This window comes from Bufo gargarizans, chromosome 9 (genome assembly GCF_014858855.1).
Source record: "Bufo gargarizans isolate SCDJY-AF-19 chromosome 9, ASM1485885v1, whole genome shotgun sequence".
NCBI lineage: Eukaryota > Metazoa > Chordata > Amphibia > Anura > Bufonidae > Bufo > Bufo gargarizans.
In genome coordinates this window covers 17,771,292-17,889,668 of record NC_058088.1, presented here as the reverse complement: position 1 = coordinate 17,889,668, position 118,377 = coordinate 17,771,292, and the positions used below count along the sequence as shown (strand labels likewise).

The 118,377-nt window shown below is 44.4% G+C and overlaps 1 protein-coding gene across 1 annotated transcript; it reads left to right on the top strand.

Moving 5' to 3' along the window:
- Positions 1 to 12,261: 12,261 nt before the first annotated feature.
- LOC122946789 (complement factor B-like) lies at positions 12,262 to 99,216 on the top strand. Its single transcript, XM_044306599.1, has 19 exons — positions 12,262 to 12,335; positions 16,321 to 16,524; positions 18,560 to 18,745; positions 24,223 to 24,396; positions 25,767 to 25,862; positions 31,928 to 32,061; positions 35,142 to 35,280; positions 35,858 to 35,989; positions 36,916 to 37,011; positions 39,144 to 39,281; positions 40,379 to 40,479; positions 56,655 to 56,772; positions 56,922 to 57,066; positions 69,307 to 69,386; positions 69,812 to 69,915; positions 71,307 to 71,439; positions 71,740 to 71,789; positions 89,026 to 89,226; positions 99,159 to 99,216. Exons 1-18 carry the CDS (start codon positions 12,281 to 12,283, stop codon positions 89,179 to 89,181), a joined length of 2,241 nt encoding a protein of 746 aa, XP_044162534.1. The 5' UTR covers positions 12,262 to 12,280; the 3' UTR covers positions 89,182 to 89,226; positions 99,159 to 99,216.
- Positions 99,217 to 118,377: the final 19,161 nt, after the last annotated feature.

The window sequence follows — 118,377 nt, the reverse complement described above, 5'->3', positions numbered from 1 at the left end:
AGTTGTTTCTCCCACAATGCTGTGCGGTTTATAGCTTCAGTTGGACCTGTGGATAATTGGTGTTTGCATCTCGGCTGAGTTCCTGGTGCTGCCATAGCTTCTTGAAATTTAAGTGCTACCTTTCCCTTTGTATTTTGGCTTTTCTGTGTGTTGCATTTCTTAGTTGTTTTGTATTAGGCCTTAGGGAGACTCCCGTTTATCCTTCCTTTTGGAGGAACAGGATGTCTCATTCCTGTCATTAGTACCAGGGACCTTTAGGGTTAGATAGGACTTTAGGTATTCCTGAACTCACCAACTCTGGGGTCTGTTCATACTGGTAGTCAGTCAGGGCTTTGATTAGGGTTGTCATTGGGAGGTGTCCATCTTCCTTCGCTAGTTTTCAGGCCTTATTTCCTTTCCCCTTTCCCTCCTATGTTCGGTGTGGGGTTTCCCTCCCACACTAGAGCGTGACATTGATATAGACATTCTCTTTCCTCATCTCCTCCATTCGGACCAGACCACCATGGCAAATTTTTCCATCATCACACAGCTTAGATCCCTCTCTTTTTCCATCATCTTCCTACTCCTGATGCCACAACATTGTGATCCTGCTGCCACTCCCAATACTGTGCCCTCCAGTACCCCAAATACTATACTTATAAAATAACAGTGTCATACAAATAGTCCCCAGAGAGCTCCAAAAAGTCACACCAATAGTAATAATTCTCTTATGGGCACCTAACTACGGTGAAGAGTTCACAATGTTGGCATAACTACTATGAAGGGGGCACAATGTGGGCATTACTACTGTGATGGGGCACAATGTGGGCATAACTACTGTGAAAGGGGCACAATGTGGTCATATGTACTGTGAGGGGGCACAATATGGGTATAAATACACTGAGTGGCAACCAATGTGGGCATTACTACGGTGAATGGGAACAATGTGGGCATTGCTACAATGGTGGGGCACATGTGGGCATAACTACTGTGTGGGGGCACAAAGGAGGAATAATTACTATGTGGGGGCACTAAAGGGAGTAGGTGGGATTGGGTGTGTGTAGTTATGTATTGGGCAGCGTTAAAGGTGTGGCTTATTATACAGATATTTGCCACTCTGCTATTGTCCCTTATTGTGATTTTCAGAAGTTGGGCGGTATGGTCTTTTGCAGTCCATGCCTCAATCAGTCAGAGCTGTTTCGGTGGCACGAGTGGGACCTACGCAGGTTGTGTTAATAATGTATGGCTGTCCTATTCATAATAATGTTCTGATACTCCCCACCACCTGCAAATCTCAAAGATTTCCACAGTAAATTAGGATGAGTTTCCCCATTTTCTGGTGAACTGAGTGATTTGTCTGTCTCTCCTCTCTGCAAATACCTGTTGTGACATTAGCCCCAGCTATTCACTTGACCTTAGCCCCAGCTATACAAACAGTACTCATCAGTGGCAGGTAGGTGTATATATATATATATATATATATATATATATACACACACACATATATATACAGTATATATATATATATATATATATATATATATATGCCCCATTGTTGTGTGCAGGGGCGTACATAGAAATCATTGGGCCCCATAGCAAGAATTTAGATTGGGCCCCTATGCCCGTTCCTAGTCTCTAATTTGTATACAAGTTAGCAAGAACAATTTAGAGTCAGTTTGGGTTACCTTGCAGCTTGATAATCATAAGGTAACTCGTGTAGGTGTGATATATAGACCACCTAGCCAAGTCAAAGAATTAGATGATCTACTAGTTGAGGAAATAGCTAAAATGACATTGAAGGGGGAAGTTATCATTATGGGAGACTTCAATCTTCCAGATGTAAACTGGAAAACCAAAATAGCTAGTTCTGCCAGGAGTACAGATATTCTAAATTCCCTACTGGGATTATCTCTACAGCAAGTAGTGGAGGAGCCAACCCGGAAGGAGGCCATTTTAGATTTAGTATTCACAAATGGGAATTTGGTATCTGATATTACTGTAGGGGAAAGCTTGGGATCTAGTGATCACCAGTCAGTGTGGTTTACTATAAGTACAGTGACTGAGTCACACCACACAAAAACTAAAGTTTTAGATTTTAGAAAAACAGACTTTTCTAAAATTAGATTAGTCGTATACGAGTACCTATCAGACTGGAACAGTTTCATTGGAGTCCAGGAGAAATGGGACTACTTAAAAATGGCACTATTGAAGGCAACAGAAAATTGCATTAGGCTTGTCCAGTGGCGTAGCGTGGGTTGCCAGCACCCGGGGCGAGCCATGTATTGCGCCCCCCCCCCCCTCCCAACCTGTGGACACGCCCCTTTTACAGCTAATGTAGCAGTCCTATGTAACACCACAGATAACATGGTGACAACGCTCTAAGTACAGATGATGTAGTAGATGGGTATAAGGCCCCAGAATTCAGAACACGCACAGTGTGACCTGAAGTCTGGGGCCAGGATGCAGCAGGGATGCGCCAAATTCTCAATCCACCCCCCCCCCCAACCCTACCGTATAACAAATATGTGTTTGGACATTACATACATCACTACAAAATATACAGTATAATACAGCACCACATACCTCATCCATCCAGTGACGTCTCCTGTGATGTAGACTTTCCTCAGCATCTTCATTCAGAGATAAGACCGCCATGACACCTTCTTTCAGCCACGTCACATCTCTGCAGAGTTTTATTAATATTAGTTATTATTATTATATATAATGCCCCACTCTGTATAATGACCCCTCTGTAATATTAGGATATATAATGGGCCATTATATATCCTAATACAGAGGGGGCCATTATATATAATAATTATCCAGAGGGTCCATTATATATCCTAATATTACAGAGGGGTCATTATATATAATAATTATACAGAGGGGCATTATATATATATAATATTAATACAGAGGGGGCCATTATATATCCTAATATTACAGAGGGGTCACTATATATAATATACAGAGAGGCCATTATATATTATAGTTATACAGAAGGGGCCATAATAAATAATAATTATACAAAGGAGCCATTATATATTATACAGAGGGGCCATTATATATTATAATAATACAGAGGGGCCATTATATATTATAATAATACAGAGGGGCCATTATATATTATAGTTATACAGAAGGGGCCATAATAAATAATAATTATACAAAGGAGCCATTATATATTATACAGAGGGGCCATTATATATTATATTAATACAGAGGGGCCATTATATATCCTAATATTACAGAGGGGCCATTATATATTATAGTTATACAGAGAGGCTATTAATAATGGGCCCTCTGTATAATTATTATATATTATGGCCCCCTTGTATAATTCTAATATATAATGGCCCCTCTGTATTATTATAATATATAATGGCCCCTCTGTATTATTATAATGGCCCCTCTGTATAATATATAATGGCTCCTTTGTATAATTATTATTTATTATGGCCCCCTCTGTATAACTATAATATATAATGGCCTTCTGTATAATGTATCATGGCCCCTCTGTATAATATAAAACGGTACCCATTCTTTAAATATACTGGCCACCTCCATAGTGCCCCCAGTATGGCCCCCAGTACTTACATAAAAAAAAAAAAAAAGTACTCACCTCTCTTCATCACCTCTTGCAGTCTTTGCTTGGGCGTCCCGGCGCAGGCGGTCAGGAACACATCACCGTGGCCTCCTGCGCCGCGTCATCGCGTCATCTCGCGAGACCCGGCGCAGGCAGTCAGGAACACATCACCGTGGCCTCCTGCGCCGCGTCATCGCGTCATCTCGCGAGACCCGGCGCAGGCAGTCAGGAACACATCACCGTGGCCTCCTGCGCCGCGTCATCTCGCGAGACCCGGCGCAGGCAGTCAGGAACACATCACCGTGGCCTCCTGCGCCGCGTCATCGCGTCATCTCGCGAGACCCGGCGCAGGAGGTCACGGTCATATAATCACGATCTCCTGGACTCCTGCGCCGCTCTACTGCGTTTTAAAGCTTGAGGCCAGGCGGAACGGAGGGGATGGGAGCCATAGGCTTCCATCACCCTCATTTTACTGCCTTCTGCCTGGCGCCCCCTACAATTTGGCGCCCGGGGCAACGGCCCCCCTGGCCCCCCCCACGCTACGCCCCTGGGCTTGTCAGTAAAAGCAAAAAAAGGAAGAGACCACTGTGGTACTCAACAGAAGTGGCCAAAATCGTTAAAAACAAAAAGATAGCATTTAGGAATTATATTAAAAAAAAAACAAAACGAGGATGACAGACAAATTTATAAGATTAGGCAGAGAGAGGCCAAACAAGTTATAAGAGCTTCTAAAGCTCAGGCAGAAGAGAAATTAGCTCAGTCAGGGAAAAAATGCGATAAGGCATTCTTCAGATACATAAATGAAAAAAGGAAACTAAAACAAGGAATTACCAAATTAAAAACTAAAGAAGGAAGGTATATGGAAGAAGATGAAGAACTAGCTGACTGCCTCAATGAATACTTCTGCTCAGTTTTTACAAAGGAAAATGAAGGAGAAGGACCTCAGTTAGGAAAAAAGACGAATGAATCTTTTGATGCATGTGTCTTTACAGAGGAAGAGGTTCTAAGTCAACTGTCTAAAATTAATACAAATAAGTCACAGGGGCCTGATGGGATACACCCAAAGCTATTAAAAGAGCTCAGCGGTGAACTAGCAAAACCATTAACAGATTTATTTAACCAATCACTGGCAACAGGAGTCGTCCCAGAAGATTGAAATTCACAAGAAAGGTAGTAGGGAGGAATCGGGCAACTATAGGCCAGTAAGCCTGACATCAATAGTGGGGAAATTAATGGAAACCATACTTAAGGAGAGGATTGTGGACCATCTAAAATCCCATGGATTGAAAGATGAAAAACAGCATGGGTGTACTTCAGGGAGATCATGTCAAACTAATCTTATTCATTTTTTTTTAATGGGTGACTAAAATATTAGATGGAGGAGGTGCAGTAGACATCACTTATCTAGACTTTAGTAAGGCTTTTGATACTGTCCCACATAGAAGGCTTATCAATAAAGTGCAGTCATTGGGCTTGGACTCCCATATTGTTGAATGGATTAGGCAGTGGCTGAGGGACAGACACCAGAGGGTTGTAGTCAATGGAGTATATTCAGACCAAGGTCTTGTTACGAGTGGGGTACCTCAGGGATCTGTTCTGGGACCCATATTGTTTAATATCTTTATCAGCGAAATTGCAGAAGGCCTCGATGGTAAGGTGCGTCTTTTTGCTGATGACACAAAGATTTGTAACAGGGTTGATGTTCCTGGAGGGATACACCAAATGGAAAAGGACTTAGGAAAACTAGAGGAATGGTGAAAAATCTGGCAAATAAAATGTAATGTTGATAAGTGCAAGATAATGCACCTGGGGTGTAAAAACCCAAGAGCAAAATATACAATCAGTGATCCAGTCCTAACCTCTGTATCTGAGGAAAGGGATTTAGGGGTCATTATTTCAGAAGACTTAAAGGTAGGCAGACAATGTCATAGAGCAGCGGGAAATGCTAGAAGAATGCTTGGGTGTATAGGGAGAGGCATTACCAGTAGACAGAGGGAGGCGCTCAGGCCGCTCTACAGAGCACTAGTGAGACCTCATTTGGAGTATTGTGCTCAGTACTGGAGACCATATCTCCAGAAGGATATAGATACTTTGGAGAGAGTTCAGAGAAGAGCTACTAAACTGGTACATGGATTGCAGGATAAAACTTACCAGGAAAGATTAAAGGACCTTAACATGTATAGCTTGGAAGAAAGACGAGACAGAGGGGATATGATAGAAAATGCTAAATACATAAAGGGAATCAACAAGGTAAAAGAGGAGAGAATATTTAAAAGAAGAAAAACTGCTACAAGAGGACATAGTTTTAAATTAGAGGGGCAAAGGTTTAAAACTAATATCAGGAAGTATTACTTTACTGAGAGAGTAGTGGATGCATGGAATAGCCTTCCTGCAGAAGTGGTAGCTGCAAATACAGTGGAGGAGTTTAAGCATGCATGGGATAGGCATAAGGCCATCCTTCATATAAGATAGGGCCAGAGGCTATCCAAAGTATTCAGTATATTGGGCAGACTAGATGGGCCAAATGGTTCTTATCTGCCGACACTTTCTATGTTTCTCCCACTATACGCCCTGGTTCCTCTCACTACTCTCCCTAACTTCTCCCCTCCCCACCTCATGCAGCAGTACTTTCCTCTACAAATTGGCAGTACTCATGCCGGAACCCAACAGACCCATTATAGTGAATGGGATCTGGTAGGTCCTGGCGGTGTTCAGCATATTTTGACAAGAATCTGGGGCGTTACATCATGTAATACCACCCAACTTTCCTGCTGTCCAGCATGGCACATGCGCAGACATGAGAAAAGTGTGAGGAAGCGAGTGCCCCCCTCCCCCATCCTCTGTGTCATGCAGGACAGCTGGGAGACACTGACATTACTCGCTATCCTGCATGACACATGTGCAGAGACAGGAGTCTCTGGGAAAGCTGGGTGAACCCCTTCCCCTGCCTTTCCATGTTCTTATTATCTGCATTTAGGCCTTGCAGGATAGCAGGAAATCTGAGGGACATTACATGATGTAATAGCACCCAGCTTTTCTGCTGTCCTGCATGGCACATGTGGAGAGACATGAGAATAGTCTGAGAAAGCTGAATAACACAACTCCCACCTACCCCCATATCTTCTCATGCCTCTGCACTGGTGCCATGCAGGACATCAGGAAAGTGGAGTCACATTACAGCTTTCCTCCTGTTCTGAATGGCCTATGTGCAGAGGAATAGCCTGGGAAAGCTGAGTGACCCCCTTCCTCCACACACATACACCTCTGCACTGTCCTCACCTACAAGTCGTCACTTACTTCATTACTGGTGGGGTTGTGGAAGTCCAGAGGAATCAGACGTGGTGGAGCTAGCAGGCGGGAGGTGGAGCTAGGAGGTAAGAGGCGGGGCTAGTAGACGGGAAACTGTTCGGAAGATGGGCGGGGATTCTCCTCCACTGCAGGCCCCTCTTCCTCACAGGCCCCATAGCCGCTGCGTGGTCTGCCTATATAATAGGTACGCCACTGGTTGTGTGTGTATAGATATATATATATATATACAGGTCCTTCTAAAAAAATTAGCATATTGTGATAAAGTTCATTATTTTCTGTAATGTACTGATAAACATTAGACTTTCATATATTTTAGATTCATTACACACCAACTGAAGTAGTTCAAGCCTTTTATTGTTTTAATATTGATGATTTTGGCATACAGCTCATGAAAACCCAAAATTCCTATCTAAAAAAATTAGCATATTTCATCCGAACAATAAAAGAAAAGTGTTTTTAATACAAAAAAAGTCAACCTTCAAATAATTATGTTCAGTTATGCACTCAATACTTGGTCGGGAATCCTTTTGCAGAAATGACTGCTTCAATGCGGCGTAGCATGGAGGCAATCAGCCTGTGGCACTGCTGAGGTGTTATGGAGGCCCAGGATGCTTCGATAGCGGCCTTAAGCTCATCCAGAGTGTTGGGTCTTGCGTCTCTCAACTTTCTCTTCCCAATATCCCACAGATTCTCTATGGGGTTCAGGTCAGGAGAGTTGGCAGGCCAATTGACCACAGTAATACCATGGTCAGTAAACCATTTACCAGTGGTCTTGGCGCTGTGAGCAGGTGCCAGGTCGTGCTGAAAAATGAAATCTTCATCTCCATAAAGCTTTTCAGCAGATGGAAGCATGAAGTGCTCCAAAATCTCCTGATAGCTAGCTGCATTGACCCTGCCCTTGATAAAACACAGTGGACCAACACCAGCAGCTGACATGGCACCCCAGACCATCACTGACTGTGGGTACTTGACACTGGACTTCAGGCATTTTGGCATTTCCCTCTCCCCAATCTTCCTCCAGACTCTGGTACCTTGATTTCCGAATGACATGCAACAGTCCAGTGCTGCTTCTCTGTAGCCCAGGTCAGGCGCTTCTGCCGCTGTTTCTGGTTCAAAAGTGGCTTGACCTGGGGAATGCGGCACCTGTAGCCCATTTCCTGCACACGCCTGTACACGGTGGCTCTGGATTTTTCTACTCCAGACTCAGTCCACTGCTTCCGCAGGTCCATCAAGGTCTGGAATCGGTCCTTCTCCACAATCTTCCTCAGGGTCCGGTCACCTCTTCTCGTTGTGCAGCGTTTTCTGCCACACTTTTTCCTTCCCACAGACTTCCCACTGAGGTGCCTTGATACAGCACTCTGGGAACAGCCTATTCGTTCAGAAATTTCTTTCTGTGTCTTACCCTCTTGCTTGAGGGTGTCAATGATGGCCTTCTGGACCGCAGTCAGGTCGGCAGTCTTACCCATGATTGCGGTTTTGAGTAATGAACCAGGCTGGGAGTTTTTAAAAGCCTCAGGAATCTTTTGCAGGTGTTTAGAGTTAATTAGTTGATTCAGATGATTAGGTTAATAGCTCATTTAGAGAACCTTTTCATGATATGCTAATTTTGTGAGATAGGAATTTTGGGTTTTCATGAGCTGTATGCCAAAATCATCAATATTAAAACAATAAAAGGCTTGAACTACTTCAGTTGGTGTGTAATGAATCTAAAATATATGAAAGTCTAATGTTTATCAGTACATTACAGAAAATAATGAACTTTATCACAATATGCAAATTTTTTGAGAAGGACCTGTATATATATATATACCCTGAATGGCTAAGTGGGGATATAGTTTTACATTATGTATGTGTATGTATATAATATAATGTTAAGGGATAGATATTGCTTATTAATATCAATAGTTGTTATCAACAGCAATATCTGGGGTTACTGGTATGAAAAGGGCGGAATATTACCAATTAGCAGATGATATCAGATTGCGGTATACCACAGCTACAGTATGCAGGGCCGGACTGGGGATAAAAACCAGCCCAGGAAAAAGTTGCATACCAGCCCCACAGCATCGCGTCATTATTTACTTGTTTATAAAAGGGGAAAGCGTTCATTTTAAAACACGTGTAAACACGAATATGAACTTTGCCCCACGATAGCTCTTTTGTAGAACCCCCATTGTTCATATTATCACAGTGTTTTCCCAACCAGGATGCCTCCAACTGTTGCAAAACTACAACTCTCAGCATGCTCAGACAGTGTTTTACCACGCCCTTTGACCCGCCCCTTTTTTGTTGGCCACCAATTTGCCAGTAGCCCCCATATCATGTGCCAATAGCCCCCATATCATGTGCCAATAGCCCCCATATCATGTGCCAGTAGCCCCCATATCATGTGCCAATAGCCCCCATATCATGTGCCAGTAGCCCCCATATCATGTGCCAGTAGCCCCCATATCATGTGCCAATAGCCCCCATATCATGTGCCAATAGCCCCCATATCATGTGCCAATAGCCCCATATCATGTGCCAATAGCCCCCATATCATGTGCCAATAGCCCCCATATCATGTGCCAATAGCCCCCTTATGTGCCAGTAACCCCCCTTATGTGCCAGTAGCCGCCCCTTATCATGTGCCAGTAGCCCCCATATCATGTGCCAATAGCCCTCATATCATGTGCCAATAGCCCCCATATCATGTGCCAATAGCCCCCATATCATGTGCCAATAGCCCCCATATCATGTGCCAGTAGCCCCTTATCATGTGCCAATAGCTCCATTATCATGTGCCAATAGCCCCCATATCATGTGCCAATAGCCCCCATATCATGTGCCAATAGCCCCCATATCATGTGCCAATAGCCCCCATATCATGTGCCAATAGCTCCCATATCATGTGCCAATAGCTCCCATATCATGTGCCAGTAGCCCCATATCATGTGCCAGTAGCCCCCATATCATGTGCCAATAGCCCCCATATCATGTGCCAATAGCTCCCATATCATGTGCCAATAGCTCCCATATCATGTGCCAGTAGCCCCATATCATGTGCCAGTAGCCCCCATATCATGTGCCAGTAGCCCCCCTTATCATGTGCCAGTAGCCCCCATATCATGTGCCAATAGCTCCCATATCATGTGCCAGTAGCCCCATATCATGTGCCAGTAGCCCCCATATCATGTGCCAATAGCCCCCATATCATGTGCCAATAGCCCCCATATCATGTGCCAATAGCTCCCATATCATGTGCCAATAGCTCCCATATCATGTGCCAGTAGCCCCATATCATGTGCCAGTAGCCCCCATATCATGTGCCAATAGCCCCCTTATATGCCAGTAACCCCCCTTATGTGCCAGTAGCCCCCCCTTATCATGTGCCAGTAGCCCCCATATCATGCGCCAATAGCCCTCATATCATGTGCCAATAGCCCTCATATCATGTGCCAATAGCCCTCATATCATGTGCCAATAGCCCCCATATCATGTGCCAATAGCCCCCATATCATGTGCCAATAGCCCCCATATCATGTGCCAATAGCCCCCATATCATGTGCCAATAGCCCCCATATCATGTGCCAATAACCCCTATATCATGTGCCAATAGCCCCCATATCATGTGCCAGTAGCCCCCATATCATGTGCTAGTTGCCCCCATATCATGTGCCAGTAGCCCCCATATCATGTGCCATTTTGCCCCCATATCATGTGCCAGTAGCCCCCATATCATGTGCCAGTAGCCCCCATATCTTGTGCCTGTAGCCCCCATATATTGTGCCAGTAGCCCCCATATCATGTGCCAGTAGCCCCCATATCATGTGCCAGTAGCCCCCATATCATGTGCCACTAGCCCCCATATCATGTGCCAGTAGCCCCCATATCTTGTGCCAATAGCCCCCATATCATGTGCCAGTAGTCCCCATATCATGTGCCAGTAGCCCCCATATCATGTGCCAGTATCCCCCATATCATGTGCCAGTAGCCCCCTTATCATGTGCCATTAGCCCCCATATCATGTGCCAGTAGCCCCCATATCATGTGCCAGTAACCCCCCTTTATGTGCCAGTAGCCGCCCCTTATGTGCCAGTAACCCCCCTTATCATGTGCCAGTAGCCCCCATATCATGTGCCAATAGCTCCCATATCATGTGCCAGTAGCCCCCATATCATGTGCCAGTAGCCCCCATATCATGTGCCAGTAGCCCCCATATCATGTGCCAGTAGCCCCCCTTTATGTGCCAGTAGCCGCCCCTTATGCGCCAGTAACCCCCCTTATCATGTGCCAGTAGCCCCCATATCATGTGCCAGTAGCCGCCATATTATGTGCTAGTAGGCCCCCTTATCATGTGCCAGTAGCCGCCATATTATGTGCTAGTAGGCACCCCCTTATCATGTGCCATGTGACCGGATTTAAATAGTCCGGCAGTGGAGCGCTCATGAGTGGAGCCAAGCAGCCCCCCTGAGAAGCCAGAATCTACCCCAGGAGGACGAGCAAGCAAGCATTAACCCCTGGAAAATGAGCACACAAGCAAGGATCTTCCCCTAGGAACAAGCATTAACCCCGGGAGAATCCTTGGATGGGTGAGTAACTCTTTCCCTACCCCCCTAGACCAACGAGCATTATTATTAACCCTATCATTCCCTAAATCCCACTGCTACCAATATTATTAACCCTTTCCCTATATACCACTGCATTACCCTATATCACCAACACCATATCCTTTTAACCCCTGCATTACCCTATACCACCAACCCCATATCCTTTTAACCCCTGCATTTGCCCCAGATTGTATTTAACCCTTTCCACCCTGTAGGGACAGCGTGTAGTTAGGTTTGGGAGGGTGCTGCTACTACGTGTGAGTGTATATTTAGATTTTGGGGTGGAATTGTAGACTGTATTGTGTTAGTGTAGGTAGATATAGCATAGTGCTGTTAGTGTATTACTGTGTGCGTTTATATGTATATATATTTATATAACCTTTGATATAAATATATATAGACATAGCAGAAATAATTGACTGTAGACTTGTAATTGTTTAATGAATACTTTATTGTTCAAGCACAGTTTATAGTCTTTTGTCGCCGCCGTCATTCAGCGCACGCAGTTCAGGAAAAGGTAGAGCAACAGGGAGAATAAAGAATAAACAGGTGGAGTCAACAATAGCATGATTTTAATATAACTAATATTAACCCAAAATATTAATAATTCATATTTCCTTTTACAGGAGGAGTTTCCCCATTTTCTGGTGAACTGAGTGATTTGGCCGTCTCCTCTTCTCTGCAAATACCTGTTGTGACATTGAACTATTTCTACAGAAATTGACTTGACCTTAGCCCCAGCTATTTAAACAGTAGTCATCCCTCAGCGAGGCTCAGACACAGGAGGAGAGGCGAGCAGACAGACGACGGGGCGTGTATGGGAGACAACCGCTACAAGATGTCACCTCTGATTCTCCTCAGCCAAATAGCATGTAAGTAACAGGAGATGGATAGGGGTTAACAGGTGGAGATGGTTTTATGGCAGCAAGAAATACATTATAGCAAGGGCAGCTTCCATACAAGGATCTTCATTGAAGAGTTCCCCACTTTAGGTTATGCTCACATCTCCATTGTGAACTCCAGTAGCCAGAGTTCACCATCAGCCAACCTAAATTTTTTATTTTTTCTGGACAAATGATCCAAAAATCATGGACAGCCAACAAATTGGAACATTATAATAAACTATAAAGATTATAGGTAAAACATCTCTGTAGGTCAGAGACGAATACTGAACACCTTACCAGCATTTACTGTGAGCTCAAAAGTCCTGAGAATTACAGTCAAAGTGAGCTGCTCAAGTACCACAAGCAACATCAAATTTTTTCATGGAGATTGGAAAAAAGTCCCCCATTTTTACGGACTGTCCAGGAATTTCTGGACGGTTGGCAACCCTGACCACGAGTTGTGTGTCGCCGGATCCCCAGTGACTATAATGGCATCCACCGGGGATCCAGCTATGGTTCCAGACCTTCTCCCTGATGAGCCAGCTCAATAGAACCGGTGAAACAAATTGCACTGAGGGCATTAGCTTGTAGGGCAAGGTATACAGTACTGGGATAGGTTACGGCACCAGATCCAGGATCTTTGTCTGGAGGGATTAGCTTTATCTGCTTCCTTAGCCTGCACATAGGGTAAGATAGGAGCACTTTGCAGCCATATTATTTTGTGACCCCCAGGTCCGACACCAAAGACCTAATAAAAGGGCGCTTTTTGCGTTGACCCACTGGTTGCATGGAGTTATTTGGCTCTGATTGGTATCATCTATCCATCTGTTTTAAAGGGGTTGTCATACATCAAACATTGGTGTCATATCACTAGGATATGCCCCCAATGTCAGGTGCAGATCCCACCTTTGAGACCCGCACCTATCTCTAGAACGCTGTACAGCCTCTCTGGGGTGAATTTCTCCTGTAACTGGGGCTACTATGTCAGCCCCAGTTACAGGAGAAATCAAAAGTGAAAAAAAAAAAGTAAAGTTAATGTCCCCCAGAGGTCTTAAAAATTACTTAAAAACTAAGTGTTAAAACAAAAAGGTTTCACATGTAAAAAAAAAAATTCCCCATGTAAGGAATAAAAAAATTTTAGAAATAGAAAAAAATAAACTAAAATAGACATATTTGGTATTGCCGCGTCTGTGACGGTCGGTTCTATAAATATATCACATGATCGACCCAGTCCGATAAACACCATAAAAATAAATAAAAACTGTCAAAAAAAGCAATTTTTGTCACCTTACATCACAAAAAGTGCAACACCAAGTGATCAAAAAGGCGTATGTCCCACAAAATGGCACCAATAAAACAGTCAAAAAATGAGCCCCTACATAAGAAAATCTCTCAAAAAATAAAAATAAACTATAGCTCTCAGAACATGGAGACACCAAAACATAATTTTTTTTGGTTTCAAAAATGCTATTATTGTGTTAAAGTGAAATAAAAAAAAAAGTAAACATATTAGTTATCGCCACGTCCGTAACAACCAGCTCTATAAAAATATCACATGACCTAAACCCTCGGATGAACACCGAAAAAATAATTAAATAAAATAAATGTGTAAAAAAAAATGCCATTTTTGTCACCTTACATCACAAAAAGTGCAACATCAAGTGATCAAAAAGGCGTATGTCCCACAAAATGGTACCATTAAAACCGTCACCTCATTCCGCAAAAAATAAGCTCCTACATAAGAAAATCTCTCAAAAAATAAAAAAACTATAGCTCTCAGAACACGGACACATTAAAACATAGTTTTTTGTTTCAAAAATGCTATTATTGTGTAAAACTTAAATAAATAAGAAAAAGTATACATATTAGGTATCGCCACGTCTGTAACTATCTGCTCTATAAAAATATCACTTGACCGAACTCCTCAGGTGAACGCTGTATAAATAAATAAATAAAAACTGTGCTAAAACAACCAATTTTTTGGTCACCTTGCCCCATAAAGTGTTATAATAAATGATCAAAAAATCATATGTACCCAAAAATAGTACCAATAAAAATGGCACCTTATCTTCTAGTTTCCAAAATGAGGTCACTTCTTGGGAGTTTCTACTGTAAGAGTGCATCAGGGGGGTTTCAAATGGGACATGGCATCTAAAAATCATGTGGCGCTCCTTTTTTCTGCGCCCTGCCGTGTGCCCATACAGCAGTTTATGACCACATGTGGGGTGTTTCTGTAAACCGCAGAATCTGGGTAATAAGTATTAAGTTTTGTTTGGCTTTTAACCATCGATGTGTTAAAGAAAAAATTGGATTAAAATGGAAAATCTGCCAAAAAAGTGAAATTAACAAATTTGATCTCCATTTTCCTTTAATTCTTGTGGAACGCCTAAAGGGTTAAAAAAAGTTAGTAAAATCGGTTTTAAGTAACTTAAGGGGTGTAGTTTCTACAATGGGGTCATTTATGGGGGTATCCACTATGTAGGCTCCACAAAGTGACTTTAGACCTGAACTGGTCCCTAAAAAGTGGGTTTTGGCAATTTTCTTAAAAATTTCAACAATTGCTTCTTAACTTCTAAGCCTTCTAACGTCCTAAAAAATTAATTACATTTCCAAAATGATTCCAACATAAAGTAGACATTTGGGGAATGTTAGGTAATAAATATTTTATGAGGTATCACTTTCTGTTTTAAAAGCAGAGAAATAGAAATTTAGAAAATTGCGCATTTTTCAAAAGTTTTGGTAAATTTGGGATTTTTTTCTTAAATAAAGGTGAAATATATTGACAAAAATTTATGACTATCATGAAGTACAATGTGTCACGAGAAAACAATCTCTGAATGACTTGGAAAAGTAAAAGCGTTCCAAAGTTATTTACCACATAAAGTGAGATATGTCAGATTTGCAAAATTAGGCCTGGTCAGGAAGGGGGCAAATGGCCCAAATGGGAAGTGGTTAAAATTTATATAAAATTTTTTTATGACTTTGACATGCATTGTATTACCTTTCTTGAGTTACAGCCTCCACAGCTGCATTCACAATTCTGCTTGTGGCTAAAGGAATCCATCATTAAGTTTGTTTTCAGACACCACCTTAACGACTACGATGAAGTTAGAGTACTTTCACACTAGCGTTGATCGGATCAGGCAGGCAGTTCCGGCAACAGAACTGCCTGCTGGATCCGGCAAACCGTATGTAAATGGGAATCAGTTTTTTCCAGATCCGTTAGACTGATCTGGTGGTATACCGGATCCGTGTCATCTGGTATCATCCGGAATAACGGATCTGGCATAAATTTTTTTTCAAAGATCAAATGCAAAAATAGCTCCTCCTATATCCCGGCGCAGGCGCAGACCGGAAAACCTGATCCGGCAACCTGATCCGGCAACGCGGCAATTTCCAGAACACTTGGTACTGGATCCGGCATTAATACATCTCTATAGAAATTAATGCCGGGGGCGGCAAGTGCGGTAGTGTTCCGGGATTTTGTCCGGAAAAAATACTGCAGCATACTGCGGTGTTTTGTCCAGTCAAATACCGTACAAGGGACGGAACGGAGGACATCCTGATGCATACTGAACGGATTGCTTTCCATTCAGAATGCATAAGGAAAAAAATGATTTTTTTTTCCGGTATTGAGACCCTTTACCGGATTTCAATACCAGACAAGAATAATGCTAGTGTGAAAGTTCCCCTAATTTACTGCTGTGCATTGCCTGCTGTAAAGACAATGCAAGCACAATGAAGACAAGCTGTACACAGAAAATTAGCTAGGTGATTCCTGCTGCGAAGGGTGCAGAACTGTAAATGCAGCTCTGGATTATAAGACGGGGTGTAATTTAAGGTTGAGATGTGTTAGTGTGCATATTGAGCAAAGATGGCACCAATTCTACAAATCTCTGTCCATATGAACCAAGTTATTTTTCTGCTCTTGGAATGTGTTTTCTTCATCACCGCCATGTCTCTTTGTTTTTAGTGTCCATCGCCGCCCCCGCCAATCAGTGTGATCTTAGTAAAATAGCCATTGCTGGGGGTGCATATAATCTGACCGATGGTGCTAATGTTGGCAGTAAGGTGGTGTACACCTGCCCTGAAGGACAGTACCCGCACCCGTTTCCCTCACGAGAGTGCCTCTTGAACGGTGAATGGTCGAATGCGAAAGAGAAGTCCCAGTGTAGACGTAAGTGACCAAGCATCTGCTGACTGATGCCATTATCAGGGGCATTGCTATAGGGGGTGCACAGGTAGGAGTGGCACCTGGGCCCTGGTGCCTGAAGGCTCTTCTGCCACATCAGATGACAACAGTATTATTGGCACATCGTAGGCGGGATACACAAATTTCATATTTGGGCCTAGCCCAAGAGGTTTCTGGTATTAAAGATCATAATCTGACACCCTGTCCTCTGTCTGGTGCAGGGCTTGGATGGACACTGGGATGTCCTCATTTTCTGTGGCTCGACACTCAGACAGTGGCATTGCGCTGTCAGAGCATGCGCTGAAGGTGCAGCAAGCCCCTGTAGAGAATGGGAGTGGTAGTGGCCTTGATGTAGTGTAGCGTCAAAGTGTCTTTCCTGAGGCTGTCGCTCCCTGGGGTCCAATGTAGTGAAAGTAGTTTTTCTGAAGAATGAGGCTAGACTTGGGACGTAACAAAGTCCTCTTTACTAAGTGCATCTTGAACTTGAGAATACAAATGATATCAGCAGAGTCTTCGTACAATTCTCTTCTGGCCCCAGCGGAGAAGGTATGGCGGCAGGCTGACTTGTTGATGGTCCCACACTTCGATAATACCGACCTAGCAATCCCTTGAAGATTAGGGTGTCCTTTGCCCTTTTCCCCTCACTTTATATCTAGGTAGTGTGTGCTCTATGAGCTGCTTCCACACTCCACGCTCCAACACGCCCCCTCTCCACCTCACTCTCCTCTAGAATGACCTCGACTCTCTAGCTCAGCCCCACACTTGGCAGGAAGTCTAGCCCAATTTTACCAAAGGGGGTAGGAAATGAAATGGTAAGTTCCATTCCTGTTTCAGAACATTGCCAACCATACCGTCTCTGCTGGTGAACCAAGTGCATAACATGTCATTACTATTACATTGCATTAGAGATATGTAAAATAAAATAAACAAGTACAAAATAGTAATACCCCCAACTCTGGGCTATTAGACAGCTTCTCTCACACCCAGTCAGTCATCAGAGCCGGCAGACATCTCACTTTGTGACTGACTGAGGGTGAGAGAAGGCCTCCAGGTACCATGCAACTCAGCTTCAGGTCTTCCAGTCTTTTTTTTTCTTTTTCTTCTTTTTTTTTTTTCTTAAAGAGAGGGGCATGGGTTAGCAGATTTGCGGACATGGCTTAGCGGGATTGGGGTGTGACCTCTAATTTCCGGGCCACCTCTTTGGAGCTTAGAGTGGTCCTCACCCTGGTTCTAGAAAGCTCCATTTATAGTAGTTGTGAGAAGGGTGGAGGTAGGGGGCAGACATGATGTGCTCCTCTTCCTCAGAGTCCAGCTACAAGGCCTGGAGCTTTCTACGTCAACAAGAGCTCCAGGAAATGAAAGAGAGGAAGTTTTGAAAGAGGATCTGGAAGGCCACAGAGTTGGAGTGAGCAAGGTGACCCATCTTGATGCGGTCCAGACCGTATTGCTGCAAAGGGATACCATGTTTAGACACCCTTTGCACCCAGATTAATGGACACTACACCACAGTTTCCAGATAGTAATTGCTAACCGAGATCCCAGACACTTTGGCCACAGAAGAAGTAATTAGAGGTCTATTGCTTGGACATATGGGAGGATTTTGCACTGTGTACAGATAACTGGTGGATATTTTACAACTCCTATTGTGCACACACTAAAGAGAAATTTTTGTTTGGTCTATTCTGGTTAGTCTGGTTACTGACTCTCACCATCACCACACGCTGGCCATTGCACTTCCATTACGTGCCCTGCCTAGCACGCACATGAACATTAACATCAAGGGCACCCCCAAGCTACCATCAGGCATAGAGCTCATGGCTACAGGGAGTGTCAAGAGGGAACACAGGGTGTTTCTCCTTAACTGCACCGACCCCAGGGAGCGACAACCTGAGGGACTACACCATGAAAAATCTTCATTAGAACCACCACCACTCTCATCCTCTGCACCGGCTCCTCAGGGGCTCTCTGCATAGGCATGGCTTCCATATTGAGCATTTATTTGTATGTGTTCCCCCCACAGCCGTGCAGTGCCCCAGACCATTTGTGTTCGAAAATGGAGAGGTCTATCCCAGGAAAGCAAAATATTTGGTCGGGGACGTCCTGAACTTTGAGTGCTGGGAAGGATTTGAAATGTCTGGACCTGAAAAGCGCACTTGTCAGGCAAACGGAAAATGGAGTGAAATTGATGCGAAATGTGACGATAAAGGTACAAATAGGAAAAATGTCTAATAATGTAATATGTAAAATCAGGCTAAATACATAATAATATTATATAACATGTACAATGAATGCTGGACCTGTTTATACTACGAGCAATGCAGACTTTAAAGGGGGTTTAAAGGATAAAAAAAAAAAAAGGTGAATGGAGGGAGGTCTTGCTTGCATAATGTGGTCTCTTTCATTTCGGTGCCTAAGTTCTGGAGATAGGAGCAGAGGTGAGATCCACACTGATCTGACATTTGTGGCATATCCTAGCGATATGCCACAAATGCTGTGATGGGATAACCCCTTCAAATAGATATGGGTTGCAATACTGGACACAGTTGTGGGAAGAAAGTAGACATATTTTTCCATTCCTGTAATAACAGTATTTCTTTGTAGGGGTTTAAAGGCTATGTACACCTTTGGGGGGCAATTTTTTTCTTTATTATTGCATTCTACTTATCTTGAACTAAAAAAAAAAATTCTATTGGTCTTCATAAAAAATATGGAATCCTTTTGTTGTGTACATCGCTGAGATGATGTAGTAGCACCTGTGGATTTTTTCTCTTTTCCAGAACTGACGGGCTCCTTATCTCTACCCTCTGACATCATAAACACTCATTCTAGCTGAGTTCTTATGTTACTGATTAGAATGTGGTTTAAATAAGCGTTTATGACCTCTCAGTAATTAAGAGATAAGGTTTATTAGAGGATCGGCATAAAGTGAAAGTACTAGTCACACAGTTTGAAAAATCCTTTATTAAATATTTTTAATAAAGGCCAACTGAAAATATGATTTATAGCCAACAATGAGTAAAATGCAATCATAAACCGTGGGATAACTCTATGGGATTTTGGCTTCTGATTATAGCAAACAGGACAAATACAGAAACCAAAATATACCACTTAGGGCTCTTTCACACTTGCGTTCTTTTCTTCCGGCATAGAGTTCCGTCGTCGGGGCTCTATGCCGGAAGAATCCTGATCAGTTTTATCCTAATGCATTCTGAATGGAGAGAAATCCATTCAGGATGCATCAGGATGTCTTCAGTTCCAGAACGGAACGTTTTTTTGGCCGGAGAAAATACCGCAGCATGCTGCGCTTTTTGCTCCGGCCAAAAATCCTGAAGACTTGCCGCAAGGCCGGACCTGGAATTAATGCCCATTTAAAGGCATTGATCCGGATCCGGCCTTAAGCTAAACGTCGTTTTGGCGCATTGCCGGATCCGACGTTTAGCTTTTTCTGAATGGTTACCATGGCTGCCGGGGCGCTAAAGTCCTGGCAGCCATGGTAAAGTGTAGTGGGGAGCGGGGAAGCAGCATACTTACCATCCGTGCGGCTCCAGAGTGACGTCAGGGCGCCCCAAGCGCATGGATGACGTGATCGCATGGCACGTCATCCATGCGCATGGGGCACTCTGACATCATTCTGGAGCGCCCCGGGAGCCACACGGACTGTAAGTATACCGCTCCCCACCACTACTATGGCAACCAGGACTTTAACCACCTCCCGACCGCTGTACGCACGGATGCGTCCAGGAGGTGGTTGATCTATTCCTCCTGGACGCATATACGCGTCCTCCCACGATAGCCGAGATTTCCTGTGAACGCGCGCACACAGGCGCGCGCGCTCACAGGAACGGAAGGTAAGCGAGTGGATCTCCAGCCTGCCAGCGGCGATCGCTCGCTGGCAGGCTGGAGATGGGATTTTTTTAACCCCTAACAGGTATATTAGACGCTGTTTTGATAACAGCGTCTAATATACCTGCTACCTGGTCCTCTGGTGGTCCCTTTTGTTTGGATCGACCACCAGAGGACACAGGCAGCTCAGTAAAGTAGCACCAAACACCACTACACTACACTACACCCCCCCGTCACTTATTAACTCTTTATGAACCACTGATCACCCCATATAGACTCCCTGATCACCCCCCTGTCATTGATCACCCCCCTGTAAGGCTCCATTCAGACGTCCGTATGATTTTTACGGATCCACTGATACATGGATCGGATCCGCAAAACACATGCGGACGTCTGAATGGAGCCTTACAGGGGGGTGATCAATGACAAGGGGGTGATCACGCATATAGACTTCCTGATCACTTCCCTGTCATTGATCACCCCCCTGTCATTGATCACCCCCTGTAAGGCTCCATTCAGACGTCCGTATGATTTTTTACGGATCCACGGATACATGGATCGGATCCGCAAAACACATACGGACGTCTGAATGGAGCCTTACAGGGGGGTGATCAATGACAGGGGGGTGATCACCCCATATAGACTCCCTGATCACCCCCCTGTCATTGATCACCCCCTGTAAGGCTCCATTCAGACATTTTTTTGGGCCCAAGTTAGTGGAAATTTTTTGTTTGTTTTTGTTTTTGTTTTTTCTTACAAAGTCTCATATTCCACTAAATTGTGTCAAAAAATAAAATCTCACATGGACGCACCATACCCCTCACGGAATCCAAATGCGTAAACATTTTTAGACATTTATATTCCAGATAAATATTCTCACGCTTTAGGGCCCTAAAATGCCAGGGCAGTATAAATACCCCACATGTGACCCCATTTCGGAAAGAAGACACCCCAAGGTATTCCGTGAGGGGCATATTGAGTCCATGAAAGATTTAAATTTTTCTCCCAAGTTAGCGGAAAGGGAGACTTTGTGAGAAAATACAAAAAAAATCAATTTCCGCTAACTTGTGCCAAAAAAAAAAAAATTCTAGGAACTCGCCATGCCCCTCACGGAATACCTTGGGGTGTCTTCTTTCCAAAGTGGGGTCACATGTGGGGTATTTATACTGCCCTGGCTTTTTAGGGGCCCGAAAGCGTGAGAAGAAGTCTGGGATCCAAATGTCTAAAAATGCCCTCCTAAAAGGAATTTGTGCCCCTTTGCCCACCTAGGCTGCAAAAAAGTGTGACACATCTGGTATCGCCGTACTCAGGAGAAGTTGGGGAATGTGTTTTGGGGTGTCATTTTACATATAACCATGCTGGGTGAGAGAAATATCTTGGCAAAAGACAACTTTTCCAATTTTTTTATACAAAGTTGGCATTTGCCAAGATATGTATCTCACCCAGCATGGGTATATGTAAAATGACACCGCAAAACACATTCCCCAACTTCTCCTGAGTACGGCGATACCAGATGTGTGAAACTTTTTTGCAGCCTAGGTGGGCAAAGGGGCACACATTCCAAAGAGCACCTTTCGGATTTCACCGGTCATTTTTTACACATTTTGATTGTAAAGTACTTCTTACACATTTGGGCCCCTAAATTGCCAGGGCAGTATAACTACGCCACAAGTGACCCCATTTTGGAAAGAAGACACCCCAAGGTATTCCGTGAGGGGCATGGCGAGTTCCTAGAATTTTTTATTTTTTGTCGCAAGTTAGTGGAATATGAGACTTTGTAAGGAAAAAAAATATATAAAAAATCATCATTTTCCGCTAACTTGTGACAAAAAATAAAAAATTCTAGGAACTCGCCATGCCCCTCACGGAATACCTTGGGGTGTCTTCTTTCCAAAATGGGGTCACTTGTGGGGTAGTTATACTGCCCTGGCATTCTAGGGGCCTAGATGTGTGAGAAGTAGTTTGCAATCAAAATCTGTAAAAAATGGCCTGCGAAATCCGAAAGGTGCACTTTGGAATGTGTGCCCCTTTGCCCACCTAGGCTAAAAAAAAGTGTCACACATCTGGTATCGCCGTACTCAGGAGAAGTTGGGGAATGTGTTTTGGGGTGTCATTTTACATATACCCATGCTGGGTGAGATAAATATCTTGGTCAAATGCCAACTTTGTAGAAAAAAATTGGAAAAGTTGTCTTTTGCCAAGATATTTCTCTCACCCAGCATGGGTATATGTAAAATGACACCCCAAAACACATTCCCCAACTTCTCTTGAGTACGGCGATACCAGATGTGTCACACTTTTTTGCAGCCTAGGTGGGCAAAGGGGCCCACATTCCAAAGAGCACCTTTCGGATTTCGCAGGCCATTTTTTACACATTTTGATTGCAAAGTACTTCTCACACATATGGGCCCCTAAATTGCCAGGGCAGTATAACTACGCCACAAGTGACCCCATTTTGGAAAGAAGACACCACAAGGTATTCCGTGAGGGGCATGGCGAGTTCCTAGAATTTTTTATTTTTTGTCGCAAGTTAGTGGAATATGAGACATTGTAAGGAAAAAATTAAAAATAAAAAATCATAATTTTCCGCTAACTTGTGACAAAAAATAAAAAGTTCTATGAACTCACTATGCCCATCAGCGAATACCTTAGGGTGTCTACTTTCCGAAATGGGGTCATTTGTGGGGTTTTCTACTGTTTGGGCATTGTAGAACCTCAGGAAACATGACAGGTGCTCAGAAAGTCAGAGCTGCTTCAAAAAGCGGAAATTCACATTTTTGTACCATAGTTTGTAAACGCTATAACTTTTACCCAAACCATTTTTTTTCGCCCAAACATTTTTTTTTTTTTATCAAAGACATGTAGAACAATAAATTTACCGAAAAAATTTATATATGGATGTCGTTTTTTTTGCAAAATTGTACAGCTGAAAATGAAAAATGTCATTTTTTTGCAAAAAAAATCGTTAAATTTCGATTAATAACAAAAAAAGTAAAAATGTCAGCAGCAATGAAATACCACCAAATGAAAGCTCTATTAGTGAGAAGAAAAGGAGGTAAAATTCATTTGGGTGGTAAGTTGCATGACCGAGCAATAAACGGTGAAAGGAGTGTAGTGCAGAAGTGTAAAAAGTGGCCTGGTCATTAAGGGGGTTTCAGCTAGCGGGGTTGAAGTGGTTAATAGCGTCCTGGCTGCCATAGTAACACTGAACGCATTTTGAAGACGGATCCGTCTTCAAATGCTTTCAGTACACTTGCGTTTTTACGGATCCGGCGTGTAATTCCGGCAAGTGGAGTACACGCCGGATCCGAACAACGCAAGTGTGAAAGAGGCCTACAAAAATATGTACCCCAGAATAAATGCATACCTCAGATTACATACAAACAACTGCAAAGCTGATATAAATACAGACTCCCGACACTTGCACAGAACAGCTCACACTCTCCTCTTCTCTGGGGCTTTGCATCTCTACTCATTGACTTGAGGACCTGCACACATATGACCATAAGACTTGTGCAGGTCCTTCTAGAGTGGCAAAATCACCACACATTTGGGATCATTATACAGTGCAGCTTTATTGTGAAAGTACAATGCAGATGTCTACCCTCATTTATCCCTGATGCCAGCCCTGCCAAATGACAGCAGCAAAGGATAGGCTTGTCTGCAGCTTGGAAGAACAAAACGTGATCTATTGGGTGTATTATCTGTTGTGGTCATGCTCTGTATGATGGAAATGAATTCTAATCTTACACTCTTGTTCTCTCTTTTCTTCTGTATGGATCTCTCCTGACATTTCCACACCACATTAACATGTCCTTTGCTTTCCCTACCCCCACACAGAGGGTGACTGTCCAGACCCAGGGATTCCTCTTGGGGCCACAAAAGTAGGAACTTCCTACAATATTGGAATTAAAGTGACATACACATGTGAGAAGGGGCTGCAGATGTTCGGCTCGAAGGAGAGAGTATGTATGGAGAGCAAGCGCTGGTCCGGAGCTGAACCGTCCTGCAGATGTAAGATGCTTTACTGTATTCAGTATGTCCATGTATGGCACCATTGTGTAGCACACCTAAGCATACTTAAAGGGGTTCTCCAGGAATTAAGAAAATGAAAATGCTTAAATATTACTTTATTATAAATATATTGTCATCACTTGTAGTACAAGATACTGTGGTACCTAGGTTGTCTTCACAAAGGACAGGAGTAACATCAGGTACTTGAGGCTTCTCCTTTACTACATAATGGTGAGGGCACTGTTTGAAGTGGGATGCACTTCCATTTCCCAACACGTAAGGTTTGAAGGAGTGGATCTCAGATAGCGTACGCATCCTGGCCAAGCATACATCGCCCACTATTACCCAGCCTTTCATTAGTTATGATGGCTTGTTTTGTCTGGGGAGCAATCATTAGGAGAAGTAAATGGCCACTGTCCTATTAGTTCACACAAAACCTGTCCTAATCACACAGGAGGACAAGTTACTTCACAACACTGCCTCATCCTCCTCTCTGCTCTACTTGTTATGATCCTGAATACAGCTGATAGGCTCTTCAGCTGAATCTCTGTAGGAATGGAGTTCATGAGGAGACATGAAGTACAGAGAGGACGTACAGGACGGGCTGTGGTAATGTGGGGCTGTGGTAATGGACACTGCATACAAGTGCTGCTGCTCATTAGTCACATCCCAACCTCCTCTCTGTACTTCATGTCTCCTTATGAACTCCATTCCTACAGAGATTCAGCTGAAGATCTTATCATCATCCCTGACAAATAGGAGAGGAGGATGAGGCAGCTCTTTAGCTCAGTGTTGTGAAGTATCTTGTAATCCTCTGTGATTAGGACAGGTTTTGTGTGTACTAATAGGACTATGGCCATTTTATTTCTCCTGATTACTGTTCCCCCGACAAAACGGCGGCTGCAGGGTCAGGCGGGGGAACAGCCTGCTGGATGGATCCGTGCTAACGCTAGCGCACCATGCCCCATTAACTACAACATACATATACATACATACACTATAAAACTACAACACACTGCGGTTTTGTCTGGCCGCCTCTCGGCTTGTTTGCTGCGATGCGGCCGGACCCCCGCCCCGCCCCAATTATAGTAAATTGGGACGGAGCAGACTTTCGGCGGCACTGTGGGCTAGTGTTAGCTCGGATCCGGCAGGCTATTCCCCTGCTGGACCCTACTGCCGCTAGAGTAAAAGTAGCCTTACTTGGGTCAGACAATCAGCTAGCTGCAATACCAGACACAGCCAATAGATAACAGTGGCGCTCTTTATAGGGGGGGGACTAGTCTGACCCAATTTTCTAATATGATACAATCCAAAAGTGCGATATCGCTGGTGATTTTTGAAGGTGACTGATGTGTCTCTGTCTTTCATAGATTGGAATACGTTTGATACCCCAGAGGAAGTGGAGGAGAATTTTGCTCCCTCCCTTTATGAAGCAATTGAATCTTTGACCCTGAACAGACCAGACGGTAGGAGAGCTGGATATTTGGATATTATATGTACCTCTTTAAGAGGACCTTCAGAGAGCCCTGGAGGAGCTGATGCAGAGAATGGGAGTGGTAGTGGCCCTGATGAGATGTTGTGTCACGGTGTACTCCCTCAGGCCTTTGCTCCCTGGGGATCGGTGCAGTAGAAATGTAGTATTGAAGAAGGAGGTCAGAATTAAACGTATAACAGTCTCTTATACGAAGTGCAACGTAGACAAATATATTCACTGGCAGCAAATTTTAAGTGCAATCTTCTTGCACCAGTAAGGATGATGGAGGCAGGTTGGATGGCAGCAATTTAGTACCAGTATTGTCCCGGCCTAGTGGTATTTTGGGTGATGGGTGTCTTAGGCTACATGGCTGTGTGACGGTGGTTTAAATAACGGCCATCACACGGCCATTTTTAGAACCAAATAAAGTCTATGGGGCTATTCACATGACGTTTTTTTAACAAATCCTTCACAATCAGGAGAAGAGCAACTGCCTCTGCTCGTGCAAGTGGATGAGGTGAGTAATTTTTTACGTTTTTTTCTGCCAAGTCCCTTTGTCCCTCTTTTTGATCTGAAGTGTAGATTTGCCTTTTTACACTTACAATATTAATCCAGAAAATGCTTGTCTGGTTCCTCTCTGTATTTAAGAGCCGCTTTGTATATTATTTCATTTTTAGATGCAATTTAGATTTTTGGAAATTTCTATATTCTGCTAATTTTTGCGCTATTGTGTAAAAGAAAACTATTGAAGTGTATAGATATGAAGGGAAAATGGATCTTTCACATAGTAAACCAAAATTGTCCCTCTTTGACCTTCCAACAAGTTGGGAGATATGCTCCTGGGGGCTACCATGGAGGATATTATTAGTGATGGGGACCACTATGGTGAACATTATTACTGCTGGGGGCCACTATGGGGGAGTTTATTACTGCTGGGAGCCACTATTGGAGACATTACTACTGTGAGAGGACACGATGTGGGCATAACTACTATGAGGGGATACAATGTGGGTGGAGGCTGCTATTGTCCCTCTTTGTGATTTTCAAAAGTTGGGAGGTATTATTTTTGCTACACTCAAATATAGCAGATACCAAACTGCATTGTTAGAAATGAGAATAAGATAATTCTCAGATGGGTCACTGCAGGTATTTTAACAAGGACCTCCTCTTCACTTGTAATGATGCCTGCCCGCCAGGACATTTCCTTCTGGTCCAACTGCTCCAGACGCTGTGCCTTTAACTCTGTCACAGAGCTTGTTGGCCAAATTTTCCAACACCCAAGAACAAATTAGGCAGAAAGATAGACCCTTACATAAACTATTCCCCTCCAGTCCTCATGAGTCCTCCTCACACAGGTCACTGCTCTGACTCCATATATGGCTTAGGAATCCCTGCTCTGTGTCCATATATGGAGTCAATGTTTTGATGCTGAGGGGGTGTTTTTTATTCCAAGCATCTGGGGACACCCCTGTGTTTTTAAATTTCATTCAGTCAATGCAACCCACAACCTTTTGCATTAGACTCTAACTATTGAGCTATAGGGCTCAATATTAGCAAACGGTGTACCTACTGTGTAACTGCATCTTATATGTATGTTTGTTGTCATATATTTTGTTCATTTGCACTGTGTTTGCCTAGCACTGTTGAAAGGGGTAATAAATACTGAGAGACTTTTGGGACTTTCTAGCTAATAATGAGAAGCTGGTAATTCCACAGCTACCATAGGGTCTAAAGATGAGCATGTTTTGGAGGGAAAAAGCTAGACTTGTGTACCACCAAAACCAGACAGACTGACCTTTTGAATTCCTGGTGCCACCCGTACTACTGAGCACAGACCATGGGCCTCCAGCCTTTTGCCAGGGTACCAGCCATCTGAGAGAGAGAGGGGGATAGCTAGCTCAGGCCTTTCCTGAGCACAAAACCTTCTTCTGCCAGGGAGGAGACTGGAAAAGCCAGCCCTATGCCTCAACTGTATTGTTTTGCACCTGAATTCCTCCAGTAAAGAAGCACACTGGTTTACTGCAGACCCTGACTTTCTGGACTTATTTCCCATTGGGTTTCACCACGCCTTACCATTATTTCCGGAAAGCAACAACCCAGCATAGCGTTGGGGCTACCCCAAACCTGGCCAGACAACTGCATATACAGCCAGGTCCATAAATATTGGGACATCGACACAATTCTATAAATTTTGCCTCTATACACCACCACAATCAATTTGAAATGAAACAGACAGGATGTGCTTTAACTACAGACTGTCAGCTTTAATTTGAGGGTATTTACATCCAAATCAGGTGAACGGTGTAGGAATTACAACAGTTTGCATATCTGCCTCCCACTTGTTAAGGGACCAAAAGTAATGGGACAATTGGCTTCTCAGCTGTTCCATGGCCAGGTGTGTGTTATTCCCTCATTATCCCAATTACAATGAGCAGATAAAAGGTTCAGAGTTCTGTGCTATTTGCATTTGGAATCTGTTGCTGTCAACTCTCAAGATCAGATCCAAAGAGCTGTCACTATCAGTGAAGCAAGCCATCATTAGGCTGAAAAAACACAACAAACCCATCAGAGAGATAGCAAAAACATTAGGCCTGGCCAAAACAACTGTTTGGAACATTCTTAAAAAGAAGGAACGCACCGGTGAGCTCAGCAACACCAAAAGACCCGGAAGACCACGGAAAACAACTGTGGCGGATAACCGAAGAATTATTTCCCTGGTGAAGAAAACGCCCTTCACAACAGTTGGCCAGATCAAGAGCACGCTCCAGGAGGTAGGTGTATGTGTGTCAAAGTCAACAATCAAGAGAAGACTTCACCAGAGTGAATACAGAGGGTTCACCACAAGATGTAAACCATTGGTGAGCCTCAAAAACAGAAAGCCAGATTAGAGTTTACCAAACGACATCTAAAAAAGCCTTCACAGTTCTGGAACAACATCCTATGGACAGATGAGACCAAGATCAACTTGTACCAGAGTGATGGGAAGAGAAGAGTATGGAGAAGGAAAGGAACTGCTCATGATCCTAAGCATACCACCTCATCAGTGAAGCATGGTGGTGGTAGTGTCATGGCGTCGGCATGTATGGCTGCCAATGGAACTGCTTCTCTTGTATTTATTGATGATGTGACTGCTGACAAAAGCAGCAGGATGAATTCTGAAGTGTTTTGGGCAATATTATCTGCTCATATTCAGCCAAATGCTTCAGAACTCATTGGACGGCTCTTCACAGTGCAGATGGACAATGACCCAAAGCATACTGCAAAGCAACCAAAGAGTTTTTTAACAGAAAGAAGTGGAATGATCTGCAATGGCCAAGTCAATCACCTGACCTGAATCCGATTGAGCATGCATTTCACTTACTGAAGACAAAACTGAAGGGAAAATGCCCCAAGAACAAGCAGGAACTGAGGACAGTTGCAGTAGAGGCCTGGCAGAGCATCACCAGGGATGAAACCCAACGTCTGGTGATGTCTATGCGTTCCAGACTTCAGGCTGTAATTGACTGCAAAGGATTTGCAACCAAGTATTAAAAAGTGAAAGTTTGATTTATGATTATTATTCTGTCCTATTACTTTTGGTCCCTTAACAAGTGGGAGGCAGATATGCAAACTGTTGTAATTCCTGCACCGTTCACCTGATTCGGATGTAAATGCCCTCAAATTAAAGCTGACAGTCTGCAGGTAAAGCACATCTTGTTCTTTTCATTTCAAATCCATTGTGGTGGTGTATAGAGCCAAAAATGTTAGAATTGTGTCGATGTTCCAATATTTATAGACCTGAATGTATTGTCTCCAAAATTAGTTTTTTTTTTTTTATACAATACATCGTATATGTGAAAACATAATACATGGGAAAAATACTACAGAGGTTTTAGCCATAGAAAATCTTTTCCTTATTAGCATTGAGCTCTATATCTCAAGGGTTAGATTCTTTGACTTGAATGTAAAAGGATGTGAGTTTGATTCCAGGAACACAGCTCCTTTTTTGTGTAGACTTGTCCTGTATTTATTAAGGTAGCAACCCTACCAATACCAGAAAGCTGCTGTACATTTAAAATAAAATGCACCAACCATACCACCAAAACAAAATGAGATTTATCAAAACTGGTGCAAAGAAAACTAGCTTAGTTGCTGTAGCAAACAATCAGATACCAACTTTCATTTTTCAGGGTTCCTTTGGCAAATGAAAGGCTCGACATGGCCACCATGGGGCGGGCGAACCGCAATAGACATCAATAGGAAGGCGAATTTGAAAACCCACAGGGACTCTTTGTGGCCACAATAGTGATGGAAAAGTTGTTTCAAGGGGACTAACACCTGGACTGTGGCATGCCGGAGGGGGGTCCATGGCAAAACTCCCATGGAAAATTACGTCGTTGACGCAGAGTGTGGTAAGTTGAAATCGCAATGCGATTTATAGAACTTGAATTAATTGCATTACGATTACAACTTTCTCAAATCCGACAGTACATTCTAGCATGGAGTCGTTCCCATGGTGATGGGGACGCTCCATGAGCACGGAAGTCAGCAGAAGTTCTCCATGCTAGAATGTACTGTCGGATTTGAGAAAGTTGAAATCGCAATGCGATTAATTCAAGTTCTATAAATCGCATTGCGATTTCAACAGAACTTCTGCTGACTTCCGTGCTCATGGAGCGTCCCCATCACCATGGGAACGACTCCATGCTAGAATGTACTGTCGGATTTGAGAAAGTTGTAATCGCAATGCGATTAATGCAGGTTATATTAATCGCATTGCGAATTCAACTTAGAGCTGCTGGGTTCCTAATGGTTGTATTGCTAGAATATAGCGAAGATTGAGAATATAGTGCTATATTCGTTATATTCGGCAATTCTAGCAATACAACCATTAGGAACTTAGCTCGCAATGCGTTTAATATAACCTGCAAGTTGAATTCGCAATGCGATTAATATAACCTGCATTATTCGCATTGCGATTACAACTTAGATCTGAGTTCCTAATGGTTGTATTGCTAGAATTGACAACGGATATAGCGCTATATTCTCAGTCTTCGTTATATTCTAGCAATACAACCATTAGGAACCCGGCAGCTCTAAGTTGTAATCGCAATGCGAAAAATATAACCTGTATTAATCGCCTTGCGATTACAACTTTGTGACACTGCAGCTTCAGAATTAATCTAAGATGGATGCTGTCCTTGCTATTTGATAGGAGGTGGGAGGGTCTGGGTGGGAGGGTCTGCTGCTGATTGGCTGGAATGTGTCTGCTGACTGTGAGGTACAGGGTCAAAGTTTGCTCAATGATGATGTATAGGGGGCGGACCGAACATCGCATATGTTCGCCCGCCGCGGCGAACGCGAACATGAGATATTCGCCGGGAACTGTTCGCCGGCGAATAGTTCAGGACATCTCTATTACACAATGGCTAGGTGGCAGCGTAACCATATAAACTGGTCATGCTTTATAAAAAATGCAGTGCAAACACAAACACACAATAAAATCACAATAATTTTTTAACCAGGAGCCATCTCCCCACCTAGCATGACCACCAGCACTGGACTCATTAGGTGGACTTTCTGAGAGGGAATCAAGGATCGGAGGGGGCATGGTAACAGCAATAACCACAAACAGTAGCATTTTTTCTAGTGATTTGAAATTAGACCTTGTTCTATTTTGCCTGATCTAACATAACAATTATCGGTCGGACAACCTGTTCAATACAGCTCTGCAGTTTTTGGGGTTGCATTTTAACCTTAGCCTGTAGAACCTGTGGAAAAATTCATACTCGTCTGCTCCTCTCCACCCTGGAACTCCTCCTCAAAGGTTTGCATTAAAATAGTTATTTCTTTGGGGAAGCTCCTGGACACAATAGAAATAGCGCTCCCTACTGTCTGTGAGATGATCTGTCTGGAGCTACTTCTACTGATACCCATGAACTATATTTACTGGTTCTGATGGACACTGGGTCACTTATGTTCTGGTAAAGGATCAATAAATTATGAGTCTAGACATTGCAGGGGCCTCTACCACCTGTCACACTTTCCTTGGTAACTTTTCTTTTATTCTATGCACAGAGTGGAATCGCAGAATAATAGGAGTGACGACAGAAATTCTCATGAATATCTTCATTATTCTTGATGCCTCTGCAAATGTAGGAGAAGACAACTTCAACATCGCTAAGGAAGCAAGTAAATTGTTCATAGAAAAGGTATGGAGAACATATACAAAGTTATGGCATCTATCCTCTTAGACTACTCTTGCCACAACCCGCAGGGAAGGTATAGGGCCAGGAGGACGGGAGTGGTAGTGGCTCTGGTAGGGGTGGCAGTACTCACAGTTCACAGACTCCCCTAGTGATCCCTGGAGCCATGCAGTGAAGGCAGAGCTGATGTTAAGGGTCGGTGTATGTTTGGTGGAGTCAGTAACCAGGTTCGTTGGTTTGTATACATTTTCTCTTTTTACTAAAATGCTAAATGGGAGTAGTAGTAAATCAAAGAGAAACAAGACACAATCCCAAAGCATATATCACAGTGTGATCCTTTCCCAGTAGTAGCATATGGACAGCAACAATGATGGAGGTTGCAGTACTCTCTCCCTCTATCTCTCTCTAAAACCTCTCAGAACCACTGGCATGCAAAGGGTTTCCTCATAAAAGAAAATCTGTCAGCAGTTTTGTACCTATGACACTGGCTGACCTGTTACATGTGCGCTTGGCAGCTGAAGACATCTGTGTTGGTCCCATGGTCATATGTAAAAACACAAAATGCAATCGCACCCTGCAACCAGCACTCTGCCCTGCCTTTATGCTGGATGTTGAATAAGGCATTGGTGTACATTTTGGCCAAAGCGTAATAAGCCACTCACCACGTCAAGGTCGCCTCCATGTTCATATGTGCCCGTATTGCTGAGAAAGATGATGTTGCGATATATGCAAATGAGCCTCTAGGAGCCACGGGGGCGTTACCATTACACAGCCTTTATCTGCCCATTGCACATGCCTCAGGTCAGCCAGTGTCATAGGTACAAATCTGCTTACAGATGCCCTTTAAGTGCTTCTGCAATTCCCAAAATGCAGAACTAAGATAATCTGTCTCAAATGCTGGTAGGGTGCATTCAGGGCTGGCCTTAGGTGTTCAGGCGTCCTGTGCGAGGTGAACCCCCCCCCCGGTTCACCTAAACATACACAAAGAGGAAAACAATCTTTGTAACAAACCGTTTTTTTTTTATTACAGATAATTTAAGTTCAAGTGCAAACAAGTACAATCATACCCAGTGTCACCCATAGCCAGTCTCCTGCCACCCTTAATCATACCCTGTCACCTTTGCCCAGTCACCTGCCCCCCTTAATCATACAGTGTCATCCAGAGCCAGTCCCCTGCCCCCCTTAATCATACCCAGTGTCACCCAGAGCCAGTCCCCTGCCCCCTTAATCATACCCAGTGTCACCCTTACCCAGTCCCCTGCCCCCCTTAATCATACCCAGTGTCACCCAGAGCCAGTCCCCTGCCCCCTTAATCATACCCAGTGTCACCCTTACCCAGTCCCCTGCCCCCCTTAAATTAAGGGTGACAGACACTGGGTATGATTAAGGGGGCAGGGGACTGGATAAGGGTGACACTGGGTATGATTAAGGGGCAGGGGACTGGCTTTGGTTGACACTGAGTATGATTAAGGGGGGCAGGTGACTGGGCAAAGGTGACAGGGTATGATTAAGGGGGGCAGGAGACTGGCTATGGGTGACACTGGGTATGATTAAGGGCCTTATTCATACCCAGTGTCACCCATAGCCAGTCTCCTGCCCCCCTTAATCATACCCTGTCACCTTTACCCAGTCCCCTGCTGTCCCCCTTAATCATACCAAGTGTCAACCAAAGCCAGTCCCCTGCCCCTTAATCATACCCAGTGTCACCCTTATCCAGTCCCCTGCCCCCTTAATCATACCCAGTGTCTGTCACCCTTATCCAGTCCCCTGCCCCCCCTTAATTAGACCCTGCCCCCATTTAATGAAAGATATTTGGTAAAAACAAAAAAACAAAAACAACAATAAGAACAGGTACTCACTATTTGAAGTCTTCTGCTCCCTCCCTGTCTGCAGAGCACCGGCCGCCGCCCTCACACATTGAGCGGATCCTTCCGCGGCTCTCTGCAAAGGCGCAGCACTTGGACGCGGCGCCTGCGCCCCTAAGCTCCTCCTCCACGCTCTGAACCTGACCTGGCAGCTGCAGCGGCTGAGCTCGCCAGGCTCGCCTCACACAATCTCGGGCCAGCCTGCTGTAAGAGACCGACTGCGAGCTGTGTCGGCCGCCGGGCGCCCCTGTTGCCATGGCGCCCTGTGCGGCCGCACAGCTCGCACACCCCAAAGGCTGGCCCTGGGTGCATTTGCAGTATTCCCTATCAGAACAGTGAGGTCTTTCCTCCATAACCGTGCTAGTTGAATCTGATGCATGGCCTTGTGGGTTCTAGACCATCTGATTTCCTTCTCTCTGGAGAACTCTGGTGAGGTTGAGGCCTAGCTCAGAGGCATTGTCCTGTGTCCGTATGCAGATCTTTCTTAAAGTCCTCCAGAACATTGCACAAAGCAGTTCTGTTGTGTTTTTTTTCCCATGTTTCGTGTAAAATCACATCATGCATCAAGCCTTGGTGAATGAGACCATTGTACAAAGCAGTTTTGGTGTGTCTTTTGAGTCAATTCACAAGAAAAACTGGAATGAAAGCACAATTCCCAGGCTGTGAAGCCTCTGGAAGCCCTTGAACTAAGGTGGCCACCTAAACTGACCCTATTATGATCCATCGTTGGGTGCAGAAGTACAGAAATAAACATTGATCAAAGGGTCCTGCTTCTACGATGGCCCAGAGGCTACAAATGGGCTTCAGGAGAACTGGGGCACATCTTTATACATCATCCAAAAATTGCTATGCGGTGGAGTGTCTATACTATAACATACTGTATGCAGTCAGGAGGACACTGCTCTGAGGAGTCCTCCAAGATGAGTTCTTACTGTAGGTAACTTCCCACCTCCCCATTGGCCATTTAATTGAAGTAGACTCAGCCACATGAAAATGTGTTTTTTGCTCCATTACATACTATACTGATATATCTGGGGACACTTATTACACAATGGAGCTGTTTCCTACAGCAACCTGTCAGGCATTGGCTTCATGTTCCAACTTGCTTTTGATAATTGATGGCTGCAACTGGATGTTGTGGGACACATTATTGGTCTCATTTCCTTTTGCTTTATATGAGCTGGTATGATATATACAATATGCAGATTTTCATCTCCACAGATGAGCAGCTTTGATTTTACCCCTCGCTATTCTATCATCTCGTACGCCACAGAGGCAAAACCCATCATTGAGCTCTCTGACGATGACAGTACAGACGCTTACAAGGTCATTGAAAGGATAGATGCATTTCAATATTTAGGTAATGGATTTCATGTTGTTTTCCCAATAATTGTACAAAGGATTCAAGGTCACAAAGCCAATCACAAAACATCAACCAAGTACTAATATACTCTAAGTCCATGAAGTTAAAGGGGTTTTCCAGTTTAGAAAACCCATTTTATATACCCTACCCTGTTTAGGATCCTCATCTCTTGATTAGAGAGGAGAGCTTATACATAGAGGGTCTCTCGCTTTATAGGACCTAGCCTGTGTTAAATTATACTGACATCTCATACATTGTATGGACAGAGTGTAATGCTTATTTCCTCCAGTGGTGGCACTGTAGGAAAATCGAGCACTTACTGCCAGACTTCCACCACAGATTACATGCAGTCGCTGAAGGTTTTAGCAGGAGGACACTTTGTAATCTTATTTTAAATGGGCCCTTCTAAGTAGGGATTGTCTAAAGTAGAAAAACACTTTAATTGTCCATCTGGGCTTTTTGACAGCTGTTTCACTGCTGAATCCTTGAAATATTTAGATTTGCCCTAGCCTTATTATGAGGACACCTGAAGACCATCTGTATTACCTCTGCCTTTACATTTTTTTTCTTACAGAGCATAGAGATACACGGGGAACAAATACTCAGGCAGCTCTGACTAAAGTTTACGAAATGTTGTCTCTACAAAATGTTAGAGATCCTGACACTTTCCAGAAAACAAAAAATGTTATCATGCTGATCACACATGGTAAGTATTAGGTCATAGTTGCTCCTTCAGAATACTCTTTAAAATCATCTTTGTCCCCACAAATACCATCTCAACCTTGTTTCTTCCCTCTCCTCTTCAATTCATAGCCACTGCTTCAGATTCTCAGCCAGGTTCAGACCAGACCACTAAAAATACAATTGGATCTTCCAGTGGTCCAGGATTTGACAATATCATAGGTCCCAGATTTCTAGCAGAAAACAGTCCCACTTGGAGGTCACTTGTCACTAGGGTCTATTTATTTGGGATGATTCACAAATAACCTACTAGATGATGATGATTAACTTATTGATAATGTGTCGTGTGCATGTAATGTAATGAAATCATCTTCTCTGGGGTCTAAAGAGACCTCAGTCCAATACTTTTCTCATCCTCCTCCTTAAAGGGGTTGTTCATTTTCAGGGGGAACTTTCTGCCAGACACCCCTTCCCCCATGTGGCCAGACCTGAAAGGGGATGCTTGCCTATTTCTCCCCTACCTCTGGGTTCCAGATCGTCGCATGACTCTCACGGTCTTCCCATGTCAACATCCTGTTTGACTTGGTCATGACTGGTTGCAGTTATGACCTGTCCTCCATGTGTCATGTCACTGGGTCATGTGATGCATGGTGCCACCAGTCATTGGCTGCAGCTGCCATGTGACTTGCATCAAACAGGATGTTGACAGGAGGAGACTGGTGCGAAGCAGTGGCAGAGGGGAACCCAGTGGTGGAGAGCTGGTAAGCATGCTTCCTTCAACAGGTACAGCCATATGGGGTAGTCTGGCAGTAAGGCCCCTGAAAGATAAACAAACCCTAAAGTCTGCAGCCAGTACTTTATCCTTACTCGCACAGGCAGATCTACATGTCACTGCAAACACATTCTTTGTCATCATCTCCTCTTCACAACATTTATCTTTCATCCCCTTAGGAAAACATAATATGGGTGGAGACCCTACAGTGGAGGTGAAGAGGATCAGAGAAATTCTGAACATTAAGGAGGACAGTGAACGGGAAGATTATCTAGGTATGGAATATATATATATAGTATGTAATTATAATATTTCCTCATTTAAAGGTGTTATACCATGATTGACGTAATAAAATCTAAATCAGGCATCATGTCGTACATGGGAATATCTTTGTAACAAAACCAGAACCAGCCCTGTACCTTATGCGGCTCCGGAGATCTCGCCATTCATTGCTCCGATTGTTCTGCCAGATTATCTTCATCCTGGCAGGTAAAAGGGGGGTAGGGGGGTCCTTTCTGCTGCAGCTCTATCCCTGTAACTGCCACAGCTTCTAACAGAACATATGGCTGGTGACAGTTGAAGATTTAAAATGAGCACGTGCGACCACCTCAGTGAGACGGACAAAAATTTAAAGCAAAAGAACAAACAGCAGATGGCGCTCTACAGATACATTTTGTTGAATAGCTCACTTGTTATACTAAATGTTTTATTACACGCAATTATAAAATTATTCAGATCCAGGTGCTCATTTGAAAAGTGTAGAGTATACTTCTTGACACAACCTTGGTCTCACTTCCTCCACAGGAAAATGCTTATGAGGCCCTATTCATCCATACTACCTTGCAGTGAAACTGTCTCTGTTGCCCATATCAACCAGCTTTCATTTTACTACAGCAGTTTGATAAATGAGTGAGGCCCATGGTATCCTTCCCTGTCAGTTGAGCGGTTCCCTTTGGCAATGCCAGTAGTGTTGTGTTTGAGAGGGTCTTCAACTTGTCGTATTCCATTCCAACAAAGAATTGTGTCAGTGGAGACCGATGTCCGCACAGGCTCATTCACAGAGACACAGGATTGTTTTCTTGGTCAATTTCCGGACCTTCTCGTTCCAGCAAAAAGCAGTACATGTGGTTTGGTGCAGAAGTGGCGTAATGCAGGATCTATTGCTGAGCCTGATACCAAAAACAATAGACGGAGGGTTTTGAACGCCCGTCGTTGTGGCAGACATCCAGGAGAGGATTGTGAGAAACCAGAGGAAATTGCAGCAAGGATTATTCCCACAGACAAATTTCAGCGAAACAATATGTCAGCCTGTACTGGAATCGCTTCGCCTGAAGCCATCCCGAGTGTCGGTCGGGCAAGAGTTAGAGGAGGGGGATAAACAAAATCGTGCGGTGCATTGCCATCGGCTGATGGATATGATGGTAGATGGATAGTGGTGGGCGAATCGGTTTGCATTGCTACAGACGAACCTGATTCATTCATCACATTATCTTTACTGTGGCCGAGGAACTGTCTTTATAGCGCTGTTAAAATGTATTGTTTCCAATGGGCACCGGTCTTACGAGACCATCTTAATCTCCTGCATGCGACGTTACTGTGAGTAGTCGCGCATGCGCAAATATACTCAACCGCAACTTATTACAAATCCATCTTATTCTGGCCTAGCAGCACTATAAAGACAGCCCCTCGGTCACAGTAAAGATAGTTAGTTCGTAGTGGGACGAACCCGTGCGCTTATCATTATAGATAAACATTTGGACCCATTGCAATACATATCTGATGAAACGCGGTTCAATCTAACTAGATGCGGTCATTCACAGAACAATAGGTCACGCAGAAAATTCGCACCAACAGCCACCTCATGATCCAAAAATCTGCATTTGGTGCATAGCTGTGGGTCTGCGGATTGTGGGTCTCATATTCTTTGATGAATATGGGCCCATGGCTTTCTATGAGCAACTCTGTGCAATGTTATCCAATCTCAGCTATAATTTCCACAATGTCTTTAGTGGGATGTGATGCTCTTCTTACAGGCCGTTTTCAATATATGTTCAAGCACTGTAAGACTTAAATCTCCTGAACAAGTTTCCTGTAGACCCTTGAAAGTCCTTTCACACAGCTTATCTCCACAGAGCTTCTACTCGCACCTCTGTTGACACTGGTATGCCTTTTATTTCCCCAAATATCTTTTACTATTTTCCCTACAATTGAGTAGTATAAGTGCTTGTGGAGTTATTCTGTTCTCTTATGTCTTGTCAATAAATCAGTAACAAGTTTTTAACTATTCTGCTGGATTTTTCACTTATAACTGATTAGAACATTCATTACACGGCAATGTATGTTATCTTCACAAAATTTGTGTTCCTCAACATTTTACATGATTTAATCTTTTTTCCGCCTTATACAGATATCTATGTCTTTGGCCTCGGTCATGACATAAGCCATGATGAAATCAATGATATTGCATCCAAGAAAGATCTTGAGAAACATGTCTTTCATATGGAAACTGTATATTCTATGAAGAAAGCCTTTGAAAATATGCTAGGTAAACTTACATTTCTTTCTTCCCTGCTGTTCTGATGTGGTCTACACGGGAGGCATAGGGCAGAGAGGATGGGAGTGGTAGTATTGGTGAGGAAGGAGGTGGTAGTACTCATGGTGGTCAACTTTGTCTGGCACTCCCAAAGGCCACGCACAGTTGTGGGCAGGGACATGCCCTTTCGTTCCCTCATGGCACACTCTGGGTTTAGAGGCTCTCCTGCCTGGTGGCGTTTGGGCGTGCCCCTGGTGTTGATGAATTGTATGTTACAAGGCAGGAAACGTTAGCCAAGATGGCGATGACATGCTTCCAATGATGAGGGCATTTTTTTTTTTGTAACAAGTAAACAGTTCTTTACTGAGGATAGTGGCAAGTAGGCACAGTCCTTGTCAAAGAATGCAGTAACCAATTTATCCTGATGCTGCAAATACGGGGTGAACAGTGCAGTGGGATGTAGTCTGTCTCTAGGGTAGGCCTGGGCACCGAAAGCCTCTAGCCGAAATGCTGTGAAGCCAAAAAGCCTTAAACGTGCATTATCTTCCCAGTCTTGTATCCAGCAAACTCCCTTGAAAAGGCTGCTGCACTATTCAAAATACATACACTATTCTTCCTTAAAGGCTGGTGTTTGGCACTGTCCCCTCTGTCTTTTGAGCTGACTGCTCCTGATACTCAATGCTGCTGCTTCTCTCCCCAACTGACCAGCCCCAGCTAGCAAATGTCACTGTGGACTGTTTGTTGACGCCATATGCAGCTCTCAGGGTGGAAACCAACAAAAATCTCTGAATTTAACTGCACAATTTAACCCCGTTATCAGTAAACCACTGGTTCACTGCAGGTGCATTCTGCCTGCTTGTGTCAAGATGCATGAAGACCTTTGTTTTGGAATAGGTGTGTTGTCTGTACCTCTGTATGCTGATGTGGGAATGGCAACAGGTAAGTCGTGAGGGCTATCCAGAGGGTGCCCTGTCAATTTTTCAGTGGGATGCACAGCAACCTCTCCTATATATGCCTGTGGGTTTATATAGAAATTAGGTGGGGTCTGGGTCTCATGGGTAAAGATGGTGGCTGTTTTGTTATAAAGTATGTTTCTTCTTACATTTTAGATAGTGTAGAAATTCCTCATATGTGTGGATTGGCCAACAAACCATCTATTAATGAAAAAGCGGAAGTTCAGTTTCCCTGGATTGCTAAAATTACCATCACGGTAAGTGACCTCTGCTACCTCTTAAGAATTTGTAAGGGCACCATTTTGCACTTCATAACTTAACCACTTCAGCCCCGCTAGCTGAAACCCCCTTCATGACCAGAGCACTTTTTACACTTCTGCACTACACTACTTTCACCGTTTATCGCTCGGTCATGCAACTTACCACCCAAATGAATTTTGCCTCCTTTTCTTCTCACTAATAGAGCTTTCATTTGGTGGTATTTCATTGCTGCTGACATTTTTACTTTTTTTGTTATTAATCAAAATGTAACGATTTTTTTTGCAAAAAAATGACATTTTTCACTTTCAGCTGTAAAATTTTGCAAAAAAAACGACATCCATATATAAATTTTTCACCAAATTTATTGTTCTACATGTCTTTGATAAAAAAGAAATGTTTGGGCAAAAAAAAAAAATGGTTTGGGTAAAAGTTATAGCGTTTACACACTATGGTACAAAAATGTGAATTTCCGCTTTTTGAAACAGCTCTGACTTTCTGAGCACCTGTCATGTTTCCTGAGGTTCTACAATGCCCAGACAGTAGAAAAACCCCACAAATGACCCCATTTCGGAAAGTAGACACCCTAAGGTATTCGCTGATGGGCATAGTGAGTTCATAGAACTTTTTATTTTTTGTCACAAGTTAGCGGAAAATGATGATTTTATTTTATATTTTTTTTTTCTTACAAAGTCTCATATTCCACTAACTTGCGACAAAAAATAAAAAATTCTAGGAACTCGCCATGCCCCTCACGGAATACCTTGGGGTGTCTTCTTTCCAAAATGGGGTCACTTGTGGGGAAGTTATACTGCCCTGGCATTCTAGGGGCCCAAATGTGTGAGAAGAACTTTGCAATCAAAATGTGTAAAAAATGACCTGCGAAATCCAAAAGGTGCACTTTGGAATATGTGCCCCTTTGCCCACCTAGGCTGCAAAAAAGTGTCACACATCTGGTATCGCCGTACTCAGGAGAAGTTGGGGAATGTGTTTTGGGGTGTCATTTTACATATACCCATGCTGGGTGAGAGAAATATCTTGGCAAAAGACAACTTTTCCAATTTTTTTATACAAAGTTGGCATTTGCAAATATATATAATCAAGAGGACGCTTAAAATGGAGCAAAATAATAAATATTTATTGTGCTCATGTAGGAGGGGAGTGAAACCTATATAAATCAATTAGGACCAAAACCATCTATCCAAATATAACAAGCCTCATACAAGGAAGATATCACTACCCAATAGGAGGACTTGTTATAATAATCATGTGAGGGATAGACAGACTAATAATCTAAAATCCACCGCACTGGTGCCAGGATAGTGTTCCGGAAGGCAAAATGTAGCCTATTGAATTATAGTGCTGGCGGAGATAGATGCGGTGTGTATAAACCCTGTGAGAATTAACAATGTGTGGAGATCCCACATAAATCACAGGGATTAACACCCAACGCAAACACTGAACTGACCAATGACCTGCAAGTCACTGAGCAGTGGCGGTGAGTAATAGGAGCGGCCGTGCACTATGCCGACTCTTAAACTCTCACCACCAAAGGTGAGTGAACCACTTAGACACTTGCTGATGCTGGCAATAACACTCCAACAACCAGCTGGTCTGAGAGCTACGGCTCTACGCGTTTCTGTGCAGTTAATATATGCACGTCATCAGGAGCCAAGTAGCACCTACACCTAGACTGCCTAACACCGATGACACAGGTTTGAGATCGGCTGGCTACACAGTGTAATTAACAAGATGCACCGAGACCTAGTGTGAGAGACGGTGTACTGTTTGTTATAAACATAGTCTCGGCTCTGTAATGGCCGCGAGCGGCCAGGTAGACGCCGTGATTTAAAGAGACACACCACGCCCCCTAAGAAACACGCCTCCAGCTGGCAGCCAATCCACCAGATGATACAACCATACTGGGCTGGTCAGCTGACGGCTATGGAAGAACATGGATGTGTTCAGGGGGTCAGCGCAACGGCACTGAACAATAACAAAGTATCAGGGAAACATCAGCGGTATATTAAATGACAGGCAACAGTATTATAAGAGCAAAATCGGAAAACCCTGAAGGTAGGCAATTTTTATCCAACTAAGTTAGATGTATATAAACTAGTGACAGATAGAGTGAAGAGAGGGAGGTACTATGATACCATTAAATAAATGGAACATAGGAGATGGCATCATTAAGACCATTAGGCTTGATGGTACCTAGCCTAAAAGTCCATCGCGCCTCCTTTTGTAGGAGGATGCGATCCAAATCACCTCCACGTAATGTCCTCTTCACAACATCAATACCCTGAAATTTAATGACAGACGCATTACCACTGTGGCATTCAACCACATGACGGGCGATAGGTGTGTCCTGACATTTATTAATGTCAGATACATGTTCACCAATGCGTCGTCTTAGTTCGCGTATCGTTTTACCGACATATTTCAGGCTACATATACACGTCATTAGATAGACCACACCGGTGGTTTTGCAATTCACAAATGGTCTAATGAAGAACGTTCTGTCAGATGTATAGCCAGAGAATGTTTTGTTCTTATTGATGTAGCCACAGAACTTGCAAGAGCCACAGGGAAAGGTTCCCGAAACGGGATTATGTAACCAGGTGTGTTGTCTCGGACTCTGGTACATACTGTGGACCAAGATATCACGCAGGTTCTGGCTACGACGGAAGGTAATCGCTGGTTTGTCCGGGATAAGATGACCAATGTCCGAGTCAGATCTCAAAATGTCCCAGTGTTCTGACAACACATCACGTACTTAATTGTGAGCATTGTCAAAAGTACCAATGATTCTCATACTTTCCATCCCTTGGGGATTTAGTTTGGGAGAAAGTAGCGAATCCCTATTTCGACTCAAAGAATGTTGGTAAGCTTCCTTGAGTAACTGGGATGGATAACCTCGAGACAAAAATCTCCCTTGAAGATCCGCGGCAGCCCCTTCGGAATGCCTCGTTTAGAGCTTTGGGGTGTCCACTCTCCCATCTGAGTAGGCTATTCGTGGCCGTGGTTTTCCTATACATACTGGTAACAATATCACCAGATGTATTGAGCTTGATGGTCAAATCCAGAAACGAAATCTGGTTCTCATTTATTTCAGAAGTGAAAAATAAACCCAGCTCATTATTATTCAAAGCTGCCACAAACTCATGGAACAATGTGACGCTGCCCCCCCAGAGGATCAGCACATCATCTATGTATCTGACCCATAAGGGGACAGCGCCAACAAATTGTTCCATGGCATCAGAAAAAAACAGTTCCCTTTCCCACCAGCCCAGGAAGAGATTCGCAAATGTAGGGGCACAGGGACTGCCCATTGCGACTCCCCTGAGCTGGTGGAAAAATCTTACCGTCAAATAAGAACACATTATGCGTCAGTATGAACTCAAGAAGTTCCATAATAAAGGCATTATGACCTAACAGATGTTCCCCTCTCTGTTGAAGAAATGAGAGGACCGCTCTACAGCCCAAATGATGGGGAATAGAGCTGTAGAGGGCCTCCACATCTAAACTGGCCAATTTGGTACCCTTATCAACGTGGATACCATTGAGCCTTGCCAACACATCCATGGTATCTCTAACATGAGACGGCAAACTGGTGACAAAAGGCCTCAAAATGGTATCCACGTAAGTACTGATGTTTGCAGTAAGGCTACCTGTACCAGAAACAATCGGCCTGCCTTTCAAGGGATCAAGGCCTTTATGAACTTTAGGTAGGCTGTATAGGGTTGCAAGAACCGGGAAATCAGGAAGCAAGAAAGCAAATACCGCTTTATCAATCAATCTGTTTGCCAACGCCTTCATTAAAATGTCCCGCAATTCGAGTCTAAACCCTCCTGTAGGATCAGAAGGAAGCTTCCTGTATGTGGACTGGTCACTAAGAATGTTGAGACACATCTGTTGATATTTCTCATGTCCCATCACCACAATATTTCCACCTTTGTCAGATGGTTTTATGACCAATTCAGTGTCCAATTGCAGTTGTTTCAAAGCTTGCTTTTCGGGCCAACTCAAATTGTCAGCACTACCCTCCAATGTGTCCAATTGACGGAGCTTATTGGTCACCACAGACACAAATATGTCAATGGGTGTATTGTCATTCATAGCAAAAAAGTGTCACACATCTGGTATCGCCGTACTCAGGAGAAGTTGGGGAATGTGTTTTGGGGTGTCATTTTACATATACCCATGCTGGGTGAGAGAAATATCCTGGCAAAAGACAATTTTTCCAAATTTTTTTATACAAAGTTGGCATTTGACCAAGATATTTATCTCACCCAGCATGGGTATATGTAAAATGACACCCCAAAACACATTGCCCAACTTCTCCTGAGTACGGCGATACCAGATGTGTGACACTTTTTTGCAGCCTAGATGCGCAAAGGTGCCCAAATTCCTTTTAGGAGGGTGTTTTTAGACATTTGGATCCCAGACTTCTTCTCACGCTTTAGAGCCCCTAAAAAGCCAGGGCAGTATAAATACCCCACATGTGACCCCACTTTGGAAAGAAGACACCCCAAGGTATCCAATGAGGGGCCTGGCAAGTTCATAGAATTTTTTTTTTTTTAGCATAAGTTTGCGGAAATTGTTTTATTTTTTTGTCTTTTCTCACAAAGTCTCACTTTCTGCTAACTTGGGACAAAAAATTAAATCTTTCATGGACTCAATATGCCCCTCAGCGAATACCTTGGGGTGTCTTCTTTCCAAAATGGGGTCAGTTGTGGGGTGTTTGTACTGCCCTGGCATTTGAGGGTCTCCGCAATCATTACATGTATGGCCAGCATTAGGAGTTTCTGCTATTCTCCTTATATTGAGCATACAGGTAATTAGATTTTTTTTTCCGTTCAGCCTCTGGGCTGAAAGAAAAAAATGAACGGCACAGATTTCTTCATTCGCATCGATCAATGTGGATGAAGAAATCTCTGCCAAAAAAAAAAAAGAGGGGAAAGGCGTCTGCCAGGACATAGGAGCTCCGCCCAACATCCATACCCACTTAGCTCGTATGCCCTGGCAAACCAGATTTCTCCATTCACATCAATCGATGTGGATGAATAAATCATTGCCGGGATTTTTTTTTTATTTTTTTTTACATACAAAGTGTTTGCCAAAGCATAGGAACGCCGCCTCCTCCTCAGCTCGTATGCCTTGGCAAACGTATCTGTTACTGCAGAGTAGAAATCTCGTCTTGCAGCGCCGCATACACCGACTTACGTGTAATCTGACAGCAGCGCAATGCTTCTGTCAGAATGCACATCGGTGCTGCAGCTAGTCGATCGGTTGGTCCACCTGGAAGGTAAAAAAACAAAAAAAACAAAAAAAAAACCAGGCCGCAACGCAATAATTTTATTAACTTTGCAACAGAACATATAAACTTTAACTTTTTGAACTGAACATTAAGCTTTTTGCTTACTGGTGTTTTTTTTTTTTTTTTACCTTTATAGAACAAACCTCTCCTTCCCCATGGGTCAATGTGCAAAGCGCAAATCGCCCAAAGATGTGGCGAAGTGCGTTATGCACTTTGTCCCAGGTGAAAGGAGAGGTTTGCAGCAGCTGTGTGAGTGAATGGGCCCTAATAGCCCTGTGTGCCTGTCCTGGTGAGATGAACCCTATGCTAGGTGTACCTGTGTGTGGTACTTCCGGAAACACTCTCCAAAGCATAGGGCAGGGTGGTCAGGACAGTCAGGACAGAAATAGCGGGTGTCACGCCTTATTCCACTCCTGCTACAGACACAACATTTTTTTAGGGGTGGCGGTCGGTTTGAGGTACCAGGAACGACACTGGGGAAATGTCGCTCGTGTAGACAGCTAACTACATTGGTGGATGGGGCCACGGAACCTCCTGGGTACAGGAGGTTCTCGATGATCTCTTCCTGAAATTTGAGGAAGGATCCTGTTCTCCCAGCCTTACTGTAGAGAACAAAACTATTGTACAGAGCCAATTGAATTAAATATACAGACACCTTCTTATACCAGCGTCTGGTTCTGCGGGAAACTAAATACGGAGACAACATCTGGTCATTGAAGTCCACCCCTCCCATGAGCAAATTATAGTCGTGGACTGAGAGGGGCTTTTCAATGACACGGGTTGCTCGCTCAATTTGGATTGTCGTGTCTGCGTGAATGGAGGAGAGCATGTAAACGTCACGCTTGTCTCTCCATTTCACTGCGAGCAGTTCTTCGTTACACAGTGCGGCCCTCTGCCCCCTTGCAAGACGGGTGGTAACGAGCCGTTGGGGGAAGCCCGCGCGACTAGTTCGCGCGGTACCACAGGCGCCAATCCGTTCTAGAAACAAATGCCTAAAGAGGGCCACACTTGTGTAAAAATTGTCCACATAAAGATGGTACCCCTTGCCGAATAAGGGTGACACCAAGTCCCAAACTGTCTTCCCACTGCTCCCCAGGTAGTCAGGGCAACCGACCGGCTCCAGGGTCTGATCTTTTCCCTCATAGATCCGAAATTTGTGGGTATAGCCTGTGGCCCTTTCACAGAGCTTATACAATTTGACCCCATACCGGGCGCGCTTGCTTGGGATGTATTGTTTGAAGCCAAGGCGCCCGGTAAAATGTATCAGGGACTCGTCTACGCAGATGTTTTGCTCTGGGGTATACAAATCTGCAAATTTCAGGTTGAAATGGTCTATGAGGGGTCGAATTTTGTGGAGCCGGTCAAAAGCAGGGTGGCCTCTGGGACGGGAGGCGGTGTTGTCACTAAAGTGCAGGAAACGCAGGATGGTCTCAAATCGTGTCCTGGACATAGCAGCAGAGAACATGGGCATGTGATGAATTGGGTTCGTGGACCAATATGACCGCAATTCATGCTTTTTTGTCAGGCCCATGTTGAGGAGGAGGCCCAGAAAAGTTTTAAATTCGGAAACTTGGACTGGTTTCCACCGGAAAGACTGGGCATAAGAGCTTCCCGGGTTGGCGGATATAAATTGAGTGGCATACCGATTTGTTTCGGCCACGACTAAGTCCAAGAGCTCCGCAGTCAAGAACAGCTCAAAAAATCCCAGGGCCGAACCGATCTGAGCTGTCTCAACCCGAACTCCAGACTGGGCAGTGAAAGGGAAAACTACAGGTGCGGCTGAAGTTGGGGACTGCCAATCAGGGTTTGCCAGCACCTCTGGGATTCTAGGGGCTCTACGGGCACGTCTTTGCGGTGGCTGCGACGGGGTCACTACTGCTCGTGCCACCGTACCAGCTTCAACTGCCCTTCTGGTGCTCGCCACTTCACCAGGTTGTACGGCAGTGCTGGTACTAGGTCCAGGAAGGGCTGGGCTGCTGGTGTATGCCTCACCACGTAATCCGACAGCACCAGCCCCACTCTGCTGCTCTTAAAGCGGATCCTGCGCAACCTGCGGTCTAGCGACACGGGGCCGGGTACGCCTGGTGCTATCAGGGACCTCAGCCTCCTCGTCCGAACTTTGGGTCAGAGAGCCACTGCTTTCTACAGGTTCGTATTCTGACCCGCTGGATTCATCAGATGAGGGTTCCCACTCCTCATCCAACTGGGTCAGAAGCCTGTAGGCCTCTTCAGAGGAATACCCCCTGTTAGACATGTGGGCAACTAAATTTAGGGGTATTCCCTGAGACTACCCAAGAAAAAAAAGCAAGCCTGTCTTACAAAGGGGAGGCTAGCGAAGTACCTGAGGCCGCTGCGGTTGATAAAAAATATCAAAACTGATTTTTTTTATCGCCGCAGTGCGTGTAAAGTGAATGTGCAGTGACCACTGCGGTGGGGCGGGCGTGGGCGAACGCACGTGTGGGCGACCGATCAGGCCTGATCGGGCAAACACTGCGTTTTGGGTGGAGGGCGAACTAAAGTGACACTAATACTATTATAGATCTGACCGTGATCAGTTTTGATCACTTTCAGATACTATAAAAGTACAAATGCTGATTAGCGATACGCTAATCAGCGAATAACGGACTGCGGTGCGGTGGGCTTGGCGCTAACTGATTGCTAAACTACCTAACCAAGGGACCTAAACTATACCTAAAACCTAACGGTCAATACCAGTGAAAAAAAAAAGTGACAGTTTGCACTGATCACTTTTTTCCTTTTCACTAGTGATTGACAGGGGCAAGAAGGGGTGATCAAAGGGTTAAATTGGGTGCTGGGAGGTGATCTGGGGGCTAAGTGTGGTGTTGGTGGGTACTCACAGTGATGTGTGCTCCTCTGCTCCTCTGCTGGAACCAACCGACCAAAAGAAGGAGCAGAGGAGCACAGCAGCCATATAACCCCATCATATTTACTAATATGATGGATTATCTGGCTGCTGATTCGTTTTTTTGAAAATCATCAACCTGCCAGCCAATGATCGTGGCTGGCAGGTTGATGACGAACTTGTTCTTTAAATTTTGCCGGCCCATGATGCGCATGCGCGGGCCGGCTTACCCGGAAATCTCGCGTCTCGCGAGAGGACGCATCGGCGCGTCCACCCAGAAGAGCACGACCGCCGAGAAGACGCAATCCTGCGTACGGCGGTCGTGAGCAGGTTAAAGGATTTTTACCAGGAGCGTACATAGAAATCTAATTGGGGTAAAAAGAGGTCTATTTTTACAGTTATTTGGGTTTCCATAAGTTATTCTATTAAGCCTTGATTCTCTAATTGGGGTGAAAAAGCAGTCTAATACTACTGCTATTTTACAGTTACTGTATAGTATGTCCGACGGACAGGTGTCAGGGCCTTTCAAGGGAGCAGTCAGTGGGAAAAAAAATTCTGGTGCTGGCACAAGTAGCAGCAGTAGAGGGGGAGCAGGTGGTAGCAGCAGTCACAGCGACAAGCCAGAGCTGCCAATGTCATCCAGCGGTCATGTTTTGACCAGCAACCCAGCTGTCCTTGAATGGTTGACTCGGTCTTCAACATCATCATCAACTGACATCAGACATCCACACCCACATGGCCCAGTAAAAAGCTCTGTGCCCCCACCTGTCATCAATAGTTGTGTGGGAGCAGGTGTTGTGAGCGGTCAGGGACGTGACTATGAGATTGGTGAGGGTAACATCAGTGATATGCAGACAGTAGTGGATGATGATGTAGCCGATCACATGTGGGATCCGGGGGAAGAGAGGGCTTCGTCATCATCATTATCAGGGGGTGAGCGTGGCAGCTTGCCTATGAGACAGCGGGAGGGTCACCAGCATGCGGCCCAGCCAGCAGGGTGTAAGTGTGGCAGTAGGCTAGCAGGGTGAAAGCAGTGTGAGGTCTGGAGCCAAACGTGCCTGAGTTGACCTTCTGCTACTCAGGAGCCTACCCGTCCGGAAACAACTAGTGGGGCATGGCTTCATAAAGGCAGCATCAGGCAGTCAGCACGGAGTAGTGGAGGTAAAATTCCCTACTCGCTGGTGTTGAAATTTTTCATCAAGTCAATGTAACGGGTGCCTCCCCCTAGGTCCCTCTATATAACGCATCCCAGGTATAGGAAATGCTGAGTGGTGTAATGGTGAGGCCCAAATGTCTCTTTATGTGTGTCACAGTACTCCTACCTGGATACAGCTGGACCCCCAGGCTTTCGCTCCGATGCAATAAATAAAGGGAATAATTGAGGGATTAAGGAAGAACTTGAGTCCAGACCTTGAGATGAAGTTCAATGGCAGCTTTACTTCGCATAAACGTTCTCCAAAACGGTTTACAGGCTTTGTCTGGGTTCCAGCAGGCTTTAGCATGAAACTGGCAGGCAAGCTCCACTCTGCTATATCTGTTTCTCTCTGACTATGTGCAATAGGGCCAGATTGGGGGCTTGCACTCTGACGCCAATAATATGCAATGGCTGGGTCAGGTGTAAGTGATAGTCTATAGTTTTGTTCGTGACGCCAATTGCAGCGTGCACAGGGTACTGTTGCAGGGCCCTTTAAGGTGTTGTAACTCACGTACCAGGTTAGGAATGCCAGAGTGGTGTAATTGTCTGTGTGGTAATGACAATAGTGTCAACGGTGTCTCCTACCTTGGTACGGCTGGACTCCTGGATCCTGGCTCACTTGCAATAAAATGAGTGTGTTGCTAGTAGGAGTAATTGAGGGATTTGCAGCAATAATTGAGATCCAGACTTGGAATAAAGTTCAAACTTGTCTTTACTAGATGCAGCTTTAATCCAAGTGAGATACAGCATTAGTCTTTGGTCCCAGCAGGTATTGGCAATGTGTGGCAGGAATATACTGTATATTCTGCCCTATTATGTGCCTGGAGCTTTTGCAGGAAAGGGACATCTTCTTAGTAGCTCTGTAAAGTGGCAGGAATTTATCTTCTGCTCTATCTATCATCTGCTGTCTTGGGAACTGACTTGCTGAGGAGGAATTTGGCTTCTCCTGGGGTCTCTTGACGATACTCACAGTTATTGTCTCAGGGTATGCTTCTTCCTGGAATACTGGAGGTGGCTGCTTGCTTTCTTCCAGCTGAGGCTGCAAGGCTCAGGCTGGGGATGATGATCAATTGTCTCAGCCGAGACAAGATCCTGGCATTGGATCCCTATAGCTGGGAGCTCCTACACGCACAGCCTTCCCCAAGCCAGGGTGGCTGGCACACTAACCTAACTTCCTTCCACACCCATGAGGCGGGATCTGGGTCAGCCCACTTCTGCTCATAGAGGGGGAGCTGAACTGGAATGAACTATTCCAGTTCAGAAACACTAAACTGGCTTAAGTCCTTGCTGAACACATTGCTGCCACCTGCTGGTGAACATGAAAATTACAGCAATTTATACTTTACAAGGCTTACAATGCACATTTGTGAGGATGTGATATAAAATTACATTAGATGACAATATAAATACACTTAACAGGTTGTAGCGGAGTAAAAGTTTCGTAACACAATTCTGGGGTGTTACATATGCTGTACTGACAGGCTGGCTGTATAACTCAGCTTCTTCTGTATGCTGCACTTCACTTTCTAGTCTAGGATATGCCAGGGAACTTTCCTCCTGGCTCCTGAGGCTTTAAGCTTTGCCCTCCAAGGCCAGCAGAGACTATGGTGCTCTGGCTGGCGTGGGCATGTCCTGCAGAGACGTGCCCCTGCACACCCTTCTCCCTAGCTGGGGGTAAGCCAGACTGACTCTAACTGGTTCCCACCCTTCCTGCAGGAAGTAGGTCTGGCCCACTACCCTACAGAGGGGGGTTAGAATGGAATGGTAAGTTCCACTCTCTCTAACTGTAGCTCTGCCATATTTGCTGCCACTTGCTGGTGAACCAGGCACATTACATGAACAGTTACATAACATTAGAAATGCATAGTGTGGAGGACCTGGAATAAATGCATAAGATGACATGAGGTTAGACCAATAAAGACAGTAGCAAGGTGCAGAAGTGGTAACACCACTCTGGGGTGTTACATCAACAGAGAACATCAGCGTAGTCGTATGTAGAATCCGAGAGCAGAATGTGAAGAATGTCCAGGGCACCACGGCCACACGTCAACACATGGAGCATCACCAAAAAGCGACCTGGGAAAACCGTGGCACTAATATTGAGGTACAGCCTGAGGCATCCCCTAGTGGCTCAAACCCCATTTCCAGCAGTAAAGGTTCCACCACCTCAGCAGAAAGAAGCTGTATTTCCTTCCCATAGTCTACTGGTCCTGATGCTCCTGCTCCTCGCCCTCCTACTCCTCGTCATGCATTTCCCAGTAATCAATCAACTAGGTGATTGCAAAAAAACAACAGTATGCGTGCACTCATCCAATGGTGCAGAAGCTGAACGTGCTTCTGGCCAAGATGCTGGTACTGCAGTCCCTTCCTTTTTATGTGGTTAACTCTTCACCTTTCAGAGAACCGGTGGCTTGTGCTGAGCCGAGGTGGAGAGTCCTAAGCCATCTTCTCCAAAAAAGCTGTACCAGGCCTGCACATGTATGTTGAGTAGAAGGTGGGCCAGTCATTGAGTCTCATGGTGTCTGGTACAGTTCACGGCAGCGCTGACGTGTGGAGCTGTAACTATGGTCATGGACAATATAAGTCCTTTACGGCCCACTGGGTAAATGTGGTTCCTGGCCAGGCACACCAGCAACTTGGGCAAGTGACTTCCACGTTCTCAAGCTGTGAATCCTGCGCCAATGTTCTACTCTGCCTCCTCATCCTCAACCTTGTTCTCAGCCTCCACTGTAGCCACAATTCAGAGTGGTCCTCCAGTATACCACCTATGTAGAGCACGGAGGTGTCACACTGTTTTTGCACCTGGCCTACCTGGGGGAACAGAGTCACACTGGGGAGGAACTGCTCAGTGTCATTAACCAAGAAATTGAATCTTGGCTGTCTCATCACCAATTGAAGATCAGAACCATAGTCACCGATTATGGGAAGAACATTGTGCCGGTGCTGTGTCAAGGAGGGCTGACCCATGCGCCCTGCATGGCACATGTCTTTAATATGGTTGTAAATCGTTTCCTGAAGTCTTCTACCCACCTGCAAGATGTCTTGAAAATGCCCAGGAAACTGTGCATGCACTTCAGCCATTTTTAACCTGCAAAACATGCCCTCTTGAGCTGCAAAAGTACAATGGTGTTCCCCAACATTGCCTGATATGCAACGTTTCCACACATTGTAACTCCACCCTCCGCATGTTGGACTGACTATATGAGCAGAGGAAGGCTGTGAACGATTTCTTGATGATGCAGATGGACAGGAGTACTCCCCTGTGTAATTTCAACATTAGCCAGTGGCAGCTCATGGGTGATATCTGCCGTTTGCTTAGGCCCTTTGAGGAGGCCACTTTATTTGTCAGTTGCCAGGACTACGGGATGAATTATGTTATTCCACTCCTTCATGCGCTGGAACAGATGCTAATAAATCTGGCTGGCCAGGGGACAGGAGACATGGCTCCTACATCTCATGGTCACCTGAGCCCTGTAGAGTCTGAACTTGAGGAGGAGGAAGAGGAGGACATTCGCACAAGCAATGTATACAGAAATAGGTGGTTTATCAGCACAAGTAAAAGGAGAAGAGCGGGAGTGTGGCATCAGAGCAGGTGTTTAGTGTGGCGGGTGGCATAGTTATCCCAAAGAGAACTCGCCTTTCAACACAAAATGTTGAGAGACTAAACTTTGCAAAGATAAATCAGGCATGAATCCACACGCCAGTGGCTGATAAATCAGACTAGATAATTCTGGCAGCCACACCATAAACATTGAGAAAAATGGCCCATTACTCCTGGCCACGTGCTTCATTATTCTGATGCTGCCAGCCGCCTGATGCTACACACCTGTTGCCTCTGCTGCCATCTTCTCCTACTGCCGCCATCTTGTGCTGGTACTGCCACTGCTGTTGCCACCTCCCCACTCTGTTACTTGGCCACTATGATGACTCCTCATGCTGTTGCCACCCTTACCACTCTGTGAATGGGCCATTATGATGACTCCTCATGCTGTTGAACTTGCTATATCTTTTTGCGGAACGGACGGATCGCTGACCCATTCAAGTGAAAAGGTACGCGATCCGCATGCAGCTGGCCCACGGTCAGTGCCAGTGCATTGCAGACCGCGATTTGCGGTCCACAGCACGGGCACGGAGGGGCAATGGTCGTGTGAACGAGTGCTAAGTGAGAAGCCTCATGTGCATGCTTCTCAGATTACTAGGCCTCAGTCCTAGAGAATCACCAACTCTGAGAAAGCTACAGAGGAAAATCTCTTCTTCACAGTACTCCAGATAAAGGAAAGAGAGAGAACCAAGAAGGTCCAGAACCTGCATGGCCAGGCATTAGAGTAAAAGAAAGATAGAAGGGAAGGATACTACAGGTCCTTCTAAAAAAATTAGTTTATTGTGATAAAGTTCATTATTTTCTGTAATGTACTGATAAACATTAGACTTTCATATATTTTTGATTCATTACACACCAACTGAAGTAGTTCAAGCCTTTTATTGTTTTAATATTGATGATTTTGGCATACAGCTCATGAAAACCCAAAATTCCTATCTAAAAAAATGAGCATATCATGAAAAGGTTCTCTAAACGAGCTATTAACCTAATCATCTGAATCAACTAATTAACTCTAAACACCTGCACAAGATTCCTGTGGCTTTTAAAAACTCCCAGCCTGGTTCATTACTCAAAACCGCAATCATGGGTAAGACTGCCGACCTGACTGCTGTCCAGAAGGCCATCATTGACACCCTCAAGCAAGAGGGTAAGACACAGAAAGAAATTTCTGAACGAATAGGCTGTTCCCAGAGTGCTGTATCAAGGCACCTCAGTGGGAAGTCTGTGGGAAGGAAAAAGTGTGGCAGAAAACGCTGCACAACGAGAAGAGGTGACCGGACCCTGAGGAAGATTGTGGAGAAGGACCGATTCCAGACCTTGGGGGACCTGCGGAAGCAGTGGACTGAGTCTGGAGTAGAAACATCCAGAGCCACTGTGTACAGGCGTGTGCAGGAAATGGGCTACAGGTGCCGCATTCCCCAGAAACAGCGGCAGAAGCGCCTGACCTGGGCTACAGAGAAGCAGCACTGGACTGTTGCACAGTGGTCCAAAGTACTTTTTTCGGATGAAAGCAAATTTTGCATGTCATTCGGAAATCAAGGTGCCAGAGTCTGGAGGAAGACTGGGGAGAGGGAAATGCCAAAATGCCTGAAGTCCAATGTCAAGTACCCACAGTCAGTGATGGTCTAGGGTGCCATGTCAGCTGCTGGTGTTGGTCCACTGTGTTTTATCAAGGGCAGGGTCAATGCAGCTAGCTATCAGGAGATTTTGGAGCACTTCATGCTTCCATCTGCTGAAAAGCTTTATAGAGATGAAGATTTCATTTTTCAGCACGGCCTGGCACCTGCTCACAGTGCCAAAGCCACTGGTAAATGGTTTACTGACCATGGTATTACTGTGCTCAATTGGCCTGCCAACTCTCCTGACCTGAACCCCATAGAGAATCTGTGGGATATTGGGAAGAGAAAGTTGAGAGACGCAAGACCCAACACTCTGGATGAGCTTAAGGCCGCTATCGAAGCCTCCTGGGCCTCCATAACACCTCAGCAGTGCCACAGGCTGATTGCCTCCATGCCACGCCGCAGTGAAGCAGTGATTTCTGCAAAAGGATTCCTGACCAAGTATTGAGTGCAGAACTGAACATAATTATTTGAAGGTTGACTTTTTTGTATTAAAAACACTTTTCTTTTATTGGTCGGATGAAATATGCTAATTTTTTTAGATAGGAAATTTGGGTTTTCATGAGCTGTATGCCAAAATCATCAATATTAAAACAATAAAAGGCTTGAACTACTTCAGTTGTGTGTAATGAATCTAAAATATATGAAAGTCTAATGTTTATCAGTACATTACAGAAAATAATGAACTTTATCACAATATGCTAATTTTTTTAGAAGGACCTGTACATCCATACAACATTTCCAGCTATTGCACCTACATCTCCTGCCTTGCAACCACACTAAACCCACAACATCAATGATACCCTAGCCACCATCGTGCAGGAGTAGATTTTGTTCCCCTGTCCTACAGCCTGAAATTGCCGATAATAGGGCAGAGTAAAGTGGATTAAACTGTCCTACAGTCATCTTGTCCTCCACCTGACTTGGCTGATAACAGGGAACTATAGATTTTTATTCCTCTGTCCTCTTTGTACAATTAGCAATTTATGCGATAAGGAAATGCGAATTACAATATACTGTGCAAATATAACCTAGACCAGTGTTTCCCAACCAGTGTGCCTCCAGCTGCTGCAAAACTACAACTCCCAGCATGCCCATACAGCTTTTGGTTGTGCGGGCATGCTGGGAGTTGTAGTTTTGCAACAGCTGGAGGCACACTGGTTGGGAAACACTGACCTAGACAACGGTTTGTAGAGACAGTCAGTGAGAGAAAATGTAGTAATGTAGTTCATATTAAAGAGCTACCACTGTGAAGACCACCTCATCGCTTTGAAGATATTATCATCACTAACTGTCCCCAGTGGAGATCACAATCTAAGTTCCTTATCAGGATGTCTTTGGAGTGTGGGAGGAAACTGGAGAATCTGGAGGAAACCCATGCAAACACAAGGAGAACATACTAACTCCATGCATATGTTGTCCTTGGTCAGATTTGGACCTAGGACCCCAGCACTGCAAGGCACCACTGCTAACAACTGAGCCGATCCTGTCCCATTAATTATCATATATTCAGAAGAATTGTTATAAATCACCCTTTTTGATATTTTTTTCCTTTATTATTATTTTTTTATTATAGCGTCTTGGTTCTCAAGAAACATGTAAAGGCTCTATCATAGGCAGACATTTTATATTGACTGCGGCTCAATGCTTCCATTTAGATGAAGGACTCCATACTATCAGCGTTGAAGTAGGAGGTAAGTGCTCCCATCGATTAAGTTCCAGCTATTGTCCACCTACAACCTCCAATATGTTCTCTAGCAGGTAAGAAGATTGGGGGGAGATCCTATGATTTCGAGGCGCACAGGACTCCCTATGTTACCCTATTTTCTTCCATTTATTGTAGGTAGGGAATACAAAGCGAAGAACCTCCACCGTCATAATAAGTACAACCCAGCTGGCAAACAGGACAAGAAAGTGGAGAAATCCTTTGATTATGATTTGGCTCTCATTGAACTACAAACTAGGATAGAATTTTCCACAAAAATCAGGTAAAATAAGTGATTTCTTTTTGCACTTTATGTTCAATTGAACAATAACATTTCAAGCGATTTTGTCACAATCATCAAATTATTGGGCACCACAACTAGCAATAGGGCACAGGGACTGATGTTAATATGGAGGCATTGGGATTGGATCTGCTATGGAGAGTGGCACTGTTAGGGAAGCACTGTGGGTGGATGAGAAGGTGACCATGAGGCACTATGGCAAGCTTTGTCATGAATCGCTATAAATCAGGTATACCTGGGCCACTCAGGATACGGCCACACGAGTGGCTGCGGTCGGGTTGTAGCCATGCTGAAGAACCGCACAGCTAATAAACCCGCAGTTGCCTTTCATTTATTAATGAAGACTGCACTGTATAGTCGGTCTTTATTGTTAATGACCGTGCGGCGCCTTTAATGCAACTTTAAACAGGGGCTGTTGCTGGTATGGGGTTTGGCTGGTTAGGTGGGGGCAGAATATGATCCAGACATGTGTGTGTGTGTATATATATATATACAGTGCCTTGCAAAAGTATTCACCCCCATAGACTTTTTTTGTGTTTTGTTACATTACAGCCTTAAGTTCAATGTTTTGTTAATCAGAATTTTATGTGATGGATCAGAACACAATAGTCTCAGTTGGTGAAGTGAAATGAGAAAAATATATAAATAAAACTATTGTTTAGAAATAGAAAACCAAAAATTGGCATGTGCGTATGTATTCACCCCCTTTGTTAGGAAGCCCATAAAAAGCTCTGGTGCAACCAATTACCTTCAGAAGTCACATAATTAGTGAAATGATGTCCACCTTTGTTCAATCTAAGAGCAACATGATCTGTCATTACATATACACACCTTTTTTTAAAGGCCCCAGAGGCTGCAACACCTAAGCGAGAGGCATCACTAACCAAACACTGCCATGAAGAAAAAGGAACTCTCCAAACAAGTAAGGGACAATGTTGTTGATAAGTACAAGTCAGGGTTAGGTTATAAAAAAATATCCAAATCTTGGATTTGATGGGCTCCTGGGGATCATCAATCATAATCAAATGGAAAGAACATGGCACAACAGCAAACCTGCCAAGAGACGGCCGCCCACCAAAACTCACGGACTGGGCAACGAGGGCATTAATCAGAGAGGCAGCACAGAGACCTAAGGTAATCCTGGAGGAGCTGCAGAGTTCCACAGCAGAGACTGGAGTATCTGTACATAGGACGACAATAAGCCGTACGCTCCATAGAGTTGGGCTTTATGGCAGAATGGCCAGAAGAAAGCCATTACTTTCAGCTAAAAACAAAAAGGCACGTTGTGAGTTTGCTAAAAGGCGTGTGGGAGACTCCCAAAATGTATGGAGGAAGGTGCTTTGATCTGATGAGACTAAAATTTAACTTTTCGGCCATCAAAGAAAACGTTATGTCTGGCGCAAACCCAACACATCACATCACCCAAAGAACACCATCCCCACAGTGAAACATGGTGGTGGCAGCATCCTGCTGGGGGGATGGGACTGGGAAACTGGTCAGAGGGAAAGATGGATGTGCGCGATTTGAGGCTAGGGCAGAGGTTCACCTTCCAGCAGGACAATGACCTCAAACACACTGCTAAAGCAACACTTGAGTGGTTTAAGGTGAAACATGTAAATGTGTTGGAATGGCCTAGTCAAAGCCCAGATCTCAATCCAATAGAAAATCTGTGGTCAGACTTAAAGATTGCTGTTCACAAGCGCAAACCATCCAACTTGAAGGAGCAGTTTTGCAAGGAGGAATGGGCAAAATTCCCAGTGGTAAGATGTGGCAAGCTCATAGAGACTTATCCAAAGTGTTTTGGAGCTGTGATTGCCGCAAAAGGTTGCTCTACAAAGTATTGACTTTAGGGGGGTGAATAGTTATGCACATTGACTTTTTCTGTTATTTTGTCCTATTTGTTGTTTGCTTCGCAATAAAAAAAAAATATAAATCTTCAAAGTTGTGGGCATGTTCTGTAAATTAAATGATGCAATCCTCAAACAATCCATGTTAATTCCAGGTTGTAAGACACCAAAATACGGAAAAAGTCAAGGGGGTGAATACTTTTGCAAGGCACTGTATATATACAGTACAGACCAAAAGTTTGGACACACCTTCTCATTCAAAGAGTTTTCTTTATTTTCATGACTATGAAGGCATCAAAACTATGAATTATATACATAACAAACAAGTGTGAAACAACTGAAAATATGTCATATTTTAGGTTCTTCAAAGTAGCCACCTTTTGCTTTGATTACTGCTTTACACACTCTTGGCATTCTCTTGATGAGCTTCAAGAGGTAGTCACCTGAAATGGTCTTCCAACAGTCTTGAAGGAGTTCCCAGAGATGCTTAGCACTTGTTGGCCCTTTTGCCTTCACTCTGTGGTCCAGCTCACTCCAAACCATCTCAATTGGGTTCAGGTCCGGTGACTGTGGAGGCCAGGTCATCTGGCGCAGCACCCCATCACTCTCCTTCATGGTCAAATAGCCCTTACTTTAAAAAGTTTTCCCAATTTTTCGGCTGACTGACTGACCTTAATTTCTTAAAGTAATGATGGCCACTCGTTTTTCTTTACTTAGCTGCTTTTTTCTTGCCATAATACAAATTCTAACAGTCTATTCAGTAAGTAAGGGCTATTTGACCATGAAGGAGAGTGATGGGGTGCTGCGCCAGATGACCTGGCCTCCACAGTCACCAGACCTGAACCCAATCGAGATGGTTTAGGGTGAGCTGGACCGCAGAGTGAAGGCAAAAGGGCCAACAAGTGCTAAGCATCTCTGGGAACTCCTTCAAGACTGTTGGAAGACCATTTCAGGTGACTACCTCTTGAAGCTCATCAAGAGAAGGCCAAGAGTGTGCAAAGCAGTAATCAAAGCAAAAGGTGGCTACTTTGAAGAACCTAGAATATGACATATTTTCAGTTGTTTCACACTTGTTTGTTATGTATATAATTCCACATGTGTTAATTCATAGTTTTGATGCCTTCAGTGTGAATCTACAATTTTCATAGTCATGAAAATAAAGAAAACTCTTTGAATGAGAAGGTGTGTCCAAACTTTTGGTCTGTACTGTATATATATATATATATATATATATATATGTATGGGTCACCATAACACGTGCAACCATCATTTTAAGAAAACCTGATTTGTTACCACGAAGTGTAAGTAAATTCGGATTTGCTGCGAGTCATAGTTTTTGGACTGAATTCTGCTTCAAATGCTTTGCTTCAATAAACACTAATTGTGGCCATTAAAGATATTAAATATTAACGGTCTATCCTCAGGATAGGTCATCAATATGTGATTGGTAGGGGCCCAACTTCCAGCACCCCACCAATCAGCTGTTTGAAGAGGCCACAGGTCTTCCTAAAAGATGATTCAAAAGATGAAAAATGCCAAGGTCATTAGAGACAGCCACAGTCTGTGGGCTGCACCCTTAGTCATTGTCAAGAAAAAAGATGGTAACATCAGATTCTGTGTGGACTACAGAAAGATTAACAACATAACCCACAAGGATACCTATCCTCTGCCACCCATAGAAGTATCCTGGGCAGCACTGGGATCACCTGCCTCCTTCTGAACTCTGGGCTTAACAAGTGGGTACTCACGAGTACCTAGGGCCCCTGAAGGCTGAGAAAATACAGCATTTACCAACCCATGGGCCTATTTGAATTCAACTACATGCTCTTTGGACTTTGCAATGCGCAGGAACCTTCTACAGACTAATGGAACCTTTCTTGGACCACAAGAACTTGAAACTGTTCTTCTGTCCCTGAATGATGTCATTATATATTGTAAATCTTATGAAGACAATCTATAAAACCTGGTCAAAGTCTTTGAAGTTCTCATCAAGCATGGTCTCAAGGTCAAGCCTTCCAAGTGTCACCTGCTGAAACAAGAAGTCAAGTACCTGGGAAATGTAATCAGCTTTGAAGGTGGTAGACCTGATCCAGAGAAGATAGCTGCAGTCTAGAACTGGCCTACCCCTACCTTACTACAGTGAATGAGTTGCAAATTTTACAACACCAGTTGTATCCTACACCAACAACAATCCACTAGCACATCTGAGTACATCTCCCAGCTGAAAGCTCTAGTAAAAGAGATGGGTCTCATGTCTTGCAAACTATGACTTTGCGGTCAACTACAGAACAGGCTAGTCCAATGAGAACACATATGTTCTATCTCTTCTGCCCACTGAAGAAGATCCTACCTAAAATGATGACCTGTGGTAATAAGTAGATATGCTGGTCTTCTACAATTGATTAGTCCAGCAGAATTCTATCACAACCAAAGATAAAGACAAAGAAATCAGCTCTCAACAACAGAAACATCCAGAGCAACAATTAGAAAAAGAGAGGTGTCTCAAACTCCAAGCTAAAAGCCGAGTGTTAGGAGAATTACAAGACTTCTTTATCAGCAGAACAATGCCACAAAGAATCCATCAAAGAAATGCAGAACAAACCAAGTTGAGGTGACAGAGAAAACATCTCTTTATGCAACGAGGGTTGATGTTGGGAACGCTAGACCAGGGGCGGACACAGACAGCAGAGGGCCCCTGTGCAAAGAATGTGCCTGGGCCCCCTCCTCTCCAAGCCAAGTTCTCAACATAACCAATTCCGTCCTAACATTACTTATAGCAATACAAAACATACAGTGTCACCGTGATTTTGTAGTAAAAAGGTCACAGAGAGGCAAAGAGCATTATCAATCATGTAATGCTCCATGTCTCTGCTGTTCGGAACGGTGCTTGGCTCTCTTTCACGCAGCGGATTACCCGCACAGGATCCGCTCGTGTGAAAGAGCCCTAAGCCCAATGCATGGCTACACTCACCCTACCTCATCCAGGATGTCACTGGCGTCGGCGTGATGTCCGCTGGATCGAGAACAAGGTCCCTGTGGTGATAGAGAAAAAGAAAAATCACATAAGGAAGGGATGGTGACTGCCCCTGTGAAATCGCCAGCAGAGGGCACTGTGTTGGTCCTGTAAGACTGAGCCATGCCAAATTGCCAATGTATAGCAAGGTAATCTAGTGCTACCATACAGTACTAATGCCCACATTGTGGCCCCTCACAGTAATTAAGCCGTCAAAATAGTTATGTCCTCCTTGTGGCCCCTCACAGCAGTTATACCTACATATGTGCCCCCTCACAGTAGTTATGCCCAGATATGTGCCCCTCAGTCGTTATGCCAGATATGTGCCCCTCACAGTCATTATGCCAGATATGTGCCTCCCTCACAGTGGTTATAGCCAGATATGTGCCTCCTCAGTCGTTATGCCCAGATATGTGCCTCCTCAGTAGTTATGCCCAGATATGTGCACCCTCAGTCGTTATGGCCAGATATGTGCCTTCTTCACAGTCGTTATGCCCAGATATGTGCCTTCTTTCCAGTCGTTATGCCCAGATATGTGCCTCCCTCACAGTCGTTATGCCCAGATATGTGCCTCCCTCACAGTCGTTATGCCCAGATATGTGCCTCCCTCACAGTCGTTATGCCCAGATACAGACGTGGACAAAATTGTTGGTACCCTTTGGTCAATGAAAGAAAAAGTCACAATGGTCACAGAAATAACTTTAATCTGACAAAAGTAATAATAAATTAAAATTCTATAAATGTTAACCAATGAAAGTCAGACATTGTTTTTCAACCATGCTTCAACAGAATTATGTAAAAAAATAAACTCATGAAACAGGCATGGACAAAAATGATGGTACCCCTAACTTAATATTTTGTTGCGCAACCTTTTGAGGCAATCACTGCAATCAAACGCTTCCTGTAACTGTCAATGAGACATCTGCACCTCTCAGCAGGTATTTTGGCCCACTCCTCATGAGCAAACTGCTCCAGTTGTGTCCGGTTTGAAGGGTGCCTTTTCCAGACTGCATGTTTCAGCTCCTTCCAAAGATGCTCAATAGGATTGAGGTCAGGGCTCATAGAAGGCCACTTTAGAATAGTCCAATTTTTTCCTCTTAGCCATTCTTGGGTGTTTTTAGCGGTGTGTTTTGGGTCATTGTCCTGTTGCAAGACCCATGACCTGCGACTGAGACCAAGCTTTCTGACACTGGCTAGTACATTTCTCTCTAGAATTCCTTGATAGTCTTGAGATTTCATTGTACCCTGCACAGATTCAAGACACCCTGTGCCAGACGCAGCAAAGCAGCCCCAGAACATAACAGAGCCTCCTCCATGTTTCACAGTAGGGACAGTGTTCTTTTCTTGATATGCTTCATTTTTTCGTCTGTGAACATACAGCTGATGTGCCTTGGCAAAAACTTCGATTTTTGTCTCATCTGTCCACAGGACATTCTCCCAGAAGCTTTGTGGCTTGTCAACATGTAGTTTGGCATATTCCAGTCTTGCTTTTTTATGATTCGTTTTCAACAATGGTGTCCTCCTTGGTCGTCTCCCATGTAGTCCACTTTGGCTCAAACAACGACGGATGGTGCGATCTGACACTGATGTTCCTTGAGCATGAAGTTCACCTTGAATCTCTTTAGAAGTCTTTCTAGGCTCTTTTGTTACCATTCGGATTATCCGTCTCTTAGATTTGTCATCAATTTTCCTCCTGCGGCCACGTCCAGGGAGGTTGGCTACAGTCCCATGGATCTTAAACTTATGAATAATATGTGCAACTGTACTCACAGGAACATCTAGTTGCTTGGAGATGGTCTTATAGCCTTTACCTTTAACATGCTTGTCTATAATTTTCTTTCTGATCTCTTGAGACAGCTCTTTCCTTTGCTTCCTCTGGTCCATGTCGAGTGTGGTACACACCATATCACCAAACAACACAGTGATTACCTGGAGCCATATATATAGGCCCAATGGCTGATTACAAGGTTGTAGACACCTGTGATGCTAATTAGTGGACACACCTTGAATTAACATGTCCCTTTGGTCACATTATGTTCTGTGTTTTCTAGGGGTACCATCATTTTTGTCCATGCCTGTTTCATGAGTTTATTTTTTTACATAATTCTGTTGAAGCATGGTTGAAAAACAATGTCTGACTTTCATTGGTTAACATTTATAGAATTTTAATTTATTATTACTTTTGTCAGATTAAAGTTATTTCTGTGACCATTGTGACTTTTTCTTTCATTGACCAAAGGGTACCAACAATTTTGTCCACGTCTGTATGTGCCCCCTCACATTCGTTATGCCAGATATGTGCCCCTCACAGTCGTTATGCCCAGATATGTGCCTTCTTCACAGTCGTTATGCCCAGATATGTGCCTCCCTCACAGTCGTTATGCCCAGATATGTGCCTCCCTCACAGTCGTTATGCCCAGATATGTGCCTCCCTCACAGTCGTTATGCCCAGATATGGCCCCTCTCACAGTTGTTATGCCCAGATATGTGCCTCCCTTACAGTGGTTATGCTAGATATGTGCCTCTCTCACAGCAGTTATGCCAGATATGTGCCCCATCACAGTCATTATGCAAGATATGTGCCCCTCACAGTATTTATAGCCAGATATGTGCCTCCTCAGTAGTTATGCCCAGATATGTGCCTCCTCAGTAGTTATGCCCAGATATGTGCCCCCTCAGTCAATATGGCCAGATAAGTGCCTCCCTCACAGCAGTTATGCCAGATATGTGCCCCTAGTTATGCCAGATATGAGCCCCCTTACAGCAGTTATGCCAGATGTGCCCCTCACAGAGGTTATGCCAAATATGTGCCCAATGCCCATAGTTACGCCAGATATAAGCTGCCTTATAACAGTTTTGCCAAATATGTGCTCCTCACAGTAGTTATGCTAGATATGTGCCCAGTCCCCATAGTTATGCCAGATATGTGCCCCTCATAGTAGTTATGCCTATATATCTGTGCTCCCTCACAGTAGTTGTTTTACCCAGATATGTGCCCCTCACAGTGGCTCTTTTGTGCCCCCTCACTTTAGTGGTTGCCTCCTGTTTGCAGCTTTATGGGGGGAAAAAAAAAAAAATAATACTTATCTTCTTCCCTGATGACAGGCTCCCACACTCACATCGTGCTGCTGGCTGTGCTGGAGGCGGATTCCCGGGCCTTCAGCGCTCCGCCCACAGCCAGCAGTGCAATGTGCGGCCAGCAGGGGGAGAGCCTGAGCTCTGAATATCAGTGAAGCAGGGAGCAGAGAGGTCTCCCTGCTCCACTATAGAAACTAACAGCCTGACAGTGACGAGAACTGCCGGGCAGGGTGAGTGCTCCCCCTCCTCCTTGCCTCTGTGCCACCTGTTTGAAGAGCGCTCTGACTGGGCCCGGCATTCTCACTGTACTTCATGCTGGGCCCGGTCAGAGCGCTCCCATTACATGAGAGTGCAGCGGGCCCCCTCCCCCGCCAGGCCTGTACGCCCCTGCTTGGGCCCCCTAGGAACAACTGGGCCCGGGGCAGCTGCCTTTGCCCCACTTTAATGACGGCCCTGGGAGTTTCTTATCTCCCCCCTGCAGCCGGTAAGAAGGGGCCCCCTCCTGCTCTGGGCCCCTGTGCAACCGAACCGGCTGCACATGCGGTATGTCCGCCCCTGCGCTAGACCCTAATACCAGTTATTGGCTATATCAAATTATTGTACCACATTGAAAGGCCAGAGTAGTCCAAGAAATGTATCATGACAGATCAGGACACTTTGAGGTACAAAAGACTGAAGCTACCATACACCAAAGATTCTATTTGATTGGAATGAAAGGAGACATTAAAAACTGGTGTTCAAAATCCTCCACTTGTGCTCTTGGAAGAAATAAAAAGCATGATCTGACAGGTCCACTACAACCAATGCTCCTTTGGAGATAGTAGCCAATGACCATATCAATCTAGAATCAAGGTGGTCAGGATACACCTACGCCATGACCATAAGCTATTATTACACCAACTTTGTAGCTGCTGTACCTGTAAAAGACTTAAAAGGGGTTGTCCGGGATTGGGGACATGGGTGTACATGTACAATGGTCCCCTAAATATTACATTCATGCCTGTCCTTCCCTTACCAGACATTTCTGATGGCCCTTTTTCACTTCACAAATTTTCAGCCGGAAGTGCAGTTTCTATCACCATCAGTGACGTACCGGGTTCCTTTCTGCATAGCGAAGCCTCTTCTTCCACTTTGCAAGGAGCCCGGTGACGTCACAGTCAGCCTCTAATTATTCTAAGCGCATGGAGGGGCAGTAACTAGGCGGCAACAGACCCCGCTAAGCCACGTTCCTTTGGTCCGGTGACGTCACTGGGCAGGGCGCATTCTTAGCAAGGAAGGAGGCATTTAGGGGCGTGACTAAGGCGGAGGAATAGTTGCGGCAGGAGGCGGCATATGATTTAGGGGGGGTGGCTGCACGGAGGAGCAGGCACACACTCGAAACAACGCGATGCTGCGCTGCGCTGGGACCCAGAAAGCATCGAGGCAGTAAGTTACCGCACACAAACAGAGAGGTAACCAATCAGTGGGGGACTGTAGGAGCCCTGCTGAAGTGTAAAAATACCTAAAAACATCTGGGGGGACCTTCAAACCGCTATTAATAGTGATTTAACTGTTTTGGTTTTTTTTATCTTGATCCCGGACAACCCCTTCAACAGCCAAGACTACTGCATATGTATTCTGTAAGACCTTTATATTGCCATATAGATGCCATAATAAGATCCTTACAGACTAGGCTAAAAGATCTGCCTTTTAGTCTCAACTATTCCAATAATTATGTTCACTTCACAGCTGCCATAAACTCAAACAGCTTACCACACTCAAGGAAAAGGTCTTTGTTAAAAGATTAACCACACTCTCATTGAGATGCTGAGAGCTGTACCACCTGACATGATTAGCTGACCTTGCTAACTAAACGTGTGTACCTCTACAACAACACAATCCATTGTTCTACTGGTTACATATGATACTACCTCAAGTTTGGCCGCAAATGTAGACTACCAGCAGACCTCACTTTAAATGCATCAGGTCCTGATGCTATATATCCATTCCCCTGATGCCATAGATAAGTAAGTGAACATCAAAAACACCTATAAGACACTCATGAAACTGTTCAGATCTATATGGCGAATGCATGCCAAAAACAGCAAAGAGACTATGACTAAACTACCAAAGTTGGTGATCATGTATGGCTAAAGAATAATCAAAGTACCAGCAAATTGGACAGTAAATGGGAAAGATAGCCATACACTATAACAGCAATTCCACATCCTGGAATAGACATCTATGAAATCATTAAAGAACACCGCAAGTAGTATACCAGAAACAGTTAAAACTGTGCCTGAAAGAAAATGTTCCAGAACAACAACCTGAAAAAATAGAACCATCTACTCCTGTCCAATCACCAGTGCCACTTGAGAAACAACTATTTGATTCAGATAATCTACATTGGTTCCCAAAGCCTTTGATCATTTTCCTTCTTCCAGTTGGACAAGCACCAGCCCAACGTCAGCCTGAAGATACTCCTCAAAGAGAATCTCCCATTCTTCTAGAAGAACCAAGTTATCTTGGTTCTTCTAGAAGAATGTTATCTTGTGGCTGTATTTTTTATCTTTGAGGACTTTGTCCCAGTTAGTTAGGCCTATGGCCTCTCTTAGGCTACTTTCACACTAGTGTTCGTCGGTCCGCTCGTGAGCTCCGTTTGAAGGAGCTCACGAGCGGACCCGAACGCAGCCGTCCAGCCCTGATGCAGTCTGAATGGAGCGGATCCGCTCAGACTGCATCAGTCTGGCGGCGTTCAGCCTCCGCTCCGCTCGCCTCCGCACGGACAGGCGGACAGCTGAACGCTGCTTGCAGCGTTCGGGTGTCCGCCTGGCCATGCGGAGGCGTGCGGATCCGTGCGGATCCGCCCAGACTTACAATGTAAGTCAATGGGGACGGATCCGTTTGAAGATGCCACAATATGGCTCAATTTTCAGGCGGATCCGTCCCCCATTGACTTTACATTGAAAGTCTGGACGGATCCGTCCGAGGCTATTTTCACACTTAGCTGTTATATGCTAAAAATAATGCAGACGGATCCGTTCTGAACGGAGCCTCCGTCTGCATTATTATGATCGGATCCGTTCAGAACGGATCCGATCGAACGCTAGTGTGAAAGTAGCCTAAGTTGGCAAAATTTAGCTTTTTTGAAGTTTGGTATTTTTGTTCCTCCCTGAAGAAACACTCTATTTAATGACAATTGGAAGGTTATTACTTTATGGTCACTATTCCCAGGTGTCCCCCAACCTGGACATCTGTCAGGTCTATTGGTTAATACTAAGTCCAGTATGGCCGTCCCTTTAGTCGGGTCCTGAACCAGTTGGGAGAGGTAATTGCCTTTGGTTATTGCCAATAACCTGTTTCCTTTATGAGATATACAAGTTTCAGTTTCCCAGTCTATATCTGGGTAGTTCAAGTCCCCCATAATAACCACCTCATTATGATTTGCCGCCTCGTCTTTCTCGTTTAGTAGTAGATTTTCTGTGGACTCTGGTATATTAGGTGGTTTATAATAAACTCCTATTAGTATTTTATTATTGTTTTTAGGCACACTAACATATGGAGTACGTATTTAATGTCTAAAATCAAACAACAATTACACTTGTGAATGTATAAATTAGGGTAAAAGTGCAGGAATAAAAGCTAGCAGCATATATGAACCAAGGTTAGTATCCACTGAGGTAATAAAATGTCTATATGACAGTAATAGCAGGTCTTCCAGTTTCAAAAAAGATACACTTAATCACGTAATCTAAAGTCACACACTTAATACAAACACACACTGGAAATCAAACACGCGAACGCTCACAAACTCACGTTGTTTGTCTACTTGTATAAGTGCAGGTCTCAAACCAGACCGCTTTTTTTTTCCAAAAAAGCTGCTGTTGAACTTTATCTGAAGGTCTGGACTCAAGTTATTTCTTCAAATCCCTTAATTATTCCCCCTATTTATTGCTTCAGAGCCAAAGCCTGGAGCCAGCAGTATCCAGGTAGGAGCACCTTGACACACACAAAGAGACATTTTAGGTCGCACTATACCACTCAGCATTCCTACTAAACCTGGGTCACGATATAGAAGGCCCTGGGGGAAGGCTGCCCATTGCATAATTCCTAGAAAACCCAATTTCCAACAACATTTACATGGTTCCAGGAGAGATGGAAGCCCACTACTGGCATGCTGGAGAAAGTCTGTAGTGAACGGGCCTCAGACAGTGTCATATGTATAGATACTAGATAAATCTTATAGATTCAAACTTGAATATAATTATTAGAAAGCAAATGTAACTCTGCTTGCTTTTCCTGCAGACCCATATGCCTTCCATGTACATCGGGGACATCCTGGGCTTTAAGGAAAATAAAGAAATCTGTAACATGCAGTGATCACGGTGAGTGTCAGAAGGAAGAATTTAACAAGGTAGATTTGTGTGCTTCCAGCTATAGACATGACTTCACCTTCAGGTCTAATATTATGTTCTAATTCATTTTAAACTATATTTATAGGGATCGATGCTAATTTTCATGACACAAAGCCAAATTCTCTGCATTCTCTGCCCTGGTGTAAAATAATCCAGATCTGGCTATCTATAGCTTCCACTTGGAGAACCTAATTGAAGACAGATTTATCATTGAGTTCAATGGGAGTTGCATTGATCTGTTTTCTGTTAGCTCCCCCTAGTGGTGGGTGACAGCAGACAAAATCTCTAGGTCTACAGTCTAAAGTGCAATTGAGTAGAATGGAAGCGTAGTAATCTGAAATAAAAAATGGAAAAAAAACTAAGTCTTTGTACCCATAACATTTTATATTATCTAGAAAAGGAAATCCTCTCTTCAGAATTGGTGAAGGCCATGTTTTTTGCGGAGGAAAGTAGAAATACGTTGGAGAGGAAGGATGTGTTGATAAAGCGAGGGAATAAGGTAATGAGTATGTTTTGTGTTGAATACGGCCACAAATCCCATCCTATTGATTTCTATGCCGCTGATTTGAATTCCTGCATTGCAGAAGTGTTAGCTCTTGGCTCGCATTTTGGACGGATCAGTCAGTGCGTCAGAAACAGATCAAAATAAATATGAAAAATTGAAAATTAGGGTCCTATTTACAGATGAGCGAATCGACTTTGGATAAAACATCAGAAGTAGATTTGCATAAAACTTTGTTCTAATACTGTACGGAGCAGGAGCTCCGTACAGTATTAGAATGTATTGGCTCCAATGAGCCAAAGTTACTGCTTTGCGAAGTCTCGCAAGACTTCACGTAATAACTTCATGAATAAATTTGTACTGTAAAAAAACCATTTCCCGAACTTATTTTCGGTTCCAAGGTAGCACTTTTCGGTTCCAAGGTAGCAGTTTTTTTTACAGTACAAATTAATTTTTTAAGTTATTACCCAAAGTCTCGCGGGACTTTGCGAAGCAGTAACTTCGGCTCATCGGAGCCAATACATTCTAATACTGTACGGAGCTCCTGCTCCGTACAGTATTAGAACAAAGTTTTATGCGAACCGACTTTGGATGTTTCATCCAAAGTCTATTCGCTCATCCCTAGTCATATTTTTCAGCCTGTATATATTGTCTGTGAACATATCCTTCAGTAGATTCCTTAAGAGTATTAGGGCTCATTCACACAAACGTATGAATGAATCCGCATCCGTTCTGCAATTCAGCATTCAGAGGTGATGTGAAAGTGTTTCAGTAAAGCTGTACATGTGTGCTGAGGTCTTAAACCCAGAATTATGGCCATCCAAGAGTGGACTTAAAGGGATTATCCACCATTTTTTTTTTAAATATAATCAGTTCTAAATAAAAAAGGTTCTGTTTTTTTTTATATATCTTTACAGTGGACGAGTTTTGTTTTAGTGACGCAGAGCTTTTATTTCCGCTGGACAGGCGTAGATTGAAAGTATAGCATGCTGTCTGCCTGCAGCCACCACTAGAGGGAGCCAGAATGGGCTACACTGAACTCAATGACGCTTTATGCAGTCAGTTCTTAGACTCCCTCTAGTGGCAGCTGCTAGCACATTTTTGCTTAGTGTACCTAAATCTTGAAATAAACTTTTTAAAAACAATTGTTCTTGCAATATGAATAATTTTCTTATATAATTTTATTAGTATTTTTTACTTTTCTTTGAGAAATATATAGGGGGACATTTATTAAAACTGGTATTTTAGACGCCGATCTTAATAAGCCACTCCGCTGGCGGTTGATCCGCTAGGCCACCTAAAAATGAAATTATTATCAAATGTGGAGATTTTGCATTGTACAATCAAGAGTTTTCATTTGCAATGGCAACTTCTCTTCTCCTCCACAGAGACAAGCCTGTCTAGATGATACCCAAAAAATTGATAAATTCAAGGATATTCCAGACATTAGAGACGCTGTGACTGACAATTTCTTATGTACGGGGGGAATGGAACCTCAGATGGATCCACAAACCTGCAATGGTAAACATTCATATTCTTTTGTCTTAGAACTTCCTTTAGGTGTGTTCATGACCACAACCCACCAGTAACTTAGTATTATGGTTACCAACTGAATCCCCCATCACCTCCCTACGGCATTAAAGGGAAGGGGTGAGGAATACCAAGAGGGCAGCTTGAGGAAGAGGTAGACTCCCTAACTCCAGAGCTTCTGGATGTCAATTAAGAATTGAGAGATACTCGGTCATCGTTTTTTGAAGGGCCTAATGCAACCCAAAGACCAGCTGCTAAATACATCTGAGCCTCCTTTTCTTCTTGTTCCAGGTGATGGCGGAGGTCCTCTTATTGTGCAATATAAGCAACGCTACATTCAGGTAAGGCATTCCCTGCATGCATAGAGGCAGCCCCTACGGTCTATGGAGGGGAAGCCACCAGCACAGGTTGGATGTGTAGTACCCCAGACCTGAGGGTAGAGTAAATTGTTTTGTTATGTATGATGTATTTTATTGTTTTACTTCTGGCTGTAGCTACCAGCAAGAAATGGTTGGCAAAGGGTGACAAGGAATAGGGCTAACCACCCTGATCCTCTCATTTTGGTAGAGTGGGCATCAGGGGTCAAGTCCTGGGAAAAAAGTGTGGGAACTCTTCCAAGATCCACTGCCACCCCGAACCCCCCCCCCCCCCCTGACCCCCGCAAAAAAAAAATATGTATATATATTTCGCAGAAAATTCAGTGCAACATAAAACGTAAACAAAAACTGGAATTTGCGCTATATGTCTGTTCAGACATAATTCGTCTCTTTCATATTATAAGCTCCCCTTATATATAATTTACTTACAGTTCTGAAGACTCAGGGGTGCTGGCTTGGCCTCAGGGGTGCTGGCTTGGCCTCAGGGGTGCTGGCAGGCTTGGCCTCAGGGGTGCTGACAGGCTTGGCCTCAGGGGTGCTGACAGGCTTGGCCTCAGGGGTGCTGGCAGGCTTGGCCTCAGGGGTGCTGACAGGCTTGGCCTCAGGGGTGCTGACAGGCTTGGCCTCAGGGGTGCTGACAGGCTTGGCCTCAGGGGTGCTGACAGGCTTGGCCTCAGGGGTGCTGACAGGCTTGGCCTCAGGGGTGCTGGCTGGAGTTTGCTTGAGGCTCCGATGCCTATCACTGGTATATTCAAATACAGGCCTGCAGTTGGCAGCACTTCATTGGAATATACTAAATGCTGTATTCTGTAATGGATAAAAATACAAATGATTGCTTCTTATAGTCACTTACGGTGACTAAACCCTTAAGGACCCTCGCTGTACATGTACGGCGCTGGTGGACGTGACTTAAGGACCAGTGCCGTACATGTACGGAAGGCTGATCGGGCGGGTGCAGGAGCTGCGCCCACCCGATCAGCGGCACGGACCCGGCAGTCACTGACAGCCGGGCCCCTGCTGCATATGCCGGCATTGGTGAAAACACAGAAGCCTGAGAGATGCAGCGATTAGGCTGACAGCTATTGCAGGTTGTATTGCAATGCATTTCAGAGGGGATCAGACCCCAGAAGTTGAAGTCCCAGAATGGGGCAAAAATAAAAAGTTTAAAAAAAAGTTTAAAAAAGTGTTTTCCATAAAAAAAAGTTTCAAGTAAAAAAAAAAAATCCCCAAAATAAAACACAGAAAATTGAAAAAGAAAATTGAAAAAAAAGAAAACCAGACATATTGGGTATCACTGCGTCTTTAACGACCTGCTTTACACAAATATTACATGATCCACCCCCTCACCTGAACGCCGTAGAAAAAATAAAATAAAAACTGTGCTAAAACAATCATTTTTTTGTCACCCTACATCACAAAAAGTGCAACACCAAGCGATCAAAAAGGCATATGCCCCCCAAAATAGTACCAATCAGTCACCTCGTCCCACAAAAAAAGAGCCCCTACATAAAACAATCAGGCAAAAAACTATGGCTATCAGAATATGGAGACACTAAAGCATGATTTTTTTTTGTTTCAAAAATGCTTTTATTGTGTTAAAAGTGAAAAAAATAAAAAAGAAGACATATTAGGTATCGCCGTGTCCGTAACAACCAGGTCTATTAAAATATCACATGACCTAACCCCTCAGGTAAACACCTTAAAAAAAATTTAAAAAACGGTGTCAAAAAAGCCATTTTTTGTCACCTTACATCAAAAAAAGTGTAATAACAAGCGATCAAAAAGTCATACACACCTCAAAAACATACCAATCAAACCGTCATCTCATCCCGCTAAAAATTAGACCCTACCTAAGACAATCTCCCAAAATATAAAAAGAAACTATGGCTCTTAGAATATGGAGACACTAAAACATGTTTTTTGTGTAAAACTTAAATAAATAGAAAAAGTATACATATTAGGTACCGCTGTGTCCGTAAGAACCTGCTGTATAAAAATATCACATGAACTAACACTACAGGTGAACACCATAAAAAAAAAACTGTGTCAAAAAAGCTATTGTAATACCAAGCGATCAAAAAGTCATATGCACCCTGAAATAGTACCAGTCATCTCATACCACAAAAAATTTGACCCTACATAAGACAGTCACCCAAAAAATAAAAAATAAACTATGGCTTTCAGAATATGGAGACACTAAAAAATATATTTTTTTCCAAAAATGCTTTATTATGTATAACTGAAACAAACAACCAAAAAATATTTGGTATTGTCGCGTCCATAACAACCTGCTCTATAAAAATAGCTCCTGATCTAACCTGTCAGATGAACATTGTTAAAAAAAAAAAAACAGTGCCAAAACAGCTATTTTTTTGTTACCTTGCCTCACAAAAACTGTAATATAGAGCAACTAAAAATCATATGTACCCTAAAATAGTACCAATAACACTGTCACCTTATTCCGTAGTTTCCAAAATGGAGTCACTTTTTGGGAGTTTTTACTCTAGGGGTGCATCAGGGGGTCTTCAAATGTGACATGGCAACTTAAAATTATCCCAGTGAAATCTGCCCTTCAAAAACCATATGTCATTCCTTTCTTTCTGCGCCCTGCCGTGTGCCCATAAAGCTGTTTACGACCACATATGGGGTGTTTCTGTAAACTACAGAATCAAGGTAATAAATATTGAGTTTTGTTTGGCTGTTAACCATTGCTTTGTTAGCGGGGGAAAAATTGATTAAAATGGAAAATCTGCCAAAAAAGTGAGATTCTGAAATTTCATCTACATTTTCCTTTAATTCTTGTGGAACACCTAAAGGCATAACAAAGTTTGTAAAATCAGTTTTGAATACCTTGAGGGGTGTAGTTTCTAAAATGGGGCAATTTACGGGTGGTTTCTATTATGTAAGCCTCACAAAGTGACTTCAGACCTGAACTGGGTTTTGAAATTTTCAAAAAAAAATTAAGATTTGCTTCTAAACTTCTAAGCCTTCAAAAAAAGAACAATGTCATTCACAAAATGATCCAGTAGACATATGGGAAATGTAAAGTAATAACGATTTAAGGAGGTATTACTATCTGTTTTAGAAGCAGAGAAATAAACATTTTGAAAATTGCTAATTTTTTCAGATTTTTGGTAAATTTTTATTTTTTTATAAATAACAATGAAATTTTTTTACTCAAATTTACCTTTGTCATGAAGTACAATATGTGACGGAAACAATCTCAGAATGGCTTGGATAAGTAAAAGCATTTTAAAGTTATCACCACATAAAGTGACACATGTCAGATTTGAAAAAAATGGCCTGGTTCTTAAAGGGGTTCTCCGGGAATTAAGAAAATGAAAATACGTAAATATAACTTTATTATAAATATATTCCCAAACACCTTTCATTAGTTATAATGGTTTGTTTTGTCTGGAGAGCAATGATTAGGAGAAACAAAACGGCCACTGTCCTATCAGTACACACAAAACCTGTCACACAGGATGAAAAGTTACTTCACACTGAGCTAAAGAGCTGCCTCATCCTCCTCTCTGCTCTGCTTGTCAGGGATAATACAGTTTAATATGATATTTAGCTGAATCTTTGTGGGAATGGAGTTCATGAGGAGACATGAAGTACAGAGAGGACGGACAGGACAGACTGTGATAATATGGGGCTGTGGTAATGGAGACTGCATACAAGAGCTGCTGCTCATTAGCCTCATCTGCTCATGAACTCCATTCCTACAGAGATTAAGCTAAAGATCTTATCTGTATTCAGGATTATAATACCCGACAGGAAAAGCAGAGAGGAGGCAGCTCTTTACCTCAGTGTTGTGAAGTAAAAGTCCTCCTGTGTGAGTGGACAGGTTCTGTGTGTACCAATAGGACAGCGGCCATTTTGTTTCCCCTAATGATTGCTCCCCAGTCAAAACGAGCCATTATAACTAATGTAAGGTATTTGGGAATATATTTATAACAAAGTAATATTTAAGTATTTTCATTTTCTTTTATCCCGGAGAGCCCATTTAAGGTGAAAAATGGCAGGGTCCTGAAGGGGTTAAAAAAGTAGAAATAAAAAATAAATATATGTGTATCTATACAGTAGTGTTGAGCCAATCTTTTGTGCTGGATCTTCAATCAAGATAGTGCCATCTGGCTCTTAATGATCAAATGGATGAGGTACCGTAAGTATGATTTTTATTTTTTTTTTTATTATACACTTCAATATTAAACTCAGATGCAGCGATCCGTTTGGTTGCATGGGCTCAACTGAACCTGCGGAATGGGCAACACATGAAGCTACGGTGGGCCGATGGGGGTAGTAGTTCATTTACTCATGGTTAGCAGAGCCTCCCTGGGCCGGCGTGCAGTGATGGGGAAGACGGCACTAAATCCTCCGGAGCACTCACTATTGCAGGGAATACCAGCCAAATGAAAGTTGAGGTGCCCTTGATGGTATAGGGGTTTAAGGTGCTTTGGTGGCTGGGCCCCTGTGTCCTTGATGCCAGCACCGTATGGTGCAAATGTTGAGAGTAGTAGAAAGGATGAGGAGTCAGTTGTAGTAGAAACAGTTGAACATTTACTGAATCAATCATCTCAGGGCAGTTGGTACAGTTCAGCAATACAGCAAAACCAATAATCCAGATGTTGGTTTAACTAGGAATTTACTTATAATGGGTCTGTGTCACTACCAGAGCTTTGAGACGTTCTCACAGCTCTGTTTCTCCACCCCTGTGATGATGTCACTACTAGAGCTTGGAGGAGTTCCCTCTGCCCTGTTTCTCCGCCCCTGTGATGAGGTCTTTACTTTCTGTTTCCTTCCTCCCAGCTGTCCCTCCTGTGTTTGATTTCGCTGCTTTTAAATCACCCCTCCTCCTTTGTAGAGGTGCGGATTATACTTTTCATTTGAGCTGTATCTCTCGCTTGAGTATCTTCACCTGTGTGATATCTTTTCACTGGATCTGTGTTCTGCTGAAGCAAGTACTCCGGATATTGTCTGCTGACTTTGGATCTGTTTTCACTGCAGCTGCAGCTCCTTTAGTTAAGTGTTCAGACATTGTGTGTTTCTGTTTCTTTGCTGACTGGATCCGAGGCGACACTGGCTCCGTCCATATACTGAGCAGGGCACCGGTGGCCGTGCCCCTTCCACTATTGTAGGGGTTTCAGTGGTCATCAGCCTTAAGTACGCGGGCATGTCTCGATCCACCTTCTGGATCTGGACATGTGCTTAGCAGCTTAGGGAGAGCTTTTAGGGTCTGACAGGGGTCACCCTTTATCCTCCCTAGTTTGGGTCCGGTCAGTTGCTATTCACTGTGTAGGCTCTTGTTGCTCACTTACAGCCGTGACAGTCTGGCAATTGTCAGTGGAGGAGTTCTCTTAATGCTGTTACTTTACAGGCAAAGAATGAGTAAATTTGCACTAAGTCAACTTTCTAGCACTCAGGTACTGAAAATAATGGTTTACTTACTTTTATATTGAGCAACCCAATAAGGGTGTTCTCCCTCGTGGCAGGCAAACTCTCTGCTACATTATTTCATGCAGGATGCTCTCCTGAAATATTCAGGTCCACTATGTCCCAGAAGGCGTTTTAGTGGAAAAGTATAATTCTGCGCACTAATTATCCAGTTGTGTCCAGGTACCTTTAAGTTCCCCCCAGTCACTGGTGCTTGTGAAGTCCCTTGGCTAGACTCAGCTCTAATCTTCACTAGACTTGCTTTATATTCATACTTAGACTTATTGTCCTCTGCTGGGCTGCAGTAAACTCTTGGTTTAATGTCCAGCAGTATTGATCCCTTTAAAACGTAACTTTTACTCTACGAATTATAAAATAATACCACCGTAGTGGTTCACCAGTGAAAAAGTGATAAGACAAACAACAATAATCATAAATACAAAGATGTTCCTGGGAGCTAGTCATAAATACACTTATAGAGGGGTGAGTGAACACAAGGCAGCTGAGGGGAGCAGTGGGCAAAACTATACTCTCCCTATGCTCACCCTGGCTATAACCTCAGCCCAGGGACGTCCCCTGGTGGTGGAGACTCCCTGTCCTCGTTCCTGGGCTGACTGCCCTGCGTTTACCCTCCTCTCAAAAAATATCAAAATGTGCTCCCCAGGAAGCTGACGGGTGTATTAATGTGTCCCTGGTAATTAAATACTCGCAGGGCCACTATAGTGGATAAAGACCAATACAATAAACAGGTGAATTAGATACATGTCACCTTTAAGCATACGGGACAAAGCACTGGGGCATCAAACCGGTGCGTTCCCAGGCTGGTTCCACAAAAGCCCCTACGCGTTTCCCCTATTACTAGGTTCATCAGGGGGCATACATGGTCAGAGATACAACTATCAGAGTGATAAGTCAAAGATACTTAAGATATAGTTGAGGTAACAGGACCAGAGACGCAGATGATGTTAAGCATAGGACCAAGGGACCCGTTTGATATGTCCCACCTGTAAGAGATAAAACACATTCTCAGTTCAGGTGCTGGATATAATATATATATCCCCTGTATCTCCTTTAGACCAGCACTTACTTAATATCCTGTGCAACCAGGAGGCTAAAGGGCCCATATGATACGGGCCAATACTTCACCCAGGAAGCTGTGAGCAAAAGGTCAAATATAGTGTGAAACACGCTACATGCTGTGATGATATCAACTCTCAATAGATGGTCCAAACTTACATTTAAGCTGCGTCCTGGTAGCGTCCTGTTCCTCCTCTCATTCACATTCGCTCTCATTCCCCTAAATACCCACTTACCGGCTGTGCCGAGTTCGCGCTAATTAGCATGCAATCAGCCTATGCCAAAAGGTGAGGTGTCGCAGCCGGCGTCACTTCCGGTCTGTGAGCCATATGCACATGTAGAGATTCGTCCCTCCAATAGTTAGGGGCGTACCCCCCATCACTAGGAGCCGGCCGGGTCAGGTGGAGCGCAATCGGACACAGCATCCGGTTGCGTGGAACGCACAATCACGTCACTTCCGGTCCGTGCGGCGCCTCTCCCAGGTGGAACGCATAAGGCAGCCACATCCTGTTCTGTGGAACGCAAGGTCGCTCCACATCCGGTCCATAAGGCGAATCGCTTACAGTAAATAAGGATATTATATCAGCAAAGGCGGCCCAGCAGGCAGGGCGACGCTCAATACATATATTGATACGGCCAGCCTCATCTGGCATAGTAGTGTTTATTGTGGCATTCTAATAATAGGGGAAGAGGAGTGAGGTGTGAGAGATGTTAATAGTTCACTCTTATACTTTTCACTTTGGTGTATTCCTATGATAAAGGTAACACCTAAAACACATTGGATGACTAATGTGCAGTCTGGATACTTTTAAGTTGTATCCTAATTCTTTTATCTTGGCTATTAGTGAAGTTACCGAAGTGGCGTTATTTTTTAGACAGAGAGACAGCAGAGACGTACATCAAGATAAAGAGGCCCCCCCCCGGGGATGGATCACAGGAAACAAGAAAACGTAAGTCTCTCATTAATCCCTAGTGGTGCCTGGGATCTAAAGCGGTGAATCCATACGCACTCTTTTTTGAGGATTTTACGGTCCCAGTCTCCGCCCCTTGGTGATACTGGGATGGTTTCCAGGACCGAAAATCGCAGACATCTAGGATCGCCGCCATGCATATCAATTACATGTGACGCGACGGGTGTGATCTTTTTCTTCACCACGTCGTTCACATGCTCACAGATCCGACGCCTGACCTCTTGAATGGTTTTGCCTATATAATCCATAGGGCAAGGGCACTGGCATAAATATACCGCACCCTTGCTTCTACAGTTATAGAAATCTCTGATTTCATAGGCTTGACCAGTGACTGAGCAGATATTCGATTTTGAGGTGGAGATAAACGCACATGCTTTACAGGAGCCACATTTGAACATCCCGCAGGGTTTCCGGTCCAGCCAGGTACCAACTCCAGTTGGTGTGGTGTAATGGCTGTGGACTGGACGGTCTCTTATACTCCTCCCCCGCCTATAGGTGACACTCGGTTGCTTCGTCAGCACATCCTTCAGGTCAGGGTCCATGTGGAGAATTGGCCAGTACCTTTTCAGGACTGACATTACTTCCACGTTTGCGCAGTCAAATACAGATATCAGGCGTATGGGTTGTTGTCCACTCTGTACCTTTGGTTTGGGGACAAGGAGTTCGATACGTTCCCTACTTGCAGCGTTCCGGAACGCCCCTCCAAGGACCGTTTGGGGATAACCCCTCTCCCTGAATCTCATCTGTAACTTCTTGGCCTCAGTGTGGAAAGCCTTACCCTCAGAGCAGTTTCTCCGGGTCCTCAGATACTGGCCCCTTGGTATACCGCGTTTAAGCGGTGGTGGGTGATGGCTCTCCCAATGCAACAACGAGTTGGTCGCGGTGTCTTTCCTGAACATGTTGGCAGTGAGTTTTTCTCCCTCCCTGGTTATCCGTACATCAAGGAAAGAAATAGAGTGATGATCAAACTCGAAGGTGAACCGCAGCCCAACATCGTTGCAGTTAAGGGACCCCACAAACTCCTGGAGTTCCTCCGACCCACCCTTCCAAATCACGAAAATGTCGTCTATATATCGTGTCCAGAAGGTGATCTTCTCAGACCACCAAGTCACCGCATCTGGAAACACGCAAGTGTCCTCCCACCAGTCCAGGAAGAGATTGGCATATGTGGGGGCACAGGGGCTCCCCATTGCCGTCCCCCTGAGCTGGTGGTAGAACCGTGAGTTAAAGAGGAAGAAATTGTGGGTCAGAGTGAACTCCAGGAGTCTGAGAACAAAGATGTTGTGTGCTCTGCAGTGGATATCCCTCGTCTTCAGGTAATGATCTGTGGCAAAGATCCCTTTGGCGTGTGGGATTGAGCTATATAGGGACTCGACATCTATACTGGCCAGTATGCAGTCCTTGTCCACATTGATCGCGTCAATCTTGCTGAGGAAGTCCATCGTGTCCCTCGTATATGAGGGTAAAGACACGACGAACTCCCTCAGCACGCGATCGACGTAAATACCACAGTTCTGGGTCAGGGAGTTAACCCCAGAGACAATGGGGCGTCCCTTGAGGGGTGTAACCCCCTTATGGATTTTGGGTAATCCATAGAAGGTAGCGATGGTGGAGTGAGCCGGAAGGAGAAAGTCGTACTCAGCCGCCGAAATCAATCTGTCTGCTAGAGCGTCAGTCAAGATGGTCTTCAGGTCCTCATGAAAAGGGACCAGGGGGTTTGCATCTAACACCCTGTAACCTTCCCTGTCCTTCAAGAGGTCCAGACACATAGTCTGATAAGCTACATGGTCAAGGATGACCAGATTGCCACCCTTATCAGATGGCTTAATGATTATAGATTTATCTTTCTCCAGGGCAGTCAAAGCTGACATCTCCATTCGAGACAGATTGAAGTGGCGGGGAGACACTCCCTCTAACCTCTCCAGATCACTCGTCACCATCTGCATGAAGATGTCCACACACTCGTAGTTCATGGGTGGGGGCATCTTTCTACTTGTTAGTTTAAGATTGGTATATGGTCCCTGTCCTGGACACCGGCTACCTTCCTCTCCCAGTTCACAAAGAGCCTGCAGTAAGGTCAGATCACAATCACTCAAACCAAATCTGGCACACGTTTGTCTGTCATTATCCCTGAAGAATTTATGCCACTTGAGGCGTCTAGTAAACAGATTTAAGTCCTTGATCCACGTGAATAAACAAAAATTGGTGGTCGGAACAAAGGAGAGACCTTTGCTCAGTACCCCAAGTTCAAGTGCACTTAGGGTCCGTGATGTTAAGTTGATAACTTGTAGCCCACCCTTCAGGCTCTGTCGGTTTTGCTCCCCCCCCCGCAGATTGTAAGGGACCTGGCTTTTCTCTAAAAAAGACGCAGATGCGTGTACAGGGGGATGCAGCGACGGAAAGTTGTTGGATGAGGCAGCAGCTAGTTGAGATGATGAACCAGAGGGATAAGATACTGGCCCAGTGGAGTAATTTGCCCCTCCCGGACGACCCCTCCCGCCGGTACCTCCCTTCTGCCATCGTCGTCTACCCCTTCTTCCACTCTGTGTCGTGCCTCTACCCCTATAGTTCCCAACCGATAGTTCAGTGTCGGAGGAGTCCACCTCAGATGTGGACACCTCAGACACCAAAGGTGCGGAACTGGTGGGTTGTTTTAAATAGGCGCTATTCTCTCTAAATTCAGAGAGATCGCGCAAAAACGGACACTTGGAGGGAAGCTTCCCGTCTAGAAAAATCAGGATCGTCTTTATAGGTGAGGGCGATGTCAATTTGTTCCTGAAGGCTAGCAGATGTTTTATCAAACATTAATTTCTCCTCATCAAGGAGGATTTGCATAAGATTCAGTGAGCTACGCGTCAGTTGTTCCTCCCACCTGATTGTGAGGGATGATGACGCAATACGCTCTGCCGGTTTTACTTGGAGACGGAGTCCTTTAGGGACTATCTTATGTTCCAAGTAACTCTCGAGACAGCGTATCTCCCACCAAGATTTAATGTTGTCTTTGTACCTGTTATAAAGGTCCCAAAAGACCTGTTTACAGGAGGCTGATGTACTGAGTCCCGGAATCTCTCTGTCAGAGAAGATGTCCTGCGCTTCTTTCATTAAAGCATCGGTAAATAATGTGCCAGATAAAAAATTTGCCATAATGTATACAAATATAAATGTCCAGCTTAGTCAATGTAAATCAATAGAAAGGATCTGAAAGTCAAAGTATAATGTCCAGCAGTATTGATCCCTTTAAAACGTAACTTTTACTCTACGAATTATAAAATAATACCACCGTAGTGGTTCACCAGTGAAAAAGTGATAAGACAAACAACAATAATCATAAATACAAAGATGTTCCTGGGAGCTAGTCGTAAATACACTTATAGAGGGGTGAGTGAACACAAGGCAGCTGAGGGGAGCAGTGGGCAAAACTATACTCTCCCTATGCTCACCCTGGCTATAACCTCAGCCCAGGGACGTCCCCTGGTGGTGGAGACTCCCTGTCCTCGTTCCTGGGCTGACTGCCCTGCGTTTACCCTCCTCTCAAAAAATATCAAAATGTGCTCCCCAGGAAGCTGACGGGTGTATTAATGTGTCCCTGGTAATTAAATACTCGCAGGGCCACTATAGTGGATAAAGACCAATACAATAAACAGGTGAATTAGATACATGTCACCTTTAAGCATACGGGACAAAGCACTGGGGCATCAAACCGGTGCGTTCCCAGGCTGGTTCCACAAAAGCCCCTACGCGTTTCCCCTATTACTAGGTTCATCAGGGGGCATACATGGTCAGAGATACAACTATCAGAGTGATAAGTCAAAGATACTTAAGATATAGTTGAGGTAACAGGACCAGAGACGCAGATGATGTTAAGCATAGGACCAAGGGACCCGTTTGATATGTCCCACCTGTAAGAGATAAAACACATTCTCAGTTCAGGTGCTGGATATAATATATATATATCCCCTGTATCTCCTTTAGACCAGCACTTACTTAATATCCTGTGCAACCAGGAGGCTAAAGGGCCCATATGATACGGGCCAATACTTCACCCAGGAAGCTGTGAGCAAAAGGTCAAATATAGTGTGAAACACGCTACATGCTGTGATGATATCAACTCTCAATAGATGGTCCAAACTTACATTTAAGCTGCGTCCTGGTAGCGTCCTGTTCCTCCTCTCATTCACATTCGCTCTCATTCCCCTAAATACCCACTTACCGGCTGTGCCGAGTTCGCGCTAATTAGCATGCAATCAGCCTATGCCAAAAGGTGAGGTGTCGCAGCCGGCGTCACTTCCGGTCTGTGAGCCATATGCACATGTAGAGACTCCAATAGTTAGGGGCGTACCCCCCATCACTAGGAGCCGGCCGGGTCAGGTGGAGCGCAATCGGACACAGCATCCGGTTGCGTGGAACGCACAATCACGTCACTTCCGGTCCGTGCGGCGCCTCTCCCAGGTGGAACGCATAAGGCAGCCACATCCTGTTCTGTGGAACGCAAGGTCGCTCCACATCCGGTCCATAAGGCGAATCGCTTACAGTAAATAAGGATATTATATCAGCAAAGGCGGCCCAGCAGGCAGGGCGACGCTCAATACATATATAGATACGGCCAGCCTCATCTGGCATAGTAGTGTTTATTGTGGCATTCTAATAATAGGGGAAGAGGAGTGAGGTGTGAGAGATGTTAATAGTTCACTCTATGATTATTGTTGTTTGTCTTATCACTTTTTCACTGGTGAACCACTACGGTGGTATTATTTTATAATTCGTAGAGTAAAAGTTACGTTTTAAAGGGATCAATACTGCTGGACATTATACTTTGACTTTCAGATCCTTTCTATTGATTTACATTGACTAAGCTGGACATTTAAACTCTTGGTTTGTCTTCAGGCTTGATCAGGGCCCAGAAGAAAGAAAGGCAGCTACCTTGTGGAAGCTAGCACACCCCTGGTTATATATATATATTATGTGGCGCCAGCACCAAGTAGGGGTGAATACATTTAATGACAATGCCAGCCTGATATTAGGAAAATACAAGACATTAAATACATTAGGGTCCATTCACAAGTCCGTAATTTGGGTCCGCATTCGTTCCGCAATTTGCGGACCCATTCCCTTTCAATGGGGCTGGAACGGATGCGAATCCGCATTTTTGGGGATCCGCATTTTCGGGATCCACATCAGTTTTTTGGGATCCGTATTTTCGGGATCCGCAATTGCAGGACCAGAAAAGGCATTTTCTATTACAGTGTCTGTGATGTGCGGTCCGCAAATTGCGGATCGCACATTGCAGGTGTCCGTGTTTTGCGGACGTGTGAATGGACCCTAATTATGACAGTTAGCAGCAAAAGTTTAAAGTGCCCACATATAGCACATGTTCATCTTTCAAAAGAACTGTCCCAGAACTAGAGGTCCACTTTAGAAACAAGGAAAATAAAGGGGTTATCCTGTGGTTGATGTAAAAAATTAAATTCAGGCATCATATAGCAAAGGTACAACCAGCGCTGTACCTCACATGGGTCCAGAGTTCTCCCCTTTCATTGCTTCAGTTGCTCTGCTAGATTTGTTTCAGAATGGCAGCTTATGGAGCATGCACTTGCTCAGGTGGAGTGTCTTGTAACTCTCATAGCTTCTATGAAGATATGGCTGCTGAAAGTTGGAGCTGAGCATGTCTGTTCGCCTCAGTGAGGTGGAAAGAGAGATGGGAAAAATAACAACCGCAGGAGGAGCTATAAAGATACATTTTATTGCATAACTCATTTTCAATTGTATTCAATTATAAAATAGTCAGATTCAGGAGCTGTTTTAAAAAATGAAGAATATTTTTTGTGGGACAACCCTATTAAATCAGCAAGGATTGTGGGTAGATCTTGAGTAGAGATGAGTGAATTTTTGAAAAATTCGATTCGGACACTTCAATGAAGTTTGGCAAGAAATTTGATTCATTCCGAGTTGATTTGCCAGGAATCGCAATTTTGTATATCCAGCCCGCTGTGGCTAATCATACACATCCCACCTGGTGGCCCAATCTCAATGTAGAGGCTTGGAATTTAAACTGCAGTGACATTGCATGGAGACTGAAGGAAGAGTGTATCGCCATGTGCACAGGCTCGGACTGGCCCACAGGGGTACAGGGGAAACCCCCGGTGGGCCCCTGAGCAAGGTGGGCCCCTAGTCTCCCACCCCCTGGACAAGTGGCACATAATACAGTAGACGTACTGCACTACATACATATATTCAATGTACAGCACCTCAACCAGCCTATGCTCATATAAAAAACTTGTTAAATTATATTCGAATCTATCCATACGGTGGGCACCCAAAATAAATTTTACTGGTGGGCCCTAGGTACCCCAGTCCGACACTGCATGTGCATCACGTTTTAGTGCACCCACATTCGTAGTTAATCCATTCTGTAGGTACTGTGACATCAGTATTACAGGCAGGTGTAATTTATCCCCATCTACATCACTGTGCAGGGCACCAAGATTTATAGCTAATCCCTTCTGTTAGCTGTCAAATTACTGTGTGTCAGTATTATGACGTGTGACTGATTCATTACAGGTCATGGTTTATCACCATGGACTTAAAGGGGTTCTCCAGGCTTAACCTATTTTTGGCTATGAAAAGATAACCTGTGGAGGAAAGATTATTGCTCACATACATACTTTCCACAGTGCAGCCGTTCTTGAGATCTGCCTCCCGGTCACGTGGTCCCTCCAAATGACTTTTCTGTGCTTCCGAGCAAAGTCCGTCTCCTAGTCTTCCGCTCTTCTCTTCCTGCCTTGAGCAGGAGACGGATCGTCACTAATGACGTCACCGCCTCCTGCAAGTGGAAGTGCCGGCCTCCATCTTCCTCCCCAACGCAGGCGCAGTATGCACAATTACAGTGCACATGCGCCGGTAGCCTGGTATCCTTGCTCCGGCTCCATACACACATGCACTGCGCATACGCCGGTATCTCCTCCAGCTTGTACTTACAGGTTTACAGTGAGGGAAGTGTCAGAAACTGCTTCCTATTAGGATTGTCCTACACTACTCAAATTACTAATATAATTAGTAATTTGAGTAGTGTAGAAAATAAAGGACTAATAAACTTGGCCACATGAGGTATAGCAGGCGTGGTTATTGCAGACTAAAGAGTGTAATAGACTCATCTCTGTGCAGTGCAGCCAAGCTTGAGTATGAATAAAGTTAGAAAAGAACTAAACGGGAAACTGAAGAATGTAAACAGACTTCCTCAATGAAGTCAATACATTCTAGGCTTTAAATAGAGTCTGAAGCACAAACAGGTAAAGAAAAGCACAACAATTAAAAACAGGTATTGGGGGCATATGTATGCATGTAGAGGGGTGTTAGTGCGGTATGCCAGACCAAACAGGGGAAATTACGTGTGAGGTCACGGTGTGAGCAATAGATGGGCCGAGGTAAATACAGTTCTGGTTACACACGGTTATGTCATCCCTGGGCAGGCCTGCATAAGTGAAGAGGAGAACGGCACAAGGATTCTCTGGGGCACACTCTGGTGTAAGGGACACTGGCCATATGGTGGTTCGAGGTGCCCTTGATGGTGTGTATAAATGTGTCTATGGCAAGGTCCCTTGTAGTCGTGACGCCAGTACCTTTTGTGGTGGTACAACCATGTACTGTAGCATTAATTGAGGAACTGAAGACTTAGACAAGGATGGTGCAATCCAAATTATAACTTTTACTGAACGTTGCTCCTAGTAACAATTCCATCCAATTTATAAGACAGCCTTTTGTACATCCCAGTATAATGTACAGTCTCATGCATACAGGGGTAGGAAATGTAAGTCCTCTGAAGAAACAGGCTCTTAGTCCTAACTATGTATGCAAGAAAGCTACTGCTTCAGACTAGGCTCTTGAAGTATAAAAGTCTTAGGCTGGTGAAAACTCTCGCCTGATCCTAACCTGACTTGAAGGAAGTCCCTGAACCTCTATTTTCCAGTGTGGCCCATCTGTCCTCAGGGTTTAAACTGGAAGTGTGGATGCCGGAAGCTGAGTCCTACACCTGCTTGCAAAGTTGCCTGGGAAGCCTTTAAGTATGGCGTGTGCTATCCTTTGACTTTAAGCCAATATCAAAATCCCCTTGAATACTTGCTTTAGTAGATGGACACTGGTCACCCCGGAAGAGTGTGCTGTAGAAGTGCACTTCTCACCACTGGGTGGAATCTTGCGGCTTTTAACCCTGGGCTGTGGAGCTAACAGGGAGAGAGCAGAGAGGCAGGAGGCCTCCCTCCAGCAAGCAGCTACTTCATGGCTGCTCTCTGTCTAACCTTCACTCTACTCTGAACTGAACTAGACTGCCTAACTTGGGCCTGAGCTAAGCTATATATACACTGTGACACTGCCCCATCTAGTGGAGAGACTAGTGTAGTGCACCCTAACTAGGCCTGTGTAAAGGATCTTACATGAAGAATCACATTGTGACATGGGAGAATATGACATGAGATGAATTACAGCATACAGGCATAATATAAGACATTAAGACACAATAAAAACAAGTTTTTGGTGCCCACGGTCACGTAGTGGGACACTGCATTAGGAGCACAAAAGCAGAATTTTGATTTTGGGACCGGACACTGAGTGGTGATAGTCATGCAGCAGTAGTTACCCCATGACAGAGCGGTGATGGTGACGGCAGCAGTAGTAGTGGCCCCATGACAGAGTGGGGAGGGGGGCAGCAGCAGTGGCAGTAAGGCTGTGTTCAAATCACTGTTTTATGTTTCCTTTCTTCTGATCTCTGATCAGTCATTTTGAACATCCATCAGGCCTGTTTCAGCTGGTCAGTATTTCGTCAGTGTTTCGCATCAGTATTTGTAAGTCAAAAACAGGAATGGGTCCAAAACAGATATAAAATATAATGGAATTCTTTGCATCTCATTTGTGTTTTGGACCCACTCCTGCTTTTGGCTTACAAATTCTGATCAAATACTGATGGAAAACGCTGACCAAACACTGACTAAAAGAACGTATTAGCTACGATGAACTTGGGTCAAGTTGGATGAGCGATTTATGTGGTTCATTCCCATAACCAACGAGACTCCCAGGCGGTCAAATAACCAGCAGCATCCCCTGTTTTGTCACCCTTTTATATTGCAGCTACTTTTCAGGCTCCTGTCCCTTATGGCAATAATCCAGCTGCCATCTTTGAGCCATCCAGCAAGTTCAGCCCATCTGGTTTTAACCCAAATACGAGTAATTTGACCCCAGGCGGTCCGCGTCCAACCTCCAATGCTTGCTATTAGGTTGACAGAATGTGTAGAAAGATAAGTGCTGTAACATTAAATCACAACAATTAACTCAGTCACGTTAAGGGCTCATGCACACAAACACATTGTTTTCCATTTAGTTTTTTTGCAGGTCCGTATGCGGAACTATTCATTTCAATGGGTCCGCAAAAACCCTGAAATGACTCCGTGTGCCTTACTTTTCCGTATGTCCGCATGTCCGTTATGCTAAATAGTAGAACATGTCCTATTCTTGTCCATTTTGCAAAACATGGATGTCGCATGGATGTCGTCCATTTTTTTGCAGACCCGTGTTTTGCTGACCGCAAAATGCATACTGTTGTGTGCATGAGCCCTTAATGAAACCTTTTAGCTTTGGTTAACCCTTTGCAGTATTTGTACTTTTGTTAGTTTTTGTAAGGTTTAGGTGTTTTCTATTTGCACTGACTTCATTTCTTCTTCACCGTTTAGGTGGGTGTTATTAGCTGGAGGACGATCAACAGTTGTACGGGACCCAAAAGAAATAAAGGTCCGGTGCCGGCGCTGTCTCGGGACTTCCATACTGACCTGTTCCACATGATGGATTGGCTAAAGGAAAAGGTGGATGAGTTGGAATTCTTGGAATAAAGCTTCCAGGCGATGGCGCCGTGCTTCAGAGAGCTTTCGGAAATGTTACGAGTAGAGTTGAGCGAACACCTGGATGTTCGGGTTCGAGAAGTTCGGCCGAACATCCCGGAAATGTTCGGGTTCGGGATCCGAACCCGATCCGAACTTCGTCCCGAACCCGAACCCCATTGAAGTCAATGGGGACCCGAACTTTTCGGCACTAAAAAGGCTGTAAAACAGCCCAGGAAAGAGCTAGAGGGCTGCAAAAGGCAGCAACATGTAGGTAAATCCCCTGCAAACAAATGTGGATAGGGAAATGAATTAAAATAAAAATTAAATAAATAAAAATTAACCAAAATCAATTGGAGAGAGGTTCCATAGCAGAGAATCTGGCTTCCCGTCACCCACCACTGGAACAGTCCATTCTCAGATATTTAGGCCCCGGCACCCAGGCAGAGGAGAGAGGTCCCGTAACAGAGAATCTGTCTTCATGTCAGCAGAGAATTAGTCTGCATGTCATAGCAGAGAATGAGGCTTCACGTCAGCCACCACTGCAACAGTCCATTGGCATATATTTAGGCCCAGCACACACACAGGCAGAGGAGAGAGGTCCCGTAACAGAGAATCTGGCTTCATGTCAGCAGAGAATCAGTCTGCATGTCATAGCAGAGAATCAGGCTTCACGTCAGCCACCACTGCAACAGTCCATTGTCATAAATTTAGGCCCAGCACCCAGGCAGAGGAGAGAGGTCCCGTAACAGAGAATCTGGCTTCATGTCAGCAGAGAATCAGTCTTCATATCATAGCAGAGAATCAGGCTTCACGTCACCCACCACTGTAAGAGTCAATTTTCATAAATTTAGGCCCAGAACCCAGGCAGAGGAGAAAGGTCCCGTAACAGACAATCTGGCTTCATGTCAGCAGAGAATCAGTCTTCATATCATAGCAGAGAATCAGGCTTCACGTCACCCACCACTGTAAGAGTCAATTTTCATAAATTTAGGCCCAGAACCCAGGCAGAGGAGAAAGGTCCCGTAACAGACAATCTGGCTTCATGTCAGCAGAGAATCAGTCTTCATATCATAGCAGAGAATCAGGCTTCACGTCACCCACCACTGTAAGAGTCAATTTTCATAAATTTAGGCCCAGAACCCAGGCAGAGGAGAAAGGTCCCGTAACAGACAATCTGGCTTCATGTCAGCAGAGAATCAGTCTTCATATCATAGCAGAGAATCAGGCTTCACGTCACCCACCACTGTAAGAGTCAATTTTCATAAATTTAGGCCCAGAACCCAGGTAGAGGAGAAAGGTCCCGTAACAGACAATCTGGCTTCATGACAGCAGAGAATCAGTCTGCATGTCATAGCAGAGAATCAGGCTTCACGTCAGCCACCACTGCAACAGTCCATTGTCATAAATTTAGGCCCAGCACCCAGGCAGAGGAGAGAGGTCCCGTAACAGAGGATCTGGCTTCATGTCAGCAGAGAATCAGTCTGCATGTCATAGCAGAGAATGAGGCTTCACGTCAGCCACCACTGCAACAGTCCATTGGCATATATTTAGGCCCAGCACACACACAGGCAGAGGAGAGAGGTCCCGTAACAGACAATCTGGCTTCATGTCAGCAGAGAATTAGTCTGCATGTCATAGCAGAGAATGAGGCTTCACGTCACCCACCACTGCAACAGTCCATTGGCATATATTCAGGCCCAGCACCCAGGCAGATGAGAGAGGTCCCGTAACAGAGGATCTGGCTTCATGTCAGCAGAGAATCAGTCTGCATGTCATAGCAGAGAATCAGGCTTCACGTCAGCCACCACTGCAACAGTCCATTGTCATAAATTTAGGCCCAGCACCCAGGCAGAGGAGAGAGGTCCCGTAACAGAGGATCTGGCTTCATGTCAGCAGAGAATCAGTCTGCATGTCATAGCAGAGAATCAGGCTTCACGTCAGCCACCACTGCAACAGTCCATTGTCATAAATTTAGGCCCAGCACCCAGGCAGAGGAGAGAGGTCCCGTAACAGACAATCTGGCTTCATGTCAGCAGAGAATTAGTCTGCATGTCATAGCAGAGAATCAGGCTTCATGTCAGCCACCACTGCAACAGTCCATTGGCATATATTTAGGCCTAGCACACAGGCAGAGGAGAGGTTCATTCAACTTTGGGTAGCATCGCAATATAATGGTAAAATGAAAATAAAAATAGGATTGAATGAGGAAGTGCCCTGGAGTCCAATAATATATGGTTATGGGGAGGTAGTTAATGTCTAATCTGGACAAGGGACGGACAGGTCCTGTGGGATCCATGCCTGGTTCATTTTTATGAACGTCAGCTTGTCCACATTGGCTGTAGACAGGCGGCTGCGTTTGTCTGTAATGACGCCCCCTGCCGTGCTGAATACACGTTCAGACAAAACGCTGGCTGCCGGGCAGGCCAGCACCTCCAAGGCATAAAAGGCTAGCTCTGGCCACGTGGACAATTTAGAGACCCAGAAGTTGAATGGGGCCGAACCATCAGTCAGTACGTGGAGGGGTGTGCACACGTACTGTTCCACCATGTTAGTGAAATGTTGCCTCCTGCTAACACGTTGCGTATCAGGTGGTGGTGCAGTTAGCTGTGGCGTGTTGACAAAAGTTTTCCACATCTCTGCCATGCTAACCCTGCCCTCAGAGGAGCTGGCCGTGACACAGCTGCCTTGGCGACCTCTTGCTCCTCCTCTGCCTTGGCCTTGGGCTTCCACTTGTTCCCCTGTGACATTTGGGAATGCTCTCAGTAGCGCGTCTACCAACGTGCGCTTGTACTCGCGCATCTTCCTATCACGCTCCAGTGCAGGAAGTAAGGTGGGCACATTGTCTTTGTAGCGTGGATCCAGCAGGGTGGCAACCCAGTAGTCCGCACAGGTTAAAATGTGGGCAACTCTGCTGTCGTTGCGCAGGCACTGCAGCATGTAGTCGCTCATGTGTGCCAGGCTGCCCAGGGGTAAGGACAAGCTGTCCTCTGTGGGAGGCGTATCGTCATCGTCCTGCCTTTCCCCCCAGCCACGCACCAGTGATGGACCCGAGCTGCGTTGGGTGCCACCCCGCTGTGACCATGCTTCATCCTCATCCTCCTCCACCTCCTCCTCATCCTCGTCCTCCTCGTCCTCCAGTAGTGGGCCCTGGCTGGCCACATTTGTACCTGGCCTCTGCTGTTGCAAAAAACCTCCCTCTGAGTCACTTCGAAGAGACTGGCCTGAAAGTGCTAAAAATGACCCCTCTTCCTCATCCTCCTCCTCCTCCTCCTGGGCCACCTCCTGTTCCATCATCGCCCTAAGTGTTTTCTCAAGGAGACATAGAAGTGGTATTGTAACGCTGATAACGGTGTCATCGCCACTGGCCATGTTGGTGGAGTACTCGAAACAGCGCAACAGGGCACACAGGTCTCGCATGGAGGCCCAGTCATTGGTGGTGAAGTGGTGCTGTTCTGTAGTGCGACTGACCCGTGCGTGCTGCAGCTGAAACTCCACTATGGCCTGCTGCTGCTCGCACAGTCTGTCCAGCATGTGCAAGGTGGAGTTCCACCTGGTGGGCACGTCGCATATGAGGCGGTGAGCGGGAAGGCCGAAGTTACGCTGTAGCGCAGACAGGCGAGCAGCGGCAGGATGTGAACGCCGGAAGCGCGAACAGACGGCCCGCACTTTATGCAGCAGCTCTGACATGTCAGGGTAGTTGTGAATGAACTTCTGCACCACCAAATTCAGCACATGCGCCAAGCAAGGGATGTGCGTCAAATTGGCTAGTCCCAGAGCTGCAACGAGATTTCGCCCATTATCACACACCACCAGGCCGGGCTTGAGGCTCACCGGCAGCAACCACTCGTCGGTCTGTTGTTCAATACCCCGCCACAACTCCTGTGCGGTGTGGGGCCTGTCCCCCAAACATATGAGTTTCAGAATGGCCTGCTGACGTTTACCCCGGGCTGTGCTGAAGTTGGTGGTGAAGGTGTGTGGCTGACTGGATGAGCAGGTGGAAGAAGAGGAGGAGGAAGCCGAGAAGGAGGAGGTGGCAACAGGAGGCAAAGAATGTTGCCCTGCGATCCTTGGCGGCGGCAGGACGTGCGCCAAACAGCTCTCCGCCTGGGGCCCAGCTGCCACTACATTTACCCAGTGTGCAGTTAGGGAGATATAGCGTCCCTGGCCGTGCTTACTGGTCCACGTATCTGTGGTTAGGTGGACCTTGCTACAGATGGCGTTGCGCAGTGCACACTTGATTTTATCGGATACTTGGTTGTGCAGGGAAGGCACGGCTCTCTTGGAGAAGTAGTGCCGGCTGGGAACAACATACTGTGGGACAGCAAGCGACATGAGCTGTTTGAAGCTGTCTGTGTCCACCAGCCTAAATGACAGCATTTCATAGGCCAGTAGTTTAGAAATGCTGGCATTCAGGGCCAGGGATCGAGGGTGGCTAGGTGGGAATTTACGCTTTCTATCAAATGTTTGTGAGATGGAGAGCTGAACGCTGGCGTGTGACATGGTTGAGACGCTTGGTGACGGAGGTGGTGGTGGTGGTGTTGGTGGTACATCCCCTGTTTGCTGGGCGGCAGGTGCCAACGTTCCTCCAGAGGCGGAGGAAGAGGCCGAGGCGGCAGCAGCAGAATAGGCCGAGGCGGCAGCAGCAGAAGAGGTAGCAGGGGGAGCCTGAGTGACTTCCTTGGTTTTAAGGTGTTTACTCCACTGCAGTTCATGCTTTGCATGCAGGTGCCTGGTCATGCAGGTTGTGCTCAGGTTCAGAACGTTAATGCCTCGCTTCAGGCTCTGATGGCACAGCGTGCAAACCACTCGGGTCTTGTCGTCAGCACATTGTTTGAAGAAGTGCCATGCCAGGGAACTCCTTGAAGCTGCCTTTGGGGTGCTCGGTCCCAGATGGCGGCGGTCAGTAGCAGGCGGAGTCTCTTGGCGGCGGGTGTTCTGCTTTTGCCCACTGCTCCCTCTTTTGCTACGCTGTTGGCTCGGTCTCACCACTGCCTCTTCCTCCGAACTGTGAAAGTCAGTGGCACGACCTTCATTCCATGTGGGGTCTAGGACCTCATCGTCCCCTGCATCGTCTTCCACCCAGTCTTGATCCCTGACCTCCTGTTCAGTCTGCACACTGCAGAAAGACGCAGCAGTTGGCACCTGTGTTTCGTCATCATCAGAGACATGCTGAGGTGGTATTCCCATGTCCTCATCATCAGGAAACATAAGTGGTTGTGCGTCAGTGCATTCTATGTCTTTCACCGCTGGGGAAGGGCTAGGTGGATGCCCTTGGGAAACCCTGCCAGCGGAGTCTTCAAACAGCATAAGAGACTGCTGCATAACTTGAGGCTGAGACAGTTTCCCTGGTATGCATGGGGGTGATGTGACAGACTGATGGGGTTGGTTTTCAGGCGCCATCTGTGCGCTTTCTGCAGAAGACTGGGTGGGAGATAATGTGAACGTGCTGGATCCACTGTCGGCCACCCAATTGACTAATGCCTGTACCTGCTCAGGCCTTACCATCCTTAGAACGGCATTGGGCCCCACCATATATCGCTGTAAATTCTGGCGGCTACTGGGACCTGAGGTAGTTGGTACACTAGGACGTGTGGATGTGGCAGAACGGCCACGTCCTCTCCCAGCACCAGAGGGTCCACTAACACCACCACGACCATGTCCACGTCCGCGTCCCTTACTAGATGTTTTTCTCATTGTTATGGTTCACCACAACAACAAATATATTATTTGGCCCAATGTATTGTATTCAAATTCAGCGGGATATAAATTTGAGGCCTAGTATTTAGGCGCTGGGTGACCGGTATGGATTTAGTGACAGAATTAGACTTGGAAATGCACAGAAGCGTGTGTGTGAAGTTATTCTGAATGACCCAATGTGCACCTTGAATATTATATACCCTTTTTGGGATAGATTTCAAATAGCTCTGATATAGCAGGAACCACTAAATTATGAAATTGCTAAATTGGGAATTGTACTTCAACCCAGAACAAAAAATGTGCTTTGACGGGCACTAAATAACTTTCCCAGCTACAACAGGACAGCGGTAACGAGAGATTTAGAGGGATTTAAATTTGAGGCCTAGTATTTAGGCGCTGGGTGACAGGTATGGGTTTAGTGACAGAATTAGACTTGGAAATACACAGTAGCGGGTGTGTGTGAAGTTATTCTGAATGACCCTATGTGCACCTTCAATATTATATACCCTTTTTGGGATAGATTTCAAATAGCTCTGATATAGCAGGAACCACTAAATTATGAAATTGCTAAATTGGGAATTGTACTTCAACCCAGAACAAAAAATGTGCTTTGACGGGCACTAAATAACTTTCCCAGCTACAACAGGACAGCGGTAACGAGAGATTTAGAGGGATTTAAATTTGAGGCCTAGTATTTAGGCGCTGGGTGACAGGTATGGGTTTAGTGACAGAATTAGACTTGGAAATACACAGTAGCGGGTGTGTGTGAAGTTATTCTGAATGACCCAATGTGCACCTTCAATATTATATACCCTTTTTGGGATAGATTTCAAATAGCTCTGATATAGCAGGAACCACTAAATTATGAAATTGCTAAATTGGGAATTGTACTTCAACCCAGAACAAAAAATGTGCTTTGACGGACACTAAATAACTTTCCCAGCTACAACAGGACAGCGGTAACGAGAGATTTAGAGGGATTTAAATTTGAGGCCTAGTATTTAGGCGCTGGGTGACAGGTATGGGTTTAGTGACAGAATTAGACTTGGAAATGCACAGAAGCGTGTGTGTGAAGTTATTCTGAATGACCCTATGTGCACCTTCAATATTATATACCCTTTTAGGGATAGATTTCAAATAGCTCTGATATAGCAGAAACCACTAAATTATGAAATTGCTAAATTGGGAATTGTACTTCAACCCAGAACAAAAAATGTGCTTTGACGGACACTAAATATCTTGCCCAGCAACAACAGTACAGCGGTGGGTAACGAGAGATTTAGAGGGATTTAAATTTGAGGCCTAGTATTTAGGCGCTGGGTCACCGGTATGGATTTAGTGACAGAATTAGACTTGGAAATGCACAGAAGCGTGTGTGTGAAGTTATTCTGAATGACCCTATGTGCACCTTCAATATTATATACCCTTTTAGGGATAGATTTCAAATAGCTCTGATATAGCAGAAACCACTAAATTATGAAATTGCTAAATTGGGAATTGTACTTCAACCCAGAACAAAAAATGTGCTTTGACGGACACTAAATATCTTGCCCAGCAACAACAGTACAGCGGTGGGTAACGAGAGATTTAGAGGGATTTAAATTTGAGGCCTAGTATTTAGGCGCTGGGTCACCGGTATGGATTTAGTGACAGAATTAGACTTGGAAATGCACAGAAGCGTGTGTGTGAAGTTATTCTGAATGACCCTATGTGCACCTTCAATATTATATACCCTTTTAGGGATAGATTTCAAATAGCTCTGATATAGCAGAAACCACTAAATTATGAAATTGCTAAATTGGGAATTGTACTTCAACCCAGAACAAAAAATGTGCTTTGACGGACACTAAATATCTTGCCCAGCAACAACAGTACAGCGGTGGGTAACGAGAGATTTAGAGGGATTTAAATTTGAGGCCTAGTATTTAGGCGCTGGGTCACCGGTATGGATTTAGTGACAGAATTAGACTTGGAAATGCACAGAAGCGTGTGTGTGAAGTTATTCTGAATGACCCTATGTGCACCTTCAATATTATATACCCTTTTAGGGATAGATTTCAAATAGCTCTGATATAGCAGAAACCACTAAATTATGAAATTGCTAAATTGGGAATTGTACTTCAACCCAGAACAAAAAATGTGCTTTGACGGACACTAAATATCTTGCCCAGCAACAACAGTACAGCGGTGGGTAACGAGAGATTTAGAGGGATTTAAATTTGAGGCCTAGTATTTAGGCGCTGGGTCACCGGTATGGATTTAGTGACAGAATTAGACTTGGAAATGCACAGAAGCGTGTGTGTGAAGTTATTCTGAATGACCCTATGTGCACCTTCAATATTATATACCCTTTTAGGGATAGATTTCAAATAGCTCTGATATAGCAGAAACCACTAAATTATGAAATTGCTAAATTGGGAATTGTACTTCAACCCAGAACAAAAAATGTGCTTTGACGGACACTAAATATCTTGCCCAGCAACAACAGTACAGCGGTAACGAGAGATTTAGAGGGATTTAAATTTGAGGCCTAGTATTTAGGCGCTGGGTGACAGGTATGGGTTTAGTGACAGAATTAGACTTGGAAATACACAGTAGCGGGTGTGTGTGAAGTTATTCTGAATGACCCAATGTGCACCTTCAATATTATATACCCTTTTAGGGATAGATTCCAAATAGCTCTGATATAGCAGGAACCACTAAATTATGAAATTGCTAAATTGGGAATTGTACTTCAACCCAGAACAAAAAATGTGCTTTGACGGACACTAAATATCTTGCCCAGCAACAACAGTACAGCGGTAACGAGAGATTTAGAGGGATTTAAATTTGAGGCCTAGTATTTAGGCGCTGGGTGACAGGTATGGGTTTAGTGACAGAATTAGACTTGGAAATACACAGTAGCGGGTGTGTGTGAAGTTATTCTGAATGACCCAATGTGCACCTTCATTATTATATACCCTTTTTGGGATAGATTTCAAATAGCTCTGATATAGCAGGAACCACTAAATTATGAAATTGCTAAATTGGGAATTGTATTTCAACCCAGAACAAGAAATGTGCTTGAACGGACACTAAATAACTCGCCCAGCTACAGCACTAGGGACAGATTTAGCTGGATATAAATTTGAGGCCTAGTATTTAGGCGCTGGGTGACCGGTATGGATTTAGTGACAGAATTAGACTGGGATATGGCCAAAAAATAAACAGACTATTGCTGGTTAAATGCACTTGGTGTGACAGCTTCACCCTGATGTAGGCTTTAGCCAAAAAACAACCACACCATTGAGGGTTAAATGCACTTGGTGACAGGCGCAGCTTGCCCCTGATTTTGTATATGGCCAAAAAATGAACAGACTATTGCTGGTTAAATGCACTTGGTGTGACAGCTTCACCCTGATGTAGGCTTTAGCCAAAAAACAACCACACCATTGAGGGTTAAATGCACTTGGTGACAGGCGCAGCTTGCCCCTGATTTTGTATATGGCCAAAAAATGAACAGACTATTGCTGGTTAAATGCACTTGGTGTGACAGCTTCACCCTGATGTAGGCTTTAGCCAAAAAACAACCACACCATTGAGGGTTAAATGCACTTGGTGACAGGCGCAGCTTGCCCCTGATTTTGTATATGGCCAAAAAATGAACAGACTATTGCTGGTTAAATGCACTTGGTGTGACAGCTTCACCCTGATGTAGGCTTTAGCCAAAAAACAACCACACCATTGAGGGTTAAATGCACTTGGTCGCAGCTTGTGCTGGCGCACCACAAGACACAAAATGGCCGCCGATCACCCCAGAAAAATGAGACTGACAAACGGTCTGTGCAGCCTAAAAACAGTGAGCAATTGAGGATCAGCAGCTCAATGATCCACAGCTGCAGATCGATCAGTTAATCAAGTCCTTTGGAGGAGTTAATCTGCCTAATCTCGCCCTACTGTCGCAGCCGCAACCTCTCCCTACGCTAATCAGAGCAGAGTGACGGGCGGCGCTATGTGACTCCAGCTTAAATAGAGGCTGGGTCACATGGTGCTCTGGCCAATCACAGCCATGCCAATAGTAGGCATGGCTGTGATGGCCTCTTGGGGCAAGTAGTATGACGCTTGTTGATTGGCTGCTTTGCAGCCTTTCAAAAAGCGCCAAGAAAGCGTCACAAAAGCGCCAAGAAAGCGACGAACACCGAACCCGAACCCGGACTTTTACGAAAATGTCCGGGTTCGGGTCCGTGTCACGGACACCCCAAAATTCGGTACGAACCCGAACTATACAGTTCGAGTTCGCTCATCCCTAGTTACGAGCAATCATCTGCACAAATACAATAAATGTACTACTGAAATTATATGAAATTACCTCTGACCCTATTGACCCTCTGACTTCCTAATGATATGTAAGATTTATGGCTCCTGTATAATAAGTAGTGCAGTCAGTAGGTGGCGATGTTGCTCCCTTCTGATATCATATAAGAGCTGTAATCTGATTGGCTCCTGATGGTAATGCAATGTGCGCCTCCCCCCAGGGCCCTCTATATCGCGTCCCAGGTTTAGTAAGGAATGCTGAGTGGTGTAGTGCGGCCTAAATGTCTCTGGGTGTCACGGTGCTCCTACCTGGATAGCGCTGGACTGCAGGCTTTGGCTCCTAAGCAATAAAAGGGGGGAATAATTGAGGGATTTGAAATAATACCTTGAGTCCAGACCTTGAGGTGAAGTTCAATGGCAGCTTTACTTGAATAAACGTTTCTCCAAACAGTTTTAGGCTTTATTTATGAAGGATAAAACAGGCATCCCGCCATCTGTATCATAAGCTCAAAAATGAAAATACATTTATTTAAAACATAAATAACTATTAAAATGCATACATTCAGACCAGATTTAGCCCAATAAAAACTCCCTGGGGGGGGGGGGGGGGGCCTGGCCGGGAGAGCCGATGGTGCAGGACGGCTGAAAGCTGAGCTCTGTGTCGACAAGCTCCATAAAGCCTGGAATTCACATCCCCCTCACTGCCATGGGGAAGAAGAGAACAGGGAAGCTGCCCAACCAGCACACAGACGCCCTAGAACTTCCAGCGTCCCTGACTATGGACGCGTTTGTGTGCAGGGACAGAGAGGACCTAGGAACCAAGATGGCGCCTTCCCGCCATGCCGCACAGCTCGGGAGCGGGACTGCCTTCACCTCCCAGCCGGCGTCCCTCGCATCGCCCATTTTGCTCCCCGTGTGCAGTGGAGCACGGAATACACCTCAGCTGGGGCCTCCTTCAATGGAGAACGGAGTTCCTTCATCAAACATAGATGTGGGACAGCAGTCAGAGCTCGTGGAGCCAGGGATTGTGGGGGAGGGGCATGAATCTCACACAGCAGCGCTGCAGTCTCCTTCAGCCTCTGCTAGGAGTACTCTCCAGGGCCAACTTCTAAACCCCCACGTGCTTACTCAGCCGGCAGCTGCATTTTTATTGCTACAAGTGAGGTCTTTAAGCCCTCCTGTGCCGAACATGTCAGTGGACACTAATATTGTACGGGGACACATGTCCTCTCAAGGAGAGAAGCCGTGAAAAGCTCCCCCTTTAGGGGCTCTATCACCCCATATAACTTCTGGCTTTGAGACATCCCAGCAGGAGTCAGCTCCACTGCCGCGGCAAGCTCCCAAGGCCACGAGGCCGACAGACCCTGTACCTGTGCAGATGCCCCTACTTCAACCGGCAGACTGTATAGATATTCCGCAGATCTTATGGTCTCGGCCTCCTTCTAGACGCCGGTCGTCCTCAACCTCCAGTTCTGCAGCCCCAGACCCCCTCCGGATTGGTGGTCCCACCTGCAACAGCTCCCAACAAAACAGGACTTTAAAGCCCTTTTATCAGAAGTTAAGGAGGCACTTAAAGCTGAGGTATCAGACATAATGTCCAAAGTATAGGACTTTGCCTCAACCAGCTGGAAGAAGACTACAATGCGGCTAGATCAGAGATACGCCATGTCCAAGACCGCGCTACCAAACATACCATTCTTCTGCGAGACCTGCAAAGACATGTCGAAGATCTAGATAATAGAGGTAGATGTCATAATATTAGGGTGAGGGGGGTCCCTGAAGCCCAAGAGAATGAAGATGTTCCTGCAATACTACATCACCTTTTTAACACTATTCTTGAACGCCCAATCTCCCACCCCATCACGATGGATCGGGCCCACAGGGCTCTTCGCCCTAAATCTATGGGTGGACCTCCACGGGACATAATATGCTACGTCAAAGACTTTCTATTGAAGGAGGATATAATGTCTAAAGCCCGATCCTTGCGCAGCCTAGATTTCAAAGGCTCACAAGTTTCCATATTTCAAGACTTATCTTGGATAACTCTCCAGAAACACAAAGCATTGAAACCACTACTTGACGTGCTTCACCAGAACACTATTCCATTTTGGTGGGGGTTACCCTTCAACCTCTCAGCTAGGAAGAATGGCTCTACAGTGGTTTTGCGCTAACCTGAGGACCTATGGGACTTCTGCATGCATCTGGGCATCTAATCTCCATCTTTGCCTATGCACAAATAAATTGATTCAAAAATCAAAAGAAAAAAGTCTCAAACCACAATCTTGTTTGGAGTGCAGCAGGTCTATGGTGAGGTAGGGTCACATTCACACTTAGTCCTGAATTTCATAGAAGAGACCGCACAGCTCCTAAACATCCATTGGAAAGATGGTGATGAAAAAGGTACGCAGAGAAAGTTCCTTCAATATGGTCAATCACTGGATCCAAGGTACGGGCTTTTCCCACAGTCAAGGATTCTCTTTTTTCCTAGATGTTATTCAAGAAAACTTGACATAGCGGAGCACCACCAGACTGGTATAATTCACTCTTGTTTTAATATACTTACAAAATAGAAATCACAAATCGCGTATAAAATCACATAAGTTCACTGGTTGTATCACCTGCCTGACCCGGGTTTCGCTTTCGCTTGCTTCGTCAGGGGCAACTCTATGCTAAATTCACAACCTGCCCTTAAGTAATCAAATGGGCGTAACCTAAAAATGTTCTTAACCTATCTAGCTTAAAACTAATCTTTATCATAAATATACTAAAAGGATGACCCCTAAAACCATTTAAAACAAATAAAATATGTAAAACATTAGATAAACTTTTAACCAACCAATATCACATATTAATTCTGCCTGTCTGTCTAAACAGACCTTTATGCCTGAGAAGAACCTCCCTCCTGCTGCTACACGCACACTTCCTTCTCTTGGGCGGTGTTCACACTGGCAGAGCAAATAGTCATATCAAACTCCAACAAAGATGTTTTCGAAAAAAGCGCTACTTATTAGGTTTCATATAGTAATTTGTTTTAACCCTTTAGACAAGTCTTGATGTCAAATTCTACATTAAACCCCTCAGGCTGTAAAGTCCCCATACAGTAAATCCATTCCACCTCTTTTTTGTTTATCTGCATAATTGGATCTTCCCCTCTCCATTTTTTTCTCACTTTCTCCAAACCGACAAATTTCAGACCCAGTGGATTTTTATTACGTGTCTTCTTGAAGTGTGCTGAGCAGCCTGGAGATGGACCTGTTGGGACCCAAAATGTGAGGTGGACATCACATACCCCTCCTTCATTTGCAGTTCAGGTCATGTGTATTTCAGCATGGTGAGGTTTTTGTCTCTGAATGTTAAGGTGCTGAACTCACCCTCCAAATGGAGACTCGCTTTTCAAGAAATACGTAGGTCTGGGGCTGAGATAGTTTTTCTCCAAGAGACGCACTTATCAGGAACGGGGTCGCTGGTGTTTGCTAAACACTGGTTCCCCATATCCTACATGGCGAATGCCCCGACTAAAACAGTCGGAGTCGTCATATTAGTAGCTAGGATGTGCCCTCTTCATATTAAGAATACGGAGGTTGGTGCACAGGGCCGTTACCTTATCCTTTATGGCACCTTGTATGGCATAAAGGTAACTTTATGTAATGTATATTCACCTAACTCAGGTCAGATCTCTTTTCTTTCCTCTGTCTTCTCAGTCTTGGAGAAGTATCATAATTCTGCCTTAATACTAGGGGGTGACTTCAATGTCCACCAGACAGGGCTGTCCCTTGTGCCCGCTTCTTTATATACTAAGTATTGAGCCCCTGGCTTCTCAGATCCGGACAAACCCAGACTTCACAGGCATTAAATTACAGGACAGGTCCTTCACCATTTCCCTATTTGCAGACAATGTCCTTTTAACGTTAACAAACCCAATTATCTCGCTCCCGAACTTACCCGCTACTATCGCTACATATAGTAGGCTATCGGGTTATAAAATAAATAATACAAAGACGGAAGCTTTACCCTTAAATATTCCCCCACAAACTCTGTCAGCCCTTCAGCACTCGTTTAAATACGCCTGGCAAAACCGCTCTATAAAATACTTGGGAGTTCATATTACCCCTACCTACCCTGCCTTATATTGAGCTAACTTCCCTCCGGTCATAGCTAACATTAATAAGCTCCTCAATAAGTGCATATATCCTTACTGGGTCATATAGCACCAATCAAGATGTCGGTCTTACCCAAATTTCTATACTTGTTTGAAACGCTCCCAGTTAGAGAACCGGCGGGAACTTTGCGCCAAATTCAATCTGACTTCCTAACTTTTCTGTGGCACAACAAACGACACCGTATTGCTAAATCGGTCCTGACCTCAAAGAAGTCTCAGGGCAGCTATTCCCTACCAGATATAGCCTTATACTACCAGGCCACACATCTCAGACACTTAGCCTCCTGGACTACATTAAATTCCTTTAATAAGTGGGCAGAGATAGAGAGGCTCTGGTTAGCCCCGATACATATGGGAGCTATGATATGGGGCCATCCAGCGGAGATAACTCCTCACAGACTGCAAGGCCCCATTACATTTACCAAAAACCTATGGTTGACCTGCAAGATTAAATTTGTCCGAGGCCCATCAGTCAGAGGTCTCATTTCAGATATATATGATCTGCTTATCACCCAGACTTGCTTACTAGGGGGAAAACACTTGTATATCCTGAAATGGGAAAAATGGCTAGATAAGGAAGTCCCGTTAAACCTTTGGAAGGTGGTGTGGTCCAGGGCTTTTACTAGTTCATCCTGCATAACTTATAAGGAAACTCAACAGAATTAACTGATGCACTACTGCCATACCCCAGAGGTGCTACTGTCGGGTGATAATAATTCAATTAAGAATTATTAATTATGGTCATAAAATTATTAACCATAAAAAAATAAAATTTATAAAATTTGTCATAAATTCTTAAAATCATGACCTGGTGACTTGTAGACAACCTAATCGATACAATTTACATCTGAGTCTGACTATTTCCTCAGATAAATAAGTTATTTTGACGTGAGATGACGTTAATGATAAAATGTAGTCCTACATTATACAATAATACACAGGTATTATTAAAATATGCAAATTTATTGGTTATAAGGTTATAAACCTATATAAGTAAATAAACACAATGATACATGCAAATTAACATATATAGCATTGATATAAAGCATTACAAGCTTAACAATACATGTGAGTGGAAATAACTTGTCACATTATAACCAAGCTATTATTAGGTTAGGATATCAAATAGGAACATCAGTTATATACATTAAAACTGTTCAGAGAAAACCTCATGCTATCAAGATGGGCATGTCTAATCCTAGACATCAATATGGAATGCTAAATACATTCCGCCTCCTTCTAACCAACTACACATCACATGACTTGTAGAATGGGCAAATCCATTCAAGGATATAACTTAGAAGAGATAACTGTATCCTTCCGCCCCATCCTGGACTATTTTCACATAGTTGACTTTGGTAAGAATATTAAGACAAATACCAGGGATCTAGGATCTTTGCTAGACCATATCTTAAATGAGAAGGACTTGAAATAAGTCTTTCCTGTGGGAACCCATCATTTAGCTTGGCAAATAATATTTTTATTATCAATATATATATATCTATATAAGCAATCATTTAATGCTTTGCTTGATTATGAGTCTTGATTCTTCTGCAGGTAGAATGAAGTCTCACAATATCCTAAGACTACATCTCAATATGGAGATGATCAATTAATTTATTTATTTATTTATTTGCCAATCTAGATGGTATAATTTCACCCACACTATCCAATTAGTCTTAATAAAATGAAATATAATTTTCTGTGTCTCTTACCAAGTCCTAGTAGGAATAGACCCCTCTAGAGAGCTTTCACTTCTCCTTCCCTTTTCTCTCTCTCTCTCTGTGTGGTTTATGATCCCAAACCTATCAGTTAGACACACCTTCCTAGTTTGGAACTTTCCAATCATTGTCGGATGGGTGTGACTATTGATAAGAAATATGACATCATAATCTTACCCTGTTGTAATGTCACCTACTCATACCTAGGTGGCACTGCTGTTTAAGCTATTTGCATCATAGTATAAAGAGTTACTGTAACTTATGTAAGTCTGAATAAAACATATTTTATACATTTGACCTTAGAAGCTTTAATTCAAAGCTATAGGGATTCATTCTAACACTTGTAGCAATTAGAAACAGACCTCTAGGCGTCTCTTTGAATGTTTCTCACACTGTTGATTTTATGGACCGTAATGATATGAATGGCCTTGTTTTCTTACAGAGATATCCTTACCTCCTGTCATACCAAAGATGTGATTCATTGTTACAAAACACACATCTTTACAGACACTCTTTTAGAGACGAATATTCTTCTAATGAGAAATATATATAATATACTGGGTACATGTTGTCTTCATAACATATAACAATATAATATAAAGTTTTATATATATATATATATATATATATATGTGTGTGTGTGTGTGTGTGTCCTACTGATTGTCTTATGCTAAGGACTAACTAAGGCTCATTAAATTAATACATGAATATTATATATTTTGCTTCATTAATAAATACCTAATTGTATAGGTAATTATCACCAGCTGCATAGAGCTTATCTTTATCTCCAGTCATAAATTTATAAGTAGACAAGGAGGCCTCTTCTCAGACCGGTACATTAATGAGAAGAATAACACTGAAGAGTAGAAAGCTTTTTACACAGAAACCTTTGTGCGACCTTACTTTGGCCTACTCAAGACATACAAAATTGTAAATATAGTCGAGCATGGCTCTTAAAGGCAATGAACATCCATCTTGACTAGAATAATTGGATATCAATGCATTCACCTATGATAAGGCACAACACTACACACCTTAAACAGGAGTATCCCTAATGTCTGTTGGAGATGCTCAGCCAATGGTGCTTCCATATACCATATATTCTGGATGTGCCCTTCTGGAGGATGGTAGCTTCTGTGCTGCAGGACGTTCTGGGCCGTTTGGTGAGGTTGGACCTCCTTACATACCTATTTAATATCCTACCTAGGTCACATCTCCAGGCTGCTCTTGCATCTTCTCACTGCGGCGAAAGGTTTGATTGCCCTCTTTTGGAAAAGAACCACTCCTTCATCTAAGGCGGATTATTATGCCCGCATCCAAGAGATTCATTCATTAGAATATTATACAGCCGTATCACAGGGGACTGTAGACAAATTTCTGCAGATCTGGTCCTGCTGGGATACCCACCATGATGTGCTGCACTTGTAATGAAGGAGAGATCTCTGGGCTAACTACTTTCCTTTCCCTCCCCCCTTACCCTTCTTTTTTTTTCCCCCTTTTTACTTTTCTTTTTTTCTTCTTTCTCTAAATGGAATATGGATCGGTTTTGTCTATTTTATATGGCTGCTGATATTCTGTTATTCTGTATTATAGATGTAATACCAAAGACATGATGTCTGTAAAAGTTTTTCTTTTCTCTTTTGTTGCATATGTTGATATATGGAAAGTAAAAAATGTTTAATATACATAAAGTTGGAAAGAAAAAAAAAACTCCCTAGGAAAACATCCCTAGAAAAATATATACATAAATCTATTTAGTACTATACTTCTTTTTTATTTTTATTTTTTGCTATTCTTTATTTAAATATATATGAATGACAAAAAGTGCATCAGAAAAGTAGACAAAATACATTGCATACTTCAAAAACATTGCACTACAATGAGAGGTCATCATAATAATGTATAATAGTAACTGCAGTGTGGGGTGAGGTACCCTTCAAAATCGCATCTGATTTGTCTAAGCAGGTACCCTGCAGAAAGACACTGATGATGGACAATGATCACAAGAGGGAGGGGGGAAGCACGGAAGAATAAAAAGATTGAAACGCCCAGCTTCTCACTACAAAAGGGTCCGAAATTCCTGGGATTCCTGGAAGATAAACCACTGGGCCAAAGCATCAAGGAAAGGTTTATGTTTAGCTCGTAACTGCAAAGTAAGTTCCTCCATTCTCCTGATCTCCTCCACCTTTTGGATCCAGCAGCCAATTGTCGGAGGTAAAGAGAGATACCCCCTCGCAGGAATGCACAACCTAGCCGCTATCACTAGGGAGCACAGACAAGACTCACCAAGCACTCTCATTGGCAGATCCGATAAGAATAATAAGAAAAAGAACAGGAGTATTTGGTAGCGTAAACTGAAAAATTGAGGACAGCACTTTATGGATCGACTGCCAAAAGGGGCTGAACAGATCTGGCAATTAGTATGCCTACTGCTCTCGACCCTGATCCCAGAAGGCAGCTATGATAGGTATCCGGATGCCTAGGGGATTTAAGCGATGGCATAGCATCCCTACGGAAGTGGGTCTCTTAAATAAAAGGCAGAAGATGTAGGGACCGGGACATCTCACCAGTTCGGTAGTGATACAGTAGGTACATCCAAAAAGCGGGACAAGTCCTCTGCCTGGTCCGGTGAGAGAAGAGCAAATGTAGTTCCATTCCTGCGAACAATCAAGTGGAAGGAATGTCCCCATCGATACGTGGCCCCAGCATCAATAATAACTTGGAGGATCGGCTTCAGAGTACGCTCATCATCAAGGTTCTCCTAGACACATCCGGTAAAATGCTGGAACAGGAGCGGCTGTACAGGTGGGAGGCCCCCGATGTCAGCCTGTATACAAAATAGTCTCCTGTGAGTAGAGACTTATAAGCTAAGTAACTAATAGACTCACCCTAACGATTAACCATACGGCTCACTAAACAGAAAACCGCACTATATTTCTTTGGAATTTGTTTTATCAAAACTTTTTATCACTAATCACAAAGTTTTTATTTTGTCAGATCGTTCACTTCAATCTGACAAATTATAAGAGGACATTGTTCTTTTGTCAAAGCCACTTTTGAATATCTCTATGTACTCAGCCTTTATGTATTCAGCCAATATAAAGTTATATTTGCTTACTTCAGTCTGACAAAATCTAAGAAGCCATTTCGTCACAGCCACCTCTGAATATTCAATATCACCTATTGAGGGTTTTTTCAGGATTTTAACTTTTTCTTTTGTGTCACTATCGCGTATTCTTATTTTAATATAAAGGTTATATTGGTCCGTTATTCACTGTTTATTGAATGTAAAGCGCTAATTTTCAACATTAGTGCCTAACAACTGATCTTTTTGGGGGTGAACCAACAGATATATTAACTTGCGGTTTAGGGTGGGTTCACACTAGCATTATGGAGTCCGTCATGGCTTTCCGTTATAACAGGGTTATAAAGGAATCCATAGGATGGAATGCAAAACGGAAACCTTTAAGAGGCATTCCGTTTTGCTCCGTCCTAATAGAAGTCTATGGGAAAACATGACGGATCCGTCTGGGTCCCGTTATGCAAGACGGAAAACAAAGTCCTGTCGACAGGACTTTGTTTTCCGTCTTGCATAACGGGAACCAGACTGATCCGTTTTGATTCCCATAGACTTCTATTAGGACGGAGAGCAAATGGAATGCCTTTTAAAGCAAGTCTATGGGCAGCAAAACGGATCCGTCCTTCCGTCTTATGGATTCCGTTATGTTCCGTTATAACGGAAAGCCATAACGGACTCCATACTGCTAGTGTGAACCCACCCTTAGAGGTATAGTACTAAATAGATTTAAATATATATCTTTTTTTTAGGGATGTTTTCCTAGGGAGTATTTATTTGGCTAAATCTGGTCTGAATGTATGCATTTTAATGGATATTTATGTTTTAAATAAATGTATTTTAATTTTTGAGCTTATGATACAGATGGTGGGTGCCTGTTTTTTCCTTTATAAATATTTATATTGAATGTTTTGTGATGGGGTGAGTCACTAAAAAGCAGAGCACCTATATCATAGTTTTAAAGAGGGGGTGAGCCACTATACACATTTTTTGTATCTATAGTTTCAGGCTTTGTCTTGGTTCCAGCAGGCTTTGGCAATAATCTGGCAGGCAAACTCAACTCTGCTTTCTCTCTTTCTCTCTGCTGTACTGACCAGCCTGCTTCGTAACTTTGATTTCCTTCTTTATGCTGCACTCCACTCTTTAGTCTTAGTTTCCTTAGTTTCAGCCAAGGAATAGGTTAGTGTCCCGTCAGCTCCAACATGGAGTCTAAACTGGAATAAACTAGAACTGCCACCCCTCCTTCTGGTAGCAAGCAGGATGGGCCCACTTTTGCCCAAAGGGGGGAGGATGGAATGGTGAGTTCCATTCTAAGATAGCTTTGCCAGAAATGCTGCCACCTGCTGGTGAACCAGTCATATTACATGTATGACAGTTGCATAACTATATTATAGATGCACATTGTGGTGAACCTGGAACAGAGTACCTCACTCTGAGGTTTTACAGTAACACCCCCGCTTATTGCCTGAACTAATATTTATACATGAGGCCCTTATTTTACCTATATTTCTTAATATAATAAGTTTTCATCTACTTGTTTAACTTGTGAGAGGATAATTTCTAACAAAAAATAAAAGTTCAGTTTTTCCTGGAACTTGAAGGGTTTGTATTTTAATCACCAATTCCCCAGTCAGAGCCGCCATCAGGAATCAGGGCCTTGTACAGCCAAAGAGTCTCCCCCCTCGTCCGCTACCATACCATTACAACTTACCAACACTGAAGATGATAAATTCTGGCCCCCAGGAACGCATTCAAAACCAGATGGGACCTCCCATTCATGGGCACGGCTTACATAAGCCCCACCCATTTTCAGATCGGGACAGACAGAATTTGTAGGGACTGTCTCAAAAATGATGGAGTCCCTACAAATTTGGGATTGTTGGGAACTATGCAATTAAAAAATGGAAGGGTTCTGAGGGCAGAGGATGGGTGGGGGGAAGCGCAAATCGGCAATTGACGGAACAGGGAGGACACAAACTGTAAGGGGCTTCCTGGATGGTAAGAGATGTTAACTGGGCAGTGGCTTTGCATGAAGGGGGACAGGTGACAGCAGATGACATTAGCTCCCTGACCTCCCTGCAGGGTTGCCAAACAGAATTTTTCTTTTTTTTGGACAACTTATCTCAAAATCACTGACAGCCAACATTTATTACGGACAGTTTGGAAAACCATAACTAATGATAAAGATTATACGTAATACATGTCCATAGCTCAATATACTGATAAGAACTCATTACCAGCGTTTACTATGGACTGTAAAATGATGATAATTACCACCAAAATAATCTAGTCAGGTACCACCAGCCTAAAAAAAAATCATGAACACATCTATTTTTTTCACAAAAAGTCACCTTTGTACGGACTATCCAGAAATTTCGGGACAGTTGGCAACCCTGTTTGCAGATAGTGGGCTCACAAAATTCCTACCATGATGATCCATGTGAGGGGATCCTCTGTAATCTTGGCCTCCAGGAATGCACTCAATCCTACATGGGAGCACCCATTTATGGGCATGGCTTACATAGGCCCCATCGGTTTTCAGATCAGAACAGCCAGAATTTGAAGGGACAGTGTCTGAAATTTACTGTAATAGTCAATATGAATTAAGTTTAAAGGGAATCTGTCACCTATTTCGAGCCTATAATACTGTTTGTGGCGAAACCAACCTCGCCACTGGGTTTTGGAGAGGGCTGTTTAAAAGCCTCTTGCCTCAGGATTATGGCCCATAGTAACTAAAGAAGAAGACAGACCGGCCGCACAGCATAAATCTGTCTGTGGAATTGTATTTTATGTTATTATGCGTTCGGTTAAATTGTATGTTATGTGAGGGTACCCAGATAGCTAATATTATTGTATTCGTGTATTCTGAGTGCCATTCACCTAATGATATGCACTCAGACTTGAGCTATCTGGGGATATGTTAAATGTCTGTGTTTGCTGTGAGGGTGTGACATTGTGTGTTTGGGTGGTGATGTCTGTCCTGTTGTCTCCACATGTGTATTGGCGATCTCCCTTTGTCCTGAGAGATAATTGGATTGCCTTTGGTTGTCTCCGGGACAGAGAGGAGGAAACCATGATGCATTGTGGGGATATGTTATATCTGTCCTGTGTCGCAGTCTCCCTTCTGGTCCGCTGGGGGCGTGAACGATTGGTTGCTGTATTTACATTGTATGTGTTGTAAATTGCTGATTGGTTGTATTTCAAAACCCTGTGGGCGGACCTGTATTTGCAACAACTGTAATAAAAACCAGGCTGGGTGTGCCAGCACGTCAGACCACTGCTTGACCCTGAACACAGAGCCTTGTCTTGTCATTGGGGGGATTCCCTGTATGCTGTTGGAGACTGATTGCCAGGAGTGTAAGCTGACTGTACGCTTTTCCTGTTCGTCTGCTGGCAGCTATTCGCAAGGTTCCAGTTTGGAGTGCTATTTTGTATCCAGTTCGGGAGTTTGGTGTTCTGCAGTAGCTGTGCCTGTCTCTCAGAAAGGGGCATATCGCCTAAACGGATTTTAACCCCTTGTCTGCTGAATTGGTCCGTTACACTGTTAACATAGCAATGTGCAATAAAGTGCCTTCATTCCTGCATGTGTCCTCTTTCTTTTATTCAACTTTTCATTCAGATGAAAAAGCGATTTTTATGATATGCTAATTAAGTCTCAAGGTGCCCAGAGGGACGTTATTACTCTGCTCTAGTGCCCAGTAACACCCCCCTGCAGTGCCCAGCCCGCCTTTCTTTCAAGCCCAGCACGCCTCCTAAGAAATAAATGTACTCCCACATCCTTACCGAACGGCGCCACCCCCTCCACTACGTCATTTAATTTATTCACTGCACCATCCTTGCTTCCTCCTCTCTTGGCCTCCGAAATCCCGCGCAGGCGCACTATCGCTGAGTGCCTGCGCCTGTACGATACTCCTGCTCTCAGAGGCAACAGCACTCTGATTACGTCACTGGGCTCGGCGCATGCCCAGTGACACTATTGAGGCTGTTGCCCTCTGGAGCAGGAGTATCGTACAGGCGCAGGAACTAAGCGATACTGCATCTGCGCGGTATTTCAGAGGCCAAGAGAGGAGGAAGCAAGGATGGTGCAGTGAATAAATTACATGACGTAGTGGAGGGGGCGGCGCCGTTCAGTAAGGATGTGGGAGTACATTTATTTCTTAGGAGGCGTGCTGGGCTTGGAAGAAAGGCGGGCTGGGCTCTGCAGGGGGGCCTTACTGGGCACTAGAGCAGAGTAATAACGCCCCTCTGGGCACCTTGAGACTTAATTAGCATATCAGAAAAATCGCTTTTTCATCTGAATGAAAAGTTGAATAAAAGAAAGAAGACACATGCAGGAATGAAGGCACTTTATTGCACATTGCTATGTTAACAGTATTATAGGTTCAAAATAGGTGACAGATTCCCTTTAATTACTTTATCAAAATGCACCCAGTAATCTGACAATTCCATAGAGTTCCATTGCTTAAAAAAAACCCAAAGAAAACATACACTTTAACGTATACTAGAGTCTGCAGGATGGAAAAGTGCTTACGCTACATTACGCTTTTCCATTCTTCAGTCCAACATAAAATCATCTACGTTAATGTATACATTTTTTAGTTTTTTTACAATGGAACTCTTTGGTGACTGATGCCACTGTATAGCATCCTTATGAGCCTTCCATTAAACTTATACTTTTTTATTTGTACGTTAAACATAAAACTAAACATTATGTGAACTTAGCCTTAATTACAGAGAATACACCGGCAGGATAATGGAAGGAAAACTACAGAGACTACAATCTGGAACCACAGCCAGCAAACTCAGTCTTTCTGCATTACTCCGGTTCCTAGAAACTAATGAGGAACATTTATGAAGACCAGTGATTTAGATGCCGGTATTTGTTCCTCCTGCGCTGTCCATTCCTCTGCCTAAGTTATGTAGAGGCTCTAGCCTCTACATAACTTCGGTGTATCCATGGCCAGTATAAATCTACGCAGTTTCCTTGCTGGCATACATTTAAACCATTTTCTGCGCCTAAAACAGTCGTAGAAAATGATAAATGAGACGGGCCGGCCTGCCCCCTTCCGCGGAGCAAATAACCAAAAAGTGGTGTATATCTGTTAGTAAATGACCCCCTAAGTCTACACCTAGGTGTTCACTAGAGCCCGCCTTGAAGCCGGATGCATTTGGCTGCTAAAGACCCAGGTCACGCTTGAGGAGTAAAGTGACATAACATTTGTGCAAGCTCACAGGTAGTAGACCTTCCCAGATGACCAAAAGGGAAAAAGGGAAACAGAAAAGCAGTCAGCTAGCAAAGGTCAAAACCAGGAAAGTCAGTAGCAGAGATGAGCGAAGAATTTTAAAATTTGATTCGGCTGCTTCGCCAAATTTTACAAAAAAGTTTGTGTTCATACATGATCGCAGCATCTGCTTAAAGATGCCGCCATCTTGCTTAAAGATCTGAAGCAAAATCTCACATGGCCCAAGATAACATCATCACGCTGTTGGGGGGAAAGCCAATGGCAGGCAGTGATGGGGATGAGCCTCCCTAGTGTCACCCACAATGCTAGGGAGGCTTGTCCCTGTCCCCGCCTCCCATTGGCTGCTCCCCCCGACACCGGATGGGGAGAAGCAGCAACAGAGGAGGTGCAGGGACCAGGAGCGGTCAGGAGAGTGGGGAGTAAGGTAAGTAGAATCAGTGTGAGGGGCCCGGCATATGGGGGCATTTGTTAGTGTTGGATAACCCCTTTAAGTCAGTTCCAGACTTAAATCCCCTGCCTAGATTGAAATCTGAGTCTGGGCTGGGCAGAGAGATAGACAAATCCAGATAGTCGTTACTTCATAATAGATAAAGTTGTAATATACTTACTATTCCAAAATTGTGTGGACCGAATCCAGCTTCCAGGTTTGTAACAGGACATAGCTTTCGCTCTGGACAGGGCAAGAACTACACCTCTCCCTGGGGTATGCACAAATTCCTGAATCCACCTCATGTGCACATGCACCAGAGAGAAGAATACTTCTGGCCCCATCCACAGTGGAACTGACATCATGTCCATAGCTCAGACTGGAAACCCGGTAACAGACATGGCAATGAAATATGGTTTTTCAGAAAATAATCATCACTTGACCACATTCCCAGGAGGCTAAATGACACAACCACGCAACACCTTACAACTTTACATCAGGGACAGAGATAAGGAGGATCCTATTGGACATAAACCACATGGACGTTTGCGGTTTGAAACTCTGGGCCAACCTTTTACTATTACAAGGATTGGTCTCCATACCAGACCACACCACTGCTATGAAACTGAGGGGAGGCTGGTCCTTGCAATGAACTCACTTTTTCTTCCTAATTCAGTTCTCAGATATATTATAGAGTAGAATGTTACCAAATGTTGTATGTAGGGGGGGTGGAAATGGTAACAGTCCCCTCTGAGCCTTTTTCTCTAGCAAAAGTACCATCTTCCCAAATGACCAAAGGTGTGCAATTCTCTCAGTCACATCTACTGCAATACGTAACTTTGGAGTGTAGTTCTTTTATGGATGGCTGGTCCATCAGGTGCGGGTGCCTTAAGCAATATAACCCAAACCATGTGCAGTGAAACCTATAGCCATAAATGTGTGTTACCTTCACTGGCTGTCTATGTGCTATCCCCTTTAATGGTCCTAAACCTTCTACAGAGGTTCAGTATTTCTCTCCACCAGAGGTTAGCTTTGTTGTTTTCCTAGCAGCTTTTCACTCACAGGGATGGTGTTTCCATGGACAAATATGGGATAATAGGTCATACCCTTACCTTAAATAAAATCAAACATTGAAATAAAATCAGAGCCATTTAATTTTGTTTGGAAAAAATTAACTTTTCTTGCATAAATAACTTCATAACTCAACAATCACATATTAACATTAAGATCAGATCAATAACAAATCAAAATACACAAGCTCACCCATAAGGCTACTTTCACACTAGCGTTCGGCTAGCGTTCGATCGGATCCGTTCTGAACGGATCCGATCATAATAATGCAGACGGAGGCTCCGTTCAGTACGGATCCGTCTGCATTATTTTAGCAAAAAAAAGCTAAGTGTGAAAATAGCCTAGTACGGATCCGTCCAGACTTTCAATGTAAAGTCAATGGGGGACGGATCCGCTTGAAGATTGAGCCACATTGTGGCATCTTCAAACGGATCCGTCCCCATTGACTTACATTGAAAGTCTGGACGGATCCGCACGGATCCGCACGCCTCCGAACGGCCAGGCGGACACCCGAACGCTGCAAGCAGCGTTCAGCTGTCCGCCTGTCCGTGCGGAGGCGAGCGGAGCGGAGGCTGAACGCCACCAGACTGATGCAGTCTGAGCGGATCCGCCTCCATTCAGACTGCATCAGGGCTGGACGGCTGCGTTCGGGTCCGCTCGTGAGCTCCTTCAAACGGAGCTCACGAACGGAAACCCGAACGCTAGTGTGAAAGTAGCCTAAGCAAGAGCTTTATTTAAAGATTTACATAACTCAATTCACCCCAGGTCAATAAACAAAAAGGCAGCGACAACAAGAAACAGAAAATGGGTGGGCAGGCGGGGAAACGACGATCCTCCTTTCTTCTGGAAAGAGGTACTGCACCAGCTCCTTCAAAACCCTCATATTTATCCCCCTAAACCACTTATTAACACCAATGAGAGCCTTGTTACCAAGGCAGAAATTACTAATAATATTCATAAACCCCATTGGGCAACCCATAGAACCAATAAAACGAGTGTTACCACTTCAGGGCAAAACTGCCCAGGCGGTGGCAGCACCAATCAAAATCATGTGGCCATCGCTGGCAATCTGCCCAGAGAAAGCAACTCAATAATGGCAGAAAAAATTCCCACCAAAACTACTGAGGGATCCAACATAGGGATGACCTTAATGTCTGGGATCCCGCCATTCTCCAGCAACTCTCATACAGTTTCTCTCTTGCTTGCATGGCAGCAACTCACTAACCAAAGGGGAAGGGCTAGCCATCACCTGGCAACTGTCTCTAAACTACCAGTTTACTTTTCTCTTCCCATATACGGCCTTTTGTGGTACAAGTGCATAATAACGCCACATGAACCATTTCTTTACCACTAAAAGTGCATAATTAGCATATATTAAATAGGTTCTCCGGGCTTTTAATATTGATGACCTATCCTCAGGATTATAGGAGTCCCTGTAGTAACTTCCACAGGGCAGACTCCTAGGGAAAGAGGATACTGTCTCTCATACCTAGACGTCATCTCAGCCAACCAATGCCTCTGTACAAAAAAATTGGGTAGTCTGTTAACCTACTCCTTTTTATTGTATACGAACATAAACTGGTTGAGATGCTGTGTATGTGGTGCAGTCAATGTGCTATGTCATGTGCAGGTGTGCTCCTAGCCTTCCTGCTGCCTGAGGTGAAAACTGAAACGCCCCCCCCCCCCCCCCATGCCAATTTCTTAACCTAACACCTTTGCCACCTTTGCCACAATGAAAGCGCTCATTGCCCATGGCCCTTCTGCTGCCCCCCTCTTGCCCCTACCTGGTGCTGCCTGAGGTGATCACCTCACCTGGCCTCATTGGTGGTGCACCCCTGGTCATGTACCCTTTCTGCAGGTGGTCAGGGACTAGAGGCCTACCAGGGGTCAGTCCGAGCAGAGGCCATCAATATAGATTTATTACATGATATCTGGATTTGATTATGGTAGAGGGGCTCTTATCTTGATGCAGGGAATTTGTTGTGAAGCTCCAAGCTTCTCCAAGACTCTCAGGGTATCAGGGTATGGCCCCCATGGAGTGGCTGAGCTGTGCAAGGGATGCGGCTGCAAAATCGTACAGTCATTGCTAATGACAAGTAGAGAGACAAAGCAGCTGCGATCCAGCGCCAGACCTGAATTTTCTAACACAACGTTTGCCATGTTACGTGTATTTCGCCCCCGTTTTAATACACGTGAACCAAAGTCTGGTGCAAGCTGAGAATTGATTGCATAGAAGGGAAAGTCCATCAGAAGGAAACTAGCAAAAAATGACTGGTGACCAGAGGGTTGGGGAGGGGAAGTTCTGGCTGCAAGTGAAAAAAGCTGAAGGCACTTATTCCATAAAGTAAAGGGAACCTCTCCCTCCTTAACCCATTGTGGCCACAGAGGTCACTGATAGGAGTCAAGTCAATTCATTTGAGCTCTGGAGCGAGGCCATCAGGAAATCACTATGTGAAAAAAAAGGGAACAATGGCCACCTCTTAGCTACCCAGGGAAACCTCAGTACACAACACAATCAGCCCACGCTACACCAGGGCAGAGCAGCTGCAGACTCTGGTATGCCAAGTCCGGGATTTCATGCAACGTCTAACGTAACAAGGTGCAAAGTGATCTGCAATCCAAACCTAATATTATGCAAATTCCAGATGCCTCCCTTCAATCATTAAAGGGTGTTTTAATGGGGGTTTCCCATCTCACACAATGGGGCATATCGCTAGCATATGCCCCCATTGTTTGATAGGTGCAGGTCCTACCTCTGGGACCCGCACCTACACGAGAACTGAGCCCCAAAAGTGGTGGAGGGTGAACTGCGCATATGCAGCCCCCCTCCATTCATTTCTATGGGGCCGCCGGAAATAGATGAGAGCTGGCTCGGCTATTTCCGTCAGCCCCATAGGAATGAATGGGAGTGGTGGCTGCGCGAGCGTGGTGTGCTCCCATTCACTACTATGGGGAGAGCACCTGGCTGGACCTGGGGAAACTGGGGTCCGCCGGCCACCACCTTCCCCACTCCGTTCTCAGTGTAGGTGCAGGTCCCAGAGGTGGGACCCGCATCTATCAGACAATGGGGGCATATTCTAGTGATATATATCCCTATTGTCTCAGATGGGAATACCCCTTTTACTGATGACCTATCATCATTAAAAACTGTTGAAAAACCCCTTTGAAATTTTAGGTACCTCCAGCTTCCACTGGGGGGGGGGGGGGGGGGTGTAACTAAACAGATATCTATATACGAGCTATTGATGTCCACTGGGATAATATAAGTGCGTAGACTAATTAGCCAGAACATTAAATCTAATGAAAGAGCTGATTGCTGAATAAGTTCCTGCTGGAGATGATAGAACAGTTTCAGAACACACAGGACACTGCAGTGTATGGGCCTGTGTAGCTGCAGACTGGTCATAGTGGTCATGTTAAAGCCAGTGCACCACCATCAGCATCTACAATAGGTATCTCAGCATTGGAACTGGACAATGGAAGAAGGTGACCTTCTACGTCATTTGGCCATGTGCTTG

Excerpts from the sequence above, each read along its gene's own strand:
- LOC122946789 (XM_044306599.1), top strand. The coding sequence starts at position 12,281 with ATGGGAGACAACCGCTACAAGATGTCACCTCTGATTCTCCTCAGCCAA. Across the intron at positions 35,281-35,857 it reads AGATGCATTTCAATATTTAG|AGCATAGAGATACACGGGGA; the intron begins GTAATGGATTTC and ends TTTTTCTTACAG. Across the intron at positions 37,012-39,143 it reads TGAACGGGAAGATTATCTAG|ATATCTATGTCTTTGGCCTC; the intron begins GTATGGAATATA and ends CGCCTTATACAG.